The 144179-nt window shown below is 36.3% G+C and overlaps 4 protein-coding genes across 4 annotated transcripts in view; all 4 read left to right on the top strand.

Annotated features, from left to right (window-relative positions):
* LOC148877464 (P34 probable thiol protease-like) overlaps positions 1–1834 on the top strand; it is a 1903-nt gene extending 69 nt beyond the window's left edge. Inside the window, exons 1-5 of the mRNA XM_088966669.1 lie at positions 1–422; positions 524–756; positions 943–1071; positions 1198–1448; positions 1616–1834. The exon at positions 1–422 is cut by the window's left edge and continues 69 nt beyond it. Coding sequence (XP_088822795.1) covers positions 1–422; positions 524–756; positions 943–1071; positions 1198–1428 — 1015 coding nt within the window. The 3' untranslated portion in view covers positions 1429–1448; positions 1616–1834. The remainder of the gene's footprint in view (positions 423–523; positions 757–942; positions 1072–1197; positions 1449–1615) is intronic.
* A 22661-nt stretch (positions 1835–24495) lies between these two features.
* LOC148877463 (cysteine protease XCP1-like) lies at positions 24496–30565 on the top strand. The gene is made up of 4 exons (XM_088969966.1): positions 24496–24999; positions 25089–25324; positions 25418–25546; positions 30521–30565. Exons 1-4 carry the CDS (start codon positions 24522–24524, stop codon positions 30563–30565), a joined length of 888 nt encoding a protein of 295 aa, XP_088826092.1. The 5' UTR covers positions 24496–24521.
* Positions 30566–46908: 16343 nt separating this feature from the next.
* Positions 46909–114278, top strand: LOC148877462 (mitochondrial inner membrane protein OXA1-like). The gene is made up of 9 exons (XM_088941674.1): positions 46909–47124; positions 47212–47278; positions 63019–63470; positions 97894–97984; positions 104816–104860; positions 105623–105681; positions 110297–110372; positions 110507–110638; positions 114036–114278. The coding sequence occupies exons 3-9, from the start codon at positions 63019–63021 to the stop codon at positions 114228–114230; spliced, it is 1050 nt and encodes a 349-aa protein (XP_088797800.1). The 5' UTR covers positions 46909–47124; positions 47212–47278; the 3' UTR covers positions 114231–114278.
* Positions 114279–132177: 17899 nt separating this feature from the next.
* On the top strand, positions 132178–133360 carry LOC148877461 (F-box/LRR-repeat protein At3g48880-like). Its single transcript, XM_088982338.1, has 2 exons — positions 132178–132620; positions 132731–133360. The coding sequence occupies exons 1-2, from the start codon at positions 132226–132228 to the stop codon at positions 133143–133145; spliced, it is 810 nt and encodes a 269-aa protein (XP_088838464.1). The 5' UTR covers positions 132178–132225; the 3' UTR covers positions 133146–133360.
* Positions 133361–144179: the final 10819 nt, after the last annotated feature.

The raw sequence follows: 144179 nt of genomic DNA, 5'->3' as shown, positions 1-144179 counted from the left end.
TGTGAGCCCAAGTTTAAGCCAGCTCCCCAGTGAGTATTCCATCGTGGGTTCTGACCCTGATGAAGTAATCTCAGAGGAGGGGCTTGGTTTGCTCTTTGAGAGATGGATGGAGAAACATGGAAAGGTGTACAACAACTTAGAGGATAAACAACGGAGATTCAAGATATTTCAAAGCAACTTGGCCCATGTAATTGATTGGAACTCCAAGAGAAATCCATCTGATCATACTGCGGGGCTCAATCAATTCTCAGACTTGAGTTTTGAGGAGTTCAGTCAGAATTATCTTTCTAAAATGGATCCTCGTCAAGAGAACATGTTCGAGGCAAGTGCAAAGAGATTGAGCTCAACATGCACACATCCTTTGTCCTGGGATTGGAGGTACAAGGGAGCTGTAACCACCGTTAAAAATCAGGGAAGCTGTGGTATGTTTTGATTTTCTCTTTCATTTAATTAATTCCTCTATCTCCATGCGCAATTAGTGGTTAGAATATTCAATTTTCAACCCTTCATTATTGGCATGCAGGGAGCTGTTGGGCATTCTCTACAACAGGAGCCATAGAGGGAATAAACGCCATAGTCACTAAAAACCTTCTAAGCCTCTCAGAACAAGAACTCGTGGACTGCGATTCATACGATTCGGCTTGTAATGGAGGTATGCCATATAGGGCATTCCAGTGGGCCATTGATCATGGGGGTATAGCTACTCAATCCCAGTATCCTTATACCGGTAGAAAAGGAGTCTGCAACACCAACGCGGTTAGCTTTCTTTTAAACCATTTCTTGTTCATTTGATTAATGTCGTTATGGCTAAAAGATTTAAGAAACTTAAATTTTGAATAACAATATTATTACAACTAATTTGGTTTTTATTGATTTGGTTTAATTCATTTACTGAGTAATTATTTAAGAGATCGATTCATCCTTTTGTTATTTGGTTGACAGCCTAAAACAGTAACGATCAATGGCTATCAGTGGGTGGATATAGATGAGGAGTCTATCCTTTGTCAAGTCTACCAACAACCAGTTAGTGTAGCCATTTTGGCTTTACAAGATTTTCAATCATACAAAAGTGTAAGTTATATTTGCCTCCTAAAAATCCAAACTTGCTGTGAGGAGAGGGGACTAACCAAGATTTCTATATATGCATAGAGTACTACTTGCAGAAAGTTTAGTAACAAATGCGTATTAATTGACCAGGGAATATACAGAGGAGTAAGTTGCCCAACAAATGATCCAGGAAACATAAATCATGCAGTTTTGTTAGTTGGGTATGGAACAGCAGCAGATGGCACAGATTTCTGGATAGTGAAAAACTCATGGGGAACTTCTTGGGGGATGTCTGGATATATATTAATAGAAAGAAACCATATATTGCCATATGGAGTATGTAACATCAACTACTGGGCTTGCTATCCCACCAAAGTGTGAAGATTGGCGTTATCTCACAGGTTGAACTTTAATTCCTTCCATTTTTCTTCTTTAATTTATTCTTGTGTATCTTCAAGAAATATATCATGAATCGACCATTTCCTTGTATTTATTTAGTGGGAATCGAAGCATTCTGATCAGGAATGTTAATTGAATACTAATTTTTGCATTCTGATTTTCATTGTAGAAACATATGGAGACTCCAGGAGCGTGGCTGGTTATAAACTTATAATAATAAACAAATAGAGAATAATGAAAATAAACCATGTACGTACGGTGTGAAGTTGGATATTTGGCACTCTCAATAGCCATCTCATACATTTGTGTAAAATAAATAAAAAAGCAGTAATGTTGATTAGCATGCATTTCCAAAATGCAAGCTTTATCTAAATGTTTGTATTCTATAGCTGGCATATTATAATATAAATGTGACTTCTCATTACCTTGTTAGGCAAGGAAGAAAATTTGATTAAACAATTGTGAGGCCAGCAAATCAGCAATTAATGTTTGTTCGTGTGCCAGAGTAATTAAGGAAGTCAAGTAGCTAGCAAATTAATTATCCAAAAGTGAGAGAATAGTAGAAAGACAAAATGCTGGAATGAATGAATGGAAAGAAAAATAAAGGTGAGCACAGAATCAAAGCGACTATATATTATTCAAACCTAAAACTAGACACATCAAGTGATATTATTCCGCCAATCCGATGTGTTGAGGTGAACGTGTTGAGATGAAAGTGAAGGATAAGAGATCTATTATATGGATGGTCGAACCTTACAGGAAGGTTGGGCGAAATTTTAAAAATTTCGCTCTCCCATCTGAAATCGCATTCCCTATTTTAAAAAACTACATTTTCAATGATCAATCTTGAACCTAAAACCGGACCAAATCTGAAACAAAAACGGAGGAGAGGGATATACCTGATATGAAGTAGCAATAACTCCCAATAAAGGTATTTACGCCTAAGGAGAAGACCAAAACCCGCTTCCATTAAAGATGACACGATGTGTGATGAAACAGGATCAGTAGGATGGCTCTTCAGTAAGAACCAAGATTCTTCAGTAAGAATCGAACAGGGGCTGGTGAGCACGTCTTCCAATTGTTTCTTCAACCAAGAAATAATATCAAGAACATTTCTTGATCAATTCCTCAAGAGGAGATCGAATTGGGTAGGTATGGCAAGAATAGGAGAGAATTCTACAGGTTGTTGTGTGTTAAAACTGAGGAATTCACCCCGTATTTATAGTCTTCTTTGAATCAACCTCCTAAACTAATTAGGAGAGAGTTTTGAAGGGATGAGAGATCAATCATAAGGATGGTCGAACCCTGCAGGAAAGTTGGGCAAATTTTCAAAAATTCCTCTCTCCCATCTGAGAATTGCATTCCCTATTTTAGAAAACTGCAATTTCAAAGATTAATCTTGAACCAAATTAGACCAAATATGAAACCAAAAAGGAGGAAAGGAATATACCTGATACGAAGTAGCAGTAACTCCCAACGAATGTGTTCACGCCCAAGGAGATAACCAAAACATGCTTCCACTGAAGATGACACAGTGTGTGGTGAATCGGGATCAGCGGGATGACTCTTCAACAAGAACCGAATTCTTCAGCAAGAATGGAGTAGAGGGTTGGAGAGCATGACTTCAGATTGCTTCTTCTACAAAGAAGCAATATCAAGAACAATTCTTGATTACTCCCACAAGTGGAGATCAAACTGGGTAGGGGCGGCAAGAACAGGGAAGAACTCTACAGATTGTTGTTGTGTATTTTTCATGTCCACCCTGCTCTCTTATTTATAGCCTTAAAGACACAACCTCCTAATCTGATTAGGAGTTTCATGATCCAAATCTTTATTTGGATCTAGACTCTTCAAGTGATAAGGATAATCCCATATCTTATCTACAGTTCAAGATCAATTTAATCCTAATCAAATTAGAAGTTTCCTGATCCAAATCTTTAATTGGATCTAGACTCTTTAAGTGGATAAGACTTATCATCTTATCCTTATCTAATCCAAACCCAGATCCACCCTTCTTTAATTAATCTAATGGACCCACTTTAAAATTGGGCTTTAGGCCCATTAAGTTTATGTGCTCACTTAACATCTTAACCTATTGTTCAGTTGGTTCTCTTTGTATGGCATAAGACCCAAACATTGATCTACACATCAGCCACATGAGTTCAGCCCAACCTTTGTTACAAGGCCTGGCCGAATTAACTGTATGAGACAGTAAACCCCTAAGTCCATCACTATGGACTCTTAATGGGCCCAACATTTATACTAAATGGTCATTGAGTCCAGCCACCTTATGAAAACCCAAGGACTGTGGGCAGATGCAAGATTAGCCCATTAGGTATTAGCCTCAACAGTTTTACACTTAACCTCTCAGCCCATAATGATCAAACACTGCCCGACGAGAGAAGACCTCTCCCTCGACAGCAAGGAATAGTGTTGCATTATCCACTCACATGGATCCCGAGAATTAAAACATTTTGCAAACATTTCGTAACCATAACATATATGTATGTATATCTCTATATAAATATATTTTGCAACACAAATTTCAACGGTTGAAATCAACTACCGACAGTTTAGGTTTCCGTCAGAGAGAGTGCATTCCCGATCATCCACTTTGTTTGACAAAGGGGTTGATCCTGTCACTATGATTACCCACTCAGATGAATTTTCGGACTATCCCATCATACCTAACTTTTGACCCCTTCTAAGGATCTCACTGATTGGCATATTAAAAACAGCTTGACCCAATACCTAGTGCAGTACCATAATCGAGTCTAGGGGTTAGGTGTAACATTCTAGTTTTTCCCATCTATCTCCATGGTCCAGGGCAGTACTGGAATTTTGGTCCGGTTCAGGGTTTCAAGAAAACCCACACTACATGTACCTTAGGTCTCACCCGGGCAGCCGAGACAAGCCACCCCAACCAACTTGGCAGCACATCAGCATCAGCCTTGGTAGGATAAATCTCACCAGATCTATCCAACGGCTATGAAGATTCTAAACTAGCACGAGTCTCATAAATGTCCAGTTTAAGGGTATTACACAGAAACACATCAAAAGATACATCAATCTCTACGGCAGCTTCGAACGTCACCCGCGGCGGGTTTGAACTCGACGATAGCCCCTCTTCACTCTACCAATCTCTTCCTTTCTCTCTCCCTCCATCTTCACTCTCTCTTTGAAGTTCTCAGTGGCTGAAATCGTTTGACCCCCTTGTTTCGTCGATCATTTCCAGGCCGACATCCAAGTTCTCAGGTCGATCATTTGTTTAATGGCAGGAGTGGTTGGAACACCATTAGATAGCAAGACGCAGTTGTATTTGCACTAATGAGAATGCGAAACATCCACAAAAATTGCATTGCTATTTGCATCTTTCAAAACAAACGAGCTGAGTGCAAAATGGGTGTATAAATCTTGAACAACTTTACACTCACATGAAGCAGACATTTTTGTTTTGCACTCTACAAATTTGCCTTTGCACCCCTTCCAAACGCAGCCTAACGGAGGGTTTTGCAAGAAATGGTATAGTGTGTGTGATGGTGACTCGCAATTAAAGCATGTGATGAGCATTACCCCCTTCAATTCTCCTTTGGGTTCTGTGGAAGGAAAGGTGCAATTGTATTCGTGAAGCTAAAGGTCTTTTTACCATTATCTCATTACAAAAATTTATAAATGGTCAGTAGACCTATCTTCTATACAAAAGGCTCCTAGCAAAAAAGATAGAGATCTATCTTCTTGGAAAATTAGGTGGGCTACATGGAACTATATATCCAAGAATTTATGCTTACAAGTTGAACATAGTTGGTGCAAGCCATGGAAATCCATGTCTTGGTGGGGATGGTGGTATTCCAAGAAATTATGATGTCAATGTGTGCTTTTCTCTCTTTCAACATTAATTGTTCCAACAGATACAACTTCTTCACGTTAGTGTTATAGATGGTTTTATTGAGATCACATCAGCAACTCACAGAGGGCACCCCACAAATGCCCCACAAGCACATCTCAGCGTGCATTGGGGACATCTCCTGAAGTTTTTAGTGCACCAAATATCAGGCCCATCCAAGAGAGAGATTCTCTTCCTTTCAATATGAGCTATCAGTTGGCTACTATCAAAAGTACCGGTGATCTTGTTCAAGTCCCAAATCCCATGGGAGTTGAGCATGTCACCCACGGTTAGAGCCTCATCTATCTGGACTGTGTCTTCAACATAATGAATAAGACTGCACCACATCAGATATTCCATTGTGAATTATTCACTAACACCTCCATCAGTTTATAGTTAGATTTCCAAGTCGAAGATCCCCCCTCCTTGAATCAATGTAATAGTAGTTTCTATTTCGAAGGAATTCTCCTTTGAAATAGTTCGGCCAGATGCCTTTTTCAGTGAGAGCCCTCCACAAAGCTTTAAGTCTGAATACTTTGTTTTGGTCCTTCAGGAACTTAAATCCGAGACCTCCTTCCTTAGTAGAACAGCACACTTTAGACTAGCTCACCAGCTGTGTTTTGAGTCATTAGTGGCGCTCGTGCCTGAACTTTGGTTCTAGGCCATGAAGCAGACCTTTAGGAAGGTCAAAAGCCATCATGAGATGCGTGCTGATCGAGGATAACACATGCTTAATAAGAACCACACAACCTCCGGCTGAAAGTAATTTACTTTGCCATGAAACAATCTTTGATTCCATCTTTCTCTACAAGGGCTGTAAAATCTCAAATCCTAGCTTTGCCTTTGTGAATAGGAACTCCAAGATAAAGACAAGGGAGTTTCCGGTGAGAGCAACCTAAATTTGATTCAACAATGGCGATTCTTGCTGAACTAGCTTTTGAAGATACATAAAATGTGCTCTTTAGTTATGTTAATTTTCTGACCTGAAACCTCATATTAAGATAGAAAGTCCATCAATTTCATGAGAGAAGACCTTGAACCCCTTGTAAATATTATAGTGTAATCCGCATAGAGGCAGGAAGGGCTTTCACAACCTCTGAGGACGTGGAACCAAAGGTCTGGATTGTCAGCAAATAGTTTTTCAATCCTCTGCTCAACACCTCCTCAGCTAGAATGAATAAATACGGAGATAATTTGGCCATGTTTGGTTCAATTCTCATTCTTACTCAAGATGAAATTCTAAAATGAAAAAGAATGGATAAAAATAGACAAAATGAGAAAATATTGCTATGAACCAAACACTTTTCTCCTAAAAATGAATTCTTTTCATGTCAAGGGTCCTATGTTGCTCATTTTCATTCTTCAAAAAAAAAAATTGTGTCGGTATTCACAAACTGCAAGTCTAGGTCTCCAATAGTCATTGTTTACCAATTGGCATAGATGTTTTGTAAAAGTAGTTTCGTAAAGTGCATTTATAAAGGTACTTTCGTAAAAATGCTTTTATAAAAGTGCCTTTATAAAATTACTTTGTAAAAATGCTTTTATAAAAATACTTTCATAAAAATATTTTCATAAAAGTACTTTTCTAAAAGTGTTTTCATAAAAATGCTTTCGTAAGAGTGCTTTTTATGTAAAAGTACTTTTATAAAAGTGCTTTTTCAAAAGTAAACATCTATGGCAACAGTTTTATAGGTAGATTTTCCTCAAAAAATGAAATGAGCAAGATGGGGCATGATTATTTTTCATGCTGGTCAATATTTGTGCTATGGGGCTGATTTTTCATTCTAAAAAGAATGTGGTTCGCTCTTGACAAGAATTTTGTAACTAAACACTAACATTATTCATTCTTGCATAGAATGAGTAAGAATTAAGAGAATCAGGCCCACCAAACAAAGCCAAAGGATCTCCTTGGTGCACACCCTGAGAAGACTTAAAATAGTCTACAAGACCTCCATTAAAATTCAATGAGAACTAGCAATTGTCTACCACCTTCCAAGTTGCCGAACTTTTCGAGAACCTTGAATAAAAAGCCCCAATCCAGCCTGTCATAGGCTTTCATCATATCCAACTTTATGATAACATCATGGCCTCGTATCTTACAATCAAGCTCTTGAGCAGCTTCTTTGGTTAATTAGAGCAATATTATCCATAATATTTCTACCCTGAAATATTTTATAAGTGAAATTGCAAAGAAGGAAGGGAAGGTGCTAATCGGTTCACCATTAATTTTGCAATTATTTTTTAAGTGAAATTGCAAATACTGATAGGTCTAAAGTCACTGAAAGTGGAGGGGTTCCTGCACTTGGGAATTAATGAAATATAAGCAGAAGTAAAGAAGTACCTAGAGAAAACATTTGGACCCGGAGAGCTATCCTTGGATAACAAGAACACCACATTCCTGATTTCATCAACACTAGGCCTTTTTAACAGCCCTTCATTCATTTCATCTATAACCAAGGGTGGAATAACTGCTAGTAACTCTTTATGATAGCCCAAGGTTTCAGCTATGAGCACCTTCTGAGAGAAGCGTATCACTTGGCTTTGATATCGCATGCAAGTCCATGAATGTTGCGGAGAGATGTTCTCTGACGATTTGCTTGGACCTTAGCATGAAACAATTTTGTATTATTATCCCCTTCAGCTAGCCACTGCACCCTAGACTTTTGCCCCCAATATACCTCCTTTGGGAGGAGGAGATTATGAAGGTGTTGCCTAGCATCTTTCAAGACATTGAGAGGACTAGGAGAATTATCCAAAGAGTGAGAGGACTAGGTGCCCCAAGTGCCTCATCTTCAACCTTAGAAATATTCTGAAATAGGTTACCAAAGGTATTTCTGTTCCATGAAGCCTCTTAAGTTTAGCCACTAGTATTTGAAGAGGAATACCTGTAGAGTCCTCTGACCAGAAATTTGCTACCCGTTTGTATGAAGGAACCATGTGATAGAGCCGCATTTGTTAAAACTTGAACATAGTAGGCCCCAAAGAAGATGTTGAATCAAGCTTATATATAAGAGGTGCATGGTTTGAGTATTGCCTGTTCAGGTGTAGGACTGGATTTACTTCTCTGGAGGATAACCGAAGGTGATTAATTAAGGCTCTATCTAACCGAGCCCGAACACATGCAGCCCCTTCTCGGTTGTTGCACCAAGTAAAGGTGTTTCCAACGAACCCAACATCATGAAGACAGGCAGTAGTAATAAAATCATTGAAATCAGCCATAGAATAAAGATTTGGGATGTTTCCTCCTACTTTCTTGGAGACACTAAAGATAGCATTAAAGTCACCTAATCAAGCAAGGCCTCTAAAGAGAGTTTAATTATAAGAGCAAATGATACCAAAGAGTATTGCCTTTCCTGAACTGTGCACTTAACATGAACAACAAAGAGAACAAATTGCTCAAGTTGAGCCACAGTAATAGAGCAATAAAAAAAACGTTTTGTAGTTGATATAAGTGATACCTCAACATTTTCTTTCCATAATACCACTAAGCAACAATTAGAATCATCATTCACCAAGAAATTTGAGTAGTTAAGCCATCTACAAACAGGGCTAAGGTTCCTACTCTGAATCTTAGGTTCAACAAAAGAAAGTAAACCAATATTTTGCAGTTTCATGATATTTTAACCCTATGTAAAGAGGGCCTATTACCTAGAACACTGATATTCTAGAACAGTAAATTCATCATAAAGAAGAAGAATAAACAAATTTACCATTACCTGTCTGAGATCTTGTGACAGGTAAGTGATTCACAGTATTAGTTTTCTTCTTTTTCCAACCAGTTACTTGGATAAATTCCCCTAGATTCATCAACTAGAACGTCAGGAGGAACCGTTTAGAGAGATTGACCATTCTTTTATCTAAAAAGGCTTATGCCAGTTTCAATTCCTCAAACGAAATCAAACCAGAGGTTTTCCTTTCTGAACAAGGTTCAAAATTATGATTCTTGTCAAGGACAAGATCATCCTTAGAGCCCCTCCAACCGAAGGTTCTTTCTTCACAAAACCGAGAATCTTCCAAGAAAACATCACTGAAATGGTGTTCTTCTGAACTTGTAGGAAAAGTTGTCATTGGGCTGTTCTTATCTTTGGAATCATGATGGTTTTCTTGAGGTTGCACCAGAGTCTTGTGAGTTTCCTCGATCAAGATCGGACTCAAACCAGCTTTTGAATTATCCTACAGTGAGCCTCCATTCACCGGAGGTTGCACTGTTGTTCCAAGGACTGAATCAGTCCTTGGCGGATCTTGGAAGCAACAGGACTCAAAACCTCTGTATCTTTCTTATCATTGGCTTGGCTCGATCTCTTCTTGACCTTGTTAAGTCTGTAAGACCCGGTTTGGTAACCAATCTTGAAACAATTTTCGTAGTAGGAAGGTAGATGTTCATAGACAACATCTTGCCAAACCCTTCCCTACCTATACTAATCCATACTTGGTTGGGATGTATTTTAAGAAGATCCAATTCCATACAGACTCTCGCCGCCGACGTTCTTGATGAGGTAATAGGTAGCAGCCTGATCGATCTTGAGAACCGGTCCAATGGCTTGTGCAATGGATCGGAGTAACCCTTCAATATAAAAATTAATGGGGAGGAAGTGAAAACTGATCCAAACCAGAACAATGAAGGTTCCCAGCCTGGTTCGAATTCTAGAATCCATTTAAATAGCCTGAATAAAATGCTTTTGATCTTGAAGAACTCCTTCAACCAGACTTTCAGATAGTCATCTTCAGATTCAAATCTAGTTAAAATATGTTTAGTATCCAAGGAGGAAACCCAAATCTCATTCGATAGTTGAAAAGAATGCAACAAGAAGTCTTTAATCGCCAGCAAGGAGGGTCTTCCATACATGCACTTGGCGATTAAGGTCCATCTTAAAGCCTCATACAACTTTGGTAGAAGATTTTTGGGGAAGAACACAACAGGTTCTCCTTGTTTAAGACTGATGTTGATTACATATATATCCAAAGATGGTTTTGGGATCGGGGAAAACTTAAAGACGATTACAGCAAATGAAGGTTTAGTAGTTTCAGCCATGGGGATCACCTAGGGTTTCCTCCTCATGATCTATAGCTTTAATCACTCTACATAAGGTATGGATACATATCTCTCACTTAATGTTCACAGATGATCTTCTGTTTAGGAGATGCAGCTATATTGAAGCAACTCACATTATAGAGGTGTTGCAAATGTTCTATAACTAATCTGGTCAAGAAATTAACTTCAACAAATCATCCATTTTCTTCAGCACCAACACTCACAGAAGAATACGATTCCGCATAGCTAGTATTTTTTGGCGTTTCCTTCATGAAGCGAGGGGATAAATATTTGGGTGGACTGGTGGGTGCCGAACCCAACCAAAGATAAATATTCTTGCTCTGGGTTAATAATTTGTAGATAGTGATGAACAAGGTCGTTCTCCACAGGGATTGGGTGGATTTATTTCCAAGTAGATGGATTAAGGGGGGTTGTAAAGCTAATGAAAATAAGAAAATAGCAGAAAATAACAAAAAACAAAGATTAAATCGATGAGAGATGGTTTCCGGTTGAAGGGACAAGTTCAGCTTTGATTCGTAGCATTGATCCTTGATGCAAAGATAGATTCATATGTTTATGAATAAATTGGTTATAGCTATTAACAAGCTCTAACAGCTAGCCTCTACTCTTATTATTAGATAACCAAAACAAGCTCTTTGATTGCTTCCCTTATTAATAGGCAGTCCTAAACAAGCTCTTAGGATTTAACCTATTAATAGCATTAAGAGGGGAGAGACCCAATTCTAGTCAGCGATCTCACAAGCTCGGATCGTTTAAACCAGATCATATATTTTCCTAACATAGATCGAAAACCTTTTTGCAATCAATTTATGTTAGTTGCCACCATGATCGAACCTACCAATCATATACGAAATTGGAGGTTCAATCGGCCATAGATTATTTCCATTTAATGAGCAAGGGGCCCTTCTTGCTTAATCAACAAAAATAATTCTCATAGTTAATTAGCAGAAAACATATGAATACTCATAAACAATGAACTAAAATAAAAAAATAAATTAGATCTCACAATATTACAAAATCAAGGCTTCCCTAACCCTTCAACTAGAAATAAAAACTTACAGACACTTCATGATGAAAACGTAGCTTCTAGATGAGAAAGAGGGGCGAACTCTTGCTTCTTCCTCCTTGGTTGCTGATTTCTCTCTCTGAAGATTGAAGCTCTCCTGGAGGAATTGATGCCTTGGGTGCTGGTCCACCCCCCCTTTATATAGATTTGGGGAGAGGGTTGCTCTCCAACTCCCTTAAGGAGATTATCCTCAAACCGGAAAGTCCTAGTCTAATTTGAACTTATCCTATCTAACTCTTATCTCTTATCTTTATAGGATTACAATTTGAGAATTTAAATCTGGTAAAACTCTTTTATTGAGATTACATTCAACTTCTATTCTAATGGGACTCTTGGATCTTGAATTCGAACTGGGCTTCTTTAACAATTCGGGCTTGCTTCAAGACTCTCTGCGAAATGGGCTTCAGCTTGTGAAATGGGCCTTGCTGCGAAATTGCTCTGACTTTGGGCCCGAATTCATCTTCAATGCGGACCGATTCTGCCAAAACCCAAAACATAAAAGTTGTGGGCATTTTCCTTATCTTTCCAGTGCTTCTTGAAATATCCAAATCGGAGTCCGGAATTGAGAGTTAGGCCCATATCACTGATCGGTGCCGAAACTATACAAAAACATCAGATTAGCCTTGTTTTCTTCCAATCGCCTTCTTGCTTGCCCTGAATCGAAATACAAGAGTAATGAGTCCAATTAGGTACCAATTAAGTGTAAAATACTGAATATTGAGGGATAAACATATGGCAAATTTTATTCTTATCATGGACCTCTCTTCTTAGGAAGAGAAAGTACTATGGAATGGAATTATTTGGTAGATCAGATAAAAATGAAGTTGTCAAATTGAAAATGAAATACTCTCTTTCATGCTGGAAGAAGTGTGTTGATCACTACTACTCTTCAAGCATTACCCCAGTATGTAATGCAAACTTATCTATTGCCAACAACAATTTGTAATGATTTTGGAGGTCGAACTCGAACTCTAATTCCTTACATTTCCAAAACTGGTTATCATTTATGTATTAAAAACAAAATTATTTAAAGACTTTGTAATGCTTGGATTAAAGACTGGTTATCATTTATGTATTAAAAACAATTTGTAATGCTTGGATTAAAGACTTTAAGAATTATTTAAATATTCTAACAAAATTATATAAAAATTTTAAAATATTTATTAAAAACAAAAAAATAATTTATATTTTTACAAAATATATCACGAAATTATGTATTAACAATTTAAATTATATTTTTTTTTTATTTATTAAAAACAAAAAAATAATTTATATTTTTACAAAATATATCACGGATTATCAATTTCAATGCTTTTCAAATATTTAACAATATGTAATAGCTTTAAATAAAAAAATTAAATATTTTATAGATCATTTAAGTATTTAAATAACTAAATATTTTTCATAACTATATTTTAAATAGTTAAAATAATGAAATTATCTAATAAATAATTTTATATTTTTACAAAACATATCAGGTACTAACAATTAAAATTATGTTTTTCTGGACAATCAATTTAAATGATTTTCAAACATTTAATTATATGTAAAAGCTTTAAATAAATAAAATTTAAATAACAAAAAATTTTAAATATTTTATAGACTATTTAAATATTAAAATAACTAGATGTTTATCATAACTAGATTCTAAATAGTTAAAATAAAAAAAAATTATGTAATAAATTTAAAAAATGTCTTTAAAGCAGAAAAGTAATTAGAACATTACATTGAAATTAATAATAATTTAATATATTTCGAAATTAATAATGTACTGACAAAATTCACCAAAAAATTATGTACTAACAATATAAATTATGATTTTCCAGATCATTCAAATTAAATGTCATTAAAAATATTATTTCAATATTTCAATAACTAAATATCTTAAATCATAAAATACTAAAAAAAAGCTAAATAATTACATAGAAAATATTTAATTATTGAAATATTTCAATAACTAAATATCTTCAATACAAATAATGAGTATTTTTAAATATGTTAAATATTATTTAGATATTTAAATAATTAAATATTTTAAATAACGAAATATTTAAAATAGCTATATTTTAAATAAGTAAAATAACGAAATTATACAATAAAATAAAGAAAATCATAACATAATATTCAAATTAAAAATAATTTAATATTTTTACAAAATTAATAATGAAATTATGCAATAAAAGTATAAACTTTAAAATAATTATTAAAAACACAAAAATAATTATAATAGATTTATAGTTTTATATTTAAAAAAAAAAATCATCACAAAATTATGTACTAACAATATAAATTATGATTTTCCAGATTATTCAAATTAAATGTCATTCAAATCATAGAAATTTAACATTAAAAAAAATAAAATATTATTTCAATATTTCAATAACTAAATATCTTAAATAATAAAATACTAAAATTAGCTAAATAATTACATAGACAAATGTTTAATTATTTAAATACTTCAATAACTAAATATCTTAAATTAAAATAATGAGTATTTTTATATATTTTATATATTATTTAAATATTTAAATAACTAATTATTTTAAACAATGAAATATTTAACATAAGTATATTTTAAACAGTTAAAATAACAAATTATGCAATAAATAAAAAAATCACAACATAATATTTAAATTAATAATAATTTAATATTTTTATAAAATTAAAAATGATTTTATATTTTTACAAAATTCATCACGAAATTTTAATTTTTACAAAATTAAATAATTTTTCTAATATTCATTACAAAATTAAATAATTTTAAATTCATATTATTAATAATTTTATATTTTTGCAAAATTCATCACGAAATTTTATACGAACAATATAAATTTAGGTTTTTTAGATTATTCAAATTAAATGTTATTCGAATAATAGGAATTTAACATTTAAAAATAAAATATTATTTAAGTATTTAAAAACTAAATATCTTAAATAAAAATAATGAGTATTTTAAATATTCTGTATGCTATTTAAATATTTAAATAAAAATAACAAAATTATGCAATAAATTAAAAATTTTATAACAAAAAGACATAACATAATTTGAAATTAGTAATAATTTAAATTTTTTACAAAATTTTTTATGAAATTATGTAATAATAGAATAAATTATAATTTTATAGATTAATAAATTCAATTAATAATTAAAAGTATAAAGTTCAAATAAGGATATTTATTAAATAAATAAATAATATTTTAAATAACCAATTTCACTTATTTCAATTAATAATTCTTGAAAAAATAACTTTCAAAAAAATAATATTCATTAAAAATGGTTTTAAAATCTTAATCTATATTTATTATGTATTTAATATACAAATTAATATTTGTTGTATTGTCAGCAATTCTATATTTGTTTTTTTATTTAATATGAAATTTTTATTAATTATTGGGATATTAAACTACTATAACTTAACTTTTTAAATTTGATTTATTATACTTATTATATTATTGTGTATTTTTGTACTTATTAGGGTTTAAAGTATTATTTAATATTACAATATTTATTGACTAACTTAATATATTTTTTAGTATTTCTATAGTTATTGTAATTATTTTATTTTTATCAATACTTATTTTAGTTTTATTATTAATATATTTTCAATTATCATCAATTTTTGCTCTAAACTTTTAATAATTATTAGAGATTAAATTACTTTTATTATTAGAGATGAAAATATTAATTTAGATGAAATTAGGAGTGTTGATCACAGCTGGTTTAGTTCGATTGTAGGCTATTTGGCCAAGCAAACCGACATGGTCAGGTTGGGGAGTTGGTTACCCGAAATATACTGACTGTTAGTGAAAACCAACTAAATCGGGTTGTATTGGTTTGGGTTGATTTTTGGTTTTACCAATTTGTTTACAAGATAACATTGAAAACTTAATTTTAATTTTTAAAAATCACATTAGCGTTATTAAAAATAAATTTATAATATAAAAAATTTGAGACTAAGAAAAATGGGAATTTCTCCACTTTCCTGTATTAAAAAACTTATATTTAAATATAAAAATATTAATATATATTGTTGTTTTTGTAATGTAAAAATCCGATGAATAGGCTTGGATGAAATAAATTATTGTTATTTTTGTATTGTAAAAAATTATAAAAATATTATAAAACATAAATAATTAATTGTTATTTAAAAAGTTAGAAATATAAAACAATTGTATACAATTATGTGTTTTATTGTTTAGCTTTCCATAACAAATCCCATGCACCGCATGGGTCCCCAGTAGATAAGAACAAAAGGAAGTAGTATGAGGAGAAGTAACCACACCAATTGGTCATAATGTAATGGAGAGTTTCTCTCCTAAAATATGTCTAATTCCTATTTATTCTCTCCCCTACTTTTTATCTATATCCATTTAAAGAAAGTTTGGATTACAAAAAAATAAGAATTATTGAAACATTCTAAAAAAATTATATAATAACTTTAAAATATTTATTAAAAACACAAACATAATTTTATTCTTTTATAAAATATATCACGAAATTATGTACTAACAATTTAAATTATATTTTTTAGGATTATCAATTTAAATGTTTTTCAAATATCCAATAATATTTAATATGTTTAAATAAATAAAATTAAAATAACAAAAAAATGTAAATACTTTATAGATTATTTAAAAATTTCTCATAACTAGATTTTAAATAGTTAAAATAAAGGAATTATGTAAAAAATAAAAAATAAAATCATCAAAGTAGAAAAATAATTATAACAAAATATTGAAATTAATAATAATTTAGTACATGACAAGATTAATAATGAAATTATGTAATGATAGTATAAATTATGATTTATGGATAATTAAATTTAATAAATAATTAATATTTTTAAAATTAAAATGTTTTACATAACAAAATATTTAACATATCTACATTTTAAATAGTTAAATAAAGAAATTATTTTATAAATTAAAAAAAAATCTGAAAAGTAGAAATTCTATTATAATATAATATTGAAATTAATAATAATTTAATATTTTTACATAATAATATAAATAACTAATTTCACTTATATCAAGTAACAATTCGAGAAAATAGCTTTCAAAAAAATAATTTTAAACTTTTAATTTGTATTCATTATATAATTATATATACTAAAATCAATATTTATTGTATTTCAATAATTATTTATTATTTATTATGATAAATGTATTTTCAATGATTATGCATAAACTTATTTTGTTTTGCTATTTAACAAAAACTTTCAATAATTATTGGAGATTAAACTACTATTATTGAATTTTTTAAATTTAATTTATTGTACTGATTGTATTTATTGTATTTATTGTATTTATTGTATTTATTGTATTTTTGTTATAACTTATTGATTAATTAATATTTATTAGAGATTACAGGATTATTTGAGATAATACTATCTATTGACAAAGTTAATATATTTTTAGTACTTATTGTACTTTTGTAATTATTGTATTTTTTTCATTATCAATATGTTTTTAATAATTGTGTATTTTCACTATAAATTTTCAATAATTATTGGAGATTAAAGTATTGTTATTTATCCAAGATATGACTATTAATTTAGCTAAAATTTTGAGTGTTCATGAGTTGGTTAAGTTCGGTCATAGGCTATTTGGCCAATTAAATTGACCTAGTGAAGTTGGGGAGTTGGTCAACTGAAACCGATTGACCTTTTCTGAAAATTGACCCACTCAAATTATATCGGTTTGGGTCGGCTTTCAAAAAAGGTCAGTCGGTCCAAAAGATTTAAACTTAAAAATTAAATTTAATTTTAAAAATTACAGTGCTATTATTAAAAAGAATAAATTTAAAAATTAGATTTATGATATAAAACATTTTAGACTAAGAAATATGGGAAAATTCTCACTTTTTCATATTTAAAATATAAAATATTATATATATCCATGGTTAGGTTTTTCAATTTTGTTTGGTTTACAAATGGCCAAAGTGAAACTGATCCAACTTAGTCAAATTGAGAATTTTTTGAACCAAAGCCGACATAAAATACTAGAAAATCGAGTATTAATAATTCAAGAAAATAACTAATTTCACTTATATCAAGTAATAATTCAAGAAAATAACTTTAAAAAAATATTTATTAATAATAATTTTAAACTCTTAATTTGTATTTATTATATAATTATATATACTAAATTTAATATTTATTGCATTTTAGTAATTATTTATTATTTTTTGTGATAAATGTATTTTCAATTATTGAAATTTTTAAATTTAATTTATTATACTTATTGTATTTATTGTCAAGGTTTTTAAAACTGAACCGAACAATGAACTGGTTAAAGGTCCGGTTCCCAAGTCGAACGGTCCGACCATTCAAACCAAATGAATGACATATTTTGACAAAAAATAGAAAAATAAAAAATGGCCAAAACCGTTGAATGGTTCGACTGCCCAGGTCAACGATTTGCTGACCGAATCATTGTTTTTGTGCAAATTAAAAGTTTTGGGGTAAAACATAACCGGTTAACTAACAAATTCCTAGTTTTTTTTACCCAACCGTCTAGTCCAGTCTGGTTTTGAAAACCATGTTTTATTGTATTTTTGTTATAACTTATGATTAATATTTATTAGAGATTAAACTATTATTTGAGATTATACTATTTATTGACTAAGTTAATATATTTTTAGTACTTATTGTAATTTTTTAATTATTGTATTTTTTTCATTATCAATATATTTCCAATTATTGTGTATTTTTGCTATAAATTTTCAATAACTATTGGAGATTAAATAATTGTTATTTATTAGAGATGAGACTATTAATTTAGTTGAAATTATGAGTGTTCATGAGTTGGTTCAGTTCGGTCGTAGGCTATTTGGCCAATCAAATGACCTAGTCAAGTTGGGGAGTTGGTCAACTAAAACCTACTAACCTTTTGTAAGAACCGGTCCACTTAAGTTGTAGTGGTTTTGGTCGATTTTTTGGCTTAGTTAGTCAGTTCAAAAGATTTAAACTTAAAAATTAAATTTAATTTGAAAAGTTATAGTACATTTATTAAAAAAATTAAAAAATAGATTTATGATTTAAAACATTTCAGACTAAGAAATATGGAAAATTTCCCACTTTTCCATATTAAGAATTATATTTAAAATATAAAATATTAATACATATCCATGGTTAGGTCGTTCGGTTTTGGTCAGTTTACAAATGGCCAAAGTGAAACTGATCCAAGTTTGTCTAGTTGGGAAATCTTTTAACCAAAGCCAACTTAAAATAATCGAAAATTGACCAACTTGGGTCAAGTTGATCGGGTTGGTAATTTTCATTCGTTTGATGAATAAATCTAACTGGAATTAATTATTGTTATTTTTGTATTATAAAAAAAATTATTAAAAGTAGTATAGAAAATATGAATAATTATTAATTATTTAAAAAGTTGAAAATATATAAACAATTGTATACTCTTATGTATTTCTATTAGGGTCATTTACTATATATAACACACCTTTTAGTTTCACATATTTACTTAAAACTACCTTATAGTTTTTATTTTACTAAAGCATCCTATATATTTTACAACTTATTTACTTAATCAACCTTTCACTAAGGAGTGTTTCTTTTGCCATTAGGCCCATGATTTCAAAAATACCCTTAAACACTTTTTTGTACAGAAAACAAAACTAACCAAATATAATCAATAAACTAGTTGCCCTTGTCTTATTACGGGAAAACTAGTATTTTTATTTTTCTCAACTATATATATTATGTCTATCATGCAATTACTAGTTTGAGCTGGTGTTAATTTGGTCGAAACACGTACTTGGCCCTACTTTAACAGGATCTAGGGGTCAATTGGGTTTGTGGCAGATCATGACATATAAACAATTAAGGGCCCATTTGGCAGGGATGTGCTGAAGATTTAAAAAAGCTGATTTAGCTTATTAGAAACGCTTTTGATAAGTGATATGTCATTCAAATAGGCTGAAGTGGACAGCCCTTTAAACAATTGAGTAATTTGGATTCTTTGGGCTTTTCATTAAACATGGCTTATAGGCTATCTACATAGGACCTAGAGGACCGTCATGGGTTGTCCCACCCTCCTCGGTGAAAATTTTGGGGGTCAGCCTAGCATGGCCCATGGACTAAGCCCATGCAGGCCCATGCCGGGCTAGGCCACAGGGCGGGCCTTGGGCCTGGGCCGAACTGGGCTAGAGTAATTTTTTTTACTTTTGTTTTTTTGAAATTTTTGATTTCTTTTCTAAGTAAAAGTGTAAAACTAAAATATTTAACGTTCTTTTGAACTTTGGGAACTATTTAAAAAATTAAGAAATGAGAAATTTAAATTATCTAACACATAAATGAAAAAAAAAATACTTAACCAAATTGAAATAAGAATGATGGAATAAAAATTTGGAAGAAAAATAGGAATTTTATTTCATTGAAATTTGAATGATACAAATTTCAAATGCAATGATTGGATCATTGGATTACTTGGATGAATGAAATATAAAAATGGAATAAATTAATAAAATATAAAAAATACAATATAGTTACAAAATGAAAATACAAAATTATATTGTTAAAATTTAAAAAAATAGCTAATAAATTAAATAAATTTAAGAAAATTTATAATAGTTTGAAAAAATAAAAAGTTCTATACAACTAGTCAACTTCATGAATCATGACTTTCATCATCTACTTCAGGTGAAATATTCGGTGTAGTATCATGCCCTCCTTTGTCTTGTAGTCTATCTTCTGCATCTAGCCAATCCTTGAAACAGATGCACATTTCTATACTTTCATCATTCATGCAACTTCTCTTGTTGTCCAACACCCTGGTACCTATACTAAAATAAGACTTCGATGGAACTGTAGACACCAAAAGGGTTAGTAGATCACGTGCCATAGCGGCGAGAACTGGATAATTTTTTGAATGTTCACTCCACTAAGATAAAATATCAAAATTATTTGTTTTCTTACCTAAATTAGAAAATTTTGCTTGTAAATAAAAAATAAGTTCAATAAATGAACTTATTGTAGTAGCAGAATTCTGCCTTCTACTTATTAAATAAAAATATTTTTCTCTTCTAGGCTCAAGATCAGAAATAGAAGATGATGTAAAAGTTGTAGGAAATTTCATATTCGTATAAACTGTACACTTCAAATAATAAATTATTAGTTTCTTCTTTTTTATTTCCAATTTCAATATTCATATTTTCACAATATGATTCAAGCAAAATATCTAAACCATCTTTCCTAATCCTAGGGCCTAATATTGTAGCTAAATAGTAAAGGGGAGAAACGTTCTCCCAAAATTTTTTAAATTTATTTTCCATTATTTCAACAATACATTAAAATTGTGGATTATTTCTATATTTTGCAAAACAATCACTTATTACCATTAATTGATAAGGTAAATTACAACTAGTTGGATAATAAATACCTAATAATTCATTAGTTGACTCATAAAAATGTTCTAAAAGTTATCTTATATAGACTATCATTTCCTAGTCTTCCTCAAATATCATATCATTAGGCATTTTTGAATTATAAAAATCAATAAAAAATTGAATTCCACCTATGTTTTATATCTAATATAAAATGTTTATATTTTAAACCATAATTTTGACATAAATATTTAAATTCTTGTTTTCTTGCCCTATAATTTTAATATATATAATACAATTTCTAATTTTAGAAATATTAGTAAAAATAATATTCAAGGCATCTTGAATACATAAATTTAAGATTTGACATGCACATCTAATAAGAAATAATTTACCATTTAAACATAGTTTTAATTGAAATTTTAAAATATTTATTGTAGAATCATTATTACTAGCATTATCAAAGCTAATAGAAAATAATTTATTCTCTACTCCATAAGCATGGAAAGCATTTAAAATACTTGCAACAATAGTTGGACCAGTATGTGGCCATTCAAGCCTAGTAAAACTTAAAATTCTTTTACTTAAAAGCCAATTTTCATCAGTTAAATTTAGATATCAAAACATCAAAAGTAATTGCAACTTTAGAATTAAGATTTGATAACAAAGAAATTAAATTTTGTTTATGTGAATAAAATATTTTTAAAGCATCCGATCTAATAGTATTCCTAAGAACTTTTTTATATTGTGGGTTTACAGAATTATGCAACCATTTTTCAAGCTTTGGATCTTCAATTAATATAAATGGTTGTTTTGCATGTACAATATACTTAGTTAATTTTTATCTCATTTTTTCTTTTGAATATTTAAATGTACCAAAACTACTCCCCCTCCCAATTTGTGTTTGTATTGTTTCTCCCCATTTATCTTCTTCCTTTTCACGTGTGAGAAAATGTCTGCTCAAATGGCCCATATCACCCTTGCTATAATAACTAAAGTCTTTTTTACATTTTTTGCAAATTGCCCTTTTTCCCTTCCCCTCAATATCCTCTACCTTAAAAATTTTCCAAACCAGACTAGTCAACTTAGAGGCCTTCCTTTTTCCCCTAGTATCAGTATCATGGGTGAAAGTTCCATTTTCATCAATATCAATAGCATCAATGCTAACACTATCATGATGCGATGAATATCGTCAATAGTGAACATGTTGGGAAATCAGTTTTTGGAAGAACTGATCATTTTTTTTTTAATTCTAAAAACTACATTGATACCAAACACCATCTAAGTGATATTGCACTCCAAACTCAAACTCTGAAGCAATTAATTAGTATATATAAAATGTCCACATATTCTCAATATTGTAAACCTTAACATTAATGTATAAGCAATTAGATTATTCTTGATGGTGATACACTAATAGGTTCTATTTATAGAAAACAGAGTACAGAGTGGTCTAAAGTTTCCCATGTGCATTTTAGGGTTTAGACTCCTTCAAATACATTTGAGTATGCTTAAAAAAAAGACTACTCTAATCAGTAAACACCTCCCCAAAAATTAATAGCTTTCACCCTTATCACAATATTATCCATTCTAATAATTCTAATAATGTATACTCTTAATTTTTTTTTACGTTTACAATAATTTATAATTTAATTACACCCAACTATTCCATGAATTATATACCCTTCATTGCTTCCTTAAAATATTTAATGCAGTGTATGTTCATCAAGATTATTTATCATTTAAATCAATTAAAACTCATGGTATTATATAATTTATAATTGTGATATTCTGACTAACCATAAAAAATTATAAATTGTCAAGTCAACACAAGTTTCTAATAGTTTCTAGCCATATTGTACTTATAAGATCATATATACTCTAAAGCAGTACGCATCATCTCCTGTGAGTCATGGAAGTGCCCATTGTATGAGAGTCTGAGAGAGAACCATCACAGAGAAAAGAGCTATAAAGAAATTTTTAATTGTGTTTCAGAGCAACTCATTAACTTATATTTACCTAACCAAAGAACCAAGCACATCCGATCAGATACCAATATGAGAAGTATACGTTATTACATATTTTATACAGCTCAATATATATTCTGTCATTCTGTGTTCTAAACTCTCAAGCAACTGCTGCATAGAATATATACCTAATAATAATTGATATTGGGTACACCAACCAAGGTTATTTATTTATCATAAACCCAAAGGTGATAGTGTGGTGATTATAAGTCATCTCCTATGGGTCAAGGTCTTCCCATGGTGGAGTGAAGCAGAAGCTCCTGCATAAAAAAATGTCTTTGTAAGGATAACCAATTTGAAGAATTTAGACAGCTTCGGACTCAGTCTTATTGAAATTTTGACAAATGCGCAACCCCAATATGCCCAAGTTGCAGCCCTACTTGTAAGCCCAAATGTATTTATCATTAATTGGCTAGAAAACCGAAACATTAAATCCATCTCCCATGCACTTTACCAAAATTCACTCATGAAGACTACCGGATTAGGCTTAATATCCCCATTCTCAACTGTACGTCATGGTGAGACAGTGATTTGAGCTTCTAAGGTGCAGCAATTTGCTTATATATATTTCAATGCTTAATTATTTAAAAAGGTAACTTCGATGTCTAGACTGTGATGCGTACATCTTCTGTCTTAATTTCTATGTTCATTCCACATTAAAATAATAGAACAAGCTAAGGTTCAGTTTGCACAACTGACGGTGTAAGTTTCTTCAACAAAGAAAGAAAAATAAAAGGAGAGAGAGAGAGATTTCTTAAATGCCAATCAAAGCAAAGATTTCATTCTGATCCAGTAGATTGAATTCTCAATTCATCATTATAATAAATTTAAGGTTGCGCCGTAAGGGACATTCTTAGTTGCATTTAATAGGATATAGACCAACTTGAAATTTATTTACAAGTTTGACATGATAATAGACATATCCATCCATTAGTTAATGTTATTGCCAAACCCATGTAGAATTAACCATTGCAGAGGGAATTAGTGTCAGTTAGACTACGTTTAGTTTGATAGAAAATAAGAAAGGAACAGAAAGTTTAGGAAAAGTTTTTAAGAAATTTCACAATATTTATTAAAATATTCCTTCATCTCTCTCCCTCAATTTGAAGAATTTCCACTACAAGCTTAGATTAGGTTTTGAACCCATTCAAAATTTAACAAATTTCCAACCCAGTCCGACAAGATAAAAATAAAAATTAAAAACCATTCATCAGAACCATTGAATTTTTCTTGGTTAATACTTCCCATATACCCAGTCTTACATTGTAAGTTGGGCCCACTTAATACCATGCCCTAAGCTCAAGCTTAACCTGTGATTTATACTATGGCAGAAGCCTGAATAATGGTCATAGAACTGTATCCAATCCACAACATAACCTATCCTTCAAATCTATAGCCATTATTTAATACCAAAATGACAAAAACATCAAAAACAAGTACACAGCCCACAGTATATTATTCTAAACTTTGGAAAACGATGAGACTTTGTCAAGTCAATAAGACATTCCAAGGGGATGCTCTCTGAAATTATGATAATAGTACAAGATTATTAATTATGACAGTGACAATGCCTGCTGGAAATATTTCATGAGAAGTATCCAACTGTTCTATATATAGCAACAGCAGGGACAACAACAACGTAATGAACCAGAACTCCTCTTTTTGGTTGATTGATCATATTATAGTTATACACACATAGTTCAATGGGTGGTCTCAAAACCAAGTTGATCTTCGTTATTTCCTTGTTGGTGGCCTTGTCCATTGTGAGCCCAAGTTTAAGCCTCCCCAGTGAGTACTCCATCGTGGGTTATGACCCAGACGAAGTAATCTCAGAAGAGGGGCTTGCTTTGCTCTTTGAGAGATGGATGGAGAAACATGGAAAGGTGTACAACAACTTGGAGGATAAACAACGGAGATTCAAGATATTTCAAAGCAACTTGGCACATGTAATTGATTGGAATTCCAAGAGAAACCCATCTGATCATATTGCGGGGCTCAACCAATTCTCAGACTTGAGTTTTGAGGAGTTCAGTCAGAATTATCTTTCTAAGATGGATCCTCATCAAGAGAACGTGTTCGAGGCAAGTGCAGAGAGATTGAATGCGACATGTCCACATCCTCTATCGTGGGACTGGAGGTACAAGGGAGCTGTAACCCCAGTTAAAAATCAAGGAGACTGTGGTATGTTTTGATTCTTTTCTTTTTTCCTGTAATTTATTTTACTATCTCCAATTAGCAGTTGGATTTAATCTTTAATCCTTCATTTACAGGGAGTTGTTGGGCATTCTCTGCAACTGGAGCCATAGAGGGAATAAACGCCATAGTCACTAAAAACCTTATAAGTCTCTCAGAACAAGAACTCGTGGACTGTGATTCATACGATTCCGCTTGTGATGGTGGTTGGCCATATAGAGCATTCCAATGGGTAATTGATAATGGGGGTATAGCTGCTGAGTCCCAATACTATCCATATACCGCAAGAAAAGGAACTTGCAACACTAATGCGGTATGTTTTCTGTCGAACCATTTCTTGTTCATCTGATTAATGTTGTTTCTTGTTCTTGTTCTTTTCTGATTAATGTTGTTATTTTGTTGACAGCCCAAAACAGTAAAGATCAATGGCTATAAATGGGTGGAGAGAAATGAAGACTCTATCCTCTGTCAAGTCTATAAACAACCAGTCACTGTAGCCATTTTGGCTTTGCCGGATTTTCAATCGTACAGGAGTGTAAGTCATATACAAAATTTTGTTTAGCCGAGAGCAAGAACCCAAATTTCTATGCGTAGAGTCTGAGAAACTTCATAACTAAGAAACACATTTTGATTGACCAGGGAATATACAGCCCTTTCAATAGCGCACTTACATGTTTGTGTGTAGTAAATAAAAGGGCAGTAATCTTGGTTTGTATTTCTACAATGCACAAGAATATGCTTTATTAAGATTGCTGTTGGTGTATCTAAATGCTTGTATACTTCATAGTTGCATATCAATTATGATATTATTCGATGGAGGAGTATCTTGCCTATAGAATTTATAAAATTAGAGTGGGATGTGCAAAATAGGAATGCCAACCGGGCTGGGTAGGGCCAGGGAGACACTCCACATCCATCCCCATTACAATTGGCGGGGACAAGGTTATTATCCCTTTTTCACGAGTATATGGGATTCACATCCCGTAATTTTTTTTATAATGTCAATCATTTTATTTTATTTAAAATTAAAAATAAAATAGTAAAGTTTTACAACCCTATTAAAAAGACCCAAATATATTCAAACATATCCAATAAATACTTGCATGTATATATATATATAAGCAGAGATCCTATGAGGCAGGGATTGAAGGCCCATTGGGCGGGGCTTACTCTCCCCATCCTTACCCCATCTCCACCAATGGGGGATGAAATTTTTTCTATCTCCATTTCCATTAGAGAAAATCATCTTCATCCCCACTCCATTTGGAGTGGGTCCCACAGGGATGGGGGAATGGGGAACAAATTATCCCATGTTTGTAGAAAAGTCAAGGAACAAATTATCCACAAACAAGAAATGCTGAGATGAACGAATGGGAACCCAAGAGTAGTAATAGGTGATGTAAAAAGATAGAAAACAGGCTAAGACAAGGTTCAAAGTATCAATTTTGCATTTCAACAGTTTATTTTGACCAAAACTTTTTTTAGAGGGGGTTTATAGTTGGACATGAGACCTGTCACATCAATTGTTAATGTTTTAAATCATTAAAATCATGGGCAAACTTCAAGTTTTAGAAATTGCCTTCAATTATCCCCAAATTTTCTAACAAGTGACAACCATTCATAACTATTAAGGCTCAATTTGGAAGTACAAATGCAAAATTAGTATTTGTACTCTCCAAATTGTGCCTAATGAAAAAAAAATGGAAAAGACTATTTTACCTTGCATTCTTCAATAAATTTTCTAAATGAAAACAAAAGATTATATAGCAAATCTCTATGGTGACATCCCACCTAAAATCTGTAACTGCTCAGCTTTAGAGCATTTGAAAAGTGCAGGGTCCTTTTAAAGTCGTATTTATAAGGCCAAACAAAGAATGTCCAAGAAAAAACAAAAATCAAGGCCGATTTCTCATATCTGAGAAGATTGCAACCATCTGGCTTCCATCTCCATTTCAGATTCTCTGAATCATGTCTTCCATTTCCTTGGCAACTAAAAGCCTCATCCAGATAAGGGTAAGCACTCAAATGGTATATTGGGTAGTTGTCATCTTTAATCCATGTTGTCATAATTAAATAATAAAATTCAAAATTAAAATAGATAAAATGTAAAAAATGTAGAAATTAAAAAAAAATGAGAACATTTTTAACATTGTACGTTTGACATATTAAATAATAATAAGTATGATAAATAAGAAATGTTTTTATTAATGATGAAAATGGAATATAAAATTAAAACCAATTGAAAATAAAACCATTTTCTTATTCTTTCTCATTAAATCTTATATCTAATGTATATTCTTTCATTAAATCCTATATTTAAGATATATTTTTTTCATCATTAAATTCTATTAGTTAAATCCATAACATTAATTTTAATAGTATAAAAATAAATATTTTGAAAAATACTTTAAAAGCAAAACCATTTTCTTCCCTCCCAATGGCAAGTAAGCAATTCAATCATTTGGGGTCAAATGGGTTAATAAACAATACATAATTAAATAATAAAAAATTAAAATATATAAAATATATAATACAAAAAAAAAGAATTGAGATATCTCTAATATTATATATACATTATACTAAACAACAATAAGTATGTAATGTAAGAAGTATTTTTATTAACCATGAAAATGGAATGCCAAATTTCAAATCAACCTAGCAATGAAATGATATCATAATCAAATAATAAAATTTTAAAAATAGAAAATACAAAGAATCATAGAAATAAAAGAAAATTAGAAAAAATTTTGGGCACATATCTAATGCTATATGTTTATAAAAATAAAATATTGGGTACATCTCTAATATTATAAATTCATTATATTGAACAAAAATAAGTATTATATATAAGAAATAATTTTACCAATGATGAAAATGCAATACAAAATTTAATGTCAGCCTAGAAATCAAAACATTTTCCTTTTTGAGTGGTGGGTTAGTGGTTTGGGCCAAACGGTTAATCAATGATATGATGGTTAAATACTAAATCATTAAAAAATTATAAATTACCAAAAGAATATATAAAAATTATATATTAATTATGTCGAACAAAAATTAAGTGTGATAAGTAAAAATTATTTATATAATGTAGATGAAATATATAATTTAAAATTGATTCAAAAGCAAAGCTATTTTCTTATCTAGACTCATGAAGTCATAGTTGAATAAAAATATTTAGAAAAATATGAAACATAAAAAATGAAAAAATACAGAATTTTGTTGAAAATATTTAGGAACATTTCTAATGTTATATTTTCATCATATTAAACAAAAATAATCGTTAAAATAAAATTATTTTTGTTTATCACAGAAATAGAATGCAAAATCTAATTATAATAATAATAATTTGTTATTATAGTTTAAAATTACCACATCCAATGCACATGCACATTTACTACAAACATTTAAGTTTATTTTTAATCATATTGTTACTTTTGTAAATTTTTAATTTCTATCTTAACTATGATATATATAAAATTCAAGTAATTAATATGAAACAAATTTTTCACATGAAAATGCACGTGCTTAGTTATCAAGCCCTAACCTTGGAAAGAAACAAATGGGCAAATGCCGCAATCAGCACTTGCTCCGTGCAGTAACGAAAATAGGAGACCCACTTCTTTTATTTTTCCATTTTCCTTTTTGTTCAAGCCTCCCTAGATCCCGTTTATCACTCTCCCCAGTTTTGGGGAAGCTGAAAATCATTTATTGTAGCTCTAGTGCTCTACAACTTTTAGGCTATTTTTGGTTTGAAGAAAAATGTAGGGAAAGGAAGGGAAAGACAGGAAAACCAATACAAGGTTTGTAAAAGTTTCCTTACCTTTTCCTTATTTTCCCTACATTTTCCTTCAAACCAAACATAACTTTATTGTTTTAAGTTGTAGAACCACAAAACCCAGAATAACTGTTGTGTTTTGAATGGGCCCACCATCATTGTAGAACCATGAAAACCAGAGATCATCTTTTATACAAGATTTGTGTTGGTAGCTCTGCAACTTTAATTTACTATTCTAAGTTGTGGTTTCTAAGTTGTAGAACAACGAAACCCAAACTAATTGTTGTGTTTTGAATAAATCAACTAAATAACGATCATTTTGTACTTTTTCTTCTTCTCCGCTCCCAAAAACTTCAATTTTGGGTTTGTAGGATACGTATACAAGGTTTGAAGGGAAAAGTAGGAAAAGGAAAGGAAAGGTAGGGAAACCCATACAAGATTTGTAAAGGTTTTCCTACCTTTCCCTACTTTTTGCTTTAAACCAAACATAGCCTTAAAATTTCTTAGTTGGAAAGAGAAAAATGAAAGGAAGCCGAGATCAGTTTTCTAGAGGTTATCCTAAGAAAAAAAATCAAAATCTTACAATTAGGGGTGTAAGCAAGCCGAGCCTACTCATGAGCTACTCAGGCTCAGTCCCCTAATTACCCGAACTTGGTTCACAGTTTAAGTTGAGCTCAACTCGAGTCAAGTACTTGGTCAAGCCAAGTTCAAGCTTCGCAACAACCAGCTCGAATGTCTCATAAGCCTAATTGAGTTCATAGTAAAATATTTTTTAATATATTTGTATTTACAATATAAATACATTAAATTTATTTATATTAATTTATTTATAATCGGTCCAAGTTGAGCTGAGCTTGAATAGCTCATAAGTATCAACTTAAGTCAAATTCAAGCAAATTATATAAAACTCGACTGAGATCAAATTGAGTTTCAAGCTTGTGCTTTTAAATTGAGCTCAAGCTCGAGCACTTTAATACTCGGCTTAAGGGTGTTAATGGACTGTCCAATCCAAAACCAATTTGCATGGATTGGACGGACCAACAAGACATATTGGATTGGACCAATCTGGTCCAAAATATTTATTATATTGGATTGGACCTGGTCCGTCCATAATAAATTTATATCGATTGGGTTGGATTAAGCTAATATCTGGTTCATTGATATAAGATAATAATATAGGTGTCAATGGACCAGGTTTGAATTGAAACCAATCTAAATCAAAACACAAATTGAATGGTCAAAACATTAAATTGGACCGATCCAAAATATTCATTAGACTGGATTGAACCTGACCCATTTATAATGGACTCACATTAGACTGGATCAGATTGGACCAAATCCAGCAGTCCAATTGATACCCCTAACTCGGCTCAACTTTGACTCAATTACACCCCTACTTACAAGTGAGATTTTTCTCGACCCCTTCAAAGTTTCAAATGAGTTGGATTCTAAAAATTCAAATAGTACACAGCAGTTTTCTTTTTGGGTCTCGTCCAGCAGAGCTTCATTGCATTCCCGTTCTCATTGGTATTCCTGCTCTAAGCCAATGATTTTTTTAACTTTCATTAATTGAAATTCAAACGCCCAAGAAACAATGGAAGCCGTCAAAGTCAGAAATTTTAGGTTTCTGTTGGCGTGGTCGGTCGTCTCTCTCCATCTTTTCCATGTAACTATTCCTTTTCTTAGTTTTAGGTTTCTATGTTCTTATCTAACTTTCTTTTGAAACTTTAATAGAGGCTATTACTTGGTGTGATGGGTACGTATTACAGGAATATCTAAGAATATACTTGGGTAGAAGAGAAGCTAAAATAATAAAATGACAACTAAACCCTTGCATGAAAATTAATAAAGACTTTGGGTATTATTCAAATCCAATTCACTTTCTACATAAATATCATTTATGACCTTAAATGCAATGCAGAAAAAAACAAAATAGGAGGCTTTTCATCTGACAAGACTCAGCCTTGAAACACCATTTCCACTTAGTATAGATATAGATAAGGAAAATAATGGCACTATTATATTAATTATGGTAACATGGTTTATAGTCAATTTATCCAAGAGGTCCTTGTTTAATAAATTGGTGTAGAATCATAAGATATTTTGATGCACCTAACATTTAATACCCATGTGCCAAAAACATTTAATACAAAGCCTGCTCATCAAGACTGCAATTATTGAATAAATGGAGAAGTCCAAAAGAGATATTCATGATAATAGTTTATATTAAAAAAAAAAAAAAAGAAAACAAATTATCCTACATGAAATCATAGTGTGGTTCGATAAACCATGAGGCCACAAGAGCCCCCACTGGCAAAGGTGTGGTAGCACCAAAAGCAAGTATGTTTCTGTTGGCCAAGTATAGTTCCCTAGGAGGGTGGGAAAACTGAGTTTATAATAATCTTCATCTTTGGGATCTTCTCCATGCTCAGCCCTAGTGTAGGCATCCCTAATGAGTACTCCATCATGGGATATGATCCAAACAAAATAGTCTCTCAGGAAGGACTTGCGTTGCTCTTCGAAAGATAGATGGCAAAGCATGAAAAGGTTTATGCAAGCTCACAAGACAAAAAAAAGAGACTTAAGATATTTCAAAGCAACCTAGCCTATGTAATTGAATGGAACTCCAAGAGAAAACCATCTGATCACACAGTGGGACTCAACCAATTTTTGAGATATGAGCTTCAACGAGTTCAATGAAATTTATCTTTCCAACAAGTAGTACAAAGAGAGTGAAGCTGACATGAACACATCCCTCATCGTTTGACTGGAGGAAGAATGGTGTTGTAACCCCTGTTAAGGATCAACGAGCATGTGGTGAGTAGACTTGCTCATGGGCCGGACTGGGCCGGGTTCGCTTTCATTCTGTATTAATAGATTTTTCTAAGGCCCGAGCTCGAGCCCGGCCCGACCATCGGACCTAAAACTTGGGCCCGAGCCCAGGCCTGGGCCCAAGCTCAAAATTTAGCCCATGTTGTTACTACTGCTGAAGTGGCTGAATGGAGAGAGAGAGAGAGAGAGAGAGAGAGTGAGAGAGAGAAATTATAAAAATAAAATAAAAAAAATGTATATATTAAATTATAAATATATATATATATTTCAATAAATATTATATTATTTATATATTTTATATAATATATAAAATACATATTATGTATTTTATAAAATATATAATGCTGAGTCGAGTCAGGCCAGGCCAGACTTTTTTGACAAATCCCGAGCCTGACCCGTAACACAGTCGGGCTTATTGTGTTAGGCTCGAGGTCAGACCCGTGGGCCTAATTATATGACCAAGCCCGATTGGGGTACGAATCGGGCCGGGCCGGGCCAGGCCATCGAACTACCCGGCCCATGAACAGGTCTAGTGGTGAGTAATTGTTAATCTAATTTTCCATTATATATAATAACACTGTACTGAATTCCACTACTCCATTGGGATTGATTTTGCAATGTTTCATTGTAGGGAGCTGTTGAACATTCTCTTCAATGGAAGGAATAAATGCCAGTCACAACACAACTTGTAAGCCTCTCAGAACAAGAACTCGTGGATTGTGATAAAACCAACAATGGTTGTAATGGAGGTTTAATTCAAGAATATGTAGGGCATTTCAATGGGTCATAAGTAATGGGGGTATAGCCACTGAATCCCAATACCCTTACACTGGGAAGGATGGAACTTGCAAAACCAACGTTGTAAGCTCTCTTGAACTATTTCTTTTTTTTTTCTTTTTTTTTTTGTTTTCTAATTGATGTTATTTGTACCAAATACAAACCTATTGGAATTGTATTGGCTTGAATACAACCATATAAAAGCTTTTTTGGTAGTTTCCAAGATAAAGATCTGCTGAGTCTGCCATATGCGGGCTCAGATCCGCTGCCCCGAATTGTTCTCACATCCTTACCCATGAGACATTACATCTGTGCATTAGAAATATCTTTCATACATACATGGTGGTAGTAGTGTGTGGGAAGCACATTGAGTAAGATTTGTCGGAATTATTGAATTTGTTGATTCCGTGAATCTCCGGACTTCATAATTTGGGTGTTTAAATTTTTCGGTGCCTTGAAATTTAACAGAACATGAAAAAGAAAAGGGAAAAACACTACAAATTAATTGTGTTTTAGAAGCATTTGAAGTAAGGCAAGGAGCTAGTTATTTTATTCTCCATAGAATTCAAGGGGGAAACACATGCAACTCATTTCCGTTATAATTGACAATCGACAGCATCTCAGTAGCCATTAAGGCTTGTATATTTGAAAAGGTAAGTACATGACTAAAAAGGAGATTTTTGAGCTTTTTAAGGAGAGGAAAAGCTTTGTTTCAGCAATCAATTTATCACAAATTAAAAGACATGACAACTTCGGCCATGTTTGGTTCAATTCCAATTCTTTTTCATTCTTACCCAAGATGAAATTCTAAGATGGAAAGGAACGAGTAAAAATGGGAAGAAATAGATAATATTGTTATGAACCAAATAAATTTTCCTAAAAAATGAATTTTTTTGCAGTAAGAATGAGAATAAATTTTCACCTGTTTGGTTAAAAATTTCATTCACATTAATCAAAATAATAACATATATAGAGGTATGCATACAATACTAAATGGCAAATATATATCACAAAATTATGTGGGCCCCACGTCAACAGAGGTAAAGGTAATAGTTTTCCTATTACCCTTTTTGCACTGCTCTACCAACAATTCAACAAGTATCTTCTCTTTTCTTGACCATTTGGCATTATCTTTTGTATCTCTAGATGTACTATATGACATATCTATAACAAAACAAATAAAAATAATTGCATTTATATCTAAAACCATGTATTAGAAGGCAAGTTCCATGAAGCAAAAATAACAATGAGCATAGCCTTATCGAATTAAGATGCATTTGATAACAATATCTGCCATTAAAAAGAAACAATTTTAGATAGAAAAATGGAATCAGGAACCAATTTCAAAATCAAGACAAAGTGCACCTAAGCTATAAATTCTACAATAGAGTATAATTTGAAAATTTTTGGGTTTCTAATCAACAAGTTAAATAACATTTTAAAATCAAGATACAATTAGCATCAAATTAATCTTGAAGTTAAACAAGATGGTGCCTTCGGCATGGTGTCGCCTATATCATGATGCCAAGGCTTTGGTTTCATCTCATGTGGATATCTCTTTTTCTTTTATCAGTATGAAGTTTGAATGTTTCATTCCATAATTTAGCAGCTTCGTGTTTTAGTCAAAATGGGACTGGTCTAGGGGCCCTCTTTGTATTTCTTCTTTGTTAACTAATTCCGTTTTGTAAAAGGGAAAAAAAAAACAAAGCATATACACAAACCCTACCTCTAGAATAAATATTGGTCCCATCATGGACTGGGTCAACCTAAATATTTAATAAATTAAAAGTTTGAATTTAATATTTTGGATTCTACATTGGACTTATTATGTGAAATTTCTTATATTGCAGTCATGTGAAAAATGAGTTAAGGGCGAATAACTATGGTGGATATGGCACTGAACAATGTGGAATGTAATAATAAGGATTCATGTAGCTGACTCCATATGGTTGGGATAAGGTTGAGTTAAGTTATTGTAATTGTAGATTAAAGAGTTCATTTTATTCAAAGTCCACCATCCTGGGTTAGTTTAGTTTCTATATTAATAAATTACAAAAGTTTTTGACAAGCTCCATTACTTTTTTATTAATCGGTCTTTTTTTACTAGATACTTTATTTTTCTTCTTGTTGACTTATCTGGTCTCTTTATTGTATAACCATCTGAAACACTATTCAAAACTTCAAATTTACTAAAAGCCTAAAATGATGTTTGTCCTATTTATTTGATTAGATAATTAAATTCACATTTAATAAATAAACTCAACATTTGTATTTCTCTCCTCCTCTCCCGAAACTTCTAAAGGAATGACACTTTGTTTTTATGATGGAAAACAATGAAACTAAAACTCATAGAATAATAGAGGATTTTGGGTAATTTAGAGGTAATTTTATATGTCTTTGTGATATCAACACCACATAAGAGCAATTTGGCAGAGAAGCAAACCTCATAATGGACATAAGTTAATTTGCAGATTATGCTAGTTGGAAATGGATACATGTTTTTTTTTCAGATGTAGATGGGAGCGATTTTAGGAGGCTTGGCTATGTAGGAGTAATTTTCCAAGTCTTTGTGATATTAACACCACATGAGGAATTTGGCAAAGAAGTAACCACATAGTGGCTGTAGGTTAATTTGCAAGTTGCAAATTATGCTAGCTAGAAACATATACATGTGTACATTAGATGTAGATGTGGAATGATTTTGAAGGGCTTGGGTCATGTAGGGGTAATTTTCCACATCTTTATGATATCAATACCACATGGGGAATTAGGCAGAGAAACAACCTCCTACTGGTCGCAGATTCAAAAAAAAAACTAGTCATTGCCTTCTTCCGCAAGACACTGTTCATCATCTGCCACCGACTCTCATTGCATTCTGGTTTTAATAACAATTGAATGGATGCATGATTCTTCGGATAATGAGAATTGGTGTAGAACGCCCAAAGCTTCCATGCAAACTCTGAATACCATGAAATCATATTCATTTGAAGAACAAAGCACTGAGCAGCGATCGAGATGGAGATATCAGAATCATCAGATTACCCAACTTATTATATGTGCTTATGCAGAGAGGGAGAAAAAGAGAGAAATCGAAAGAGTGATCAAAGTCAAAACATAGAAGATGCTCTTGCAAGCTGTGGAACATTGGCAGCTCACAACCGAATTTGGTTGTCATCGATTCATTTGGACTCATCCTTCTTGCTTTGCACCTTAGAGGTTTCTCTAAGTAGCTCCTTGCCGGGCTACGTACAAAGTCAAATGAGAAGTCTCGCCATTGTCAAATGAGAAGTCAAATGAAAAGGTTTGCAAATTAATTTCATTAGCAACTATACCTAGTTAGTCCCAGTGTCCCATCTTTGGGCCGTTGGAGTGAAGGGAAAGAAGATACCGATTGCAGAGTTTAACCATATGAGACTATGAGCATATATTATATTGTCAAGGATATTCAGTACTAACAACTGTACAAACATCTTTGCCGTGGGATAGGGGTGCAAATAGATCATGATCCAATCCGATCTTATTTGGTCAAATTCAGATCATTCCTGGTCGGATCTTCAGATCAGATCCTATGATTTGATCAGAAATCGAATAAGATTCGGATCACCCCCTAAATGATAGTTTTAATGCATTTGATTCATAAAGAAAATTAGATAACATTCAAAGGACATTTACATCCTTTCACATGCCACTTAATGGCAGTTGACAATTTTAGACTAATTTGGCACATTTTGGAAATTCTAGTACTAGATTGGCATGTTTTGAAGTCACTCTCCATCTACTGCGTTTGGACTCAAAGGGATTTTCTCTTCTGAGTCCAATAACATTTCGACATGTAGTTGCTGAGTTGGAGTAAACCTACAATCGAATGAAAACCATTTTTCTATTATATATATATATATATATATATATTTTTTTTTTTTTTTTTTTTTTTTTTATTTATTTACAAGGGTAACTGAAGCAACCTCAGCATTGATACTTCAGAGCAACAGTGCAACACACCATCCTGGACTCCAAAGTGATCATAATGAGAGTAATCGAAGTTGGCTTTTTCCTCCTTCCAAGTGACTTAAGGCCAACTGCAATTTATGCTACAGTAATATTCTAGAGCTCTTTGCCATGACTTGTGTCTTTGCTAACCATAACTGGAAGTTGGTAATACAGTGAGTGACCAAAACTTGGGTATCCAGAAATTGTGGGTGAAATCTGAAGCCAAACTTGCCACTGAAACCATTTTCCTCATGGAGCAGAAACTATTCATCCCTCTCATGAAGTGTTTAACGGAAGCCAGCCATTTCAAAGACTCTGGACTTTCCTTCCTTCCTAGAAACAATGCAGCTCATGAGGTGGAACTAAAGTGGACATTTTCCTTTTTAATGAGTCTAACAGCTTCCCCCTTGGTTAATATCTCTGATTATGTAATGGACAATCCCCTTTTAATGATTAATGTATTTTCAGTTTGAATTTTAACAAGTAAAAAAAAAAAAAAGAGAGAGAGAAAACAAATCATGAAAATAAAAGTTAAACTACTCTCAATCTTTGTGTAACTTTGTCGGCACCTGCACAGGAATAGAACCCATATTGCAGAATCTGACGTTGTTTGTAAAGAACGTTCAGTGTTCTCCATCGTTAGCACTTCAATGTTTAATTCCCTCAGAAAACCAGTCACTAGATTATTTGTCTAATCTAATAAATGCTTGATGATGATTTCTAGAAAGTGGGTTGAGACGGAAGCCGAAAAGGTTTTCAAATCCAAGGCTGAAAGCTTTACCTTTATTTTTATTTTTTTAACAAACCAAAAAGCTTTTAGAAAGTAGTTGTTTTAGCTGGTTGCAGGTTTATTCCAATTCAGCAACTGGTGACTTGTCAAAATGTAATTGGATTCGAAGAGAAAATCCTTTTGAATCCAAACACACTGGATTCAAAGTGTTTTGAAATTCGGGGGATTAAGGTGAGATTAAACCCAAAGTATAATGTATTAATTAATAGTCAGCCAATTATGAGGGTGACTCGAAGATCTTTATTAACTGTTTAAAAGGACAGATATCTCTCCCTTGGAATCTTAGGAACATCATCTCGAGATGTTTGTAGTTGAAGGAGACGATAGAGGGGGAGGTGTATTCTACATGCATGTGTTCAGAGAGGCAAACCAAGTGGCGGATTGACACACTGTTATTTCTTTTAATTCTTGTAATCTTCCTAGGGATCTTATTTTATTTGTTTAAGTGACTTGTGGGGTCGTGCTTTCCCCATCTTGTGTAGCACATATATTTCATATAAAAAAATGTATTAATTTGCAATTTTCCCTTATTATTATCAAGAATCAAGTTTAAACATTTTTTAATTATGATTTCTAATCAATAATTATTAATAACTTTATCATTGATACAATTTGTGATTATGTAATTACATCACATTTATAATTCTCAACATTAGAAAAGGGAACTTAAATATATTTATATATTTTTTTAAATAACATGTTTCAGTCTTTTAGTAAAGCAAGAATAAAACTTGAAACTAGAGCTAACTAGAAGTCTAGAACCAATCTTAACGGGATAGATTCTGAATTCTGATTTCAAAAATGAAAAACATAAAACATGCTTCACTTCGGTTTTGATTTTGAGTGAATTTCACGGACCCCTTACTATGGGGTCTGTGACAAAGACCCCTTACGCTTTTTTTTTCAACAAAGATCCCTTTATATTTTGGCCGTTAGACAAAGACCCCTTAGTTGTTAAGTTAGATAACCAAATGCATTAAATTAGTAAAATATCCATCAATACTTTTTTATTTTCTTTTCATTGCCCTTTCTCTTAAAAAACCCTTTTCTCTTAAAAATATAACATTTTTCTTTCAAATTATCAATTCAATCCAATAATTCTTAAACTACTCGCTGGTGTTGGCCATCGGTGAAGATAACCGTGAAGAAACCACCCCATCGTTTGCTTCAGTCCCACTATTCATGAAAAAAAACAACCTGCAAATTCCCCCCACATTCCAAAATTACTCAACACTAAAAGATACTCACGATATGCCATAATCGAACAAAATACCTTTAGATATGATAATTTTGATGCAAGATCCTTGGAAAAGTCTATTGTGTTGTTTAGATACAAGACAGTAGAGTGCTACATGGTATATGGTAGCGATCCCCCCGAATCCTTCAAGGTATCAACGACCATCCTCATCTAACAAGTATTGCATCTTCCCATCTATTGTGGAATGACACTCCTAAGGATCCGATTGTTGTTAATGGGAGAAAAGTAGTTAATAGTGAATGGAAGTGTGAATGGGATGGATCGAGAGAGAGAAAAAAAACAGAGCATCGGCTTTCCACTCTGAAGGAGGGCCAGCTCACGACCCACCGAACCAGCCGAACCAGCCGGCGACAGCTAGGGAGGAATACGCATCAAATAAGGACGTTTAGAGATGCATGCAGCGGATAATGGCTGATAAGATCACGTACCCAACCTGCATTGAATGATAGTGGCTATCGGATAGTGGACGTCAAGTCCAAGTCCTAGTTGTTTTAGTTGTTCTATTTTTCTAATTATTCTACAAGACTACCAACATGTATTATAAATACTTCAGTTTCTAAGTTCAATAGACACACAAGAATTTTCTTCGCCATATTTTCTCTCTCTCAACTAAGAATACGCCTAGTTTTCGTAAGGCTTCAAGATCGAAGCTGATCTGATCGTCTGGGTGCTTGCATAGTCAACCCGGTCGAATGCGTCACGTTGCGTCAGGTGGTATCAGAGCGGGAGTTCGCCCAGTCAAATGGCCAACCAAGACGGTAGCAGTCGCAACCCACCCCGTGACGGAGATCAAGGGTTACAAGCTGTTTGGAGAGCAATCGAAGAGCAGCGCATAGCCATGCATAACGTTGAGCAGCAGTTGGCAGAGATCGCTGGACAACTGTGGACTTTGTTGTGGGAGGATGTTCCAAGGAACCGGGAGAACCCGTACCCAATCGAAGGAGACGACCACGGTAGACCCCTCGTCAATCCTGTACTCCGGCATCCTGCTCTTGATGATGATAGTGATGACGAGTTAGAACCCGGCGTTGCCCCAGTTATTCCTAGCGATGGCAGAAACGGTAGGAATTGACGTAACCCCGGCAACTTTAACCCCCGTCGGAATACTGATGAGTTTAAACTCAAGGTAGACATTCCTACTTTTAGTGGGGATCTGGATATAGAGGGCCTTCTAGATTGGATCTCAGAGGTCGACCGCTTCTTCGAGTACATGGAGATCCCGGAAGAAAGAATGGTGAAATTAGTAGCTTTCCAACTGAAGGGAGGAGCATCTGTTTGGTGGGAATGAATGAGGGAGACCCGGATTAGAGAAGGAAGAGATCTAGTTCGAACATGGAGGCGCATGAAACAGCTAATAAGAGGTAGATTTTTACCCCCTGATTATGAGCAATATATGTTTGAATCATATCAATGGTGTGCACAGGGTACAAGAAGCGTGAATGAATACACATCTGAATTCCTGAGATTGGCTGAACGGAATCAACTATCTAAAGTGATAACCAACATGCAGCCCGTTATCTGAGCAGTTTGAGACCGGCTATCAGAGACAAGATTGGCGTCCAGATGGTTCTCAGTGTGTAGGAAGCAAGGAACTTAGCTTTGAAAGCTGAGTTAATTTTCCAAGAGAGGACCTGAGGTGAAAACTATCGATGGTACAATGGGAGTGACAACAGAGTGGCAGTAGTTGACAAGAGCAAACCAGCCCCAGGAGTACAACCCTCCCACCCGCCGAATACAGCTAACGCTAGTAAAGCCGCCACGGGAGGAAACACTCGAGGTAACCCTTCCAACCCTCCTAAACTCAGTAATCCCTATGCAAAACCTGCTCCTTTTAAGTGCTTCAAATGCAATGAAGTTGGGCATAGGTCTAGTGACTGTCCTAGAAGAAAGGCAGTTAACATGATAGAGAGGGAGGATGCAGAAGATGTTGATGATGAAGTATATTGTGGACCTGATGGAGAGGATGAAGAAGGTCCCTATGAGCATGAAGAATACACATGTATTGTGAGGAAACTGATGTTGTCCCAAAGAAGCAAAGATACCACTCAATGACACCGACTGTTTCACACTAGATGCACTGTACATGGTAAATTATTTTATTTAATTATTGATAGTGGCAGTCAGGAAAATATTATTTGCAGGGATGTGGTACAGAAATTACAACTACTTCCTGAGAAGCACCCGAACCCATATACAATTGGGTGGATCAAGGAAATCGGTGGCGTACGAGTGGAGGAACGCTGCAAGGTCCCATTCTCCATTGGTAAGTACACTGATGAGGTATACTGTGATATTGTGGATATGGATGCTTGCCATATTTTGCTGGGTAGGCCTTGGCAGTTTGATGCAGATGCAAAACACGTGGGTAGGAAGAATACCTACCAACTCAGAAAAGAGGGTGTACGCTACACCTTATTACCCATGGCAGAAAAGAATCCACCAAAGGCGTCAAAGGCAGAGGAGAGAAATTTCCTTACCATTACACATCACCATGTTGAATTTGTAAAGGAATGCAAGGATACCCGCAAAGTCCATTTGTTGGTGGTGAAGGAAGAAAGCATGAATGAGTCACTAGAGGAAAACAAAATTCCAGTGGAAGCGCAGGAGCTACTCGATGAGTTCCATGACGTAGTTCCTGGTGAGTTATCTAATGAGTTTCCTCCCATGCAAGATATCTAGCATCATATTGATTTTGTTCCTGGTGCTAGTCTACCTAATCTCCCACACTACAGGATGAGTTCTAAAGAAAATGAGATTTTACAGGAAAAGATAGAAGAATTACTAAGAAATGGGCATATTCAAGTTAGCATGAGCCCTTGTGCAGTACCAGCATTATTAACACCTAAGAAAGATGAGAGTTGGAGAATGTGTGTTGACAGTAGGGCCATTAACAAGATCACTATTGGCTACAAGTTTCCCATTCCCAGGTTGGATGACATGCTTGATCAACTTGATGGAGCTGTAGTCTTTTCCAAAATCGATCTCAGGAGTGGTTACCATCAGATCAAGATCCATCCCGGAGACGAGTGGAAAATAGCTTTCAAGAATAGAGATGGATTGTTTGAATGGTTAGTCATGCCCTTTGGACTAACTAATGCACCCAACACCTTCATGAGGCTAATGAATCAGGTACTGCGCCCTTTTATTGGTAAGTTTGTTGTGGTATATTTTGATGGCATCTTGATTTACAGCAAATCTATCACTGAGCACCTAGGACATATCAGAGAGGTCTTGAATGCATTAAGGGAAAACAAATTATATACTAATTTAAAGAAGTGCACTTTCATGAGCGATAATTTATTGTTCCTAGGGTTCATTATAAGTAATGGTGGAATTAAGGTGGATGAGGGAAAAGTGAAAGCCATTAGGGAGTGGTCGACCCCATCAAACGTCACGGATGTAAGACGTTTCCATGGGTTAGCAACTTTCTACAGGCGATTTATCAAACACTTTAGTAGTATTGTAGCTCCCATCACTGAGTGTTTGAAAAAGGGAAAGTTTCAATGGGGAGAAGAACAAGAACATAGTGTTGCTCTCATAAAAGAAAAATTATGCACCGCTCCTGTCCTTGCATTACCAAGTTTTGACAAGCTATTTGAGGTTGAGTGTGATGCCAATGGAGTTGGCATAAGGGTTGTATTGTCCCAAGAGAAGAGACCAGTTGCTTTTTTTAGTGAAAAGTTATGCGAAGCCAAGAAGAAGTGGTCCACTTATGATAAAGAAATCTATGCTGTTGTTAGAGCACTGAAAACCTGGGAACATTACTTAATTGCTAAAGAATTTATTCTCTACACCGATCACCAAGCTCTTAAGTATCTCAGTAAGCAAAAGCAGTTGAGGAGTGACTTGCATGCAAGATGGTCTGCTTTTATTGATAAATTCCCATACAAGATTGTGTATAAGGTTGGACAGCAAAACACAGTAGCCGATGCTCTAAGTAGGCATGTAGCCCTCATCAAAACTCTCAGCATTGAAATAGTGGGTTTTGAATGCTTGAAAGATTTATACGCCCAGGATGAGAACTTCAAACAGGTGTGGGAAAAGTGCATAAATCGACAGCCAACAAGTGATTTCTACATTCATGATGGGTTCCTTATGAAAGGAGAACAATTATGCATCCCTTGCACCTCCCTCCGCGAGATGATCATCAGGGATCTGCATGGGGGTGGATTAGCAGGACACCTCGAGAGAGACAAAACGATTGAATCAGTCAAGGGACGTTACTACTGGCCTAGACTGAGGAGAGATGTGATCACTATCATAAGTAGGTGCTATATGTGCCAAACGGCTAAGGGACAAACCCATAATATAGGCCTTTACATGCTTCTACATGTTCCTACTGCAATTTGGGAAGACCTGTCCATGGATTTTTTGCTAGGTTTGCCAAAGACTCCAAGAAATATGGACTCCGTCTTTGTAGTGGTTGACAGATTCTCTAAGATGACTCACTTCCTCCCATGCAATAAGACCGCGGATGCAACAACAACAACCAAGCTATTTTTTAGAGAAATTGTCTGTTTACATGGGGTACCTAAGACCATCACATCAGACCGAGATACGAGATTCTTAAGTTACTTCTGGATGACCTTGTGGAGATTATTCGACTCACCACTGAATTTCAGTAGTATAGCCCATCCACAAACAGATGGACAGACAAAGGTGGTAAATTGGACCTTAGGTAACTTGATCCGCAATATCTGTAGGGAGAGACTGAAGTAGTGGGATTTTTCCATAGCACAAGCAGAGCTCGCTTACAACAATGCAATTCATAACTCTACAGGTAGATCCCCATTTTCCATTGTTTATATGAAGGTACCTAACCATGCGTTGAACTTAGTGAAGCTACCCAGAGTACCCGACCTCAGCACTTATGCCAAGCAATTGGCAGAACAGATCCAGTCCGTACAGTAAGAAGTCTAACAGAAACTGGAGAGAGCCAATGCAAAGTACAAGGTTGTAGCTGATAAGCATCGTTGACACCAAGTGTTTGACATCAGTGATGAAGTCATGGTGTTCTTAAGGAAAGAACGCATACCCGTGAGAAAGTATAACAAGCTACAACCTCGGAAGTGCGGTCCATACAAGATCATTAAGAAAATCAACGACAATGCTTATGTCATGGACTTACCAGATCACATGGGTATCTCCAAAACATTTAATGTTGCTGATCTTCATCATTATTTACCGGAAGCGACACTTGCATATCCCGATCATGACTCGGGGTCGAGTTCTTTCCAAGTGGGGGAGAATGATGGAGGGCCGGCTCACAACCCACCGAACCAGCCAAACCAGCCAGCGACAGTTAGGAAGGAACACACATCAGATAAGGACGTCTAGAGATGCATGTAGCGGATAATGGCAAATAAGATCACATATCCAACCTGCGTTGGATGAAAGTGGCTATCGAACGGTGGACGTCAAGTCCAAGTCCTGGTTGTTTTAATTGTTCTATTTTCCTAATTATTCTACAAGACTACCAACATGTATTATAAATACTTCAGTTTCTAAGCTCAATAGACACAAGAATTTTCTTCGCCATATTTTCTCTCTCTCTACTAAGGCTACGCCTAGTTTTCGTAAGGCTTCAAGATTGAAGCCGATCCAATCGTCCAGGTGCTTGCATAGTCAGCCCGGTCGAACGCGTCATGCTGCATCACACTCTTATTATATTCAAAAATCCAAATAAGAGTCTTAAGACTATATTCAACCCAAACTCTAAGTAACGAAGGTGTTCAACCCAAACTTTGAAGAGCATAAATTTGATGAACTTTGGGAACCTCTAGGTAACAAAGGTGTTTGACCCAAACTTTTCAAAGCCTAAATCGAACAACTAAATAAATAGTTCAGAAGGATCTGAAGATGAAATGTAAATCTAGCCAAGTCGTCCCCGATGGGTCAAGGTTAAGCTACCAAGACCAACACTTGGTTATGACATTGAATGAATGTAGCAAATCGTTGCCATGACTTTGTTTAGATGTGGCATAGTAAATTTTTGCATTTTAGAACAATCTTACTAGCTGTGTGGGGGCAGTTAAAACAAGATTGATAAGTCTTTGGATCCATATTGTCGTTAAAGTCTGGACTTTGTAAATTCTGAAATTTACAAAGAAGAATGACATGTTCTATTGCCATGTGAGCTCCCCTCCATCTATTCTGGAACGTGTTAATTGTACCTTCAACCTCCGATCAATCTCTAATCTCCTCTGACTCTGAGTGTGTGAAAGGATTCAAGCCCAAAGCGAGTTCGTGTGTCAAAAAGATGATGAGTTCTTAAAATTGATGGGGTGAAGCTGTCTGATAGTTCTTGAGCATTTGTAGACCAAAGCATGAATCTCGAGGAATGCAAATCCAAATGCCTTAAAAATTATTCTTTTATAGCTTATGAGAATACCGAAGGGGAAGTGGTTGTGTGTTTCAGACCAGTGACTTGATCGATCTTCAGGAATACATCATGGACAATGGCCAAGATCTATACATAAGGGTGCCATCTCTAAATGCTTCGTGGAGAAAAAAAGTGAGTAAAATTGTCTAGAAAAAAGTGTTGGGGTCTTTGTCATAAACCCCATAGTGCGGGGGGTTTGTGTAATTTACCCATTGATGTTTTTGGTGTTTGGTTATGTGGACATTGTTTCAATAAACGCTGCTACATTAGTAGAAAGAAAAGTTTAGAATTTAGAATTCAGAACAACATTGTTTTCTTTTTCAGAATTTAGAGGAAAAAAAAAGTTCACCAACACCAATATACCTCTTAATGTAATTATTACACTTTCAAATATTATACTTCAGAACAAACGAATAGACCTTCAAAACAATTCAGTTCAAAGATTTAACCTTGGAATTGCCTTTCTTTAGATTTGAGGATCGAGTCTTATTTCCATACCATATTTTGCTATTTGTCTCTAACTCAGGAGTACCAGTGCTAGCAGTAGTCTTTCCTATCTGTTGCGCCTGCATCAGGATGGTGAATTGGATTGTGTGATTTGCGTCTATCATAAAATCATGAACAAATTGAATAAAAGTCATACAATCAAGAAGTCAAATCTCTGAACTCCTATTCCATTGATGCGTTCATGCTGTCCTTTCCTCCGCAAATTGATTGTTGGATTTTAATCTCATAAGAGATTAAATCCAATGGGTTTGATTGGTCAATTACATAAGAAATTGCACCTGCACACTTGATTGAAAAATCAGTTTTTCTCTTACAAAACCCAGTTTTGAATGTCCCACATTGGAAAATTATAAGTTTTGTTTTCAGTATTTTCAATAATCGTTGATTTACACTCTTTAGAATTAGTAGAGGAGAGTATGGGGATTTGATACCGCGTGCGCATTTGTGCGGCGCAATGAGGCGCACTTTGCGCGCACCCGCGTGGCTCGCGATGGGCGGCTTTGGTTTTGGTGCGTTGCTGACCGTTGATCACCGTTGATGAGATCAATGGTCATGATTCGATCGGGTGTGATCAAGAGGCACAATTCAAAGTTAACAGTCAAAACTGTTAACTACTTTTTAAACAGTCACAATGTTTGAAATTGTGACTGTTCAAGGTGCCTTTTCTAAACCAGTACTTGCCTTTTCTTCATACCTCTTCACAAATTATTTAAGGAACATTAATCAGACTCCAAAACACACAACTTCGAAATTCACTCACTCTCTCTCTCTCTCAGTTCGGTCTGCTACAGTCTCACAAAAGATTTTTTGGAGACTCTTCAACTTTGCTGGTTGTAGATTATCGTCCAAGGTTCTGTTGTATCCTGGGAACAAATTTGCCTGTAACCCAACAGCAAATTTAGTAAAACTGAGTGGGGGAAAATAACGTTCTAAAGACAATATCTTTAAATGCACCTCAGAGTTTCTCCTCTAAAATTACAGTGACCCCATTTTCTCCAACATTGACCACAACTGAGAAATCCGCCGGTGGAGACGGACACCAAACAATTGATCGTGAGTGGTTTATACAGATGGATCCGTCAATTAATTCATGAGACTCTAGTGTATGTATGGTGCAGCTTTGGATAAGGACACGACTGTCATCTTTGTCAAAGGCTTGAATCGGATTCAACTCAATTCAGTTGCCACTTTGGTTTGGACTGTTAGATTGACTCATGGCACTCAAATATCAAGAGCATACATCACACTGTAACATTCATACGAATGTTTCTTTAAATGCCACACCAAACACCCAAACTATAAGAAAGTTATTATGCTGAGGTGGGTGGGTTGTTACTTGAAACACCGTTTCGGTACGATACCGTTTCGACATCATAAGTTTACTCGGAAAATCTATGATATAGAAAAGATATGATATGGAAACAGTTCTGATACATCAAAACTCACCCATGAATATTGATAAATAATATCTTATTTGCTTTATAATTATACAAGGAACGGACCGGACGATCGGACCGTAACCTAATAGACATTCCGGCTTTTAATTAGGGACACGGCACGAACCAAAAACCAAGACCGAAGAAGAAGAAGAAGAATAAGACTATTAGAGAAGTGAACCGAGAAAGTAGAGTTGGAGGACCCTCAGCTCTCTGGTCGTTCCTCTCTGGCGTCCAAATCCTGAATTCTGGAAATGTTGACTCCTCTTTGGAGAAACATCCAATTCTAACTGAAATTGCATGTAATTGTGACCTGTGGTTGGTTGTTTCCGGCAAAATACTCGCCGATGTTTCTTCAAACCATATGAGGTTAGGGAGAGTTTTTTTTCCTCCGTTGTTCTCTTGAAATTTAATTTTTATTTCATATTTATAGTTTCATGTTTCATTCTATATCAGGATTTCATAGATTATAGTGACTAAATTATTTCTCAAGGAACTCGCTACTTCTATCGCAACCATCTCGGTAAGCGGCAGTTTTTGCTTTAGTTTCTATCTTTCTCTTTCTACAGAAACACACGCTCTCTCTCTCTCTCTCTCACACACACACACACACACACAATTCCATCTGTCTTTATGTCTTAAGAGATTATAACGGATTTCGTTTGATTGACTAAAGAAATAAGCATTCAATCGCTATTTTCATTTTCATTTTTGTGTAAGTTATTTCTTTTTTGGAGTTTGAGTATTCCTTTTTTTTTTTTTTTATTCTCTGGTTTATTAGATACTGTATAGGGTTTTGATTTTTGACAAATCAAAATAAAAAAATCATTACCTAATGTTGGTCCCAACTATCTGGGATCTTGGGAGGAGTGGACTGGATACGAACGTAACCTTTGGACTAATTTTATACAAAGTGGCTGCTGTACTACATGTTGTTTTCATTTGATGGACTTCAATGTGTGTGCTCCATCTTTTACTTATTTTTCATCAACTTAAGTGTATATAATATTCTTGACATATTGATATTCTCTTGAATTATTGAAGTGGGCTTGCTGATTTTGGAACTTGTATAGTGGGGGATTGAGATTTAGGGGTGGTCCGGGTGGAGAAATTATCTTGTCATCAGATTTGCAGTCAGAAGAGGGCTCACCAAGTAACCCAAGGAAAGAAAAACCCAGCACATCTACATGTTAATGAAGGAATTGATCTGACCCTAGGAAGAAGATATTGACTATGTCTTTATTGTGGAAAGTTTGTAAATAAGTTGGTACTATCCATTGGATGAAGCTACATTTCGCAGAGAAAGTAGAATCCAGGATGTGTCCATGTTAATGAACGAAATGACAGTGAAATAGGGAAGAAGATATTGACATGTTTTTATTGTGGAAAGATTGTAAAAGAAGGGGATCTCCATCAGATGGAGCAACAACTTGGAGGAAGAATAAGAATTTGATGCATGTAAAAAGGTGCCTTTAACAGAATGCTCAAGAAGTTTTTGAAAGAGAATCTTTATGGGTCTTCATTGGCACAATTTGAGGTTGGTCTGGTTGAAGATCTTTTTTTTTTTGATAAAAATGAATAGATTTTATTGACAAGAGATTAAAGCATTTAGAAGCTCCCCTTTGGGGCACGACATGCAGCCACACCCTTGAGCCCAAAAACTGAAAATTGAACTAAAAATTAGGTATTACAACTCAGCCACAAATAGAAACTCCTAACATCCCCAGGTTGAAGATCTTACTCCAAGTCAAGCAAACATTGGCATTTAAACTAAAGGAGGTATCTAAGGCAAAGTTCCCATAGGTTCTTTTTTTTTTTTTTTTTTCTTATGGTTGTATTGCCTTTAATGCTGTTCATTTACAATTTATGGTATATACAAGAGCGAGCTGCTGGAATTGCTATATATGGAGGAAGATGTAGGATTTGAAATTACAATGAACTTAGGACCCACATTTTGTATTATAATCATCATCAAGCAGAAGAGTTTTTCCTATCAATTAAAAGGTATTGTGAGGAACTTTGCTACACTATCATGCCTGATGGTTGGATGGAGAAAAGTGTTGGTTTATTGTTGTAAAGGAATTAATTCTTTTGAATCTTGTGCCTCTTGTCTTGTTAAGACATTTTTTTATGTGAAAAGAAGATGGAAAAAATAGTCCAAACCACAACAAAAATACCGACCAAACTAAACACAAACCACATCACAAAAACACAAACTAGAACCTGAGCCACTAAAGGTCTGAGCTAGGATACCGCCCATGCCTGGGTGGTAACAAATGGCACTACACAAAAAGAGCACACCTTTAAACCAAAATATCACTTCCCCTGCCGCCACGACCTTTGCCTTAAGTGTTGCTTCCTCCTCAACTTCGAGGCTTCACTACAACATCATCATATAGATCCACCAGTTTTTTGCTTTTTGACAACTAGGAAGACAATCTAGACTATCAAAGGACCATTTCGAAACATCACACCTTGTGGACTCTAGAATCACCTTCTTCTTCTCTTGTAATTCTAGGGAATTTGGATATTCCGTTTGGTCCATTAACTCTCTAGCTTGTAATCAATCTCTCATGTTGTCTAAACCCCTTGGTAGAGTCACTCCATGAAACTTTCTCATATTCATTCGCAACTCCACTCGTTGATCAATGGGATCACGAGACTTGTCACCCGTCCCAACTCCATCAAATACAGAAATCTAAGAATCTTGGGCCGCAGGAGAAGCAACCAGTCTCACTCAATCCGAGAAAACTGAACTCACAACTTGAGCATCGCAAGTACTTGGGCTTGGCTTTTGAACCTCACGGACATTACTTGTTGATTTGTCCTTCTTTGGCTGACTCCCCTCAGCAAAATGAGAGAAGTTATCCTTAAGTCTCTCGAGTGAAAGCAACACATCCTTGAGGAAGGAATATTTACAACAAGAGAGTTTAAAACCCATTTGCTTAGGTGCTATTTTTGAGCAGTAGAGACTATATAATATTAGATTCTTTTGTTGGGTATCACTTTTTCTTGGGGCTAAACCTAGCTTCAACCAGTGTTTTGAAAGTTTAAGGTGCAAAAAGGTGTAGGGGCCAATTTGTGTTCGAGGCGCAAGGCGAGGCATGTACCACTTTTGTTGGGTACCACTTTTTCCTGGGGCTAAACCTAGCTTCAACCAGTGTTTTAAAAGTGCGAGGTGCAAAAAAGGTGTAGGGGCCAATTTGTGCCCAAGGCACAAGGTGCAAGGCGAGGCACGTAACTTTTTGAAGCAAGCGCAAAAATACAAAAAAATGCTAAAACAACATAAAAATGTCAAGAAATTCAAAAAAATGCCAAAAAATTCAAAAAAATGTCAAAAAATATTAAACATAATATTAATAAAACCAAACATATAAAACATTTTCAAGCATGTAAAGCCCATAATCTCTTTTTTTCCCTCAATTGCATTACTTCAAGTAGCTAATGTGATGTAAAACATATTACATTCTTGATTCTATGAGCCGCCTTTGTGCCACGCCCCTCGAGGCAAGCCCAAACAAGTCCATGTTCGGGTCTTAAATTCTTAATTCTCATATAAAAAATAATGATTTTATAATTTTAGTTGCTTTCTAAGCAAGGTACCAACTAGCTGGTTGGTAAGGTCTCCTGTTGGTTGTAGTGGAGACTTGGGATCAAATCCCATCTACACCTGGGTTGGGGGATGGGCTACCCTACGTTGTGTTAAAAAAGAACAAAAAAAATAATTGCTTTATAAGAAGATATTTTATTAGGATGAATGAATGAACAATATTAACAAATAGGGGGTTCTCGGAGCTTCAGTGAGCAAGTGAAGCGAGTAAATTGGAGCGGAGTCCCTGACCTAGTTGCTAGGTTCAAAAAATGCAAAAAAGCGTTCAAAAGCCACAACCTGGGCTGAGGCGCAAGGTGCACTGGGCGTGCGCCTTTTGAAAGGGCTGTGCCTAGGACCTAGGTGAGGCACATACCCTAAAATGTGACTCACCTGTGCGCCTAGGCGTGCCTTTTAAATCATTGGCTTCAACCTCTCCCAAATCAATGAAAGGGGCACCAAATTATTGGCGTGGGCCATGGGCCCAATTAAAACACACTAGCTAGCAACGTTGCCCAAAATGTTGCTAAAATCCAAAACCAAGGATTAACCCTCATCTCGACCTGAAACCCCAAAACTTGGTCCTACCCTCATCTCAGGTTAGTTAGCGGGCTGTTCAAAAAATGAATTTGAATTTGATGAGGATGGAGGCGCCACAACAATCACCTACCTTGGTCATCGGCACCAGTGACAAGGAAAAAGTGTCATCCATCGGTTTCAAGCAACTTGGGCAAATGCCTTAGTCCCGTCGAAGCTTAATCAAACTCCCCCTTGAGATTTCCCTTGCCAATAGTACCCCCACGACATCTTTTACATCGACGACAAACATGAACTCCGCACCAAGGTACTTGATGAATAAAAGTCTGATTCTTTGGTTGAGGGCTCTTAAATTTTGAAGTATACAGATGTTATCTCTCCCTACTTCTCAGTTACAGTTCACCACTAACCCCTTCAAGGTTCCCCCACCATTGCCAGATGCTGCTGTGCAAAGAGAAAGGTTGCTGATAAAAGAGTTTGAACATCTAGGACTCATTGGCAACCATTCAGCCACCCTTTTCCACCACTACTCTCACCTTGAACACAAAACCCCCCACATCTAAATCTACAAACTTGGGGAAGTCCTGTAATGATCTCCCCTGCGCCAGAAGATGCAAATGATCCAAAGTCTTCCACCGAATGTTGTCAAAGTCATCTTTGATGAAACCCCCTATTGCGTCCTCAATCTCTTTAAGAGTAGCAAAACACCACACATTTATGGGTACACCAAAGACCTGAACCCACCAACTCCTTTACTTGTTCTTGGTCCTTGCCACACCTAACCTCGGATCCCATCTTTGTAGATTTAATCACTTCCCGTTAAAAATATGACAACCTTGTTTCAAGACTAAGAGGGCATCAAGCTTAGACAGAAGGATGAAGAGAAACCCGTTTCCCTTCAAGGCTTTGGTAACCGGTTTCTCAAGGCTCCTCCATGCTAGCATCACCCATTTCTCAATCGCTGCTAGCTCTGGCTTCTCCCCTATGAAACATCCCGCCAAACATCTGTAAAGGAAACTTTCTCTCTCAAAAACACCCGATTCTGAAACTACCACTCCGATGCTTGCTCGAAACACTCGAACTTGAGCTTCACCAACTTTATGAACCCCCAAGTGCATCAATCAAACTTCAGGAACCCCCAAGAGACCAAAGTTATGAATGAAATAGGTCTAAAAATTGTTAAAACAGTTAAATTGGGGGTGGAAAAATAAGGAAAAAATTGAATGAAGTGGAAAAACTAATTAATGATTTTGAAGGGGACAAAAAATTTAGTGCTAGAGAGGGGAGAAGAAAGGGAGGTCTTTAGGGAAAGGGGGCTTCGAGGTTTTTAAAGTTAGTGTCAATGAAGATCATTAGCTGGAATGTTAGGGGTCTAGGAAGTGCTACGAAAAGAAGAATGATCATGGAACTGTTGAAGAAAGAAAAGGCAAACATAATTATGATTCAAGAATCTAAGGTTCAGGAGGGCGATGGGAAGTGGATTAGGAGTTTTTGGGGAGAAAAAAGATGTCAGTGGAGCTTTGCACCAGCCTGGGGTGCATCAGGAAGAGCTGGTGGGAAGTTTTTTTTGTCTCAGTAAAGCTGAAAAGCAATTAGGATGGACTTGATTGGGTCCTTAACAATGTGTATGGACCAAATTCTTATAGAGAAGGGAATGTGATGTGGGAAGAATGGTGGCCCTTGGTGCTTAGGAGGTGACTTTTAATGTGATCAGATTTGTGGGTGAATCAAGTGGAGGAAGATAGAGGGTCACTTCAAGTATGAGGGAATTTGACAATTTTATTGGGGCCTTTGAGTTAAGAGATATCCCACTAGGGCAGTCTTGTTTTACTTGGTACGATCTCCAGGCTAATCCTATTTATTTCAGACTGGATAGATTTCTTTTGTCTCATGACTGCGAAGAACATTGGGTTGGTCTCAGGGGGAAGTCTCTACCCAGAATCACATCGGACCATTGGCCAATCTGTTTGTTTTAGAGGCCTAGGGGGGGGGTATTCCTTTTAGGTTTGAGAACATGTGGCTCACCCACTTGGACTTTAAGAAAAAGGTTAAGGAGTGGTGAGTTTCCCAAAGTCCAGAACCTATTTGGAAAGGACAAAAGTTTTTGAGGAAATTACAAAGAATGAAAGGGGAGATTAAAGAGTGGAGTTTGGGAGATTGAAAGAGTATAGGGTAGCTTGTTTGCTCAAATTGAGGAGCTAGATAGGGAAGAAGTGCAAGGTGTTTTAGAAGGGTATGAAAGAGAAAGAAGATGGTCTCTAAGAAGGAATTAGAGGATTTTTTGTTGAGAGAGGAGATCAGTTGGAAGCAAAAGTCAAGAGAGAAATGGATTAAAGGAGGGTGGTGGCAACACAAAGTTTTTCCGTGCTTTAGCAAATGGTAGGAAAAGGATGAGCTATATTTCCTCTTTAATAGTGGAAGGGGCTGAGATCACAAATCAAGAAGAAATTGATAAAGCCTTTGCAGATCATTTTTTGTAGGCCAGTTTCTAAGAGGTGGACTTTGGATGGATTGGATTGGGAGTGTTTGGATGAGAATCAAGTACAATCATTGGAAAGGAACTTTGAGGAAGTTGAAGTTAAAGAAGCCATATTCACTATGGGTAGATCTAGGGCTCATGGGCTTGATGGTTTCACATTGGCTTTCTATCAAGATTGCTGGGAGATAATAAAATTTGATTTGACGAAAGTGTTTAGGGGGTTCCATAGGAGGGGAGCAATTAGCCCTGGGATGAATTCAACCTTCTTGGCTTTGATCCTAAAGAAGCAAGCTGCCACCCAACTAGGAGATTTTAAACCGATAAGCTTAGTGACTAGTATCTAAGGCTTAAAAAGGTTCTTTCTTCTATCATTTCCCATTAACAAGGAGCCTTTATCCAAGATAGACAAATCATTGATCAAATTCTAGTTGCAAGTGAATGTTTTGAGGCTCAAAAAAGACTAAAGAGGGAGGGGGTAGTAATTAAATTGGATTTGGAGAAGGCCTATGATCTTGTTGACTGGGACTTCTTGATTGATATCACGAGAAGGTTTGGATTTGTGGATTTGTGGTGCAAGTGGATCAGAGGTTGTTTGCAAACAAGTCAATTTTCAGTCCTAGTGAATGGTACTGCAGTTTATTTGATTGAAGGGATCAAAGGATTGAGACAAGGAGATCCCCTCTCTCCCTTCCTCTTTACTTTGGTGGCTGAGGTTTTAAGTAGTTTAATCTCTAGGGATAATTTGATGCTTTTGATTAAAGGTTGGACAATAGGGAGGAATAGAGTTTTGGTTTCACACTTGTAATTTGCAGATGATATTTTGGTTTTTTGTGATGGAGAGAGCCGTGATGGTGTAGAAAATCTAAAGGTAGTTGTGAGCCTTTTTTGAAAGGATTTCCAACTTGAAAATCAATTGGTCAAAGAGTCTAGTTGTTGGTATCAATTTGGAAGAGGATGCTTTGAGAGTTTTGGCTGATGTGTTGGGTTGTGAAACAGGGGAGTGGCCTTTGTGTTATCTGGGACTGCCCCTAGGTGGAAATCCTAGATCAGTTAGCTCTTGGAATCTAGTAGTGAAAAGGTTTGAAAAAAGGTTGGCAAGTTGGAAAAGGAATTATATTTCTTTTGCGAGGGAGAATATCATTGATAAAATCCACTTTGGCTAATTTTCCAGTCTATTACATGTCGGTCTTTAGAATGCCACAAGTAGTGAGTAAAAGAATTGAGAAAATCTTGAGGGATTTCTTGTGGGAGCCTGGGGAGGGGAAAAAATATCATTTGGTTAGGTGGGAAAAGGTGAGACAGTTGAAAGAGGAAGGGGGTTTAGAAATAGGAAATGTGAAGATGAAAAATGTGGCTTTGTTAAGTAAATGGCTTTGGAGTTTCCCTAAAGAAAATGAGAAAATATGGATTAAGTTATTTCAAGTATCTATGGGTCGTCAAGCAATGGCTGGGTGGGGCTGCTTGCATAGAGCTACTTTGATTGCTCCTTGGAAGGCCATCCATGAAACACTTCATTTGTTTCTACTCCACATCAGGTATGATTGGTTTTGGGTCAGAAAATCAGATTTTGGGAGGACATTTGGATTGGGGATTCCCCTTTGTTCGAGGTGTTCCCTTCCCTTTTTGCTCTCTCCAACTTCAAAGGAAAACCCATTAGTGAAATTATTATCTCTTCCTCCTCACTTTCAAATCGGAATTGGAATCTGGGTTTTGTTAGAAATTTGAGAGAATCTGAATTGTCTTGTGTCTCTGCTTTGGTTGATTTGCTGAACTCTATGGTCTTGGGGGATAGTGGTTCAGACTCTAGAGTTTGGGCACTCAATCAGTCAGGGTCTTTCTCTTGCAAATCCTTCTTTTACTCTCTAATTGATTTTGACTCCTCTCTTTCTTTCCCTGTCGAGGAGGTTTGGACTCGCCCCATCCCTCCTTAGTCAGTGCTTTCTGTTGGGAAGTGTTCCATGGTTCCATCAATACCTATGATCTGCTTCAAAGAAAAAGACCAACTTGGTGCTTGTTCCCAAATTGGTGCTCTTTATGTAAGCTGCACAATGAGACTGCTTTTCATCTTTTAATTTTCTGTCCTTTCGCTAACTTCATTTGGGAGTGGTTTTCCTCTTTGGTTGTAGCTTGACTCCTACCAATTTGGAATCCTTCTTAAGCTCTCATTTATTCAGGTGTTCTAAAAGGAGAGGTGGAATCATGGGAAGATGCACTAGGGAAGCAATTGTTTGGACAATTTGGGAAGAAAGTAATATGGGGATATTTGATGACAAAGAGAGGAGTAAAGAAAATGCGATTGAAGTGATAACTCTAAGGGTGGCACATTGGGTGAAAACACTAAAATTGTTTGCTGATTTTAAGATAGAAGACGTTTTCAGATCATGGGGAACAATTCTATTTGCTAAGCATGGTCACATGAAGCTGGACGCCTTTACTGATGCAGATTGGGCAGGATGTATTGATGACAAAAGGTCCACCTCTGGTTATTGTGCTCTGGTTGCTTGGAATATTGTGTCTTGGAGGAGTAAGAAACAATCAGTAGTTGCTAGATCCTCAGCTAAAGCATAATACAGGGCAATGGCTCATGGTGTGTCACAATTACTATGGCTACGATCTCTTCTAGAGGAATTGGGGGTGGACTATGAGAAACCAATGATGCTCTATTGTGACAATCAAGCTGCTATTAACATTGCACATAATCCTGTTCAACATGATAGAACTAAGCACATTGAGGTTGATAGGCATTTCATAAGGGAAAGAGTCTCTTCAAGAGAAATTTGTTTACCATTCATTACATCAGAAGAGCAATTGACTGATATCTTGACCAAGGGAGTTCCAAGGGGGAAATTGACACACTATGTAAGCAAGCTGGGCATGATTGACATTATGCTCAGCTTGAGGGGAGTGTAAAGAGACTGGGCCGAATGGGCCCTAACAGCCTCTCTTGTAATATCTTTTATTTTATGTTGATGGGCCACAATTAATGGGCCTGTTATTTATTCTTGTTTATTTTTCTTTATGTAACTGCCAAGCTGGCCGCCCACTTAAGGGCATTCTTGTCATCATCAATTTTTAGATCTTAATAAAATAGGGTTAGAGGAGAAAGGAGGGTCATTCGACTCCTTCCTCTCTTACCTCTTCTATTCGCCATCTTCTTCTCCTTTACATTTATTCAGATCTGTTTTATTCTGCTAATCACTAAGTTTAATCTTGATATTAGAGGACTGATTTACATCTGAAAGGAAGGGGATGGCCCTGTTAGAGGAGAACTTCAGACCTCATTAGTGGAGGTTTTTGGTGAGGGGGATCAGGCTGATGCAAGGGCTGAAAGGAGTGAACAGGTGGAAACATTCAATAAGAGGAGGGAGGAAAAAAAGAACAAAGAAAAGAAAAAAAGGTCAGAGGTGGAAAGATTAATTTGTGACATAGAAGGGAACTTAGAGTTTAATGGTAGAGGAGATAGGAGAAAGGGATTGAAGTATGGAGTTGTGGTTTAAGGTTGAGGGTGTTCTATTGGTTTGTGCCTATGAGGATAGTTAGCTGGAAGTTAGGGTTTAGGGAGTGCAAGGAAAAGGAGGGTGATTAAGGACTTACTTAAAAGGGAAAGGCCTGGCATTGTTATGTTGCAAGAAACAAAGTTGTCAGAGCTGGATAGAAGATGGGTGAGGAGTGTGTGGAGGTCTAGAGGAGTAGGATGGATTTTAGCCCCATCGTGGGGAGCCTCAGTGGGGATTGTCACACTTTGGAAAGATGGTGTAGTAGAGGTAGTGGAAGAGTTAATAGGGAGATTCTCAGTTTCCATCAAATTTAAGAATGTAGAGGATGACTTCACTTGGGTGTTAACTAATGTCTACGATCCCATTAATTATAGAGAAAGGAATGACATGTGGGAGGAATTGTATGCAATTCAAGGTTTATGGGAAGGTCCATGGTGTTTGGGAGGGGATTTTAATGTGATAAGATTTTCTGAAGAAACTAATAACTCCCAACAAACCATCATAACTAGCATGAGAAAATTTAATAGCTTTATTGCTGATTGTGAGTTAAAGGAGATCGCACTAGTGCAAGCTCGATTTACTTGGTCTAACTTACAGGAAGTGCCCTTGTGGTCGAAGTTGGATAGATTTATCTTTAATGTTGACTGGGAGAACTATTGGGGAAACTTGGTGTCTAGAGCTTTGCTTAGGGTGACCTCGGATCATTGTCCTATAAGAATAGGTGTAGAAGATTTTATCAGTGGACCTAGACCGTTTAGGTTTGAAAACATGTGGCTAACCCACCCGGATTTTGTGAATAAAGTAAAATTTTGGTGGAATGAGGAATTGAGGGGGACAAAATGGAAAGGGGTAAGATTTCACAAGAAACTACAGAGGAAAAGAGCCAAAATAAAAGTTTGGAATAAGGAACACTTTGGAAGACTTGAGGAGCAAAAAGTGAATCTAATCTCTAGGATAGAAGAGTTGGATGAAAGACAGGATCAATCTAGAATGGAGGAGGGGGAAAGAGTTCTAAGGGGATAGTTGAAGAAGGACCTAGAAGAGGTCCTACTGAGGGAAGAAATAAGCTGGAGGTAGAAATCGAGGCATAGATGGATTAAGGAAGGTGATGGGAATACTAAGTTTTTTCATGATGTAGCAAATGGGAGGAGAAAAAATTTTGTGTCTAAGTTAGAGGTAGGGGGGAGGAATTCACTAACCAGGATGATATTGCTAGGAAGTTTGTGGAACATTTCAAATCGATTTACAGAAGACCCTTGGAAGAGAGGAGGGAAATCGAAGGGATTGATTGGTCAAGGTTGGAGGAAGGTTAGGTTAGGTGGTTGGAAAGAAACTTTGAGGAAGATGAGATTAGGGAGGCGGTGTTTTTGATGGACAGGTCCAAAGCTCCAGGACCAGATGGTTTTACAATGGCTTTTTACCAGGATTGTTGGGAGGTGATAAAAGATGATCTTTGTGAGGTTTTTAATGAGTTCGCAGAGAAGCATATAGTCAGTCGAGGCATTAATTCCACATTCTTGGCCCTAGTTCCAAAGAAAGCTAATGCTCTCCATCCTAAAGATTTTAGGCCAATTAGTTTGGTGACTAGTATTTATAAAATCCTGGCCAAGGTCTTGTCTTTAAGGATTAAAGAAATCCTCCCCTCCATTATTAGTCAGGCTCAAGGGACTTTCATCCAAGGGCATCAGATAATTGATCAGATTTTGATTGCCAATGAATGTATGTAAGAGATGAAGAGGTCCAAGCAGAGAGGCTTTGTTTCTAAGCTTGATGTGGAGAAAGCTTATGATTTGGTGGACTGGCAGTTCCTACTAGAGGTTTTGAGGAAGTGTGGGTTTGGGGAAAGATGGTGTAGTTGGATGACTGGTTGTGTTAGCTCTTGTCACTATTCCTTCCTAGTAAACAGGGTGGTGAGGGATTTTTTTCTAGCTAGTAGGGGAATTAGACAAGGGGACCCACTTTCACCCTTCCTCTTTACCTTGGTAGCTGATGTATTTAGTTGAAGTATCAGTAGGGCTGATAGGGAAAATGTGATAAGGGGTTGGAAAGTAGGCACAAACCGAATTCCAGTCACTCACCTTCAGTTTGCAGATGACTTGATGATCTTCTGTGAGGGAGGTTTCGGTGAGGTGGAAAATTTGAAAGAATTGATTACAGTTTTTGAAGGAGTCTCTAATTTGAACATCAATCTAGGAAAAAGCTGCATAGCCGAAGTAAATTTAGTTTTTGAGGAGGTTGAGGCGATTGTAGGCTGTCTTGAGTGCTCCATTTTCTCCTGGCCTTTGTCTTACTTTGGGCTTCCGTTGGGAGCAAACCCTAGGGAGAGTAGGTTCTGGACCCCAGTCTTGGAGAAGTTAGAAAAGAGACTAGCTGTTTGGAAGAAAAATTATATCTCTTTGGGTGGGAGGATCACTTTGATAAAAGCTACCCTCATGAATCTACCTACCTATTATCTCTCTGTCTTTAGGATACTGTCTAGGGAAGCAAAGAAGTTGGAAAAATTGATGAGAGATTTTTTGTGGGAACCAGGAGAAGGTAAAAAAGACCATTTAATTAAGTGGGGGGTTGTGGGTAGAAGCAAAGAGGAGGGAGGATTAGGGCTCGGGAATGTGCTTAAAAAGAACTCAACTCTGTTAGGGAAGTGGTTGTGGAGATGGCCTTTGGAGCGGGATAGACTCTGACACAAAGTAGTGAAGAGTATTCATGGATGTTTAGGGAGTGGTTGGGATGCTGGTGCATCAAGGAGGACTAACCTAGCCACACCTTGGAAAGAAATTCACAAAGTTCTTCCTTCATTGTACTTTGTTTCCTTGTATAAAAATGAGGTGATCTCAAAATTCCTTCCGTCAAATTTATCCTTACCAACTTTATCTTGGGATTTTGGTTTTCGTAGAGGATTAAGGGATGAGGAAATTGAGTGTTTGTCTACTCTTTTATGTCTCCTTGATAAGGTTTGGTTGGATCCCTCAAAACCTGATAAAAGGATTTGGGCCATTCACCCCAAAGGGTCTTTTTCTTGTGGTTCCTTTTTCAAGTTCCTCTGCCAATCTCCCTCTCATCAGAGTTTCCCTTTCAAATAAGTTTGGTGTAGGCCGGACCCCCCCAAGGTTATGGCTTTGTGTTGGGAAGTGTGGCATGGTAAAGTAAACACGATGGACAACCTACAAAAGAGAAGACCCGTCCTTTGTATTTTACCAAACTGGTGCATTCTTTGCAGATCTCATGGTGAGGATTGTAATCATCTATTTTTATCTTGTAGTGTCACTGCAGAGCTTTGAGCTTGGCTTCTATCTTTGTTTGGGTCTAGCTGGGATATGCCAACAGAAGTAAGCACAATCTTTAACTCTTCTTTCTTCTCTTGGCCCCATAAAAGAGGAAGGAAAATGTGGAGATGCTTACGAGCAGCATTGTTATGGACAGTATGGGAAGAAAAGAATGCCAGAATCTTCCAAGAAAAAGGAAGAAGCAGTCAAAACTTAAAGGACTGCATTTTGTCCAGGTCTTTACATTGGTTAAAGACTCTAGAATTATTTAACCATTTTACTTTTACTGATTGTTGGAAGGATTGGAAGTTGGTAGCAAGCTGTTCCTCCTACAGGGGAAGGGCAGTGACTAGCTGGGTCCCCCCTCCTCTTGGTTCTTTGAAGCTGAATTTTGATGGGAGTAGTCAGGGTAACCCGGGTCCCTCTGGGATGGGAGGTGTACTGAGGAATGAGGCTGGAGAGGTTGTCTTAACCTACTTTGGCCCTTTAGGGGTTGGGAACTCTTTCCGGGCAGAACTGCTAGCTGCAATACAAGGAATACTTCTTGCAAAAGAAGTGGGCATGGAGCAGCTTCTGATTGAAGTAGACTCTAAGACAGTGGTGGACTGGTTAAATAATCCGGAGGATGTCACTTGGGGCTACAAAAATGAGTTAAAGAAATTCAAATGGCTGACAAGAAATATGTCTATAACAGTACAATGGGTTGGGAGATCAGCTAATGCTTTTGCTGATGTCTTGGAAAAACAAGGGATAAATAGGGAAACATTGTTCTGGGCACAATTGTAACTATTGTTTTAATTTCAACATCATGTTTTCTCTGTTGTAGTTTGTGTATTTTCTGTTTGGAGAGGCTGTTCCTCACGCCTCTAAGGGGATCTTCTTGTATCTATTCATTATTTTAATGGAATTGATGTTATTTATCAAAAAAAAAAAAATCCTGGTCCCCTCCAGATGCTCGGTGGAAGAAACTAAAGTTCGATGGCAGCTGTTTGGGAAATCTGGGGCCAACGGGCATTGGTGGCCTGATTAGGGATGAGAATGAAAATTTGGTAGCCATGTTCTCAGGTCCTATTCAGCATGGTGATGTGGTGACTTCTGAAATGAAGGTTGTAGTGTTTGGAGTTGAGAAAGCTAAAGAAATGGGGATTGAAAGGCTGATTGTTGAAGGGGACTCAAAAACTGTGGTGAACTGGTTGAAGACAAGGGAAGGAATAAGTTGGCAACTAAGGAATGAGCTCAGGCGCTTCAAGCAGGCTTCTAAAGACATGGTGATTCAAATAAGATGGATTAGAAGATCAGCTAATAGTATGGCTGATGGACTAGATAAACAAGGAGTTCAAAGACAATCTATGTTTTGGGCTATGCTTTAATTAGCGGAGGTTTCTGTTGGGTTACCCTTTGGGATGTGTTGTAAATAAAGGGATTGCCACTAGGATTTGTTTGTGGCAAGATGTACTTAGTGGGACACTGTGGACTGCTTGTCTTCACACAACTTCTTGTTGTACATGACTTTTTAAATTAATGAATCTTTTCTGCGTTGCTGATCAAAAGAAATTACTTAAATTGTTTAACGAAGTTGTGAATGGAATATTTCTAGTTATTCAAATGGTAACAAAAAATGCAGTTCGTTATGTGGTTGAAGAAGAATGTTGATACCTAAGTTTGCTTTGATATATGGATCACCTTATGCAGCTTACTGTTTAAACTTGACTTTGACATGAATGAAAGAATTGGACTTTGTCTACAACCACACCATTATTGAGGAAGAGATCTCAATGGAGGTCGTTTGGTTCATGGGAATAGATGTCTGGAATCAGAATCAGAATGGACCATTCAGATTCCAACCGTTTGGTTGGGCGGAATTGGAATCCCATTCCCCTTCCTGGTGGAATGGCATTCCCCCATTTGAGGGAATGACCACTCCCTCCCCCTCCCTTGGGAATGTGAATCCATTCCAGCTGATTCCGATCCCCATATGAACCAAACAGGTGGGGGGAATGGACTATTCCGATTCCGATTATTTGGCCTGGGCCCACTTGTTCTACAACTAATTTTGTTGCTTTGCAAAGCATTCTTTTGCGCCATGGTGATTTGGTAACAGTTTTAATTCAAATGAACTTAAGGCATGATGATGGTTCTTAATTCTTTGAATGACTCTAAGAAGATTGTTAAAATCACAGGGCTACTTGTTTGAGTGTTAAGTATCGCTAAGTCTGATAGTAAGCCAGCAATGTTTTGACTGTATCATGCAATGCAGAAGGCAATGGAAGAACTAAAGAACTTTTGGAAGGATGCATAGTTTTATGTTCCATATGTTGAACATCATTGATCAAAGATGGGACAAAGTAGAAAACAAATTTGCCAGGAACTTCTTGCAGCCAGTCAAAACTAATGGTGTGGATATCATGTTGGATCTTAGTAATATGGATCTCAAATCTAAACCTCTTGAAGGGTGCAAGGATGGCGATATGGGATTGTTAACAATGAGGGTTAAATTGTAACTTTTGGATCTTGGTAGGGCGGTAGTCTTATGTATGTATATGATATTAGGCCCTGAGTTGGCACCGACATGAACAAGAAAGTTCTCAAACCTGACCAAACCTTACCCTGGTTGTGCTAGTGCTTACCTCAGGTAGGGCCTGGATGTGGGACATTTCCACGTTGCAAAGGTGGTAAAGGGGCTATCTCTCCCTGCCAATCTTGGTTTGTTCATCTTGTTGCTTCGTTTTGGAGATGATTATAAGATTTAGGACTTTGAATTTTATCCTTTTGCCTTTATGTTTGAGTTTCATGAGCTTTTAATCTGTTTGAGTTAAAGTAGATGATTTCTAGTTTTGTAGTTTCTGTCTTGTTCTAATTTTTCTTTATGTAACTTGGCAAAAACATGTTTTCCAATAGATGGCTTTCAGGCGAAGCATCTCCTTCAGAGTGACTCTTCTCAGACAACGGTTTCACCCATCATTTAGTTATATTCTTCATGATGATGATCGTAAATGCCAACCTCCTGCTGCAGATCCACTTACTCGACCTGCAGCTAGTTACTTCCTGGAAGAGGGAACCTATAATAGCAACATTAACTTGAAGTTTCAAGACAAAACATTTTCATCACTCTATCTCCTTCCTGGGATTGGACCCTCTTTGTGTAGGCATATGTCGAGCACTGTTGGAGGAGGGTCAGATAAATTTGAGTACATAAATGATGTTGCAGATGTTCTTACGGAGAAGGGTGTGGAAGTGGCTCAGGTTCCTTCTGTGAGTGAAGTGGCTATTGCAGCTGCTGATTCTTTCTATCCAGTTGCTGCCTTGCAATACTTAATTGACGGGGTTCATTCTTTTACCGGTTTACACTGGTGGGAACTTGATTCTGTTTGTTTCTTTTTTTATGTTCGCATTATTTTACCTTATTTATATATGTGCCATTAGGCTCTATTTTGCCTTGTAAGTAAATCTTGTTTAACTCTTTAGTCTTAATATTGATGTTGTTGCTGGTTACCCACTGTATATCCTTGGTGTTCTCTCGTTGGATTTACTAATTGTGCACTTGTGCTTCCTGGTGTTAAAGTCTACTTATTATTGCACATTTCCTGCTTATAGATCTCTGCATCTTCTTTAAGGTCTTTGTGGAATACTGGAAGTTGTTTTGCAGCAATAGCAGTAAATAGGAAATTTTTAATCATTAGTCCTAATGTGCATGCAATTTAGATTCATAAGTTCGAGAGGCTCTCCATGAATTTTTAACAAAAAAAAAATAGTTGTGTTCTTCCTGGATTGGTAAGAATATCTCTAGTTGAATATATTGGCAAGAGGATGCTGAGAAAAGAAGCTATAGAAGGAAAGGGAAATCGAAGATAAGTAGCATCATTCTTAAGGCTGGAACATGCATCTTAACTCAATTTGCAACTCATTGATGACATGAAATTGCTGATAGTCTTCATCACAATGTTCAACCTCCAGGAGCTCAAGTAAAACTCATATTGTGCATGTTACCAAGTTTTTTTCATGCTTAAACGAAGGCTTAGTAGGTGCAGGCCCTACTAATAAGTACACGAAATTGTATAAAACAAAGGGAGTGAAACAAAGAGTGAATGAAGGGGTCTTTGCTGGAGAGGATAATGAACTTCAGGTTTCCAATAGGAAGAAGAAACAATTGATGGTTTTGCCTGGAGGGGAGGTGGAGATGAGGAGTTCAGGAGAAGGAAAGGGAGGGTGGAAATGAAGTTGAGGAAGAAGGTGACAAGGTGTCTTCAGAGGAACAGGGAAAGAAGCAAGGCAGCTTGGAGCTTGGAAATTTGGTTGACAGGGATGTAAAGGTTGGCAAGTATTCAGATCTGTCATTCTCGGGCAGAGAGGCTTTTTCTAGGAGAGCTTTTGAAGATTTCAACAGGAGAAAGAAGAAAGAGAGAATGAAGAAATCTGTTGTAGGGGAAGGAGGAGGAATTTGGAATGTGGAGGGAGGACAGGAGGAAATGTTTGATGGGGAAGATTAAAGTTGGTGGTTTAGGCAGAGGGTGGGGAGGGGTTGATGTATGATTTTGGAGGAAGATTTTTTTATTCTCTTTTGATAGTTCAGAGTTGAGAGATGAAGAGTTCTCTGATCTTGAGGGGAAGCTGAATTTGTTGACAGTTGCATGTTCATTTTTTCCCTCTTTCTGGGTAGCTGATAGGTTGTTTGGAGGTGTTTTCTTAGCAACTTAATGTTATGAGAAGCAATAAAGACTTGGGGGTGTGATCGGTTCAAGGATTGATTGCCGAGTGTAAGTTCTGCCAGAATTTGAAGGCTTATGTAAAGAAAATTCTGAAGCTGAATTTTGGGATACTTTGAATGTTTTAATTCTAATATTGATTTCTGATGTAGTTCTTTTTTGGGTCTCTTGTAAAGCAGTGGGGTGACTCCTTGTCACAAAATCATTGTATTTTATTGTTTTCTGAATAAATTTTTTTACTTTATTGATCTTCAAAAAAAAAAAAAACTTAAATGTTGTTGTAATCAGTTTATTTTTTCTTTTACTATCAGAAAAAAAAAAAGAATTTCTGGTAGTAGACATATGTATGTCCATAAATGCCTGTATATATACTTGTTTGCAATAGGAATAATCATTACAACTGCATCTAAATTTGCCTACTTGCTGAATTTTAAAATACAACAACTAAAGGTTGAATTAGGGTGAGATCTAAATGTAAATAACCTAAAGGAGGTATATTTTTTGATAGAAAGTAAAGCATAATATCATTAATAAAGAACCAAAAACATGTACAATAGGCTGCTGTACACAGGGATTCACAATCACTGCCCCTGCAATCCTATACCCCCATACCCTGCCAAACAAAAAGATTATCATGTACAAAAAAGGAACTATAGTTTGTATCCTTTTTGTGATAAATGAAGTTATTTTATTTGAATATGGAGAAAAGCAGATACAAGTATCCCATGGAGAAGCACAAGCTGCGACTTCTCCAAACAATCAAAACCAAAAATAGACTACAAAGCAAAGGTGCCCAATACAATTGTTCCCTGTTTGTCCCTTGCTTTGCTAAACTATCAGCCATGGCATTTGCTGATCTCCCCATCCATTGTATCTAACACACAGACTTCTTGTCAGCCACTTAAATTTCTTAAGTTCATTCTTAAAACACCATAACACAGACTCTGAATTCTGTAGCCACCCCACAACCAACTTGGAATCTCCTTCTATTAGTGGTTGTTCCACTCCTATCTATACTGCAAACTGCACCCCTTGAAGGGCAGCTTGTAATTCTGCCCTGGTGGAGTCTCCCACACCTAAGGTGCCCAAGTATAAGAGAACCACATTTCTACTTTCATTCCTTAGAATCCTTCCCATCCCAGAGGGACATGAATTACCTTGACTGATGCTATCAAAACTTAGTTTCATAAAGCCTTCAGGAGGGGGTGCCCAACTCATACACACTCTATTCTTCGGAGATGAGTAGCTTGCCACTACTGCCCAATTCCTCCAGAGATCATCAAAAGAAAACTGATGAAACTAATCTAGGGATTTCAGCCACAAAATAGCCCCTTACAAAATATACTCCTTCAGTTCTTGTTGGCTTCTCTCCTTCTCTTGGAATATCTTGGCATTCCTTTCTTCCCCACTGTCATATGAAAGCTGCTCTTGCACACCTCCACATTATTCTTCCTCTTTATTGGTGCCAAGCAGATGTTGATGGATCAAGAAGCATGCTTACTTTTGCTGACCTATTCCACCTGCACCCAAAGATCAATAATAGCCAATCCCACAACTCCGTAGCTGTAGAGAACACTGATGTGGGCCCCACAGCTACGGTCCCACTGTGTTCGTAGGGTTAGCTATTGGTCATTTAGTTGTTTCAGTTGTTATTTATTTCAGTCTTATTTTTTGCTCTATTTGTTATGTAAAGACTAAGGGCAGATCTGTCCTTTCCATGTAATGAGAATAACCTATAAATATTAATTAAAGTGGTGGCGGCAGTACATTAAGCTTCTGCTCCTCCTTTCAACCCTTGTGTTCTACTGCTTCTCCTCCCTCGTCCTCTTCTTTCCTCTTACCTTTCTTCTTATCTTCGATCCTGAAATCCATTAGGGTTCAAGACTGATAACAGTCCTGAACTTCTACTTGGTATCAGAGCTAGGGCTTCTCATGTGAGTCTAGTCCAGCCGACCACATGAGAACCATCTAAGGCTGGAAGCTGAGAAAGCAGAGTTCGTTGACTGGTTCTTGGAGATCTCCAAAGGATTAGTAGCTGTTTGAAGAAGTGCCACAGTTGCAGCGAGTTGGTGATCAGGAAGAACCAGAGAAGGCTAGGGTTCGGGTAACCTTGGTAGGCAGCGAACTACATCCTATTGTAAGTCTTTTATCTTCTGAGAGAAGTAACATCAGAGAAGATAGGTTGGACCTATCCAGCAAGGGTGGCCGAACCACTCTAGGGTTTTATCTCTCTATTCTCTAGGGTTTTGTCTTATCCTTGCGGCAAACCCTAGTATTGGACTGAACCTTGTGATTTTATCCCTGCGGCAAATCCTAATAGTTCAGTTTTAGGGTTTCAGCATATCAGATTGATCGGTTTAAGGTTTATATTAACCCTAATACAAACCTTATCCGTATGGTACTGTCTGGAGTGTACAGCTTTTAGGATTGATTAAAACCTCAAATTGGCTTCAGCATATCAGATTGTTCTTCAAACTGTTTTTCAGTTTTCTTTTGGGCTTTCGAACACTTCTAAAGGGGTGAAAACAGTTCGGACTGTTGCTGTTGTGTGTGGTTATTGATTTCAGATAAGTTTTATACATATTTCATGCACATCTACTGTGAGTACAAATTGGTTCTATACTGATTTTGTGATTGTGGTTGGTAGTCCTAGTGCTGGTTTTGACTGTAGTAACCTTAATTTTGAGACTTCTGGTTCTTGACCGAATGGAGTTTAAGAATCAGGTAGAAGGCAGTTTTGGGAACAACAATTATGGTGGTGGTTCTGAGATAGGTTTTTAGATTACAACCGTAAAGTTTGATGGATCAAACTATTTGGAATGGGCCCAATCAGCCTTGCTAGCTATTGGGGGAAGGGGAAAAGTAGGGTATCTCTTGGGAGATGTGGCAGAACCTTCCAAGGGAGACTCTATATATACCAAGTGGGTCCAAGAAAACTACTTGGTTATGACATGGCTCTGTAATTCTATGCAACCCCATATCAGCCGAAATTACTTATGGGCAAAGACAGCCAAGGAGATATGGAATGTGATGAAAGAGACTTACTCCCAACCCCTTAATGTTGCCAGAGCATATGAGTTGAAATGTGAGGTGAATTCCCTTAAACAAGGAGAGAAACGGTGTCGGTCTACTTCTCTACCTTGAAGTCCCTGTGGCATGAGATTGATCACTTAGAGATTCTTGAGTGGGAGAGTCCCAAAGATGCTCAGATACATAGAAAGCACATCGAGACAAACAGAGTGTTTGGGTTCCTGGCAGGATTGAATTCAGAATATGATATTGTGAGGCAGTAGATTTTGACCAGAGATAGTGTGATCCTCTCTCAGGCATACTCCTTAGTGCACAGTGAAGGGACCAGGAGGAAAGTCATGATGCAACCTCAGCCGCTTACACCTGCCTTGGTAGCTGTCAAACCCAAAACAGAGGGTGATTCAGAGAGGGACAGAAAGAAGGAAGATAAAAGGGATGTCGTGTGTGAGCATTGCAAGAAACCTAAACACATAAAAGAAACATGTTGGAAGCTGCATCCACATTTGGTCCCGGCAAAGTTGAGAAATAAAAGGGGTAATGCTCATGTGGCTATGACTATTGATTCAGCATCCTCCTCTGGCACAAGAGGCACTTTATTAGAGACCTTAGTTGCAGTTCGGGCTGCTCTAATACAATTGGAGAAGGAAGTTGGCAGTTCAGCTCAGTTACCGCAGTCATCATCAGCTCCGGCCACATCGGCCTTTGCACACTCAAGTACTCGAGCCTCAGCCTACCATGCCTCCGCTCTAGGTACTACTGAATCGTGTTGGGTAATAGATTCAGGTGCATCCGACCATATGACTAGCTTGCCCTCTTTGTTTACTACTTATTACTTATCTTCTGGTAGGGATAAAGTATCTATAGCTGATGGCTCTCTTCTTCCTATTTCTGGCAAGGGTGACATCAAACTGTCGGATACTATATCCTTGTCCTCTGTCTTGCATGTTCCTAAACTGGATACTAACCTCCTTTCCGTTAGTAGTATTACCAAACATTTGAACTACTCAGTAACTTTCTTTCCTGACCGATGTGTTTTTCAGGACCTGGAGACGAAGAAGGTGATTGGGACTGGCTGTGAGACGAATGGGATCTATCTGCTCGGGGAGAGTCCTCGTCGGGAAGAGTCAGTGGATAAGAAGTTACTTGTTTCTCAGGTTATGCTTTGGCATAACCGATTGGGTCATTTATCTTTTCGGTCCTTGAAGAGTCTGTTTCCTACTTTGTTTGAGTCTGTTGAGTCATCTCAGTTGAAGTGTGAAAGTTGTGAGTTTGCTAAACATTATAGAAACTCTTATTCATTGAGTAATAAAAGGAGTAATAGTTCTTTTGATATTGTGCATACTGATGTTTGGGGGCCATATCACATTCCTTCTATGGGTGGGTACAGGTATTTTTTGTTATTTGTTGATGACCACACCCGGTTTTCTTGGGTTTATCTTATGCGATCACGAGATGAGGTGCCTGCCCTGACCCAAAACTTCCACCAAATGATCCTAACCCAGTTTGATGCCAGGATCAAAGTGCTTAGATCTGATAATGCAAAGGAATACTTTGCTAAGCCATTGACATCGTACCTCCTTAATCATGGGGTTATCCACCAGAGCACTTGCCCTCATACACCTCAGCAGAATGGGGTTGCAGAGAGGAAGAATAGGCACATCTTGGAGGTGGCTAGAAGTATTATGTTTACCTCCAATGTCTCTATTCGCTTCTGGGGTGATGCTATCTTTACGGCAGTATATTTTATTAATCAGATTCCTTCTCAGGTTCTTGATATGAAACTTCCTTTTTCCCTTCTATACCCCAGTGAGGAGTTGTTCACTATTCCCCTCAAGACATTTGGTTGTACCTGTTTTGTTCAGCTTCTCGGTCCCCATCACTCCAAGTTTGAACACAAGGCCTCCAAATGCATCTTTCTTGGTTATGCACAAACTCAAAAGGGTTATTGTTGTTATGATCCTGTCTCAGGGAAGAAGTTTGTATCCATGGATGTCACTTTCTTTGAGGAGACACCCTACTATTCTCGGGTCTTTCCTCAGGGGGAGAGTAGTGAGCGTGGAGATTTGGGTCCTTTTCTTCAGGGGGAGTGCAGGGACATGGTTAATACCTTTGGGGCTGTTCCCTTACCTATTCCAGTTGGTGATGAGGGTTGTTGTAGCGAGGGTGGTCAGAGGGATCGGGAGTTGAGAGTCTATCACAGGCGATGCAGGTAGGTTGATCCCGGTCATCACCAGTCCCAGCCAGCTCCAATCTCTTTTGCGGCTCCAAGTCCAGATATTACAGTCCTAGGGCCCACAGAGACTCCTTCCATTGCTGCTACCTCACCCTCTGCAGATGACCTTGACCTTACCATTGCCCTCTGTAAAGGAAAACGGCATTGCACCACATCTACAACCCACTGCATCTCCTAGTTTTTGTCCTATGATCGCCTATCTCCCTCCTACAGGTCCTATCTCACCTCCATTGCTGATGTCTCTATTCCGAGAGCAGTGCAAGAAGCCCTATCAGTCCTGGAGTGGAGAGGTGCAATGCAAGTTGAAATGGATGCCCTGTTGAAAAATAATACCTGGGAGCTAGTTGACTTGCCCAAAGGAAAGAAACCAGTTGGATGCAGGTGGGTATTTACTGTGAAGCACAATGCGGATGGTTCCATTGAAAGGTACAAAGCTCGGCTAGTTGCAAAAGGGTTCACTCAGACTTATGGTATAGATTACTTGGAGACATTTGCCCCGGTAGCCAAGATGACCACCATTTAGGTTCTATTATCTCTTGCAGCAAGCTACACTTGGCCTTTGTACCAAATGGATGTTAAGAATGCCTTTCTGAATGGGAACTTGCAGGAAGAGGTTTACATGTAGTTGCCTCCTGGATTCTATGATACAGAGGCAGGTAAGAAGGTCTGCCGGCTCAATAAGGCATTGTATGGTTTGAAGCAGTCACCTAGAGCTTGGTTCGACAGATTCAGACTAGCCCTTGGGAAGTTCGGTTATGTATAGGCCCAGTCAGATCATACACTATTCATGAAGAGGGTGGAGTCATCATTGATACTACTTGCAGTATATGTTGATGATATTGTGGTGACAGGAAATGACAACCTTGAGATTGAGTCCCTCAAATAGCTCCTTCATCAAGAGTTTGAGGTGAAAGATCTGGGTACACTACGGTATTTTTTGGGTATTGAGGTTGCTAGATCTAAACAGGGGATCTTTGTCTCTCAGAGGAAATATGTTTTAGATCTCTTGGCCGAAACTGGAAAGCTAGGTGTCAAACCTGTAGATACACCCATTGAACAGAACCACAGGATTAGTGCAGAGAGTGGGGAGCTGCTTGAAGACAAAGTTATGTTCCAGCGGTTAGTGGGAAAGCTCCTATATCTATGCCTCACCTGACTAGATATCAGTTATGCCGTTAGTGTTGTCAGTCAGTACATGCATTCTCCTAGAACCATGCACCTTCTAGCAGCAGAAAGAATACTAGCATACTTGAAGAGATGCCCGGGTAGAGTTATACTGTTCAAGAACAATGACCACATGAAGGTGGAAGTCTATACAGATGTCGATTGGGCTAGGAGTGTTGATGATAGAAGGTCTACCTCTGGATATTGTGCTCTTGTGGGAGGTAACCTGGTTTCTTGGAGGAGTAAGAAACAGAGTGTTGTCTCCCGATCCAGTGCTGAAGCTGAGTACAGGTAAATGGCTAATGGAGTGGCTGAAATTCTTTGGCTGAGATCACTACTTGAGGAGTTGAGTATTGAGTATGAGAAGCCCCTGATGTTGTATTGCGATAATCAAGCGGCTATTAATATAGCACACAACCCAGTGCAGCATGATAGGACTAAACATATTGAAGTTGATCGACACTTTGTACGAGAGAGGGTCTCATCACAAGAAGTGTGTCTCCCATACATCCCCTCCAATATGCAACTGGTAGATATCCTCACCAAAGCTGTACCACGGAAGAAGCTAGAGGCAGACCTATCCAAGTTGGGAATGATAAACATTTATTCCCAACTTGAGGGGGAGTGTAGAGAACATTGATGTGGGCCCCACAGCTACGGTCCCACTGTGTTCGTAGGGTAGAAGATGTTCTAGTCTGCCTAGGGTTAGCTATTGGTCATTTAGTTGTTTCAGTTGTTATTTATTTCAGTCTTATTTTTTGCTCTATTTGTTATGTAAAGACTAAGGGCAAATCTGTCCTTTCCATGTAATGAGCATAACCTATAAATATTAATTAAAGTGGCGGTGGCAGTACATTAAGCTTCTGCTCCTCCTTTCAACCCTTGTGTTCTAATGCTTCTCCTCCCTCTTCCTCTTCTTTCCTTTTACCTTTCTTCTTATCTTTGATCCTGAAATCCATTAGGGTTCAAGACTGATAACAGTCCTGAACTTCTACTGTAGCAATAGAACAAGAAATTAGTACATGCAAGGTTTAAAATTTCTATACGGTACGCTCGATACAGGGCGTATTGTATAGTATCTTTGAAAAAAAATACAAGATATGCATGGAAATCGGGTGTCTTGTCTTTTTTCATGCGTATCGGACCCGTATCGGGGGTGTATTAGTAGCACATTGACGAAAAAGATACGACCAAAAACTGAAAAAAATAAAGGGGGAAAGTAAGCTTCTTTTCCTTGAAATAAGCCTTCTTTCACCCCCAAATGACTCTAAAACTCCAAACCTCAATTCTAGAGTGCTAGATTTGCAAAAATTTGCAAGAAACAAGTGTGAATCGTTAATTTTTTTTGAAGATTTTTCAAAATTTGAAAAAATATGGCAAAAATAGGTAAATTTTTTCAATTGTTTATAATATCTTGTGATTTCTTTTTTTTTTTTGAATGTATAAATTTATGTTGATATACATTTCTTACATTCAAAATCACAATTTTATTTTGTGTTATCAGTAGATTTATGGAAATTTCATGAAGATATTTGGGGAAATATAAATTAATAAAAAATTTCTATATAATCCATAGATGTTTTAGATCTATAGATTTATCTATAATATCCATAGAGCAATTGAAATTTCTTCTTTAATATATATATATTTTTTATATTTTTATAATAAAAAATAAATAATAATTAATTATATTTTATCATTTGATCACAACAATTGAATATATTATAATTCTATGGATGATCTATCATATCCATAGACCAATTGAAATTTCTTCTTTAATAATTAATTTTTTTATTTTTATATTTTTAGAATTAAAAAAAAGAAATAATTAATTATATTTTATCATTTGATCACAATGATTGAATATATTATAATTCTATGGATGATCTATCATATCCACAAAGCAATTGAAATTTCTTCTTTAATAACTATTTTTTGAATATATTATATAATGCTTATTTATTTTTTATAATTTTGAAAATAAATAATAAATAATTATTAATTATATTTTCACATAGAAGTTGTGTCAATGCATGTTTTATGGTTGGATAGGAGAGTTGGTTTTTTCGCATCTCATAAAACATCAAAACTTAAGAATTATAATTTATAAATTATAGTTAGTCATAGGATTTTTAATGAAACCATAATTATAATTAACTATAATATATTTCTTCATAAAACCATTAAAATATATTAGTTTAATGTATATTCACCTCATTGAGGTCTTATATTTAGTGTTGTGGATGATTTTTATGATTTATTAAAGTATTTATAGTGTTTCCAAGCGTATCTATGCGTATCTTAGTTTTTCTTTGATATGCATGCGTATCCAAGGTGTATCCCGATACGTCTCTTAAAATTGCCTTTCCAATACACTTGGCGTTTCCGATACTTTGATCCTTGAGTACATGGTAACAGTCCACACCATGAGACCTGCAAAGAGTACACCAATTAGGTGAGATACAAAGATAAGGTCTTCTCTTTTGTAGATTATCTAAGGTGTTTAGTTTCCCATAGAACACTTCCCAATAGAATGCCAAAACCTTAGGGGGAATACGCCTGCACCAACAACCTCCTTAAAAAGGAAAGCCTGTTGAGATGAAGAACATCAAAGGGATTTAAAGAAGGAAGCACAGGAGAAAAGAGCAGAGGGCTGAGATGTCAAAGCAAGCCAGGAAAACATTCCCCCCAAGACTTTTGATAATATGTGTCTGCAGTGCTCCTTTTATTCTTAAAGATCCTTGCATTTCTCTCCTGCCAAATGCACCAAAAAGTCACTGCAGGAGTGATGTTCCATGCCAGTTTTCCCCTCTTGGTTAAACCTCCAACTTTCATTCTTGGTTACAAGTTTGCACCTTAAACAGATTCCATAATTTTGACCAAATCTCATAAGAAAATCTGTAATGTAACAAGTGATTAGCTGATTCAGTTTGCTCCTCACATTACACAGTTGGTGGAATCCAGTGGTATACCCTTGACAATAGATAATAACTACGAAGAAAATTTGGAGTTAGATAATATTTATAAAAATAATGGAGTTAGGTAATGAAGCTAGAATTGAAATTAGACATTTAGCTCAAGAACTTGGGACATAAAACTAAAGTGAAAATAGAGCTTATGGATCAACTTCTACCTAATTAATCTTGTGAAGTCCTAAATAGCATTACAACTCGCAACTTCTAGTAGAACTTTCTACCTTGTTTCCCTTGAATTTCTTAATGATGAATATCAATGACAAAATGGTTTTAGATCCTTCACAATCCAATTACTGATCAATAAAAATTATTGAAAAAAAAAAAATCTGCACAGTCCTATTGATATGATCATATCCTGATAAAATATGTAAGAGCTGTGCTGCACCCTCCTAATTAATCAGAATGCAGGAAGAGGTGAATTCACACTTCCACCTTCGTGGAATACACTAATTGACATTAGGTGTAATAATTCTTCTCTCAATTGACTTATGAACCAATAGATGCACTCACAAAAAGAAAAGATACACTGTTACATAGTTTAGCTCTAAAATAAATGGAAAATCCTCTCATGCTGCTGCTGCAGTTTGTTACATTTAATTGTATGGGTCTCCCATCTAATGAATGATTTGGATGAACCACAAGATCCCTCCTGTGGCAGAAAATTGTTGGTTTGTGTAGGAAAGTTCCCTATTTGATCAAAACGGTGAAAATGTTTCCTTATTATTTATATTATATCAAAAGGCCATATTACCCATTACTCGTCCCTGACTTTCTAGGCTCTTGGGAGGGATGGACTGGATACAAACTTAAAATATGGCTGCTCTTAGACTTGAACCCACATTTTTACACTTGTCAGCTCAAGATATTCCAGGCCATTGCACCATGCAGTGGTCCTCTATTGTTATTTCTTTATTTATTTTTTGCTGCAAGTCCTTCATTGTTATTTGTTATCATTAAATATCAATCTTTAAAGTTTTATTCTTAGACGGGTGTTTTTGAACCTTTTTCTCTTCCTTGTACTCTTTTTGTATTTGGGCGCCCAAGTAGGGGCTTCCTTGTAATATACTATTTTCAAAGTAAAAAGATCTTTTGAGGGTGTGAACAGTAACAAGAACACTTCTTCTCTCCTCTTGCTTTCTCTCTTCTAAACCCTAGTTTGAACTTTTGTTTGTCAACTGAAGCGTAAGCACACCTTTTTAAGTTATTATCTTGTTCCTAAGAAACTAAAGGTTATAGACAAAATAATACATTGTGAAGTTGTCCTGTAAGCTTTAAGAGACAAAACTACATGATAGAATGAGTTCAAGCAAAGTTTAAACTCATAGAAAATACAAATGATTCTAATAGATCAACCAAAACAATGTTTTATTTAAGTTTACAAACCCTGATGGCCCAGAGAAAATCTGGGTTAGACCAGACCATTTTAGACCAAGCAAGCTTTAATTCTTAAGGCAATTCAGATTAACTTGAAGCAACAGAAGTTTCTAGACTAATAACAAAAGACAAAGTTGGTGGAAGAACTTTCCAGTACTCGGGCATGCCCAAAACTCTATAAATAGGAGCCCAACACCTGGGTAGGGGACCTTTTGGGACTTTTATCCCCTTGGCCTGGGAGATTTACTTTCTTCTTCCCTTCTTCTCCCAGTCTCTCTGGTTTCATTCAAATCATGGTCCCTCCTAGCCCCAGCTTCGTTCCCTTTGCAATCATTGCCATAGTGCTCTCTGCTATTCCTTTCTGGAATTTCATTACTGGCAAACCATATCTGATCCCTTGCTAAAGGGTATGTAGGCATCTCTTTTGGGAGTCCGGCCAGTTCTCTCCCTTCTACCCCTGTTCCTCCTGGTTTAGGTCACCATTTCCTTGGACTTTCAGAGTCAGACTGTGCATGCCCTATCTGTCGACTTACAGTTACTAACTTACATTATAATATCATCTGTTGTAATCCATATAGCGCCGCTAGTGCCTGTGGGGGAATATGTTGATTCCAGTAAAACTTTGTGTTGGTACCCATGGAAATGGAAATATGTTGTGATTCTTGTGAAAATATTAGGAAATGTATGGACATTTTAAACCGTATTTTAGAGGCAGCCCCTAGGTCCATTGCTCTCAGCAGACCCTGTAAACCAGGATTGCATGTTGATCTTTAACTTGGTGGGTAATCTCTCTCTCCATGCCAAGATCTGTCTGTTAATGAGCTAGTGAATACAAAATGAGTTTGCAGACCTAGGTATCCAAGAGAAAACGCTATCGAAACCAAGTATCAAAGTCATTGCTTTTCTGATCTGATGTCTAAGATTACATGGCTCATCCATATTGCGTTTCGTCCAATATGTTATTGTCTTTGAATCCCTTCAACAATCAATATGTAGCTAGCTTCAAATTCTGTGGTACAGCTTGTAGTTTTGCTTGTATAGAGTTTCCAGTACCTATTGGCCCTAGAAAGCCACTTAATACCCCCATTGTGATTTCTGCAAACACCACCTATACCTGATTATCCAGGCCTCCAGGGTTCCCAAGAATTTGATGTATAAAATGCAAAGTTGTGATTATACCCTATTTAAAAGATGTGGAAATGGTAGAAAGGTACCAACCAGCTGGTTGGTAAGGTCTCCTGCTGGTCGAACGAGGAGAGCCTGCTCACCACAGGAGTCTTCTTCGAGGAAGACTCTGCCTCCTGAAATCAGAAAATAGAGAGAGAGAGAGAGAGAGAGAGAGAGAGAGAGAGAGAGAGAGAGAGAGAGCTCTGAAATGGCTCGATGCCTTTCTCATTGTTTCATGGGCTATTTATAGATGTCGGTTACACCTCTTTAGCCCTAATGGGCCATCTTGCGAGTTCCCCGGTTACACTAATTTAATGGGCCATTCACATTTCTGTTATTATCAACAGTTCCATCAACTCCTCCCCCCTTTATAACAACCTTGTCCTCAAGGTTAATGCTGGGGTAGCGTTGCTGCAGCTGACAGTAGTCTTCCCACGTGGCATCTTCCGGTGGGAGGTGTTTCCATACCACCAAGGCTTGCTGAACTGTTTTATTGCCATCTCGTACCCACCTGAAGTCAGCAATACGATCCATCTCTGGATGTAGAATCCCCTCCTCAGAAAATTCTTTTAAGCAAGCTGAAACCGAAGGGACTGGCCCTAAGTGTTTCTTCAATAGGGATACATGAAATGTGGGGTGTATCTTGGAAGAGCGAGGGAGGTCTAACTTATAAGCCACTTTCCCCACCCTGGTTACAATATGAAATGGACCATAAAATCTGGGAGCCAACTTTTGAGGGGACCTTTTGGCCAAGCTACTGTGCCTGTAGGGCCTCAGCTTCAAATAAACCCAGTCTCCTACCTCGAACTGAACATCTCGATGTTTCTTATCATAGTAGGCCTTCATTTGTTGTTGTGCCTTTAGCAAGTTGCTCTTTAAGTCCTTAAGGACTGCCTCTCTGTCTGCTAGATGTGCATCTACTTCAGTCACAGCTGTGGATCCCTTTTCATAGGGTAGTAGAGAGGGTGGTTCCCTTCCATACAGGGCATGAAAAGGTGACATGCCAATTGAAACTTGAAAAGAGGTGTTATACCAGTTATTCCGCCCATGGAAGCCACTTGGTCCACTTCCGGGGGTAATCACTAGTAAAGCACCGAAGGTAGGTTTCAAGGGAACGATTCACCACCTCTGTCTGTCCATCGGACTGTGGATGATAGCTGGTGGAATGATGGAGTTTCGTTCCTTGCACCTGGAAGTATTCACCCCAGAAACGGCTCATGAAAACTGAGTCCTGATCAGAGATAATTTTCTTGGGTGTGCCATGTAAATGGGAGACCTCCTGGGCAAGAGTTTTGGCCACTTGTGCTGCAGTGTATGGATGGGAAAATGGTGCAAAATGTGTGTACTTAGACAGCCGATCCACAAAAACAACAATGACTGTCTTTCCGCGGGAAGGAGGTAAACCAGTAATGAAATCCATAGTTACCTCATCCAAAACTTGTTCCAGGAGCGGTATAGGCTGTAACAGCCCGGCCGGGGACTGATTGTCGATTGTCATATTTATGCCGCTGACATATTGCACACATGGAAACATACTCCCGAATCTGTCTCTTCATCCCCACCCAATAAAAATGAGATGATGCCCTACGATATGTTCGTAGGATGCCAGAATGTCCACCTACTGGTGAAGCGTGAAAAAGCTCTAAGAGGGCTGGAATGTGGGTCGAGTTACCTGGCAGCACCATTCTGCCCTTGTACATCAGAGTTTCATTATTGTTAGTGTAGGGGTATTTCTGTCTTTATACTTATGTTGAGGTTGCTGATCTGTAATATTATATTAGAACTAGTGTCCCTCACTTAAGTAAGGGCACATGTGTCTTTTCCATTATGTTAGTAATATAAAACATGTCTGGCCGAATGGGAGAAGTGATTTTTTCCTAATTCGAACTAGACTTTTCTTCTCTCCTTTTCTCCTCCTTTCTCTCTCTCTTTCTTTCTTCTTTCTTCTTCTCTCTTCTTGGCTGTTATCAGACTAACAGAACTCAAAGGCAGGCTGAATTATAATATGGTATCAGAGCTCAACTAAGCAACTCAGATCTGCCTAGATTTCTGTTTTCTGCACACTCAATCTAGGGTTTTCTCTTGATTTCTCTGCCATCGATTGGAGATAAGGGAAAGGGCTGAAAAGGAGTGGTTGCCTTCTTCCCTTGGAGGTTTCTATGCCTCCAGTTGTGCTGTTCATGGTTGGTTGCTGTGGTTTCTAAGCCGCCCTCCCCTAATCGATGAAGAGAAGAGGGCTGATTCTGTTGGAAAGTAGAAGATTGACTCTTTGATTGATTCTCCATAATTTTTGGTCCATCAGTTTAGGAAACATACATAAGTTAGTTTCCTAGAATCATGGGATATTAATTGGAGAATCCCACTGATATAGAAATTAGTTTTCTAGGAAAAATTAGTTTCTTATTTTATCACCCTGTAAGTTGGCTCTGTAATTCTATATAAAGCTGTGTGTATGCTTGTTGTAAGACAATATAATCAATTCATTTTTTTCTCTCAAATTCTCACATGGTATCAGAGCCGGTCACAACCTAATCTACACAGTATCTTTTCAGTCATCTCTGTTGCTGTTGGTTCAAGAACTCTATAACAGTAATTGGGAGGTTCTTGAGTGTCCTTGATTCTTCTTCTTCGATATCGGCTACAGATCTGAACTCTACATTTTTTTCTTCTTCTGGACTATTGTGCCATCGGATTCATCCTTTTTCTTGGATCTCTTTGTAGAGACATCGGATCAGTCTGAATTCTTAGATCTGGTGTTGCCCAGAGCAGATTTACTGAATCCCTTTGGTTTGGTTTGGATTAATTTTGATTTTGAGAGGTTTCGATCCACTCTTCAGTTTGGTGGAGCATTACAGTTACCTTTTTTGGACATTGGGTGAAAGATTCTTTAGGCCTTCATCGCCAACCCTTTATAAATTTTCAGAACTTCATTGTCTGTTTTTCTCTCTTTCTTGAAGCCTGCCCAATATGTTAGAAGCCACTGTATCAAATACCACTGCACAATCGGAAGAAGTTTCCTCCCACCAGTCATCTGGCGACTTGCAAAACATTCAGGCAACATATAGGTTGAACGGGAAAAATTTTTTGAAGTGGTCTCAGTTTGCTCGAACATATTTGTTGCGAAATATAGAGGGAGAAAAGAAGATTTTCTTTATTGATGATTCAAAGCATATTGAGCATACACCTTGAATAGAAAAAGATAGGAGAGACAAAACCCTAGAATTTCTCTCAATCAGGGATTGACTAAATCTTTCCCTTAATCCTAGGATCTAACTTTCCTAAATTTATTCAAATCTAATCTTTCCTAAATTTATTCAAATCTCAAATCATATCTTTCTTAATTTGCCACAAATCTTGTCTTTCTTAATTTGCCGATACTCCCCCTCAAGTTGGTGCAAAGATATCTATCATGCCCAACTTGCTAACTTGAAGTTCAAATGGCTGTCTCAACAAGCCCTTAGTTAAAATATTTGCAACTTGCTGTGTGGTTGGTACAAACGGAGTGCAGATTATTCCTTCTTCAAGCTTCTCCTCTATAAAGTGTCTGTCAATCTCAACATGTTTAGTCCTGTCATGTAGAACCGGATTATGAGCAAAGCTGATAGCTGCCTTGTTATCACAATACAGTTTCATAGGAAAGCTCACTAGTATCTTGAGATCTGCTAGAACCCTCTTTAGCCAAAGAACCTCACACACTCCTTGAGCCATTGATCTGAATTCAGCCTCAGCACTACTTCTAGCAACTACACTTTGCTTCTTGCTTCTCCAAGTAACTAAATTGCCCCAAAGAAATGTGCAGTACCCCGAAGTTGACCTTCTATCAGTGATCGAGCCTGCCCAGTCCGCATCTGTATACACCTCAATCCCTCTCCTCATTTTTCTTGAAGAGTCCTTTTCCTGGTGTGCCTTTTAGGTACTTAAGAATTCGACACAAACTTAAAGATGTTCTTTGTACGAGGAGTGCATAAATTGACTCACCATGCTCATGGCGAAGGCAATATCAGGACGTGTATGCGACAAGTAAATCAATCTTCCTACCAGCCTTCGGTATCTTCCTGTATCTATTGGAACCCCATCTTTAACTTCTCCAAGTTTAGTATTAACTTCTATCGGAGTGTCTGAAGGTTTGCATCCACTCATTCCAGTTTCTTTCAGGAGATCTAAAATATATTTTCGTTGTGAAACCACAATGCCCTTCTTTGTTCTTGCCACTTTCATTCCAAGAAAGTACCTTAGCTGGCCTAAGTCTTTAATCTCGAATTCCTTGGCTAGGCTCTGCTTTAATTTGCTCATCAACATAGACAATCAGAACAAGAACCTTGTCTTAGGTGGATCTTTTTGTGAAAAGAGTATGATCAGATTGTCCTTGACTATATCCTTGACTTTTGACGAACCTTGTGAATCTTTCAAACCAGGATCTGGGAGACTGTTTAAGTCCATATAGAGATTTTTTTAGCTTGCATACCTTAGTTCCAAACTTCTTAGTGAAACCAGGTGGAGGCTTCATATATACTTCTTCTTCCAAGTCTCCCTTCAAAAGGGCATTCTTCACATCCAACTGATTCAGTGGCCAATCAAGATTAGTTGCAACAGATAAGAGTACTCGAACTGTGTTTAGCTTTGCCACTGGATAAAAGGTCTCAGAGTAGTCTACTCCATATGTCTAAGTAAAGCCTTTGGCTACTGGGCAAGCCTTGTATCTCTCCAAGGATCCATCTGAGTTGTACTTTAGAGTGAACACCCATTTACAACCGACAACTGTCTTTCCATCCGACAGGTCCACTTTCTCCCAAGTAGCATTTTTTTCCAAGGCTCTCATCTCCTCAAAAACATCTTCTTTCCACTAAGGAACATTTAGAACCTCCTGGATACTGCTAGGAATGGATACACTAGACACTTGTGAAATAAAGGTACAATATGAAGGTGAAATATTTTTGTAAGATACAAAATTTGACAGAGGATGTTTCGTACAAGACCTAACACCCTTCCTAAGAGCAATGGGAAGATCAAGTTGACTGGAAGAATTAGAATTACCTGGAGGAATATTTTTAGGGATTTTTGGAGAATTATCATGAGTTTCATGATCTAACCTTAGATTAGATTCTTGTTGATGCTACGGAATAGTGCCTCTCCTCTTCTGTGCTAGATATTCCCTTGAATATACAAGGCCTTTATACTGTTTCGCACGCATCTTTGTTGTTTCAACTTTTTTATTTTGAGATGACATCACCAAAGGTTGTTCATTTTCAATATTTAATTCATTTGTTTCCACTAATTTTGTATTTTCTGCCTCGCTTTCTTTTGGTGACTGGTGAGGAACATCATTATGGACAAATTCAAACATTAAATCAGAACCATCTAAATAACCATCTTCACTAGTGTTGCTCTCCCCCTGAAGATGGGAGTTGCTGTAGTCCGAGGTTCCTTCAAAGAATGTGACATCCATAGTCACAAACATCCTTTTCAAAACTGGATCAAAGCATTTGTACCCTCTCCGATTAGTGGGATAGCCTACAAAAATACATTTATGTGCTTTTGGGTCAAGTTTTGAACATTTAGGGTCATGGTTATGAACAAAGGCCACACTTCCAAAAATTTTTAAGGGAATGTTTGTCACTAGCTGAGAGTTTGGAAAACAGTCAATGAAAACCTGTATGGGTGTTTTGAAATCCAAAATTCGTGTAGGCATTCTGTTAATCAAATAAGTGGTTGTTAAAACGGCTTCTCCCAAAAGATACTTGGGAACCTTAGTTTGAAAACTTAGGGCTCTAACAACTTCAAGGAGATGTTTGTTTTTCCTTTCAGCCACCCCATTTTGTTGAGGTGTATTATTACACGAACTTTGGTGTACAATTCCTTTCTCAGCAAAAATATTCCCTAACACATTGTTAAAAAATTGCTTTCCATTATCACTTCGAAAAATTTTAATCTGAGTTTGAAATTGTGTTTGAACCATGTTATAGAAATTTTTGAACACAATTTCAGCATCAGATTTCTCTTTTAAAAGGAAACCCAAGTTACCCTAGTATGATCATCAATAAAAGTAATGAACCAACATTTTCCAGAAAGAGTTGTTACTCTAGAAGGGCCCCAAACATCATTGTGAATCATGGTAAATGGTTTTGATTTTTTATATGGTTGAGACTGAAAAACAACACGATGATGTTTTGCTAATTCACAAGATTCACACTTGAAAATTGAATGGTTTTTATTCATGAATAACTTGGGAAATAGATGCTTTAAATATTGAAAGCTAGGATGACCTAATTGATAATGCCATAACAAAACTTCACTGTCACTAGAAACATAGATAGAGCTGAAACAAGTCTGTCGGTCTTGCCTTCCAAGGGTAGATCCTTTATTAAAGAGGTAGAGACCACCATCCTGTTTAGCACCCCCAATCATCTTCCCCGAGGTTAAATCCTGAAATTCACAACAAGAAGACCAAAAATTAACTCGACAATTATGATCAAGGGCAAGTTTGTTGACTGATAAGAGATTGTATGATAGGTTAGGAACATGCAGAACATTTTTGAGGTTTAGAGAAAGAGAAATAGGTACAGTTCCTTTCCTAGCAATAGTAGCAAAGGAACCATCTACAATCTTAACCTTTTGATTCCCTGCACAGGGTGTATATGAAGAAAATAATTGCGAAGTGCCGGTCATATGATTAGTGGCACCTGAGTCTAGTATCCAGGAGCCATTAGATTTGGTACAAGCAATGGCTGCAGTGAAGAAATTACCTGACTGAGCTAGAGAACAGGATGGGTTAGAGTTTCTTAACGATTGAGATTGAAACATTTTATATAAGTGCTCTATTTGTTCCTTTGTGAAAGGAAGAGACTCTGGGGATGACTGCTGCCCTGATCCGAGTTGCTTACTTGAAGTGCGCGGACATCTCCCTTTGACTTGTTGTCATTGCCTGATTTTTTCTTTCAACCCGTCGGTTTCTCGTGCAGCTTCCAGCAGGTTTCCCGAGTATGCCATGGCTTTCTACAATGATCACACCAAGGCCTCTGCTTTCCACCTCGTTTATCTCCGTCTAAGTTTGCACCTCGGGCCACAAGAGCGGACCCTTCATTCTCAGTTTTTGTTTCACTAACATTCTTTAACATCACTTGCCGCTGTGCTTCTTCTCTACGCACTTCTGAAAAAACCTCTCTTGTAGTAGGCAAGGGCTTTCGTCCTAAGATACGTCCCCGAACCTCATCAAGTTCTTTGTTCAAACCAGCCAAGAAGACAAAAACCCGACCTCTTTCTATCTTCTTTTTGTACTGAGCACTGTCACTAGGGCTTTCCATTCTTCTTCAAATAAATCCAACTCCTGCCAACGTTCACCTTGTTGCATCTTCCACATTCGGGTATTCAGTTCGAACAATTGTGAATGATTGTCCAAATCTGAATAGGTTTCCTTAATAGCTTCCCACACATCGCGAGCCGTTGGCAAAAACATGAATGGTTTTCCAATCATCGGATCCATAGAGTTGATCAACCAGGCACTAACCATAGAATTTTCAGAACGCCACTGCCTGTACTTTGGATCATCAGTGGCTGGTGGTTTCACTTTGCCATTTAAGTAGTCGAGTTTCCCTTTGCTGTCAATCACCAACCGCACGGATTGAGGCCACTCAAGATAATTTTTTCCATTCAGTTTGTGAATGGTAATTTGAAGGGAATTCTCAGAAAGAGAAATAGCCGCAGGCTGAATACCTCCCTCCGAAGACGTCACGCCACTGGTAGCATCTGAAGATGCTGAACCTGAGCCAACCATGGCGGCCTTAAAATTCATGATTGAACCCTAAGGCTCTGATACCATGTTGCGAAATATAGAGGGAGAAAAGAAGATTTTCTTTATTGATGATTTAAAACATATTGAGCATACACCTTAAATAGAAAAAGATAGGAGAGACAAACCCCTAGAATTTCTCTCAATCAGGGATTGACTAAATCTTTCCCTTAATCCTAGGATCTGACTTTCCTAAATTTATTCAAATCTAGTCTTTCCTAAATTTATTCAAATCTCAAATCATATCTTTCTTAATTTGCCGCAAATCCTGTCTTTCTTAATTTGCCGACAATATTTAAAGGGAAAAGGAAAGCTTAGCCATCTCTTAGGGACGGGACCGAAGGAAGGAGATCCAAGATTTGATGCATGGGACAAAGCCGACTCCATGATCATGTCATGGTTATGGAATTCAATGAACCCTGAAATCAGCGACATGTGTATGTTTTTATCCATGGCTAAAGAGATTTGAGATGCCGTCCGACAAACATATTCAACGGCACGTGGTGCAGCACAAGTGTACGAAATTAAAGTCAAGACTGGAGCGACTAAACAAGGCAGCAAGACAGTTACCGAGTGCGCAAATTTACTGCAGAAACTGTGGCAAGAACTCGATCATTATCGGTGCATTGAGACTAAATGTGCAGCGGATGTAGCAATCCTAAAGAGTTTTATCGAAAAAGATCGCGTTTATGACTTTCTTGCAGGACTCAACACGGAATTTGATCAAGTTATGGTCCAGATTCTCGACAAAGAAGAGGTACCATCTCTAAATGAGACTATTTCTCTGATTTGTGTTGAAGAAAGCCGTAGGGGGGTTATGCTTGAACCCCAAGTACTAGAAGGTTCAGCCATGGCTACAAGGATGGAACAACCGAAAATACCGGTAGGAATGAAGACAGATTTGTCCTCTGCACGGGACAACAAGGAGTCTCTTTGGTGTACCTATTGCAAGAAACCAAGGCACACCAAAAAGAAGTGTTGGAAGTTGAATGATAAACCATCGAACAGGGAATGGGGCTACCGAGGAGGACAACAGAAGAGTCGAAATCAAGCTAACTTCACCACGAATCAGCCGAGCCAAGAAAAGCCTCTAGACAAGACCGAGTTCAATAAGGAGGAGATCGAAAAGTTAAAGGGGGCTTCTGGGATCGTTGGAGAAACCTAGTGGTGCAAGCTCTCTTGCAATCTCAGGTAAGTTTTCTATTCCTCACGGACTAAATGTCTCAGATGAACCTATTAGGGATTTATGGGTTATTGACTCAGGAGCCACAAATCTCATGACTCACTCCTCACTACATTTTAGCACTTATACCCCCTGCCCAAGCAATAAAAAAATAGCCATTGCAGGCGGTTCCCTTACTACCGTAGCTGGCCTTGGGGATATCCATATTAATCCATCACTTACACTAAAAAATGTCCTTCATGTTCCCAAATTGTCCACTAACCTGGTACCCCAAAAACTCACCCATGACATGAACTATAATGTGCTTTTCTATTCTTCTTACTGTATATTTCAGGACCATGATTCAGGGAAGAGGATTGGACTTGCTAAGGAGAAGAATGGACTCTACAATCTTGAAGAATCATGCAAATCAAATATTGTCCAAGATAAGTTATCTTTGTCATTCCTTTCATCATCCAACAAAGACACCATTTGGCTTCATCACTTTAGACTAGGACATCCATCTTTTGGAATTCTGAAAATTATGTTTCCCTCCTTGTTTAAAGGATTGAGTGTTGAATATTTTCATTGTGATGTGTGTGAATTTGCAAAACACAAGCGTGTGCCCTTTCCAATCAGCAATAAGAGAAGTTCAGTCCCATTCTTTTTGATCCATAATGATATATGGGGACCCTCCACAGTTCCAAATGTGTTTGGCTCACGATGGTTCGTCTCTTTTATTAATGATTGCACTAGGGTCTCTTGGATCTTTCTTCTTAAATCTAAATCAGATGTAAGTAGTGTAACTCCCAAATTTCCATAACATGATTCAAAATCAGTTTGGGGTCAGAATCAAAAGATTTAGATCGGACAATGCACGGGATTATTTCAACCAAACTTTATTCCCATATTTTCAAAAAGAAGGGATTATCCATGAATCTTCTTGCATTAATACTCCACAACAAAATGGAGTAGCAGAAAGGAAGAATGGTCATCTACTAGCTGCAACCCGAGCCTTACTTTTCCACCAGCATGTTCCAAAAACCTATTGGGGGTTAGCTGTGCTTACAACTGCATACATTATAAATTGATTACCTTCAAGGGTGTTGGGATTTAAAACACCAATGGAAACACTTTCTCAATTTTATCCCAATCTACGTACAAATAATCTCACCCCAAGAATCTTTGGATGCACTGCTTTTGTCCTTGTCCATAGCCATAATAGAGGGAAGTTAGATCCAAGAGCCATTAAGTGTATTTTTGTGGGTTATTCGTCCACCCAAAAGGGGTATAAGTGTTACCACCCACCTACCAAAAAATTTTGTCTCTATTGATGTCACTTTTGAAGAAAAAACACCATATTTCACTCAACCTTGTCTTCAGGGGAGTCCTTGTCATTCATTGAAGATAAGGACAGAGATTTGTTCCCGCTTGGTCTACCTACAGTTTCTCAACACCCAAACTTAGCATCTATACTAGTTCAATCCGTATCTGCACCTATCGATCCACCTCAAACCAAACCAACTTTTTCACCCATTCATACCAGATCCATGACAGAGAATGATGAACTTTGTGACTCTATGAAATTGCAGGTATATTCAAGAAGAAGAGACCAGGATCCTAATCTTGTGCAGGTTCAAGATTCAACTCCTAATCCGGAGAATGAGGTAAATACAGTTCTAGAAATTTCTTTTGAATTAGCATCTAACCAAGATCTTCCTATTGCCCTTAGGAAAGGCACAAGAGAATGCACTAAACATCCCTTAGTTAGATGCTAATTCATATTCCTAATACTTTATCTGAGGCATTATATGATGAGAAATTTCCTAGTTAGTCTAAACACCATTCATATTCCTAATACTTTATCTGAGGCATTATATGATGAGAAATGGAAAGATGCTATAGAAAAGAGATGCAGGCTCTATATAAGAATCAAACATGGGAAATTGTTGACCTACCATCAGGAAAGAAACCCGTGGGCTGCAAGTGGGTTTTCACAGTAAAGTACAAGTCAGATGGCTCTCTAGAAAGATACAAGGCAAGACTCATGGCAAAGGGATATACGCAAACCTATGGTGTTGACTATCAGGAGACATTCGCTCTAGTGGCTAAGATGAATACGATAAGAATTTTGTTGTCACTAGCAGCTAACTTCGACTGGTACTTGGAGCAATTTGATGTAAAGAATGCTTTTCTTCACAGTAATTTAGAGGAGGAGATATACATGGATATTCCTCTGGGCTTCAAAGGAAATCTAAAAGGAAATAAAGTTTGCAGGTTGAAGAAAACACTATATGGTCTCAAGCAATCACCTAGGGCGTGGTTTGGAAGATTTACTAGGGAGATCATACACTCTTTATAAAGCATTCGGATGTAGGGGGAGTCACGGCTCTTTTGGTATATGTCGATGACATAATTGTGATAGGAAATGATGAAAAGGAGAAGGAAGCCTTGAGAAGATGCCTAGTCAGAGAATTCGAAATAAAAGAATTTGGGAGATTGAAGTATTTTCTAGGGATTGAAGCTCATTCCAGAGAAGGAATCTTTATCTCACAACAGAAATATGTAACAGATCTTTTAAGAGAGACAGGAAAGTTAGCATGCAAACCATCCTCCACACCGATTGAGCCAAATTACAAATTGGGAGAAGCAAATGAAGATCCAGCCGTGAATAGGGAAATGTACCAAAGATTACTAGGAAAACTTATATACCTTGCCCACACAAGGCCAAACATAGCATATGTTGTGAGTGTGGTTAGCCAGATTATGCACAACCCGAAAGAGGTTCAGCTATAGGCGGTCTATAGGATATTGCATTACCTAAAGGCTAATAATCACAAATTGGGAGAAGCAAATGAAGATCCGGCCGTGAATAGGGAAATGTACCAAAGATTAGTAGGAAAACTTATATACCTTGCCCACACAAGGCCAAACATAGCATATGCCGTGAGCGTGGTTAGCCAGTTTACGCACAACCTGAATGAGGTTCACTTACAGGCGGTCTATAGGATATTACATTACCTAAAGGCTAATCCCGACAAAGGAATCTTGTTTAAAAGAAATACTGGATTAGCCCTAGAGGCATACACCGATGTAGATTCTGCAGGCTCTCCCGTGGATAGGCGGTTCACTACAGGTTATTGTATGTTCCTTGGAGGAAATCTTGTGACATAGAGGAGTAAGAAGCAGAACGTGGTAGCTAGATCAAGTGCGGAGGCAGAATTTAGGGCAATAGCTCAGGGAGTATGTGAATTACTATGGCTCAAGATAATTTTGGAAGACCTAAAGATCAGATGGGAAGGTCCAATGAGATTATTCTGCAACAACAAGTTAGCTATTAACATTGCTCACAATCCCGTCCAACATGATAGGACAAAGCACAATGAGATAGATAGGCATTTCATAAAGGAAAAGCTGGATAGCAGATTAATTTGCACTCCATACGTCTCAACGAATGGTCAACTGGAAGATGTGCTAACAAAAGGGCTTTGCAGTGTGACATTCCAAGGACTTATCTCCAAGCTGGGAATGAAAGATGCATATTCTCCAGCTTGAGGGGGAGTGTTGGAAAGTAGAAGATTGACTCTTTGATTGATTCTCCATAATTTTAGGTCCATCAGTTTAGGAAACATACATAAGTTAGTTTCCTAGAATCATGGGATATCCTAGAATCATGGGATATTAATTGGAGAATTCCACTGATATAGAAATTAGTTTTCTAGGAAAAGTTAGTTTCCTATTTTATCACCCTGTAAGTTAGCTCTGTAATTCTATATAAAGTTGTGTTTATGCTCCTTGTAAGACAATACAATCAATTCATTTTTTCTCTCAAATTCTCACAGATTCGTGTGGTGTAGTGGGTGTCTTGTGTGGTTTGTTTTTCGGGTGATGAGGTAAGAGATTTCTATGCATATTTTTGTTATGAATCAAATAGGAAGTATGTTTCAAATTGTATGATGGGATTTCAGCCTGTAGTGTGCTAGGGTTTATGCTTCTTTTTGTGTGATTTGAAGGGGGAGTGGTTCTCATATAGTGGTGAGATTTCGGGTAGTCGTAGGGTAGGGTTTGTGGTGTAAAGAGTGCAACCTTCAGCAATAACAAGTGCTGAAACCAGTGTGATCAGTGTGATCAAGTAGCGTGTAGTGTGCCGAATTCAGTAATAACAAAATTCAGCAATGGGAGATAACAGTGATAGCAAATCTAATGTGATGATACCTATTGACTACCTGAATATTCAAATGACCTCCATTAAACTGAATGGAGAGAATTATGTACCTTGGGCTAAATCTCTAGAAGTTTTTCTGAAGGCAAAGAAGAAGGTGAAACACATAAGGGAGGAGAAACCCTCCATTGATTCTCATGAGTATGAAGGCTGGGAACAAGATGATGCACAGATTATCACGTGGTTATGGAACAGTATGGAACCCAAGATTAGTGTAAATTTCATGTTTCTTGACACTGCCAAAGATGTGTGGGACCATGCTAAGAATTTGTATTCTAGTCAAGACAATACAACTAAAGTATATCAGTTGTATCAGGAATACTTTAGTCTGCAACAGGGCAATCAGAGTCTTGAGGAGTACTATGCTAGTATGAGAAACATTCGTAATGAGTTTAATGTTTATCACACTCTCACTTCTGATGTTAAAATTCAGCAACAACAGAGAGAACAACTTGATGTGACTCGATTTTTGGTGGGGCTGAAATTTGAGTATGAACCAATGCGGGCTCAGATACTAGGAGGGTCAGCTCTCCTTCCTTCTCAGAGGTGTTTACTCGACTTCAGAGGACTTCCATTGGACCTACTGAGAACTCTAATGTTTCTGATAGATCAGCCATTGCAGTGTCAAGGGGTCGTGGTGTTAGAGGTGGAGCTCGAGGAGCTCAGTCTGGCCGTGGTGGTAGTAGTGGTTCGGTATATGGCCGGAGTGGTGGTGGTGGACCTACATATAACCGTGGTGGTGGTCGTATTGGAGGTAGAGATTCAGGGGGAGCCCGTGGCAGAGGATGTGGCTCAGGTCTGAGGAGATGTACTCATTGTGGTATAGATGGACATACCATTAATTATTGCTATGACTTGCATGGTTCACCCTCAACTTGGGCCAATCATGCCTTGACTAGTGACACCAGTTTCAGATAGGAGAATCGTTCAGCTGATTAGATGCCTCCTACATCCACAGATGTTCCTGTTAAGGAGATGGTGAGTGTTCCCTGTGATGAGTATGAGGTTTGTCCAATCCACATCTCAGCATAACACGACTACTTTGGCACACTCAGGTATGGCTTGTTTGGCATCCACACCCAATCCCTAGATTATTGACTCTGGAGCCTCCGATCACATGACTGGAACTCCAAGTGTATTTTTTTCCCTCATTGCTCAACATCACAATCTGTCACCCTTGCTAATGGTTCCACATCCTCGATTTGTGGTGTTGGCAATGTTAACCTGACTTCCTTATCTTTATCCTCAGTTTTGTATGTCCTTAAGGATGTCCAGGAAGCCTTTGCCTCTCCAGGGTGGTGTCGTGCAATGGAAGAAGAACTCTCAGCTCTAATTCATAGTCATACTTGGGACCTCACCACTCTTCCTCCTGGGAAGCAGGTTGTCAGTTGTAAGTGGGTTTATACTGTTAAGTATTTACCTGATGGTAGTGTTGAGCGCCTAAAAGCTCGATTGGTTGCAAAAAGGTACTCCCAAACCTATGGTATTGACCACGCAGAGACCTTCTCCCCAGTTGCTAAGATAGGTTCGGTTTGTGTTGTGATCTCTCTTGCTGCTATGTATGATTGGCCCCTCTATCAGCTTGATATCAAGAATGCTTTTTTGCATGGTGATTTGCTCGAGGAGGTCTACATGGAGCAACCATCGGGGTTTGTTTGTCAGGGGGAGGATGGTAAGGTATGCAGACTAAAGAGGGCTATATATGGGCTTAAACAGTCTTCTCGAGAATGGTTTGGTAGGTTTAGTGAGGTGGTAAAAAAGTTTGGTATGAAATAGTGCCAAGTTGATCATTCTGTCTTCAGTCATGACTCTTAGGTAGGAAAAATCCTATTGGTGGTGTATGTAGATGATATTGTTATTACCGGGAATGATAAAATGGGCATTGACAGGTTGAAGACTTTTCTACAGGAACATTTTCAAACAAAGGACTGTAGTAAATTAAAATATTTCTTGGGGATAGAAGTAGCAAGATCTAAGCATAGTATTAATTTGTGTCAGAGGAAATATGTGCTTGATTTGCTGGAGGAAACAGTTTTGTTAGGTGCTAAGCCAACTGAAACACCTATGGAAACAAATACTAGGTTGAGCAGTGATATGGGTGAAGTGTTTGAAGACCCTGGCAGATACCAGCGACTTGTAGGTAAACTGAACTACCTAACCATTACTCGGCCAGATATTTCATTTGCGGTTAGTTTGGTAAGTCGGTTCATGCAGAAACCTCTGGTTCCTCATTGGGATGCGGTTCTAAGAATTGTGAGGTACTTAAAAGGGGCCCTTGGTCGTGGTTTGATATACAAAAGTGGTGGAAATCTTGAAATAGAAGGGTATACTGATGCTGACTGGGTCGGTTCTATGTCTGATAGGAGGTCTACCATAGGCTATTGCACTTTTCTTGGGGGTAATCTGGTGACATGGAAAAGTAAGAAGCAGACAGTCATGGCAAAAAGTAGTGCAAAGGCAGAATATAGAGCTATGACACATACTGTGTGTGAATTAGGGTGGCTAAGGAACCTTCTATAGGAGATAGGATACAATATTAACACTCCAATGAAGCTTTATTGTGACAATCAAGCTGCAGTTCATATTTCTTCTAATCTGGTGTTTCATGAAAGAACCAAGCACATAGAGCTTGACTGTCACTTTGTGAGAGAGAAGGTGCTGAATGGAGTGATAGACAATGCATATGTTAACACAGGGAATCAGTGGGCAGACTTATTTACAAAAGGGTTGAGTCGGGGAAGAGTGGACTACATATGTAACAAGCTAGGGTTATATGATATATACTCACCAGCTTGAGGGGGAGTGTTAGTGTAGGGGTATTTCTGTCTTTATACTTATGTTGAGGTTGTTGATCTATAATATTATATTAGAACTAGTGTCCCTCACTTAAGTAAGGGCACATGTGTCTTTTACATTATGTTAGTAATATAAAACATGTTTGACTGAATGGGAGAAGTGATTTTTTTCCTAATTCGAACCAGACTTTTCTTCTCTCCTTTTCTCCCCCTTTCTCTCTCTCTCTCTTTCTTTCTTCTTTCTTCTTCTCTCTTCTTGGTTGTTATCAGACTAACAGAACTCAAAGGCAGGCCGAATTATAATAATTACAAAGGGAGAAACCGGGTGGGACTTGTTCTCCATTCCGGATCTGGTTTCTGATTTCAGTGAGACGAGCATCATTAGAGGCTTCCTCCCTCAGCTGACTCATAAATGGATAAGTGAGCCTAGAAGCTACCATCTAACAGCAATCATGTTGCCTTGACAAAGCATTCGCAACCAGATTGGACGGACCTGTTTTGTATTCTATCGTGAAGTCAAAGCCTAGCAACTTTCAAACCACTTCTGTTGTATCTCATTCAGAACTAGTTGTTCTATTAGATATTGTAAGCTTCTTTGGTCGGAGCGAATGGTGAAAGCTCGACCCAGCAAGTACCCCCTCCATTTTTGCACAGCCAACACAACCGCCATTAACTCCTTTTAGTACGTGGATTTCCCCTAGGCCAGTGGTGAGAGAACCTTGCTAAAATAGGCAATGGGCTTTTCGTCTTGTAACAGTACCGCCCCTACGCCCTTTCCTGATGCATCCGATTCCACTACAAACGGTATTGAAAAATCTGGCAGGGACAAGATGGGGGGTGTCGTAAGGGCCATCTTCAGTGTCGTGAAGGCATTCTTCGCTTCTTCCGACCACTAGAATGCATTCTTCTTGAGCAAGTTTGTTAGTGGGGCTGTCATAGTTTCGTACCCCTTAATGAACTGCTAGTAATACCTAGTAAGACCCAAAAAAATCCCTAAGATCCTTGATAGTTGTGGGCTTAGGCCACCTCAACATACAATTTATCTTGTCTGGATCAGCACTGATTGTGCCTGTTGTGACAATGTGTCCCAAATAGTGAATTTGTGTCTGTCCAAAATCACATTTCGACTTTTTAGCATACAACTGATTGGCCCTAAGAACAGGGTATGATCTGCCCCACTTTGAGTGTAACCCTCTTTCTTCATGGCCCCACATAGCTTCTCAAACCAAGCTCGAGGGGACTGCTTAAGACCATATAGAGCTTTTCTCAGTCTACATACCTTCTTGCCAAACCCATAACCTGGTGGAGGATCCATGAATACCACCTCTTCATGTATGACGCCATTTAAGAAAGCATTCTTCACATCCAATTGATGTAGCTCCCATGAGAAATTTGCAATTAATGATAATAGAACTCGGATTGTGTTGAGTTTTTCTACCGGAGCAAATGTTCCTTTGTAGTCAATCCCTTCTTTTGAGTAAACCCTTTTGCTACCAGTCTAGCCTTGTACCTTTCAATGGACCTGTCCTCCCTATGCTTCACAGTGAACACCCATTTGCATCCAACAATGCCTTTCCCTTCTGGTAGATCTACTAATTCCCAAGTCCCTGCTTTCATTAAGGCCTTCATTTCTTCATCCATAGCCTCTTTCTATTTTGGGTCAGCTATTGCCTCAGAATACCTAGTAAGGACATGCACAGAAGAGAGAGCAGACACAAAAGAACATAACGAGGAGACAAATGTGAGTAAGACACAAAATCAGCAATGGGGTGTCTGATAGTACAAGAACGGATAGACTTATGAAGGGCAATAGGAAGATCCAAGTCAGAGGAATTGATAGGATTACCTTGAGTTTCTAAGACAGGTTGATCCGAGTCCAATTGGTTGTTGTCATGAGTTAGGGGGCCCTTCTTCCTTCTGTTGTAGGTGATTCTGATATCTCTTTTCTACCTGGAGTCTTCAGTAACATTTGCAACATCACTAGTAGTAGCTGGTACCATGGGAGCCTCACTAGATTCACCCGGAATACCACAACTAGGTGGATTGGGAGGAGAAGATGGAAGGTCCGAGGTAGAGAGAGGCACAAAGGAGGGAATAGAAGAATCCTCTTCCATCCCACTAGTCTCCCCCTGAAGAGGATTTTGGGAAGAATGAAAATAGGATTGAGACTCAAAGAATACCACATCCTTTGTGACATATTTTTTCTTGGTGACTGGATCATAACACTTGTACCCTTTCTGAGTAGGGGAGTACCCCAAAAGGATTCCGTTCGTAGCCCTAGGATCCAATTTGGTCTTCTTCGGATCCTTGACATGTACAAAACATACACAACCAAAGACTCTCGGTGGAAGAGATAAGTCAGGAAGGTGAGGGCAAAGAACAGAGAAAGGAGTTTTCATCCCCAATACCTTGGATGGCATTCAATTTATCAGATATGATGCAGTAAGGATTGCTTGAGACCAATAGTTTTTTGGAACTTTATGCTGAAATAGTAAGGCTCGAGCAGTCTCCAATAGGTGTCTATTCTTGTACTCAGCAACCCCATTCTGTTGGGGGGTACTAGCACAAGATGACTGATGAATCATTCCAGCATCCTCCATAAACAGATTCAAGGACCTTTCAAAATATTCAGCAACATTATCAGACCTGAATTGTTTGATTTTCTTGCCAAATTGTGTCTCAATCATTTTGCAAAATGTCATGGTTACCCGTGGCACTTCATCACGTGCTTTTAATAACTAGATCCATGTGCTTCGAGAATAATGATCAGTAAAACTGATAAAGTATCGAAAGCCATCAACAGAAATAATGGGAGAAGGGCCCCAAACATCATAGTGGACTAAGTCAACAAAAGCTTGAATTTCATTACTAGAAGTTGAATAGATAGTTCTACATTGCTTTGATAGTTGACAGACTTCACAAACTAACTCTTGACTTGAAACACCTTTAAATAATTCTGGAAACAACACTTCCAATGATGAAAACGGTAAATGACCTAATCTAGCATGCCACAGATGTAACCTAGCTATTGACTCCACATTGGACTGACTACTAGTAGTAGATGTTTGTAAGGCCGAATTGATGTCTGCATCAAGGTAGTAGAGACCTCCACACTCATGACCGCTCCCAATTGTTCTCTTCGTCAATCTGTCCTGAAAGACACAATGAGTAGGAAAAAAGGTTATGCTACAATTCAAATTTTTTGTAAGCTTTGAAACAGATAAGATGTTTGAAGAAAGATTGGGAACATGGAAGACATATTTGAGTGAGAGGTCCTTGCTTAGGTCAACCACTCCTTTCCCAGAGATGGTAGAGAGAGAACCATCAGCAACCCTCATCTTATCTTGGCCAGACATTAAATGATAGGAAGAAAATTGAGAAGACATGTGTGTCATGTGGTCAGTTGCACCAGAATCAATAATTCAAGAGGCATAATCAATAGTACTAGTTGCACTAAAGGCAGAGACAATACCTAATCTAGCAAGGGAGGTGGAAGCAAGAGAATTGGTCCTTAGACGGGCTAGGGCCCGGCTAAGAACCTCTACCTGTGGAAGAGGAAGTAACTGTGGATGAGTGTTTTGAACCATCATCACTGTGACTCGCAGCCAGATTCCCACTTGCAGGTTGGCCCTTCTGATGCTTCTTATCTTTCTTCAATGCAGCTGGCTTCAGATGCGGATAGAGAACCCAATAGGTCTCTTTCACATGCCTTTCTCCTCCATAGTGGGTGCACTTCAGATGTCTCTTGTCTAAGTACTTGTTCCCCCTTTGATTTGTAGAGATTAGGGCCGAATGTTCCACAGATTGTTCAGCTAGTTTAGTTTGAGTATCAACCTGCATCTCTTTTCTTCTCACCTCTTCATTCCTCACAAGGTAGTAGACATGATGTAAGTCTAGCATTTCATCCCTTCCCAGAATTTGGGACCTTATGCTCTCATATATTGGATCTAGGCCAGCCAAAAATTTAAATGCTCTACCCTCTTCAACTTGTTTGTCATGTTTTTCCTTGTCTCTGGCATTCTCCCAATCAATAATAAGGTGATGATCAAGCTCTTCCCATAGTCCTAGTGTAGCAAAATATGTTGCAACACTCATATCTCCTTGCCTTAAGGCAGTAATGTCTTGATTCAGTCTGTAAATTCTAGCATTATTTTTTTTCTGCCCATAGGTTTTAGACACTTTTTCCCATATCTTCGTAGCCGTGGAGAAATGATGAACAGTCCTAGCTACTCTTGGAGTCATTGAAGCAAGTAGCCAGGACATAACTGTAGCATTCTCCTTGCGCCAAGTTGCATATTCAGCACTCCCCACTTCGGGTTCCTTCTTCTGCCTGTCTAAGTAACCAGTGAGTTCCCGGGATGTGATGAAGAGCATGGCTGAAACAGACCATTCTCTGAAGTTGTACTCATCCAACAACACATTTGTGATCTGTAGGCTGTACAGATTTGGATTCTCCAGATTAGGAGACCTTCCACAAGTCCTAACATCTCTAGAAGACACTTCCCCGGATATGGAAGACATCTTCTCCTACTTGTAAATGTCAAGATTGTAAACACAATATATAGAGAACTGTTTCAAACTTACAGAACTTGCTGCACTGTAAACTCAGTCCTGAGAACCCGTCACAGAGCTGAAACACCGAGTACTACACAGCAGCACTGTGCCCTAATTACTGCTGTCGTAGACTATAATCTGTTGTGCAACCTTCTGCTGTGTTCTAATCACTGCTGCCGCAGCCTGCAACTTGCTGTGTTGGCTTCTATTGTGTGCTAATCACTACTATCGCAGGCTCTCTAACCTCACCCACGAACAGTTCTAGGACTGCTGAGATCAGTCCTCTCTCCTAGATCTGTTCTACACAGATCCCTCTTAGCCGAATGGCTACAGTCTGCTGTAGTGTGTCTATTCTCAGCCAGCCCTATTCTATTATATATAAGAGCATTACAGAATGTTACATAAATAGACTAGAATGCCCCTGATTAGTGATGGGACACCTAGTCAAATAAAACACTAAATAAGATTAGGCCCAATAACTAAGGCCCAATAACTAATGACTTAAGACCCAACAGAGATAAACAAACAAATTAAGACAGCCGAACCAACAATTATAATAGCTTCTTACTCTGATTTCTTTTTCTCTAAGGCATAGTATCTGTCCTCAGGTGGGCATCCATAGCTTTAACAACCATCTTGATTCGAGGGGCTACAGTTCCACTTCTGATAAATCAGCTCAAAGCTACTTCAAAGCTTACTGTACGTTGCATTTCTTTTTGTTTCTTCCTTTCGACTTCTATTGGTTGTTTTCTCTCCTTTCTACTCATGTTGATTACATGATGTAAATGTACTTAAAATAACCTATGGCTTCTTTTAACAGTTAGTTTGCTCCTCAACTGTACAATTTTTAATTTACTGAACGATTTCAATGTACTTATCTTTAAAAAATAATAGAAAAAAACAAAGGAAAAAAAAAGAAAACAATATACAATTTCAATGTTTGTACAATAATTTCTATGATGCCAGAAGGGTATGATACCAGAAGAACTTTTACCAATGAGACCCCCAATCCACATTAATTTTGATGAATACTAGTTGATTTATTACCACATATATGATACTGGTAAATGGTTATCAGTTTTCTTAGGTATCATACCTTTTTCTGTATCATAGTTGGATTCTGTTGTATGTATCTACCTGTCCATAATGACTGGAAGTATCTTTCCAGTTGTGCGATCTTTTTTGAACATATAACTTTTCCTCTGCGGTTTTCTACTTTCAGTCAAGTATAAGCGGATATTGGTATACAGAAAAACCTGGACTATTATAGAATTAATTTTTCTCTGTTTTCTCTAAAACATTGTTATTTGATTTTCAATGTGGTAAAACTTTGATGTTTTTCTTTTTTTCATATGGTTGTCTAAGATCTTGGTTACTGAATTTGGTCTACATACCAAGTAAATCTTATCCTAGATGTCTATACTTTTTTTTGTCTCCTTTTAATCCCAGATATCTACAATTTCTACATTAGCAGTAGAAATGGGTTTGAAGATAGAAGTGGTACTTGGGTTGGAAATTTGTTAAACATTGAATAATGAAGAGGCTTGAACATGAACCTGAGTAGAAACCTGCCTTAGATCCTATTTGAAGAGGTTTACTAAAATGTGGTATGATATTATTTTCCCTGTTAAAGGTATCTAGAAACATGCATTGCTTAGTGCAAACCAAGTATCTAGGAAACGTATAGGTATTTTATCCTTTTCTAGTAGTCATTCCCAAAGTAAGTAGAGTAAAATATATCTTTTGGATTTTAAAGAGGAGAAAGTAATTGGTGGAAGACTTCCTCTCTGACCTTTATGAAGTTCATTTTTGGCTCTGGGTTGTTTTTTGTTTACCTCCATGGTTTCATATCAATAAAAAGTGTATAAACTCCATTTAAAACATAGAAAATCAACATGTTCATATCAATAAAAAATGTATAAACTTCATTTAAAACATAGAAAATCAACATGTTCATGAAGAAAAAAATCGAAGAAAGAAGAAATTTCAAAATAGATGGGCTGAGCCTCTAGTTTTGTCCTAGGAAAAGAAGAAAAGAAAAGAAAGGATGAAATATTGGACAAAATTTTGAGTTCATCCACGCTTATTACTTCAGGTTTTGAAGTCTTCAAGTTTTCAAGACAGTAAACATCTTGATTGAACCCTAACAAGTAACAAACAAGAAAAATAATAAAAAGTAACTAGTATTTTAACTCAAATTGAATAATTTAGTTTAATAATGTTTGTTTATTATTATAATTTCAGAAAGTTTAAGATTATAAGGCTATGTTTGGGTAAGCTTTTGCTTTTGTGTTTTTCAGAGTACAAAAGTACAAAGTAAAAGTCTGAAGTACGTTTCATGCTTTTACTTTGTACTTTCATTTGGTAATTATTGTTGTGAAAACATGCTCTTGAGACTAAAAGCATTAATAAGTGTTTGATTATGCAACTTATGCCGTATTGCTTTACCACATGTGACATGATAAATTCCATGTGTCAACTTGTTGCTTGTTGAAATCATTGTTTTAAAACATGGAGGTGTGATGCAAGGCGTTCCACCACCTAGAGGCGTGAGAACGTAAGAAGCGCAAGCCTCCCGAACAAAAGGAGGTTGGGCAAAGCCCCCGGCCCACTTTCTTTCCCCTTATCTTCTCTTCCTTTCCCTTCCCTTCCCTTCCCTTCCCTTTTCTTTTCTTTCTTTTTCTTTCCCTTTCCCTTCCTTTTCTTTTTTCTTTTTTTTGGTCTTTTTATATGAGGTTGTGTGTGAGGCGTATGAGGCATATGCCTCTAGCACACCTCATGAAAAAAGTTCATGGGTGTACGCCTCTTACAATTGAGGCGTATGTCTCAGAGGTGTCAATGCCTCTACATATGCCTCAAGGTATTTTGGGGCCACCTCACCTGGAGGCGTGCCTCTAGGCATATGCCTCCCACACCTTTTAAAACATTGGTTGAAATTTATAATATAAAAATGTCAAATGACCCATAGTTGTGCCATGTGGCACAAATTAATGCAACATGGCATATATTTTGACACGTGGATATCAAACTTGGCATGTATTTTATCTATCAAAAAAAAAACTTGGCATGTATTTTTCCATGTGTCACTAATTTGACACATGACATATATTTTACCATATTTACAAATTTTCCACGTCATATTTATGGACATCATGGCGTATATCTTGACATACGTCACCAATTTTTCTCTGTGGCATATATTTTGCCACAAAGCATATATCATGCCACATGTCATATATTTGTGAACATCATGGAATATATCTTGCCATATGTTGAAAATCTTGGCACATTGCATATATTTTTCCATATTCACAGTTTTCCACAAGGCATATATTATGCCATGTGGCGTATATTTATCAGCATCTTGACCCGTAGTTGTGCCATGTGTCACATATTTTGCCATGTGACATATATGCATTTGCACCTTATGCATTTTTTGTAGAAAGCACATTTAATCTCCATGAGTGCTTTATCTTCTAGGTGTCGCTCTATATGTTTAAGTTACCTTGTATCACCTCATTTCCATAGGCAGTATGGCCTAGAGGTAGTCTCTATTTTATAAGATAGTCAGTTGTTAACTTGCTTTTTTGCTGGGTTATTTGGCTTTTCATTTGATTGATAACAGCATATTTGTGCTTTATTAGATGGTCACAAGAAATTGTCGTGACTTATAGCATGTTTGGTGTTGATTTAGAAGCCACAAGAAAGTTTTGTGATAATGTGACTCATTGCTCCACATGTTAGGTAACCCTTGTATTTCTTGATATTCTTAGAAAGGTAGTGCATCCTAGAGGTAGTCTCCATTTTATCATATGATAGTGGGTATTTTCATGTATCATTTGGGGTAGCAACAATAAGCATGCACTCATTGGGTAATTTTGTCTTTCATTAGATTGATAGAATGTCTATATTTTATTGGAAGGTTGCAAAAAAGTATTGTGACCATGCAGAGTAATCGAAACCAAATCATCAATGCATGCATTTACAAGGTGATTTGGTTTTAAATTTGATTATTAGCATGTTTGTGATTTATTGGAGGGTCACAAGAAAGCGTTGTAACTATGCAAACTCATCGAAGTCAAATCACCCAGTTATGCACTCACTAAGTGATTTGGTTTTTAGTGTTTTATTGGAAGGTCACACAAGAAAGTATTATAACCATGTGAATGCATTACAACACATCTTAGGCCACCTTGGTATTTCTTGATTAAGTTCCATGGGTGTTTGATTAATTAATTACATAGTTGTACACATCTTTTTGACTTTGAAAAATAGCATTGCAAAATTTAAAAATTCCCACCCAAACTCTTGTTTTGTCTATTTTTTTTTTTTTCTTTTGTACCTTGTCTCACATTGGAAAATTATAAGACTTCATTTAAACTTTTTAGTAGGAGCTTGCTTACACTCTTAGAAGTATGAAGAGGAGAGTATAGAAACTCGCTATTGTGCAATGTGCGTGTGGACAATGAGGCTCTTTTAAGGCACACTTCGCTTGCATCTTGCGTGCACCCACGTGGTTCCACATAAGGGAACCATATATTTGGTTAGTCCCATAAATGGAAGTGTGAATTCAAGTTGCAAAGCTAAACTCGTGTGAATATCCAACTGAATAGCCAGATTCACATATGAGTTTGTGAAGCTGGGTTTGCATAATCACATGCGATTATGACTGTGATTCTGGTTGCAAGAGATAGATTTGCAAATGTGATTCTGGCTATGATTTCAATTATGAAGTTGGCATCACATCCAATTCTGGTTGCAATTCCTGTGACAGAATTTTCACTAATTTGCGTAAAGACATGAATTGACACCTTTGGGAGGCCAAATCATGATCGTTAATGTTTTAAGTTTAATCTAGTGGTCATTACTTGATCAGGTGTGTGATCAAGAGACACCATTTGAGTATTTAACAGTTATTAATTGTTAACTAACTATGAACAATCACTAAGTTCAAATTCGTGACTGTACAAAGACCCTATTCAAATAGACCTGAAACTTTTCAGGGTGACACCCTAAAATCTATAAAATGGATGCAAGTCAAGTTGTTTTACACGTAATACACAACACATAACATTCCTGTCTCTCTTAATCCAAATTATTGTTGTCTCACAGAATGTTCCTTGGAGATTCTTCAACTTTTCTAGTTGTAGTTTGTGATTCGAGGCTCTGTTGTAGCCTGAGAGTGAATCTGCCTATAACCTAATAGCAAACTCGGTCACCAGAGTGGAGGCAAATAATGTTTTAGCTAGAAAGCCATTTCTAGGTTGTGGAAACCACTGATGTCGTCCCCCCCCCTCTTTCTATTGTACTGTATACAACTACTAGTTATTTAAGTGTCAGTCCACAATTAGTTGTTAGTCTTTTATTAGGACTTTAGTCTTTTATGGACTTTAGTCTTTTAGTCTTTTATTATGACTTTCATTGTTGCCTTTTATTAGGATTTTAATTTTGCCATGTAAGCAGTCTTATCCTTACTTCAGAATTAATATAAATAGAAAGAGGGGGGCGGCAGATTAAGCATCCTCTTCTTTTCTGAAATCCTTCCTTCGAAATCTTCTTCTCTTCTTTTCTCTTCCTCCTCTCATTCTCTCCTCTCATCCTCTTAATTTCCTATTGATTATACACTACAGCTTGGGCTGTCAGTAGTCTCATACAACTACTTTTTGAACTTAGTGAAAATTGCACATCTAATATCACTAGGTGAAGGCTTCAACATAATGTAGGGACCAAGGTTTAAAATGTAAATTCTGGTGGAAATGTTGGTCATCCAAATATAGAAGTCATGTTGGCAATGTTTGAAATATCTTATGGAAATATTATAATTATAGACATGTTAGTAACATTGTGAAATATGTTGGTTCCAATAAAATTTCATGTCACTACCCATGGAAATGGAAATATGTCGTGGAAATATTAGGACATTTATAGATATTTTAAACCATGGTGTATGGGTCTTATATGGATTGTGGAGCGAAATGATGGTTAACTCAGAGGGTTCCTCATGTGATGGATTGGTTACATTGGCTATGTAGTTTCTCCTAGGGCTGTTCACGGGTCGGGTTGGGTCGGTTTATTGAGATTTTTCCAACCGACCCGACCTGGTCGGGTTACCTGAAATTGAAACTGAAACCGACTTTGTGTTAAACAAAATCGACCTGGTCGGTTTGAGTCGGGTTGGGTCGGTTTGGGTCGGTTTCGTCTCTAAGTTCAACCATTATAATAAATTGAAATTTCAAATTTTTTATTCTTGAGAGTCAAATTGTATTAGAGATTGTGCTTGAGTTGAGGGGCTAAGGGGGGCGGACCAAGTTAGAATAGAAGTTATCAAGAAAATAGAAAGTCAAACTGTATTAAAGAAAGAAGACTGAAATTTGTATATTTCAAGAAACCTTCTAATCTAAGTAAAAAAGGACACCTAATTCTAATTGTAATTGGTTGCCTATTTGGTGTAAAAGACCATAAAAACTAGGATCCTTTGATTCTTTTCTTTAAACTTTTCCGAAAAAAAATCCTTGTCTAGTTGTCTTACAATACTTTCCATTAATGTCATTCCTAACTAGAAGACTAGAAATTAAGTTAGGTTGTAACTAGGATAGAGACAACTTAGTTAAGTAGGAACTAAGTAGGTTGTAACTACTAATTAGGAACTAACTACTAAGTCGGTTTATGATTTTTGACAACCCGAAACCAACCGGTGCTGAAGAAAACCCGACCAACTCGGGTTGGGTCGGTCCGGGTTGGGTCTTCTAATCAGCCTAATTGACTTGTTTAGGCTATCTTCCTTTATATTAATACATTTTTAAATTATTATGTTAACTAAGGAATTTTATGTGCTTAATATTAATGACTAGACCTGTTCATGGGCTGGACCGGGCTTTGCATATGTAAAAATAGAATACACTCATGCCCGAGCCCGAGCCTGGCCCATCTATCAAGCCTAGGTCTTGAGCCCGAGACCGACCCTCATATAAAGTCCGGAGCCTAGCCAGGAATTTGAAAACAGGATTTTTTTCTTTTTTATTCAATAAAAGTGTTTTATTTATATTAAAAACCTTCAAAACTCAAAAATAATAAACATCTCACTATTACTTGGAAAAAAAGAGAAGAACAAAGAAAAAATATTGTATATATATTTTTTATTAAATAAAATATATTTTTATTATTTAATATATAGTATCAAGTTGGGCTCGGGCTTGGGCCCAGCCTGAAGAGAAGTCGGGCCCGATTCTTTAGGCTCGAGCCCAAGCCTGCGGGCCTAAAATTATGACCAAGCCCAACCTATAACGAGCTGGGCCAGGCCAGGCCGTCGCGCTACCCGGCCCATGAACAGGTCTATTAATGACCTACATTAGTATATCACCTTGGTGTTACCTAGGCAAACTTTAGCAAAGTTTCTTTTTCTTTTCTTGTCTCTCATGTTGGCTAATGTTTGTTTACTTCTTTTAACAAATCTTTTATTTGTGATTATCTTCAAAACTAGAATTGCATTTTTGGCATCCCATTGTTGGTAACTTTAGTGACATTATGCAGTTGATGAGGCCGCATTTGGAGGAGATTAAACAACAAATAGATATGGTATGGACACTTAATATTTTATTGTTTTCTTTGCATGATGGAAAAACTTTCTTTTTCTACTTTTACTAAGTAGGTAAGCATTTTTCCTCAGGTTTGTGAAAAGTAGCAAACTTCACCTTTTCTAAAATTTTATTTTTCCCTTCTTGTCCCTCTCTTTTGTTTTTGTTTGGACTGGACAAGTTAAAAGGTTTGATCTGGAATGGGGCAGGGATTTTTGCCTTCTTTTTTGTTTGAGAAGCAAAATTTTGAACATATGTTACTAAATGTATTTTTTAAGCTTCCTTGTGTTTTTTTGCCTGCCAAAAGCAGAAAAACTATTAAAGGTTTCTTCTAAAATTTTATCCAAATGCACCCCAAGTTACACAGTTTATTAATTTGAGCATTGACCCCTCTTATGGTTATAAGGAGATGTACCATTTAATGGGTCCTATCTAGCAAATATTAGTTGGTCAATTTGTCTTAACTATCTAACCGTTTTACATTATTTTAGTTGATGAATAAAAATATATGAAAGAAGTTTTAGTAATTAGGCATGTAGAAAAGTGAGCATGGTAATCTAATTATATATAGTTATATAACACAGGAAGCTTCCAGCTGGGGCCCGTGAAATGGTGGATCATAACACCTTACATAATGTTCATGTGCACATTCATTGTTAAACTATCCAAGGTTGATCTAGTGGCTAGTTTGGACTTCATGTGTAAATACAGTAGAATACTAATCAACTTTGAGAACACAGCTTGATATGTTTATCTACTTCAGGCAATGGATCCTAAGGCTGTGACTGAGGGTCAGAAACGAATGAAGGCACTGTTCAAGGAGTAAGTAACTTATCAATGTTCCTTATTGAAAGAATCTGGGTAACATAGTTTTGTCAAATTTTCATATCTGTCTCTGGATATTCTGATTCGGCTTTTCATAGTTGTTAGCTCTGAATGTCAAGTGATTAATTTTAGTTTTAACCTTTAATGAATTATTCAGTATACACATGCAGATACAAATGCATGTGTATACAAGGACATATAAAATTTTGTTAGGTTTGGTCTTTGTTTGGCAATCCTATAAAATTTTGGGAATTGGTTTGGATGGGTAACCTCTCTTTGAAAGATAAATTCCCTTATGTTTTATGCCCTATCAAGATATAAAAATAAACATGTGTTTTCTTTCATGGTTTCTTCAAATTCAAGAATTGGCTTTGACTGGAATTTGAGATTGAGGAGTGTGGAGGATTTAGAACTGAATGCTATTATTGACTTGCTTCATATCCTCGATGAGTTCTATTTGGATTCCTCGAAACCTAATAGTCGTATTTGGACCCTTTCTTCATCTGGTGTCTATTCCTGTGATTCTTTTTTTAAGACTCTTGCTCAACCTTTTGATTTACTGGGGCTACCTATTCTTGTGAAGGAGGTTTGGGGCAATCCCATCCCTCCAAGAGTTGGAGGTTTTTGTTGGGAAGTCTTTCTGGAAAGAATCAATACCTGTGATTTACTCCAAAGGAAAATAACTAATTGGTGTTTATCCCGTCACTAGTGTGTTATGTGTAAGGCCAATGGAGAAATTTGCTTTTGCTTATTAATCTCTTGCCCCTTTGTAACTTTTATTTGAGAATGGTTTTTCTCTTTGCTTGGGTGTAGGCAGTCTCCTTTGACTAATGTGCAAAGCTTGTTTGCTTCTACTTTCTTGATGTGGCCAAAGAAAAGGGGATGAGTGTTATGGAGATGTGTGAGGACTGCAATGAAGTGGACCATTTGAGAAGGAATGCAAGACTGTTTTCAGGGATGGAAAGAACTAGAGAGGCTGTCATTGAAACAATCATGATGAGAGTGATACATTGGGTTAAGTTTATGGAGTTGTTTGCTGCTTTCTCATTAGGTGATATTATGAAAAATTATGTGGCCAGTTTTGTTTGTCATAAGTGAAGGGATGAGAAATCCATCATATGGATGGCCGAACCCTACAGGTAGGTTGGGCGAAATTTCAAAAATTTCTTCTCCCCTCATCTGGGAATCACATTCCCTGTTTTAGAAAATTTGCATTTTCAAGGATCAATCTTGAACCATAAACCGAACCAGATTTGAAACCAGAAGCAGGAGAGGGATATACCTGATACAGAGAAACAATATCTCCCAACGAAGGTGTTCACGCCCAAAGAAAGACTCCAAAGACTGCTCCCACTGAAGATGACACAGTGAATGTTGGAGAAGAATCAACAGTGTTCGTTCAATGAACCGAACCCTTCACAAGAATTCGCTGGAGGCTGTGAGCACAACTTCAGATCAGCCTTTCTTCAAAGGCTGATATCAAGATTCAATCTTGATCGTTCCTGCTTGAAAGAGGAGATCGAACTAGCAGTTATGGCGGTGGCAGGAAGGAGGCGGCAAGGAGAAAATAGTGCAGTCTCACTGGATGCTATGTTCTCTCTTCTGTAACTCTTGCTCTGAGATTGAGGATGTGGTCTAGAGGTTGCCACCCCCTCCTTTTATAATCTTAAAGGGATCAGTTCCTAATCCCATTAGGAGTTGCTAATCCAAATCATATTTGGATCTGAATTCCCTTTAAGTGATAAGAGTAGACCCTTATCTTATCTGCATATCAGATCAGCCCTCAGCTAATTTTATTAGGAGGTTTCCAGATCTAAATCTCATTTAGATCTAGACTCTCTGAGTGGATAGGGTTAAGACTCTATCCTATCTGCTAATCTAATCTCAGATCCGCCCCTTAATTTAACTGATCAAATCAACCCAGTTCGAAATAGGGTGCTCAGTATGCTTCCAAACTGTTGACCAGTTGGGCTTCTTTGTATGGCGTGGGACCCAAACATTGATCTACACATCAGCCACATGGGTTCAGCACAGCCTTTGTTACAAGGCCTGGCCAAATACACTGTTATGGACAGTGCACCCCCTAAGCCCATCACATGGGCTCCTAATGGGCCCAACACTTACACTAAGTGGTCCCTAAGCCAAGCCACCTTATAAAAACCCAGGGACTATGGGAAGATGCAAGATTAGCCCATCAGGTATTACCCTCAATGGTCTTATAGTTAACCTCTCAGCCCATAATGGTCAAACACTGCCTGACAAGAGAGGACATCTCTCTCGGCTCAAGGAACAGTGTTGCACTCTCTGCTCACATGGATCCCGGGAATTAAAACATTTTGCAAACATTTTGAAACCATAACATATATGTATATCTGTATATAAATATATTTTGCAAAACAAATTTCAACGGTTGAAATCAACTGTCGACAGTTTGGTTTCCATCAGAGATAGTGCATCCCCGATCATTACCTTTGTCCGACAAAGAGGCTAATTCTGTCACTATGATCACCCACTCAGATGAATTCTCAGACTGTCTCAACATACCCAGGTTTTGACCCCCTCTAAGGATCTCACTGATTGGCATATCAAAGACACCCCAATCCGACACCTAGTGCAGTATCATAATCGAGTCTAGGGTCAGGTGTAACTTTCCAGTTTTGCCCATCAATCTCCAAGGTCCAGGGCAATATTGGAAATCTGGTCCGGTTCAGGGTTTCAAGTAAACCTACATTGCATGTGCCTTGGGTCTCACCTTGGCGGCTAAGATAGGCCACCCCAACATTTGGCAGCACACCAGTGTCAGCCTTGGCAGGATAAATCTCCCCAAACTTATCCAACGGCTGTGAACATTCTAAACTAACACGAGTCTCATAAGTGTCCAGTTTAAGGGTATTACACAGAAACACACAATAAGAACATAAATCAAATATGTACTTTATTCATTTACAATAAATGTCATAATGTACATCAATCTTATTGGAGCTAAGGGCATACAAATGTCTAACAATAAGTCTAATACAAGCCCTATTTGGTCTCCACCAATGACTGACTACATTAAGCTAAAATTTGATGGAGTAGTGCAAGTAAACCAGGTCCCTCTAGTATTGGAGGGTCGTTTAGAGATAGTGAACATAGAATTGTTGGCCTATTTTCAGGCCCAGTTGGAGTAGGTAATTCATTAAGGGCTGAGGTTATAGTTGTCATGAAGGGACTGCAAAATGTAGAGGACAGGAGTGTAAGAAAATTGATTATAGAAGGTGACTCAAAGCTGATAGTGAAGTGGTTGCAAAAGGAAGAAAAAATATTTTGGGTTTTTAATAATGGAAAGGAGAGATTCAAGTGGCTGATACAAAATATGAATGTGAAATTCAGTTGGGTTAAAAGAATTGCAAATGGGTTTGCTGATGTATTAGCAAAACAAGGGGTGGGAAGGAATCAACTGTTTGGCCTCAATTGTAATAGCAAAATTCTTCTGTGGAGAGTTAAGAAAGTTTATCTCTCCTAATCTTGTAATTATCTTTTTTAATTCTAATGTAATTCGGTTATTGATAAAAAAATTGAGGATACTCTATAGCTGATGGGCTAGCTAAACAGGGGATAGAAAGGGATGTAATGTTCTGTGCTAAGTTGTAACTAATTTGCTTCTTTTTTCCTTTCTTTCTTTGAGGACTTAAGTTGTCTTTGGAAGATAAGAGTGTTTGTCTTCCTTGACATAACTATTCCTATCTTTTAATAAAATTACGGAAGTTGTTGATGATGAAAAAATAAATAAAAAAACTGAGGATGATGTCGCCATAGAATGTACAAAATGAAAAGACGACAAGAGTAATTTATGAAACTAAGAAAAAAAATTGGATACTCAATAAATGTCTTTAAATGTTTAAGGCGGCTTTGTACATATTTCTACGTAATAGTTAATACTTCACCAAGTCAACTAATGCAAGATTGGATATTGACGTGATCCAGTTTTTGGCCTGACTGACTTTCTGAAAAGTCCAACTCCCAAGTCCAGTCTAGGTCTCACAATATTGGTATTAATATATTCACCATGATCATTTAAGCCTTGTCCCAACTATATGGGATTCACTACATGAATCTTGTTTCACCTTTCCATTCTGTTAAGTGCCACATTCCTTGTTCAATTATGAGTGCTTAAATAATTCCTTACCATTTTAATCCATCGTTTCAGTCTCCTCTAGCTCTTCTAGCCACTTCAACTTGTTATAGATCACTTCTTCTTACGAGTTCTGCTGATGGGCTTTTATGCATGTGAGCAAGCCATCTTAGTATACTTTCTGATTTTATGACCTATTGGAGCTACTCTTAGGTTCCTCTGAATGACTTCATTTCTGACCATGTCTTTTCTATTTTTCCACTCATCGTCTTTGTGTTTGCATTTCTGCCACATTTATAAATGCATGCTCTCTGAATTTGGCGGCTGATGATAATAGATGCATACTCCTTAATATACCATATTGGCATATCTGTTATATAAGATATCCTGCCTTCCTCTTTTGTATATCATAAAGTATGTATCTCTTTTTCCTCACTGTGTGCTGTGCTTTATTTTCCTGCCCGCGTTTATTCTTTTTGTTTACTTTGGTTGCTGCAGGTATGGAGTCTCTCCATTTACTCCATTCAAGGGACTTTTTATCCAAGGTCCCATTTTCATCAGCTTTTTCACGGCTGTAAGATCTTTAAGTCTCAGTTCCATATTATGAAGCACAACTGTTCATTTCAACTCCAATTATGTTTTTTGTTTTTGTAGTTATTTCAAATATTCTCAGGAAAGTCAAAGTCATTTTATTTTTTATTTTTGTAGATTTCAAACATGGCAGAGAAGGTTCCATCTTTCAAAGGTGGTGGAGCTTTTTGGTTTACCGATCTCACTACTCCAGATAGTTTATACATCTTTCCAATTCTAACATCTTTGATCTTTCTGATAACTGTGGAGGTGGGCACTCTTTTGTCATACCAACTATTCCAACTATTGCTGAATCTTTGCCTAGAAGGATCCTGGCATGGTTTTGATAAACCTTGTGAAGTCTATCTTTTTTATTTCTCCTTGAACTTAATTCTGAAATCAGATTGAAGTATTCTACAGAATGTATCATTTATTCCTTCCATTTCTGTGGTCTGACTAATTTGCTACTTAATGCGGTAATACATCGTTTTTATTTTTTTTACTTTATTCTTTTTGATCAGCAAGAAATTTTTATTAATAACAGAGAAACTCAGTTACAATAGATAAAGATTTCCGAGAAACATTAATCTAAACTGCAATATCCAGCAATCAGTTTCAATTCTGCCCAATACAATGAAGATCTATTTGCCCCTTGTTTTGCTAGGGTATCTGCCATCCCATTTGCATCCCGTTTGACCCAACCAAACTGAGAGTTGATCCTCCTTGCGAGTATGTCAATTTCTCTGAAGATAAATTTGAGCTTCCAAGGTACTGATGTGATGTTTTTAGCCCAAGAAATGACCAATTGTTTGGTCTCCTTTTCTGTAGCACATCACAAGTGTTTACCTTCCCTAGGAACAATTCCCAGCAGAAACCTTGTATTTATGGAGGGATCGGTTTAGACCAGATTTCTCTCACTGGGAAGTTCACCCCATAAGATCAATGTGAGTAAGCAAGCCAAAGAAAGATGCACAGGAAAATAAACCATCAGAAGTTGGGGACCAAACTCTACAATCAGCTATAGATTGGTCTAAGTAAACCCTCTTAAGTGTTTAGATCAAAAGCACTAGAGACTCACATTCATTTTCCCTCAACCCTCTTCTGAATCCAAAATCCCAAGAGATACCCAGATCTGAAAGCAAAGTAAACCTAGCAACAGGTTTGTTTTTATGGTTTGATAGGGAGTAGAGGTCTGGGAATTTGACCATAAGAGGCACATCCCCAACCCAAAGGTCTTCCCAGAATAAGACTTTATTGCCACAACCAACATCAAACCTGATAAATCGAAGAAAGGTTGGATATATCTCAAAGATTTCCTTCCAAGGAGAATTTGGAGCTGCATTGGGGGCTAGTTTTGCATCCCAGCCGTTATTTGCTTCACCATGAATGCTTTTAATGACCCTATGTCACAACCTATCTTCTTCACAAGGGAATCTCCACAGCCATTTCCCTAGAAGGGCCTTGTTTTTCTTTAATAAGTTCCCTATACCTAATCCACTCCTTAGGGTAACAAACTTGCTCCCACTTCACTAAATGGTCTTTCTGTTCATCGCCTGATTCCCACAAAAAATCCCTCATAATCTTCTCCAACTTCCTGGCTATTTTCACTGGAATCTTAGTTTCAAAGGACTATTTATGTCCTTGCTTCTAGGTGAGTATAATATAAAAAAGAAAAGAACAATTCGTTCTAAATGTCTAAATATTTTTAAGATCTTTCTCAGTGATTTAAAAGGTGTGTCTAGGTGCACAAGTGAGGCGCATTTTAGGGTAGGCGCCTTGCCTAGGTCCTAGGCGCAGGCCATTGAAAAGGTGCATGCTTGGTGTGCCTAGGCGTGCACCTGGTGCGCCTTGCGCCTTAGCCCAGGCGTACGCCTTTCAAAAATTTGTCGCTTTTTCATTTTTTGAGGCTGGCGGATGGGTCGGGGACTCTACCCCCAAACCCCCATGCCATGCCCCTCGAGTTAAGTCCATGTTAGGGTCTTAAATTCTTAGTTCTCACACAAAAAATAATGATTTTATTACTTTATTTGCTTTTTAAGAAGATATTTTATTAGGATGAATGAATCAACAACATTAGCAAATTGGAGGGGTTCTTGGAGCTTTGGTGAGTGAGAAAAGCGAGCGAAAAGGCGTGAAATTTTCAAAAGGCGCATGCTTGGGTCAAGGTGCAAGGCACATCAAGTGCATGCCTAGGACCTAGGCAAGGCACATACCCTAAAATGTGCCTCACCTGTGCACCTAGGCGCGCCTTTTAAATCACTAGCCTTATCGCAACTATATGGGGTTGGCTACATAAATCCTATTTCATAATTTGTTTAGTGCCTTATCCACTGTTAAATTATGAGTGCTTATATCATTACTTACTACTTCAGCCCATGTCCCTTTTGGTCTACCCCTAGCCCTTCTAGCCCATTCAATTTGCAATAAATCACTTTTTCTTATGGGTTCTGTAGATGGTCTTCTATGCACGAGTAATCTTAGTTTGCCCTCACTCATTTTTATCACCTATTGGAGCTACTCCTAGGTTCCTTCAAAGACTTCATTTCTGACCCTATCCTTTCTAGTACATGAATTTCTGCCACAGAGATTTTCTGAACATATATTTTCTTGACCATCCAAAACTCTGCTCCATGCAGCATTTGCTGACCTTATCACTGTTTTATAGAATCTATAAGACAGGGTGCCTATGTATAAAATAAATAGTTAAACATACATAGAACATATACTGCATGTGTCCAAGAAATTTATTAATAAAGAAGAAATAAGAATAGTACAACAATTCAAACACTCCAAAGAAATATTTTTTTATTGGTTACTGTTCACTTTATTAATTGGTCATAAAGAATATGAAATATGAATAATGAAAGGTATATCAAGCATCCAAAGCTCTAACTTTGCCACTGCTATTTAGTGTTAGAACTCATGGGATCAAGAGGTTTTTTTTTTTTTTTTGGTGGTAACTCTTAGGTTCAAGAGTTCCTAGTGGTAACCTCCCAATTGAGAGTCTCCTTCCACCAATATACTTTAATAATCTACTCTCCAAGAAACTTAGAACATTAGAGCTGATAAAAAAAAAGAAACTTAGAACATTAGAGAGAGGAAAAGTGGAAAAGATTAGAAAGGACTGAGTTTGAGGAGTGAGTTGGATGCAAGTAGGATTGAAGGTAAGAAATAGTCTAAGGACTAACAATAAAAAAATAAAGTAATCTAAGGACTTAAAATTTGATTGAAAACGTGGCTATTCATTCAGCAAAATGTCTGGGCAGGATTTTTGTATATGACTCCAAATAGTTGGGGTTATGGTTGAGTTTAATTGTATTTTGTTCTCACATCACAGATCACTGGTCTTAATCTGCTTCACTTGGTTTTTATTGTGCTATTATAATTTTGTTTGACTGATTTTTTCTTGCTATGATTTTCTACCAGTATTCAGTAAAGAAAAATAGTAAGCATACATTTTTTTCCTTGTATACCTTACAAATCCATGTTACACCTCAATCACATATCTAGAATATTGTGTTGGACGCACCAGTGGTGAAAATTGTTGAATCCATTTAAAATAACACAATGTCATGTTTTGTACGATGCATTTGTAAGGCATACAAGAAAATTATGTTGTATGCTTAGCATTACTCTTCAGTTAACTGGTTTCTATCACTTTTTATAGTGCAATATGCAAGAGGGTATGGAAGGAAATTCTGTTGCTGGCACCATGAAGAATGTGTCCAGGGTCCTTGCTGTTCTTACTATTCCTTTCACAATGAGCTTCCCTAAGGTATGCTACCATGATGTGGAAAAGGGCATTATATTTTGCAGCAGCTATTTATGCTTCAGTTCCATTGGTTGGACTCTATTTTGTTGATACTTTCAAGTTAATTAGAGAGTTTTCACATTTTATGATTTTTTATGTTTTCAGTGGAGTCATTTGGGCACATACTACTTTTGACATAGGGGCACACCATAATTACCAGAAGGCCACATTACCTTCAAAAGACTAAAACACTGCTATGTATTAATTTTTATTTTTGTAAACCAAGGATCAAAATTTTGCGATGAATCAGCTGGTACATATCATATTGGTGGGTCACCGATATATGAAATTCTTAGAGTTTGGGGTTTGACCTATTTCAGGGGGTAGATGAGACTAATACTGACACCCCTCTGAACAAGTTTGAAAAAGAAACCAAAAAAAAGAAGTAAAATTCCCTGTTGTAAAGTCCGATACACCCCATCTGGTGTATCGGACTGTGTGATATTTGGAACCTTGTAAACATGGTTTCCTTTTCTCTTTTCAGCAGTGTTAAAACCGACCGAGAAATAGAAGCACTTTTCTTTTTGGGTGGCAAGTTAGCAATTCAATCATCCAAGTTAAACAGGAAACTTATGATGTCATAAATTAAATAAAAAAATATAGAAAAACTGAAAATATAGAAAATTACAGAAAAATTGGGCATGTCTCGAATATTACATATTCATCATATTAAGCAAAAATAAATATATATAATTATTGTTATTAATGATGGAAATGGCCAAAAATACAAGAAAATAATAAATGTGTAACCTGTGATTCCATTGATGATTTGCTGGATGATATGGTTCAGTGGATTATTGATTGAGTTGATGGATTTTGCATGTGACTGGCTCGGAAGTGAAACGGACCTGGAAATCTGGCCAGGTGCTGGGTTGATCACGAGTTAGAAACATTTCTTTTCAGTAAGGATGTGCCTGGATTATCAAAAGTGGGATGTGCCCAAATCAGTTCTCTTTTTCCACTTCATTTGCAAAATATATTGACGGAATTGATTGCTTCTGTTTAGTTGAATAATGAATGGATCTAACACTAGCTGAATCGATTCGGGATGCAGATAAGTCTCATGTTTGGAGAATCCTTTAACTCAGGGAACTGGGGATATATTTGTATTTTTTATTACGTAGGGTTTATGAGAGTTGTAATTTCGAGATAGGGGATTAATTTTCTTTTTGGGTTTTTTGATGTTTTGACTAAGAAACCCATGTTTTGAAGTTTGACCAACTTGGGGTTCTTAGCCAAATAACAAGCGTGCTTCTAGTGAGTGGGTAAAAAAGAAATTCAGTATGCGACAACCGTATTCTAGTATAGAGCAAGGTTCAGGCCGAAGTATTGGTACTTTTTTTTTAAGTTTTATTTATTTTTTTTCTAAAATCGGTTGAGAGGGATCGGTTTAAGGCTTGGCTACCCTCTGAACCATGGTCTAACCTGATATGACCCCTGGAGGGGTGTATCGAGAAGCCATTGGCACGATATGTATTGGCTGAGATGATACTTGTTGATATTTTAAACCTTGGTATAGAGGTAAGTTTTGGTGTTAATCACGAGAACAATAAGAATATCTGACTGAACTGTGAGTTTGTGATAATGGAAATTTAGGAAGTTACTCTAAAAATTCATTCATTTTGTAAGTACCTAAGTTTTTAAATTAACTAGTTCAGTGCATAGGTTTTTAAATTGTTTGTTCAGTTCCAAATTGAAATCCAAGCATTGAGATATTCCAAATTTCATCTCTTTGTAATTGGATCAAGGGGGTTGGTCAGGACCTCGAATCTCTGATTTTGAGGCATTTGGGGAATGCTCTTCATTCTCTCACTTCCTCATCCCATTGGGGCAAATCCATGCCAATATAATAGGGGTGTCTCAATGGACCATGTTTGCGTTGGATCTGTCTGAATCAAAATCAATTTCAACAGGTTGGTCCATTTGTAATGTATTTATATTAGACTGGCTTGGACTGAATCAATATCCGGTCCGAGTATCAATGCATCAGGTTTGCATTGGACTCAATCTAAACTAAAACCAATTTGAACAGTTTAGACAGTCCAAATATTGAATCAAGATTCAAAGTATTGGAAACGCAAGGTGTATCAAAAAGGTAATTTTAAGAGATGTATTAAGATATGCTTTGGAAACGTATAGATACGGATAAAAAATCAAGATATGTATAGATATACTAGACAATTCAAAAAATCTTTAAAAAATATGAACAGTAATAAAAATGAGTTTTATGTGATTATAACTAATTTATTTAAACATAAAAAATCATTCTTTAATGATTTATATGAAGTATTGGAATATAATTAGTAACCATTGAAAAATAATACAACTAAAATGCATGTGTATACATACTAATATTTATTAGTTAATATCTTTTGAAGTCATTCATTAGTTAATATTTATTATATATAGATTTAGATGATATTTATTATGTATACAAGTTAATGTATTCCTTAATTTTTAATAAATAAATTGAACTTGTATCCATCTTATTATTATATAAATATTAATAATCAAATTTGTATCATTTGTTGGGAAACATCCACCAAGGCAAGAAAATTACTTTAAATATAAAAAAAAAAACATGTTTTAATAAGTAATTGAGGTTGCCACAATGGTTAAGCAATTAGTGGTGCAATCAAATGACTTAGGTTCAAAACTTTTTACCTTTGATTTGTGATTTTTAACAAGTTATTTGACTTAAATAACATTCAATGACGTATTAAATGTTGTAATTAAAGGTAACTTAAATGAGCATTTAATTAAATTATATAAGCATTTAGTGACGTCTCAGACTTTAAGGATTAATTAAAATTGATATTAATGAGAGAGAAAATATATAAATTAAATTTAAATTTAAAAAGGAGAGAAATTAAATTCGACGGATACATAATGCATATTGTCCCATTTCGAGTATGTATTGACACGTTTTGGATTGTATCGGTCGATATATACCTGAAACGAACCGATACAAGGCCGGTACGGACCTGTATCGGATCGATACGGACGAAAAAATACGAAACCATTTAACTAGACATGTTCCATGTATCGAAACTTTTCCGAAACGATACATATCGGCCCATATCAATCAATACGTTATGAAATTTAAAACCTTGCATTGAATTGAACCAATCCAGAATGGTTCAAACTTTTTTTTTTATTCTATAGTGCAAAGTTTATTGGATTGGATTGGATTGGATATTGGACTTGTCCGTCTGTAATAGACTCATGCTGCATCAGATTGGATTGGACCAATGTCTTGTTCATTTGACAGCCTCGATCCATCTGTAATGGACATGCTGGACTGGATTGGATTGAACCAATATCCGGTCCATTTGACAGAATTGTATGCCATGTAAGAATTTACTTCACACCTCATCCTCATTCTCTCAAAAATCGCTCCAATGCCACTTTCAGGAAACTATCCGTTTCAGAATCACGCCTAAGCATCAAATATAATGAGCATTACTATTTTTCGAGGAAAGGTGATTTACCAAATGCATTTTCTCAAGTGTATGGAATAATTGGGTCCATTTCGATTTGACTGATTTGATTAGTAGTTAATATCTATCTATTTGTAAAAATGATTAAATGTGGTATTTTTACAAAGTCACATTCAAGTCATGTGAACTGTGATAGTAAAACAGTAAATTTAAAATAATGAATATCAAAAGTCATTTCCATAATTCCAGTTCATTTTATTGACATATGGTGATTATGATAATTTTTTAGTTCAGTTATGTAATACTCTATTCAATCTGTTTTCATGTGAACACCACAGATAAAATTCTATTCGACTCTTAAGGCTCAGTTTGAAAAGAGTACAAATATGAATAATACATAAAAATAATATAAAATACAAGATTTACCTGTTTATGTTTGTATTTCTTTCAAACTGAATTAAGGCTCCATTTGAAAGGATCACAATATATACTGTGTAAATACATACAAAATAATATAAAGTACAAGGTTTTTATTCTCTACATATTTGTATTTGTACTCCTTCCAAATTATGCTTAAAGCTGAGTTTGGAAGGAGTATAAATGCAAATATGTAGAGTGCAAAACCTTATATTTTGTATTATTTTGTATGTATTTATACTGTACATATTTGCATTCGTACTCCTTCCAAATTTGTATTGTTTTAAGTGCATGGGAGTAAATAGACTGGATCAAGGGTTAAAGTATCGACACGTATCAGCCTGTATTGGCTGATACATATTATTCTGAGACCTCACTGATACGCCCCTATAGTGGGTGTATCAGAGGTCTGACCGGTTCAAGGGATGGAGGAGACCTAAACCGCCCCTTGCACCGGTTTCAAAAAAAATAAAAAAAAAACTAAAAAAATAGTATCAATTCGCCCGATACACATGTATCGATATTTTGAACCTTGGACTAGATGTAAATTCTAGCTTATAGACTAGATGTAAATTCTAGCTTGCGTTTTATTCAGATTAGGAATTGTAGTGAGGCAGGACTCAGTTTCATGGGGAAAATTGTCATTTCCACTTCAGATTTGACTTTGTTTTAGTTATTTGTGAGAAGTAAAATGATGTGCTTTCCACACCCCACCCCACCCCCCTACCAACCAGTTGGTTGGAACCTTGCTACATGTTAGGGGATTCAGCTTCACTCAGAGCAAAACTTATTAGAACAGCCTTTACTATCTTGTATTGAGAATATCTCACTATTTATATGCTTTATTTCATGGGGAGATATTCTCAATGCAAGGTTGCAAAATGTTGTTGGAACGGTGTAGGCACGGGTTTAATCTGATGGAAGCCAATCTTGGGCTAAGGTGCCTTATGTTTAACTTAGCGCTAAGATAGTGCAGATTATTCGTTAAGCAGCAATGGAACCAACGTGTGTTAGGATCTCCTACCCACACATCACAGAGCCCTACATTGAAAACATCTCACGTGTTTGCATGTCATGACCATTTAAGGGGAGATGTTCCCAATGTACAGCTGTAGTGTTCCCGGAGGAGCCCATCCCCCCATAACCCCCCCCCCCCCCCAGGTGCAGGCGGGATTCAATCCCAAGTTGTTACAACTTTGTCATGGGGCTAGATCTGCAGTGGAAGGAACCTGTGTGGCACCTAGGCCATGCGTGGCCAGGACAAACCTGATGTGTGCTTAAGGGTTAGGCGCGACCCGGTGAATGTCTCCACCAAGGTCAATGGCACTAGATCATGACCTTGTGGCTCATGCCCGAGGCTCTATGCTAGCTCTTGTCGATCCATGAGATGCACCTCTTGTGTTCCAAAGGGGGATTGCCATGACGAGAGGTACATGTCATGCCGATGATGTGGGGCACTTGTGTGCCGATGATGATAGACAACCGTTGGGTCAGAGCACACCTGTGCAGTAGAGTTAACGGGATAGCTCAATTAGCTTAGACACGGGGCTAGCATGGTGAAGGGTCATACTTCGACCAAACCCACATGCCAAGCCTCCCTTTAAGGTACGTGGCACAATGCTGGTCTATGCATTGTCCCCATGAGCGTGTGTGCCCATGAAAAACCCTAGTATCCATGTTAAACATAACCTGCCCCGCAAGGGAGGTTGGTTTAGGAATTCCAAGGTTAGGCACCCAAGAAGGTTGACTACCCCTCCTCAAAGAGTACATTAAGCTTTTGGAGGTCCACCAATAAGAAACGTTACTTCTCCCAAAAATCATACTTGCAAAATTTACGATAATGTCACTTACCGTAAACCCACTAAGCATAGGTATGACTAAGCCTAAATCAAACCATGACAAACTGGTTGGAGCCTTGTTACATGTTAGAGGCTAGGTGCCTAACGTTTAACCAAGCAAAATTTTAGGGTCCACTAGAAAAATACATATTTAGCGTTGAGCTGGTGTAGATTATCCGATATGCAGCAACGGAACCAACGTGTTAGGATCTCCTACCCACACATCACACAGAACCACATTGAAAACATCTCACGTAATTGCATGTCATGACCATTTAAGGGGAGATGTACCCAATGTACAACTGTAGTGTGGTAGGTGTGGATAGTAATCTTGTGGATAGAATATCTGGATTGGAAAACCAAGCGCAGCTTACTAATTGGGTTATGTTGCTGGATTACGAATTCCGATGCCTCAAAAGCTTTGGTTGCAATGGAAAAAGCTGTGAACTAAAATCATTTTTGAGTTCAAAAACTGCTAGAAAATACTAATTAGGTTATAACTTGTTACACAATTCCATATAATAAACTTTTGGCAAATCACACGAGAGGTTTAGGGGCCTGGGTGACCAATCTCCTGTTTTGTTTAAGAGGCACGATTTTTCATGCACCAATCTATCTTAGGGTCCGTTTGGTTCACAACTGGAATTGGAATTGGAATCGGAATCGAAATTAAAATTTTTTGAAATCGGAATCAAAATGGTCTATTCCTGGAATCTGTTTGGTTCAGTCAGGAATCAGATTCTGATTCCTACTGTTCGGTTCAACTAAAAGCTGGAATCGGAATCAGCCAAAATTTCCAATTCTTCTTGTTGAAAGAACCTCAAAAACTGGTTTTCCACAGCTTAGAGACGCTGCTGAAGCTAATGCATTCATGTCTTCTGTGGTCAGAATTGATCAGGGAGGTATGTCCGAGGAGCTTTCCTGTAAGACAATTTATGCACTCATTCTAGTTGTCCAATGCTGGACTAACTTGCCTTGGCCTACTAGTATGGATTTCATCATGTAAAGGTGTTATCTATTTTCCTCTCATATTTAAAAGCTTTCATCCTTATTTTCTGTTTGTAACTTTTTATGAATTGATCAAAGACAAGAATGCCAATCTTCAAAAGGAGGTAAACCGGTAAAGAGCCACCTAACATATATCTTGTTTCCATAAATATGTTGACTTGTGAAGAATAAAAAGTATGTTGTTGAATTTTGAAGAATGTTACCCCAGACAACTCTGCTAATTGTGTGTCTTCAATCTTGAAGGTAAATAAGCTTGGCACTAGGTCAACAATTGAATGACCAAGATGAGAGGCAAGAGTGTAACCCTGTGATAATAATAAAATCCACAAATTGATCTTATCAATTTGCAGCACTAAAATGGTAAAATCAAGTTCTGAAATTATCAAAAGTCACATACAAAAATTACAAAGAGCACTTTCAGCCTTATCGATAACAAAGATACATTTTTGCAAGCAAAAAAATAAAAAAAAAAATACAAGCATACATGATATTTGCATTGCAAGTTTTTATAACTGATATTTAACAAAAGGCCGCTCCAAGTTACTAGTTCTATAACTCCTTGAATGAAAAGAAAAAACATTGATAGTTGTGATTTTTTATTGTTCACAAGTTTTATTTGATGATCTTTTCTTCTTTTCCACTTCATAGAATGGTAACTCAGCTTAATAAAGCTTTATCCCAACCATACAGAGTTGTCCTCCCATATCCCGTTTTGCCATTCCATTTTCTAAATGATCATATCAACTATTAGATTATGAACCTTAAATCGGCCCATGTTTTTTATTCTCCTGCCCATTCTTCTAATCCTTTCATCTTGGGCACTTACTATTCAGCCGCATCACACATCCACCACATCCCCATTCAAAACACAGAAGATACAATATAAAAAAAAATGCCAATGCTAGCAGTAATGCTTTATGCATTTGATTTATGCACTCTTCAACATGGACAGCTTGACCTAGAAAAATGCACATAAACGAGTGAAACTTTGAGCCTGATGCACTATACATAGATAGATAGATAGATAAACATGTACTCCATTTCCCAGAAGCCCAGAACAAAGAAATAAATCCATATTTTAGGCAAAATCTTGAATAGGGGCGAGAAAAGAAAAGGAATCACTTCCACCGTTAAAGCACCTACCTATTACTAAAAAACACAGTAACAGACAGAAAAGCAAGGCACTGCTGTAGTTTCTGAAGGCCGCTAAACAAAACCAAAACCCCTAAAAGCATCTCCACCATTAAGTAAGCACCTATTCATCTTCCCTCTTCTAGTCTCTCCTCTTTCATCATTATCTATCTATCCATTTTTTGCATTTTTTCATATTTTTTTATTTTAAAAATATAAAACAGTAATTATTGTTTATCTTGACTAGATTAATAAAACTACATACTATTAGAAAGAGACCTTTGGATTTTTCAAGACCTCTTATTTTGATACATGTAATTATTATATTTAAAAAAGACATTTAAGAGAAGGAGACCTTTGGGTTTTCCAAGGCCTTTATGCATGTTATTATTACATATAAAAGAGAAAGAGAGATAGATAGATAGAGAGATAGAAAGATAGAGAGAGAGAGAGAATAGTAATAATATTAAACAATCAAAACATTATTAATTTAAAAATCCACTAAACTTTCACTAAAAATAAATATTAATAAAACTTATTAAATATTAAAAATGTGTTTCAATTTCACTTAAAATCAAACTTAATAAACACTAATAAAAATAAGAAATTTAAATATATAAATATTAATTGATAATTTTAATAATATATTAGATAACTTATGAGATGAGATCTTTATTGTGCATAATGAACTCTTTAAAAATGATAAAAATTAATGAAAATTTAAAATGCATAACCCATTTTATTAATAATATTTTATTACAAAAATTATTGAATAATAGTGAAAAATACTAACAATTAATTAAAAATATAAATTTAAATATAAAAATAGTAATTGAAAGTTTTAATAATATTATTAGATAACTATGTATTAATGCATTTTTAATTAATTAATATTTTTTATGGCTGAGACCTTTATTGTGCATAATGAACTCATTAAAAATGATAATAATTAATGAAAATTTAAAATGCAGAACATGTTTTATTAACAGTATTTTATTGCAAAATTCACTATATAATAATGAAAAAATACCAACAATTAATTATAAATCCAAAAAATTCTGAAAAACCTAAACAATATTAAAATACTAAAAATTAATGAAAATTAATAATATTTTATATTAATAAAAATATTAATTAACAATATTTTATATTAATAAAATTAATAATATTTTATATTAATAAACAATATTAAAATACTAAAAATTATTGAAAATTATTTTTATATTAATAAAAATAATTAAAAAGTACAATTAATAGTATTTTATTATTAAAAATACGAAAAAATAATAAAAATACCCAAGCCAGAAATTATTGAAAAATATTGAAAGTTAGCTATATTTTTTATTAACTATGGTATTTATTTAGTTATTGAATTTATTTTTACTAAAAACAAATGCAAATTAATTTTGTAGTGACTAATATGCAAAAATAAATTATGAAAATACTGAAAAATTATTGAAAAATACTCATATGCAAAAATAAATTATGAAAATACTGAAAATTTATTGAAAAATACTCATGCAAAAATTACTGAATAATAATGAAAAAACACTAAAAATTAATTAAAAATCCGAAATTTCTGAAAAACCTAAACCTTAATTGAAATATTAAAAATAATTAAAAAATAAATTAATTGTATTTTATTGCAAAAAATAATGAATAATTAATAATAGTAGAAAATTAATTATTAATCATAATATAACTAATAATAATTATTTTTAAACTACAATTAGGAGCAATTATAATTTAAGCTATAAATAGTAGATAATTATATTTAATTACCAAAAGATATATTTAATTACTAGAAAATTACATTTAATTATTTTTAGCCAAGAAATTAGCAATATTTTTTAAAATATGATAATTTCCAAAAATTACTATATTTTAAATAAATATAGTAATTTAATAATTACAAAATTTTAATAATTTATAATAAAAAGCAACAAATCGTTTGTAACTTAATCTAACCTTATTAGATTTATAAATTTGTAGGCTCAAGCAACTATTTTCTTTTGAGTTAGATCTAACTGAGATATGCACCATGCCCACACATTATCAGGAATAATTAGATTCGAAGTCTAATTGGGTGTCAAACTTTTGGAGTTCAATGATGGTTTTAGCGGATAGGGCCTAAGCTAAACAACCCCCTAATAAGCTCAGCGTGGAAGTTATATGCATATATGGTAAATATTATTATATAATATTTAAATAACAAATTTTATATTAACATATATAGAAATGCTATATATTTTTTATACTAGACTATAATTAAATAAAATTTTTAATTTGTAAAAAATCATAATTTTATAATTAACACAGGCCTCTTTATCAATAGAAAATGTGCAAGCCCGAGCTCAAGCCCGACCTGACCATCAAGCCTAGATCTTGAGCCCGAGCCCAACCCTTAAAGCCTAGAGCTCAAGCCAAAGCCCAAAGCTCAATCTGTACACAAAATGTCTTATTTTCTGTATACTTTTATAAACAAATATTATATTAATTTAGTAATAATTTAATACACTAATTTATATTTCCTAATAGTAAATTGACATTTATTATATTTATTATATATAACATAAGTACTTTTTTATATATGTAATAGTATCGGGTCGAGCTTGGTCCCGGGCCAGGCTTATTTGAGAAAGCTCAAGCTCGAGCCCACAGGCCTAAAATTTTATCCAATCCTGAAAAGTAACGGGTCAGGCCAGGCTAGGCCATCGGGCTACCCGACCTATGAATAGGTCTAATTGTATATATAAAAGATTGTATACATCAGAAATCATATGAAATAAAAATTTAAACATCTTTTTCAATTTTTTTAAAAATGGACCTCTCATAGCTTGGCTCGGTCCGTGGCCTGGCCTGGCCCAAGGCTCAGCCCATGGACCAACCTGGCCCATAGCACGGCATGGGCCCGTGCAGGCTCGAGCTGTGGACCGTGCCAAACCAACCCCCCAAATTATCCTAGGGGAGGGAGGGACGGCCCCAGATGCCCGGTGGACCAACAAGGCATGCCCCGCACTTCGTGCTGGCTGCATGCGAGTTGTGTTGTGTCGGCCCAGCACAACTCGATTAACACCTCTACTTGAACTCGCCCAATACTAGGGATGGAGCGGGGAGCTTTGAGGATTCCCCATACTTGATGACGAGTGGTGTGCCTTGCCCCTGAACCCGTCTGACATTGAGGAGTGGTTGCCTTGCCCTGAACTTGTTTGACATCGGGGACGGGGCAAGGATGCGGTAGAGTGTCTTGACTATGGGGCATGGACATGGATGAGTTGCCCCACCCTGAACCCATCCCATTGTCATTCCTATATAATTGTTAATTATTAGTGAAATTAATAAAAATGTTAGCTTTTGTAATTATTTTTATTTATTTAAAGTTAATCAAAATTTAATTTAAAAATAATAAAAAAAATAACAATTATTAAAATTACTACAAATTATTAATAAAACTTAATTTATTAAAAAATATTTGTTCATATTAAATTAACAATAATTATTTTCTATAAATCAACATTAAATGAAAAATACAATTTTTAAAAGTTTAGATATTAACAATAACTTTGAATACTTTTAGTTAATTAACAACAATTTTTTATTATTAATTCAATATTAATTAATAGTAAATAAAATTATTAAATCTTTCAGATTTTCCTACACATCGCATGGGTCCCTGCTAGTGTATATATATAGCAAGACCATCCACACCACTTGCTTCTCCTTGCTCCATTACCCCAACCCTTCATTCTCGTTGACTCTCTCTCCTCTCCCCCTTCTTACCACTCCCAATTTGCCATCTCATTGCCCTCTCTTCATTCCTCTCCCTTCCCTTTGAGTTCTCTCTCCCCCACAAATCATGTCTCTCACTTTCTATAACAACCTAACTTCTCTCCTTAATAATATATGCTTTATCCTTTCCTTCACTTTATCTCTAATTACCCTCTATTCTCTCCAATGTTATCGAACCGTCATTGACCGAACGGTTGGACAGTTCAGCCCGGGAACCATCTAGGAAACTGGTTCAGTTTTACCCCAAACCTAGTCCCTGGAAAAAAATCATTGAATCGGTCAACAACCTGTTGACCTAGTGGCTGAATCATTGACCCGTTCGACCCATTCAATGATTTTTGGTCATTCTTTTATTTTCACTATTTTTTAATTTTTTTTGTTAGAACGGGTCATCTGTTCAAACCATACGGTCGAACCGTCGACCTAGAAACTAGTGGCCAGAACGGTTCTGGTTTCGGGTTGTTTTTTAAAACATTGATTCTCTTCATTTTCCCATAAAAATATATCCATAATTTATTAAGATTTGGTTTTCCAAATCAAACATATTTATATCTATAGACATGACTTCAAGGAAAGAGAGGGGAATAAGGGGAATTCAATGTTTCATTAATAAAATCCAAGATTAGGGATTCAAAAAAAAAATATGGCCATAATTTGTTTTCTCATATTCTTATAATCCTTGGATCCCATAATTTTATTTATAAAATACCCCCAAATTGACAAAACCCAATTTCTAAAATACCCCAAAATTCTCATAATTCTATTTGTAAAACATCTATAAATTAATTAGATTTTTTTAGGTGGTTGCATCATGATGAAAAAATTTTGGGGATTCCCCACCCCAACTGGGAATGGGTGACTCGCCCTGCACCCGCCCCTCCAGTGGGGATGGAATAGAGTGCCTTGACTTACGGGAGCGAGGGAGCATGATTGTTTGATTGAGGTGTTCAATAATAAGGTAGGTATAGAAGCAATTGAATCCCTATTATTGGACGTCGCCTTTGTCTCTTAGTCCTGGTACAAAGCCGTTGTCGATCCTCAATGCTGGTAGGTTCTCTTTCTCCCTGAACTCAGTGTTGATCGGTTGTCATTCAGTCCATTAACTTTCAACAGTTTTACCATGAGATTTTTGACCGTGTATCATGTAAAAAATTTTTCAGCTTCTGAGTTGCTCTACTCTCTTAAATTTCCTGATTCCTCTTTAACTCGTTATCCCTGTGCGTTACTATACTCTAATTATCAATTAAATCAGCTGTGTCAACATATTGATTCCCAAACATGCACTTAGTACCTAATAACTAAGCTTCTCCTAAGACTATCCCTAATGCTACCCTTCTTAGGATTTTCATACGATAATAATATCCCCTTATAACGCTTACTTGTTAGCTGCTTTATTTATCATGCATCAAAATCTAATGAAAACTGTGCTATTTGATTTGTAAACAGATGTGATTTATTTATCATCAAAGTCTAATGAAAAAACTGTGCTAAAGAGATGCTCCCAAGACTTAAGAGTTGGTGCAACATACTGTTTTAAGGAAATTCTTACCCAAGTTGGTCTTAACTGCAAGGATTTTTTTTTTTTTACCTGAAAACCTACGGCCAAATCGGCGATGGAGATGCATTAGCCATCGACTTCTTGCTATACAATTTTTAGGTTTGGGCTCAGGTCAGACTTGGGGCTTTAGGCCCAATTCTTAGGTTTGGGCTTGCGTTGAGCTAAAACCCAATCTAGCCCACCCCTAATGTTTTCAACCCGTCATTGACCTGGCTGATTGAATAGTTCAAATTGTCACCCAGCCTTGGTTCCCAGTCTGGTTCTGTTGAAACTTGTTGTTTGGTAAAAAAATGTTGATTTGGTCAAAAACCATATGACCCAAGCAGTTCAACTATTGATCCATTCAACTTGGTCACTAGGTTGCAGGTTGCACACTCAATGTATATACAAACTTTCAAAGGCAATAATTTTGCACTTTAATGATTGATTGAGGTGATTTTCTTTTATTTTAGGTAGCTTTCTGAGATCAATGTGTCCTAAGGAGATAAAGGCACCTTGCCCCGCTATTTTTCCGCAAAAAAAAAAATAATAAAACCATTTTGGGTCTCAAATTGCAATTTTCAACATTGCTAATTGTTTTACAAATAAAAGATCAAATATTGAATTTAAAAATATAAATTAAACATAAAATGATATTTATATATACATATATTACATCTCCAAAATAATTATACCTTTTTTTAATGATAAAATACATGTATATATATATATGTGTGTGTGTGTGTGTGTGTGTGTGTGTGTGTAGAGAGAGAGAGAGAGATTTGATGATATGGTACGGTCTGACCCATTCAACCCAGATGGTTGAACCAGTAACTCTTGATCCAAAAGCAAACGTGGGTCAACCTTTGCGTCAGTTTTTGAAGCATTTGAAGCATTGGCCCACCTTATTTGCACCCTTAGGAGTGTGTTTATTGATTCAACTTTGTTAGTAGTTGTATGAAGAGTCATCTCATAACTGGGCATGTGGTGTGGTTGAATTTTGTTTGCAAGGAAAAATAGAAAATAAAAAAAATCCAAAAAGGAAAATCTTCCACGAAAAAAAAAAATCCAAAAAAGAAAAACTTAGGAGGGACCGAGGGAGGGGTTAGGAGCAGGGAGAGGAGTTGTGACGTGGATAGTTTAATTTTTACATAATCTTATTATTTTAATTAGTTTACATTTTTTATTTGTTAGTGTTTTTTGTTATTGAACTTATAAGTAATATTTTTATAGTATTTAATTTTGGATTTCATATTAATTTTATTATTTTATTAATGATTACGTTTGCCTACCCTTGAATGGAATTTAATTAATATAATCAAATTTTATTCATTTGAATATTTTTATTACTTTTTAATTCTTATTTTTATTATTTTTTAGTACTGATCACATTATCATGTTTAATTTTATTGGTATATTTTTTTGTTAATGTTTACCCTATTTTTAATTTTGTTATGAAATGAGTTACTTTTTAATTAAAATTAAAATTATATAATTAATTAAGTTATTATGAAATGGTCCAGATTTGGTTTGATCAAACCAAACCTTCTTAGTGGAGATTTAATTAAATTAACTTTATAATTTAATTGGATTGTATTGTATTAATTAAAATTAAATTATATAATTAATTCGATCTGTTTTAATAGAAAACCAAATCCATTTACTAAAAACTGAACCTATCCAGGTTCAGGTTGATTAAGCTAGACCGAACTGAACGAACCATTATAAAGTTAAATGGATAATGGGTCGTCCAGATTAAGGTCATCTTCTTCACCCGACCCTTAATACATTGTGGAACTCGAAAATTTTCAACTTCTCTTTTTTCTATGCTTTCAATGTAGATGCAGTCAGAGATTTTACCCTAACCTTTAAGGGTGTTAAGTTTGTGCTTCTCTATTGTTTTCTAGTTATGCGGGGGAAAATGCAAGAAGTTGTGCAATGTCCGATAGTCGAAGATATCTCTCTTCAGATTCTTGCTTTGTCATATACTAGAAATCAAATTTTGTGGTTAAAAGATAAGGATGGGTCAAAATCAAGCAAACGACGAAAGATCTTAGGAAAGTAATAGATTTTAGGAGAAGAGGTTAATAGAGATATTTTAAGTGTGAAAGATTTTAGGAATTGATCGAGGAGTGGGTACTATAATAAGTTATTAATGGTTTAGAAGAGATATCTTAAGAAATAGAGAGAGAGAGAGATTTTAGGAGTATATTTAGGTAATTGCGTTGGGAAAACAATAGAGAGCGCTTGCATATTTGGCATAATGAGAGTAGTGGGAGGGGGAATAAAGAGGGAGTTAAGAAGAGAGAAGCCATCTAAAATACAAAAAAATATATATAACTTATACTATTATTATATAATTTCATTATTAATTTCGCAAGATATAAAATTATTATTAATTTGATTATTATGAAATATATCATAATTACTTAAATTTTATTTAGTTTAAAGTTATTTTGTATACTAAATGTTTTGTTATAGAATTATTTAGCTGCTTTTAGTATTTTGTTATTTAAAATATTTAGTTATTGAAATATTTAAATCATTTTATTATTTAATTTTTAAAAATTTATTTAGTTATTAAATAGAATAACCCATAAAATTAAAATATATATTATTATTACAAAATTTTATTATAATATTTAGGAAAAAAGACTTAAAACGCCCCTAATATTTTTTATAATTAGTGAAATCTCCCTCTTTTTTTAATTGTACTAAGCCCTCCCCACTTCAGTGACACAATCAAACAAGATAATAGAGATATACCGTGCCGACTATTCACTACAAGATAATGAGTGGGGCCCACTTCAGATATGTTTGGATCTTGGAGAAAAGTTTCCACATAAATCCAAAATCAAAGGATTTTCACTATTATTAAATTTCTTTAAAATTCTGATATGTCGTTGCTTCTCTGAGATTCCATTTTCTGGCATTACTCTTCAAGTTAATTGTGTATATATACGAGGTTGAGGAATCCATCAAAATTTAATTTCTATAAGTTGTAACGAGATAAAAAAATCTTGATGGGTCTTGCCTAATGTCTACATGGAGAAAAACATCTAATCTTGGAAGATTGCATCTCCCTATTGCCTGATGTCTACATTAAAAGTTAATGTCACAACTTATACAGATCTTGATAGATTATTAAGGGTGGGGAGGTCTTTGTCAATGACATCAACCATTAGGGGAGGTTTTAGTACAATTTGAAAAATGAAGGGAAGTTTCAGTATTTACTTTAAATATTAAGGGATGTTTAAGTTTTTTGTCCTAATATTTAAATAATTGTTAAATTTTTTAATTCAAACTTTATTTAAATAAATATACATGAAAAGTGGGGGAGAAGATAAATAAGAATTAGAGATAGTTTAGAAGAAAGTGGGGGACAGCGGTGCCATGTGACTAGGATAAGAACAAATTAAAGTAAGGATTGACTATACAAATGACGCATTTATCTTTCCTAAATATTAGGTACTCGCTATATGAGTTTTATTAGTTTCCTAATACAAATGAGAGAAAAAAGGGAGATCAGTCATACTGAGGTGGCAACTCAACAGGTTTGTAAAGGGAATTTTCCACTCCTCTAGAATTGCTCGGTTGGGGTATAGAACATTAATTATGTCATGCCGCAACATTTATAGTTTGTGGTACAAAAAATGCATCGAGGCAAATAACATGGCTGAGTTTTATAGAGTTAAAACCCATTTAGAAGCAATTTAGAACCTCTAAGAAGAAATACAAAAAGGAATGAGAGGTCAGGGGTTATTATGTAGATGGGAAAAAGAGGTAAATAGGGATGTCATTGGTTCAGGTCCAGCATGGATCTGACTCAACACAACTGGAATAATTGCCAATCCAAATTATCCAAATCTGCCCAACTAAATGAGGGGGGGGAGGGGTGAGCATGGGTCGGTTCGGTTTGGTTCCATGGAAAAACCTGGAGCCTAGCCTATAGGGGTCGGTTCCAGTTTTTGGAAGCAGAATCTACCCTTTGAAGGTAGATTCTTGCCTTGGCAGTTCCAAGGTCTACCCGTGAAACCCATTCTTTCTTTAGTAATTTAATATGTAGATTATCATAATATACTAATATATGGTTGAAAATTTGTCATTATACATTAAATTTTATAAATATTACCTTTTACATTATTTATTATACATATACAAATATTAAAATAAAAACAAATGATCAAATCACTTACGTAACATGATGGTCAAGTGAGACCATCGCTTTTCTAATTATGAGTGCTTGGGCTAAAATCTTTACATCTTTAAAAATATTTTGGGGTTTATTTTAAGGCAAGTTTAATTCCAAGGTCATTTCATCAAGTCGGTTCGGATAGGATAATCCCTTAGACCCTGGAACCGACTTAGGTTGAAATCGGTTCCAAGAATTTAGAAGCAATTTATAACCAGAACCTATCTTATAACAAATCGAGTAGGATCGGTTCAAGACCAATTCAAAATTGGTTACAGGTAGAACCTACCTACCCATTAGCTCACCCTAGGAGGGGCTACTTGATCTTTTGGTACGGCCAGGCTTCACTTGGGCTTTCCTACCTACTGTGTATGAAGAGAAGAATTATTGAATTACTCTCCAAAACCTCTGCTAGCACTGTTTAAGCCTTTTTGTTGGAGGTTGAAGATCGCCAGGTTTAAGTACAACTCAAGTACAATGACGTGGACTCATGATAATAGGAATAGGAGCCCACAATTAGCTAACTACTTCTACTGCTTGACCGACTCTCAAGAAAATGCTACACAACAAAGTAAACAAATCAAATAACAAAATAACCAACTCCTATCATTCGGTCTATATGCATGTCAAATTAAGCATTCCATACTGAATTTTTGGCAATGCTCATGAAAGATGGAAGACTAGGACACACAACATGCACACAAAGAGACAAAAGATGGAAGAAGAAAGAAAATGGGAGGATGTGAACCAAGATTGTTTGATCGAGGTGTTCAAGAAGGTAGGAGAGGAAGCAATAGAATCCCTAATCTTGGACGTGCCCTTTGTCTGCAAATCATGGTATAAAGCCTCTCTTGATCCTCAATGCTGGAAGGCTCTGTTTCTTCCCAAACTCACTGACACTCCATGGCCACCATTCAACCCATCGGAATTCAACAATTTTTCCAGGAGATTTATGAAAGAGTTCCATGTCCAGAACTTTTCTGTACGTGGGTTCTTAAAGTTTGTGATTAGTCGAAGCCGCAGATCTGCTATTTTACTTGCACTTCCAACGTGCTGTACTCTTGAAGACCTCGAATTTGTGTCAGACGAGTAAGTTCATTCTAATTCTTCTTAATTAACTGTTAAAGCATTAAGCCACGACGACATTGACTAACATCACTATCGTCTGATGAAATCTGTGTCGTAATACTTCTGAACAGGTTCCCCGCTCTGCAATTCTTGATATTGTCAGATACTGTGGCGGGAGAAATAGATGATTATAGTGTTTGGCCACCTATGAGTAAATTCAAGGATTTGAGAGGCTTAACACTGGGGTTATTACCCAACTGTCTGGAGGAGTTCCTCACCGATGTTGGTCTCAACTGCAAGAAATTTGAATCCTTAACCATGAGTGGTCCAATTAACAGTGAAGACGCATTAGCCATTGTTACCCACTTGCCGACGATAAAAAGCTTGCACCTTCGTGGGTCTAGGCTCCTTCGTGAGGATCTAAAGATCATATTAGAAGGTTGCAAGGAATTGTGTTTGTTGGATGTTAGAGACTGCGTTGGTTTTGAGGTTGACGACGAGATACTGAAGCTTGCTTCTCGATCGTATCAGCACCTTCTTGTTTGAGGGTTGTTCGTGCAATGATGTCACTTTTGATGCATCGACTGTGACTTCTATTGTAAAGAATGTAAAGCGTTATGGCTTTAGCCTTTAGTTTTAATGAATAGGTAAATATTTGCTAAATGGTGCATGTTATAGCTAGTTGGACTGTTGGTCATGTCGTTTTTTTTTTCTTTTCCAACTGATCATGTCCAATTCAAGGGAATACTTATTGATTTTAGGAAGTGCTTTTTTCACTAGTATTTTAGAAAGTGCTCTTTAAATCTCCAGCGTTTGGTGTGGTGAACTTTTACTACAACTTTTACACCAACATTTCTTAGGGGGGAAGATTTTAAGATCTCATAACCCCCTAACTTTATAAGAGGAAATTTTAATTGAGATCCACCTATTATTTTTCTCCTATAAGAAAATTTTAGGTAGGGCCTACATATAGTAAAAATCATTTTTTAATTTTTTTTAAATAAAAGAAGAAAAAGAAAATTTTGAAGTGAGGTCCACATATAATCTTTATACGGGCTGAGCCCTTTGAACGGATTCTTGAACACCGGCACAAAGAGAACGAGCTCATGTTCGAAGAGGATTCGCACCACGCCACAGAACGAGATAGCTAACAGATTCCATAGGGAGAGAACAAAGAACCGGGACGAACAAGAGAGCTTACCGAAAGCAATGCAACGAGAACCTGGAGGCTGTCCTGCGCCTGAATGGGATGAATGCCTCGGCAGTTGGGTACTGACTGAACCCTCAACACGCCTGCAGTAGAACGTGGATAATATAGATGACCCAACAGAAGAAAGGGGCTCGACCATTTAGGTAGGGGGAGCTGGAGTTCGTTAGCATTCCCTTTTGATCGCTGACCGTTCCCTGCTGACTTTCCGGAAGCTGCTCTTGCTGGTTGTTTTTTTTGAAAGGGAGGAAAACGAGGGGCTATCTGGGTAGCGAGATTGACCTTTTTGACCTCTGAGAGATATAAGAATTTTGATCAAAGTTGGTTGTCTATGAATAGGGCTGAGAAGGCTTTGACGAAAGGTAGGATCCACTTATATATTATTTTTAATATTTATTAATTTATATATTAAATAATTCTTTATTTTATCTATGGAATCTATTTGAAATTTTTCATTTTTTTTATTTTAATAGTGTTACATTAATATTTTCTATTATTTTATTTATTATTTAATAGATTGTGAACATTGTCACTAATATTATGCATTTTTTGGTTAATGGTGGCCTTTTCAACTTAGTATGAGGTCTAAAATTATAAAAGGACAAAATTGATTTTATAGCAAAATTCAAGGGTTATCAGAGCTAAAATCCAAAAAAAAAATAAATAAATAACTATTTTGTTCTTGGTTTATGGCCATTATCATAACAGCCGATCTGAATCTGATGATAAAGCAAATTTACTCTCTTCCATCCTTTAAATTTCAGGGATATTCACATTAAGAGTGATAATTACTATACTTACAGCTACCGAAAGGAAGATATTTAGGATAGAATTATCTAATAAATGAAGTTGTGGTTGCATATCGTCCAATCTAGGATGGCCAACAAGATTGGTCTGTGCTGTGTTGTAGATTGGAAGTTGTATGGGATTTAACATTAAAAATTGAACGGAAAAGTACGGATAGATCCAATGAGGAATTTTGATTTTCAACCGCAGAGTTATAAATATTCAAAATGGCAACAACCTATACCTTATATATGTACCAACACCTAGGGGTGTTCATCGTTCGGTTAACTGAATCGTGGTCCATTTTTGTAAATCGAAGTAGTGGTACCGATTTTTTCATTTCGTCAAACCGAAACTGAACCGATACCACTGGTTAATCGGTCCGCTAATTTTGGTTTTTGATCGGTTCGATTCTTCAGTTTTTTGGTTTTTTATATTTATAATATATATTATATAAATATATGTATAATATTATATTATACATAAAAAATAATATATAATATATTTTAAATATTTTAAAAAGATATAATATTTTTGTAAATAGTTCATTATAAATATAATATAAGTATATATTTATATAAAATACATAGAAAATATGTGACATATATTAAAAAATATACATATAAATATATATACCGGTCGGTTCGGTTAACCGACTGGTTCAATTAATCGCATTTTATAGTTTAGTTTTCTCGGTTCGGTTCGATTTTTCGATTTTTCATGAACACCCCTACCAACACCCACCCGTGAATTGACATTAATTCTGAGCTGACATCTACCCAACAGTACTTTGACCCTACAAATTTTGACCCGGGCTGATCCGTCATTCTCCCAAAGCAAAATTGTTCTAGGACGAATTTCCAAGTGAAAAGGTGAACAGTGCAATTGTTTAGATGAATTATCAACATGTGATGCCATACTTATAATTTATAAAGAAATTGAAAAGAAAAATCCAAAACTTAATAATAACCCGTTTGATAGACCAGATGGATCAAAGATCCAACCAACTCGGTGGATTGATTTTTTACAAAGGCAATAATGGTTTTTGTAAGTTCACCTCAATTAGGATTGTGAGCGAGCCATAATCTAATTATGGTTCAAAGAATCGATTGAGATATGCCCCATATGAAACGCATGATACACAATCGGTCGGATTAACCGATCTCGAAAAGTGTAACAAAGTCACTCACTCCTGTTAAAATATCATATTATTCTCCTGACTTCTCTCTTCTTTCCAAATTCCACTTGCACCCCCTTCTTCCTTAATTCCTGCATTGCATCCATGGCATAAACCAAATACCCCCTTTAATCCATAAAAAGGAACTAAATACCCCATTAGAAGGTTGCAATTTACAATTGGGAAACGTCTAAAATTGTCCTTGGATGACTTTTCTCGTGTCAACCAAAGTTATTCCTAATACTAAGACCCTTTAGCTATGTAAGAAAAAGAGAGAAAAAAATCAAAATTAATCATGTATGTATGTAGAGATAGTAACATCTTAAAAAGTAACAATTAAATAAAAACTAGAACCTTTACGAAACAAATAGTAATTAAAATTTTACACGAATTTTCTTTATTTATAAGAATATATACAAAAATAAAATATGTAGGCGTATATTAGAGACATGTTTTAAAAATAAAACCCATAACCAAAACCATTCTGGCCACCGGATTCTGGGTAGATGGTTCAATTGTCTAGTTCAAATGGATGGCCTATTCTGACAAAAAAATAAAATAATTAATTAAAATAATAAAAATGGCCATAAATCATTGAACGAGTTGACGTCCGATCTCATGGGTTAATGATTCGTTGACCGATTCAACAGTTTTTGTCCAAGAACCAGGTTTGGGGTAAAATAGAACCGATTACTTGGATGGTTGTTGGGTCAAATGGTCTAACCGTTTGGGTCAATGATGGTTTGAAAGCCATGGTAAAACCTATATAGAAACGCTTGGATATCCAATTAATATATGACTAGCGGAGGGGCCCTGCTTCATAGGGCCTAGAATGGAACCGTGGACCCGTTGACCCATTGATCCGATCCTTGGCCAAAAATCGTTGAATCAGTTAACCACCCATTGACCTAAGTGGTCGAATCGTCAGCTCGTTGACCTATTCAATGGTTTTTGGCCATTTTTTTTAATTGGGAACCATCTAGGTAACCAATTCCGTTTTATCTTAATCTCGATCCCTGGCCAAAAATTGCTGAATCGGTCAACGACCCATTGACCCAAGCGGTCAAACCATTGACCCGTTCAATGGTTTTTTATCTTTTTTTTTTATTTTTTTGTCAAAATGGACCATCCGTTCGAACCAAACAATCGAACCATCGAATGGCATAACACATATGGTATTGCTTAATGGACCTCACACACTCAATTTTTTGCTTGTAATTTTTTATGTCATAATAGATCGTCCATCTTTTTTATTTTTTTAATTAGGAATCGTCTAGGACCAGTTCCGTTTTACCCCAGTCCCGATCCCTGGCCAAAAACCATTGAATCGGTTAACGACCCATTGACCCAAGCAGTCGAACCATTAACTCGTTGACTTATTCGATTGTTTTTGGCCGTTTTTTATTTTTTTTTATTTTTGTTGTCAGAATAGGCCGTCTGTTCGAAACGGACGGTCGAACTGTCAACCCAAAAACTAGTGGCCAAAACGGTTCCATTTTCAGGTTGTATGAGTCACATGCTCGAATGACATAACACGTATGATACTGCTTAATGGACCTCACACACTCAAATTTTTGCCTGTAATTTTTGTTGTTAGAATGGATCAACCGTTCAAACTAGACAATTGAACCATCGACCTGAAAACCAGCGGTCATAACGGTTCTGTAATTTTTTGTTGTCAGAACGGGTTGTTTGTTCAAATCGAATGGTCGAACCGCCAACCCAAAAACCAATGGCCAGAACGGTTCCGTTTTTTAGTCATATGAGTCACACGCTCAAATGACATAAAACATATGATACTACTTAATGGACCTCACAAACTCAATTTTTTCCTATAATTTTTGTTGTCAGAATGGAACCATCGACCTATTGATCCTTTGACCCGAACCCTGGCCAAAAATCGTTGATCAATCAACGACCCATTAACTCAAGTGGTCGAACCATTGACTCATTGACCCGTAAAATTAGCCATTTTTTATTTTTTTTTTAATTGGGAACCATCCAATCAACTAGTTCTGTTTTATCCAAATCTCGGTCCCTAGCGAAAAATCGTTGAATCGGTCAATGACCCATTGACTCAAGCGGTCGAACCATTGACCTGTTTAATGGTTTTTGGTATTTTTTTATTTTTTAATTTTTGTTGTCAGAACGAGCCACTCGTTCAAACCGAACAGTCGAATCATCGACCCAAAAACTAGTGGCCAAAATGATTCTGTTTTCAGGTCATATGAGTCACACACTCCGGATGGTCGAACCGTCGACCTAAAAACCAGTAGCTAGAACGATTTCATTTCCGAGTCGTACGAGTCACATGCACGAATGACATAATACCATGGTTTTTAAAATTGACCCAGAGAGCGAACCGGTCAGGGGTCTGGTTACCGGATCAAACGGTCCGACCATTCAAACAAGACAGTTAAATTTTCAACCCAAAAACCGATCGCTAGAATGGTTCCATTTTCGGGTCGTATGAGTCACACGCTCGAATGACATAACATCATGGTTTTTAAAGTCGACCCGGAGATCGAACTGGTAAGGGATCCGTTTACTTGGTCAAACGATCGGCCCGTTCTGACAAAAAAATAAAAAATAGTCAAAACGGTTTGAATGGTTTGAACGATTCGATTAACAATATTTATAATAACTGTTATATATTTGTATAATTAGATAATTATATAAACAATAATTAGATAATTATATAAAAATATAATTAGATAATTATCAAACAATTTATATAATTAATAGGAAGTGGGTGCTCTCACGTGGGAATCTACTTGCACGAGTAGATTCCATTTGGAAATCTATATATATATATATATATATATACACACACATAAAAGTAGGCAATTGTTTTCTATCTTAACTTTTTAAATAGTTAATAATTATTTACATTTATATATTATTTTTAATATTTTTGTAATGCAAAAATATCAATAATTTCAGCTAGGGTTGTTCACCAAACCGATAAAACTGACCAACCCAACCCAACTCAACCAAGTTGGTCACTTTCTAGTATTTTTCGGTCAGCTTTGGTTTAGCAATTTTCTAACCTGATCAAGTCGGTTTAGTTTTATATTTTAAATTTAAATTTTTAAATTTACTTTTTAATAATATCAGTATACTTTTAAATATAAACTTAATTTTAAGTTTAAATCTTTTGAATCAATTGATCAAACCAATATCAGTACTTTCAACCCGTCGTTGACCCAACCTGGTTGAACCGTTTGAACTATCATCAGCCTTGATTATGGGTCTGGTTCTATTAAAACCCGTCATTCTGTCAAAATTTGTTGACTTGGTCAAAAACCACTTGACCAAAACGGTTCAACTATTGATCCATTCGATCTAGTCACCGGATTGCAGGTTGCACACTTAATGTATGTGCAAACTTTCGGAAGCTATAACTTTGCACTCCAATGTCCAATTAAGGTTTTCTTTTTAAGGTTTTGGGTAACTTTTTGAGATATATGTGTGCCAAGGTGTTTGTGGGCATCTTGCCCCGCTATTTTTGTGAAAGAAAACCCTTTTTTGGCCTCAAATTATAATTTCTAATTTTTTATAAATAAAAAAAGTAAAAACTGAATCAAAAAATATAAATAAAATATAAAATTGTACATATATCATATGTAAAATATAATTATACACTATTTATTGATAAAATATGTATTTGCACACATATATACATATATACACATTTATATATGTATATAAATATATATTTATTAATATTTCTTTAATATTAATTATCATAAACAATTAATATTAATGAATGTTTTTTATAATTTTTTATATTTATTAATTATTAAATAATTATTATGAAAATAACATTTATATACATATTATTGTGAATAATTTGTCTAAAAATTATCACGAGTAAATTTTGATAATGTTTGTTTATTAATAATTATTAATTATTGTGGATCAATATTTATTAATAATTATTTGTCAGACACAAGTTGATTGGGTCTAGAAAAAAGCCTAGACCAGTGGTTAGACCAAATAAATATAACGAATGAAAAATGGATTTGGATAGATTACGGTTTGGGTTGTCTATAACCCACCAAAAAACCTTCATTCTTCAATCTTCACTAGGGGTGTACAATCGATCGGTTCGATTCGGTTTGGTTCAAATCAAAGATTTAACTGGCTATTCGGTTTACCATTTCCTCGAACTGAATTATATTTTAGAACCGAACCGATTCTAACCGAATTTGGTCCGATTTTGGTTCGGTTGGACCCTGGTTTCACATAAATGACAAGCATTTAATAAGTGTTATTAATGAAAAGTTAAAATGGCCCCAAAACCTAATAGTTTTAATTAATTAACTATTAACTATTATTAATTAAAAGTTAAAATGACCCTAAAGCCCAATGGTTTTAATTAACTAGCTATTATTAATTAAAAGCTGAAATAGGCCCAAAGCCCTATGCTAATGGGGAATTGGCGAATTGGCCATTTTTAAAAATATTTAATGATTAATGAACAATTAATGATTAATAAATAATTAATAATGAGCTTAGGTTTTAATTAACTATTATTAATTGTTCATTGAGAAATATAATAATTAATTAATATAAATATTAAATAAAACATTAATATTTAATATACTTAACTAAATAACAGCATTAATTCAGTTTTCGTCGATTGAAAATTCGAGTCAAATTAAACCAGAACCAAAAACCAATTTAAAAAATAAAAACCGAACCGATAGCTGAATTAATCGAACCAAATTAGCTTTTTCAGTTTGGTTCGATTCGATTTTCGGTTTATCAACCGAATTTGAACACCCCTATTCTTCACCCGTTATTGAGCTACAATGATCGCTTGACCGATGGCTGGCTTTTGACACCATTCTGCCTAAAACAACCTCAATGGGGATAGCAGAATAAAACTCGCTATTATGTTGGTATCAAAAAAGTCTTGATTGAGGGTAGCATGGTTTTCTTTTTCTATATTGTTTGCAAGCCAAAAATTGTTTAACGTTAAACACAGATTCAATCTATTGAGCATGTGCCATGCTTAAATCAAAAGGTGAAAAATATGATGCAGAAATCTAGCATTATAATGTAAAAAATCTAACAGAAACAGGGGGGCGGAGCCCCTGTTTTGACGTCCAAATTAACATATCTAATGTACCGGCTATAGACGATGGTTTTTCCACCCCTGTTTTGAAGTTGAAAAAGTCGAACTTATATTGAGAAAGAGCTTGTTTTTAAGTTTAAAAGAAGAAAACAAAACCAAGTTATTGGCAAAGCGAATGAACCAGTTACCTGTAGTCGTATTAGCAGGAACTTAATGATGGTTGCACTGCCCCTTTTTTGAGGTTGAAAATTCGAATATATATTGAGAAAAAGAATGGGGGGAGCCCCTGTTTGGATGTCAAAAAGAAGTAAAAAAATTTAAGATATTAACAACCTGAAGAACTGGCTGTCTGTAGACGTCTTAGCAGGAGCCTGATGGTAGTTGCTCTGCCCTGTTTTTAAGTTGAAAGTTCCAACAAACAAATTGAAAGTTTTCATGGTGGTTGATTAGAAGAAAGATTTAAGGAATGTTTCCTTTTACATCAAGACTATGAAGCGTGATTGGCTATGAAAAACGGGTGGGAAAGAGAGTGGAAGAGACTACTGACGTGGCAACTTGAAATAAGTAGGAAAGGGAGAAGGGACTGCTGAGATGGCCACCTTTATTTTAATATAGGGTAAAATATAAAAATCTCCCATAAGTTTTCTCGCAAACATAAAATCCTCCCGTGTTTTCACTTTGAAAAACCATGCATTTATTTGCGTTCCTTTTAGGAATGGCAATGGGGCGGTTCAGGGCGAGCCCCATATTCTCGACCCCAATTTTGAAATAAATCCTTGTCCTTGACCCCGATCCCCATTGGAGATAAAAGTTGTCTTTCATCCCTGATCCCCGATGGATGGGGACGGGTTCCTTGTAGGGATCCAAATCTCCAAAATTTTTTAATTAACAATATATTTTGAAAAATAAATTTATTTAAAAAACAAAAAAGTTAAAATATAAATAATATTTTAAATATATTTTCATATGTTTAAATACTATAAATCGTATAAATAGTATCGTATATACAATAATATATATTTAGTATGAATAAGATATATAATCAGGGCAGGGGCAGGGTGAGGACCTCATTCCCCATCCTCACCCCGCTAAAGAAATCCCCATCCCCAACCCCATTAAGACGGGAAGAGTTTACATCTCCGTCCTACAAGGGGCTATCCACAATCTCCCACAGTACATCCCCGCCGTGTATTATGAATATCTCCAGATGATAGTACCAGAACTGATGATGTCATCATCAGGAGATGTTCCCAATACACAACGGGGGTGTAGTGTGGGACATTGTGGGGCGGAGATGTGAACTCGTCAAGGAAGTCGGGTACCCGCCGGGGAGGGAAAAATTGCCACTCTACTTTCCTCATCGTCCCATACCAGAAGTGGTTATACAATGTCTTTAATTTTTAAAATACCTATTTTACCCTTACATCTATTAATTAAGATATAAATCTATTAAAATACTCCTAAAACACTATTCATCTTTCTTGTCAAAGAATTAAGAACTAATAGAGGTAGCAAAGACAACCTAATCATTCATCCCTCCATTTTTTAAATTCCCTTCCTCTCCCTCTCTCTCTCTCCTATCTTTCTTCTTGTCTAACCACTTCGTCCTCCCTACTATGTCAAATATCCCTACCTCCCTCTCTCTCTCTCTCTCTCTCTCTAAACTCTACTCGACTCTGCCATTTCCATCATAGACCCATCGACTTTCTTCTGAACGGCCATGGGTATGGTATAATGATAATTTACTTGTTCATTGTGATTAGTATGATATAATGATGACTGACTTGTTCCCGTTTTTGGAATGATATAAATTTTCGTCACTCCATGGAAATATATACAAATATTCGGCTCTAGCTTTCTCTCTGAAACATTGCCCTCAAATCTTCTACGAAACCCCATTTCTTTTACTTTTTCTCATCTTACAATGATTGTGTCCTAGTTTAAATCCGAATTTCTTTGTTAGAAATCAGAACAGAGCACGCCATGAATTTCTACAAAAAATACTGTAGCTTGCCTCCTTAAATCCTCTACTTGTGGCATGCTATTTATTTGTTGCAGAAATTGAAATTCTTGCACACCTTTTCCTATTTTTGTCAATAGCTACCGGCAAGATGAGAATTGAGAAAGAGATCACCTTCTCAAATACCTACTTGTTGTAATCTCTACAATTCCAGATTTTGTTGGATTACCTACTCAAATGCCTAAAGCAACAAGAGTTCAAGGATGAGACCTCCAAAACTTCAAATTTGGAGGGATTCATGCTCTCCCTTTGGAATAGAGTTTCAAGCCCGAGGTCATCGTTGTTTTGTCGTTGCAAGCGACGGAGGGAGTGAGGGAAGCATCTGCTTCTCAAATGCTGATGACAAAATCGTGAAACTCCCAGTTGGGTTCTACTACTAGTGGGTCATATGAAGAGCATAGGTTCTCCAACCTGTGTGATCTTGAGATTGGGGGACTTTGGGCCACCGCTGGAACTCTTTGACGTTAGATTGTTTGATCAAGGTAGATTTGTAAAGTAAAGTGGCGTACTAGAAATTAGGTGCATTCGGTTAAAGTGGACAAGGAGTGCAGGATTTGTCATGTGAGCTTAATTGGAGAGCATTAATGAGGAATCTAAATTTTGTATTGAATTGGTGGATTTGAATAATAAATGCCATTTTTATTTCTATAATTTGTTTTGCAAAAAAGAAAAAACATTTTTAGTATGAACATAAATTAGTGGATTTGATATATTCAATTTAATATTATATTCTCGAATATTTTGTAAATAAATTTTTTATTTTTGAATAATAAATATATTGTTATTTAGTGTAACTTAAAATATTAATTAATAATTTATAAAACTGTATAAATAAATTAATTTACACCTCATGTGTAAATTTACAAATTTTATGTACTTAAATAATTGTTCAATTATTAATATTTTTATTTGTATACATTTATTGAGATTGAAAGAAACTTTTTGATATGAATGTAAATTTGAGAAATTATTTATGCCATTAAATTATTTAGGTTCACAATATTAAATTAACTAAGTTTATTTCATTTCATTTGTCATCATTAATTGTAAAGTGGGTTAATGGCTCAAGGTTATAGATTAGATAGTAAGTTACTTGGGTAGAAGTACAAGAAAATACTAATTCCATTGTAACTTGTTAAGCATTAATTCCATAATGAATTTTTGGCGAAGGAAATGAAGGTTGGCGCTAAGAATATATACCGGCTCCGGCTCAAAGCGCGATGACGGGCACGATTTGCAAAGACAATTGTCGCCGGTAATCCATCTTGTTTGATGCACCAAGTAAGCATCTCTTCGTCTCCCCCGCT

Source organism: Nelumbo lutea, chromosome 1 (assembly GCF_056320005.1).
Source record: "Nelumbo lutea isolate HS-2025 chromosome 1, American lotus-T2T, whole genome shotgun sequence".
NCBI classification, from domain to species: domain Eukaryota; kingdom Viridiplantae; phylum Streptophyta; class Magnoliopsida; order Proteales; family Nelumbonaceae; genus Nelumbo; species Nelumbo lutea.
This window is presented reverse-complemented; position numbering and strand designations above follow the sequence as displayed.

What these genes read in the sequence shown, in the direction of transcription:
- LOC148877463 (XM_088969966.1), top strand. Translation starts at nt 24,522, where the DNA reads ATGGGTGGTCTCAAAACCAAGTTGATCTTCGTTATTTCCTTGTTGGTG. An exon ending in GAACTTGCAACACTAATGCG is followed by an intron (nt 25,325 to 25,417) that starts GTATGTTTTCTG and finishes TTTTGTTGACAG; the next exon opens with CCCAAAACAGTAAAGATCAA. An exon ending in ATTTTCAATCGTACAGGAGT is followed by an intron (nt 25,547 to 30,520) that starts GTAAGTCATATA and finishes AAACTTTAATAG; the next exon opens with AGGCTATTACTTGGTGTGAT.
- LOC148877462 (XM_088941674.1), top strand. Translation starts at nt 63,019, where the DNA reads ATGGCTTTCAGGCGAAGCATCTCCTTCAGAGTGACTCTTCTCAGACAA. An exon ending in TCTTTTACCGGTTTACACTG is followed by an intron (nt 63,471 to 97,893) that starts GTGGGAACTTGA and finishes ATCTGTCCTCAG; the next exon opens with GTGGGCATCCATAGCTTTAA. An exon ending in TTAAACAACAAATAGATATG is followed by an intron (nt 104,861 to 105,622) that starts GTATGGACACTT and finishes TATCTACTTCAG; the next exon opens with GCAATGGATCCTAAGGCTGT.
- LOC148877461 (XM_088982338.1), top strand. Translation starts at nt 132,226, where the DNA reads ATGCACACAAAGAGACAAAAGATGGAAGAAGAAAGAAAATGGGAGGAT. An exon ending in CTCGAATTTGTGTCAGACGA is followed by an intron (nt 132,621 to 132,730) that starts GTAAGTTCATTC and finishes ACTTCTGAACAG; the next exon opens with GTTCCCCGCTCTGCAATTCT.